The sequence below is a fragment of the Ruditapes philippinarum genome, unplaced genomic scaffold (genome assembly GCF_026571515.1).
Source record: "Ruditapes philippinarum isolate M1 unplaced genomic scaffold, ASM2657151v2 ctg797_1_1_1_1, whole genome shotgun sequence".
In the NCBI taxonomy this organism is placed as follows: Eukaryota; Metazoa; Mollusca; class Bivalvia; order Venerida; family Veneridae; genus Ruditapes; species Ruditapes philippinarum.
The window spans coordinates 125,279-237,951 of record NW_026860514.1 but is presented as its reverse complement, the minus strand read 5'-3'; the positions used below and the strand labels follow the sequence as shown (position 1 = coordinate 237,951).

Here is a 112,673-nt window from a genome sequence, read left to right as displayed (position 1 = left end):
TAATTGAAAAAATCAGAATAAGATGAAAAATAAATTTTGGAATTTTTGGGGAAAAATCCTTGGCAATACAAAAGGAATTTTTTTCATTTGTTAAAAAATTAAAGTCATTTACTCTTTCAAAAAATTACCCAATTTTCATTTTAATTTTTTATTTTAAGCAAAAATTCCTTTAAGAAAGGGGACAAAAGGACTGACTTTTATAGAGGTTAAATTCCCATTAAAATCTAATTTTTTACCTAATTAACTTTACAAAAAAACTTCTACTTTATTACAGTAATTATTCACGCTTGACAAATTTAAGTAAATTTTTAGTACATAAAAAATAAATGAAAAATATTTTTTTACTATTTATAACAGTACTGCTGTTAATGAATAAAAAAAGGCCTATTCTTTTCAAAATCAGCATTTTGATAAACAGTTCTTAACAGAATTGCTTAAAATGAATTCTTCAAAAGTAAGGATTTGAAAAAACCGTAACGATTCCAGATACTTTATTTATGTACTATGGTTTAATTTACAGTAAAAGGGGCAGGGTTGGAGAAATGGTTCTATTTCTTTACATATTTCAGTTTTTTGTTGTTTTTTTATTTTACTGTTTTGTAAAAGAACTTAAGGGGGGGGGGGGGGGGGGGGTTGGAGCGCTGAGAAATTATTTGTATATATATTTCACACTAATAATTGAAATAATAGGGAACAAAAAACAAGACAGACAAAATAGGCTTACCTCTTCATGTATATCTGGTGCATTGGTGGAACAGAATTTAGCACTCATTTTTGCAGTTCTAGAAAATTTTGGCGTTATGATTCTGCCAACGATATTTGATGACAATCTGACAATGTTTAATGAATTTCTGACAATGTTTGATGAAACTCTGACAAAAATTCTACTCGCCAGTGTGGATATTAAATGTCAACTTTTTTCCAGCTCTTCTAGCATAAAACTTTCAATTTCCATTCGCCAAGTGTCAAGGCCACTTTAAGCCAAAATGTCACTAAATTTAAGCAAATTTTGCAAGTTCAAGGTCACATGAAGTGAAACTTTGTTAATTAAGTTATTATGCGGCACATAATTCATTTCTAGGGCAGTATATTTTACCCAACAGGTCTGTATCATTGTTCAACATTAATATACATTGTCAACACACAAAAACAGTTTGACCTACATACAAAAGACCCTTGTCTAAAAATATACTTTGTGTAAATTTCCATGAAAATCAGTCGAAACAAAAATGAAACTCTAAATACGACAGATTTCCAGACTCGTTTGCAATAAAAAAGTTCTTTCACGGCAATATTACAATATATTGCGAAAATCATCGAAAAAATCACTGTGCATCACTTTTTTTTGCTTCCGAGTTGATAGGAAAACATTCAATTATGAAAAAAACACCACCACTGACTGTGCTATCTATCATTCATACAGGTAAAATACTGTAGTAGTATTACCTGGAAGAAATCGTGACCTTGACCTTCTAGTATCATTACCTAGTTACGATGGAACTTCACCCTTCTAGCTTATTTATAGGTTATAATTTTCTCTATAAAGTGTGCAGCATTCCCTTCCTGATATTCTGTAAGTTACTAAGTACTGTAATTGTCGGAATACTTATAATAGAATACAAGTTCAATTTTACAAATAAATGATCGAAAATTACTGTTTTTCTATTTATGGAAAATGACAGTTTTTGACAACTTTGAATTAAAATATCGTCACCTTAATATATAATTTAATTGGAGTTAACAAATTACTGCACTAAGGTGAAAGAGATAAAGTACCTATTTTATAGCTTTTTAACAGTGGCACCTCTAATACAGCGAGGGCGAGCAGTTTTCAAATTTAACACGGGAAAATAGTAATTAAACATTACATTTTAAAATTTGTTTTTCCCAAATCATCTACATTTTTTGCACACTTTTATTTTTAGAAATCTTTCATGATTATAACATCCGTCAAAATCCATTTGTTATGTTATTTAGTACCAAAAGTCACATTACACTACTATAGTTATATTACCATATAATCATAATCGTTATAAATTGATTTGAGATCTATCACAGAACATACAAGTGTGAAGGTCATTCAACCCTAAAACTTAATTTCCAGCATGTTTAATCAGCACAATCTATTATTCTTACAGTTAAAAGCTTACTGTTAATCCAAGAGCAAGAGACTAAAATAAAAATGTGAAAATAAAGTATATTGCCCGCTGGTTCATCTACTGTCTACAAGTTTCTGTCATTTATTACAATAATCGCTAATTACAAACTGGGTCAATAAAAGTTTTAATATCAATTAGCTGAGCACTATCTCCACTGGAAACCATTTTTAGAGACTGAACCATCCTCAAAATGGTTGACACAAAGGGACATAAGACTGAACGACACTCAAAATGGTTGACACGAGGGACATAAGACTGAATGACACTGAAAATGGTTGACACGAGGGACATAAGACTGAACGACACTCAAAATGGTTGAAAGGAAGGGACATAAGACTGAACGACACTCAAAATGGTTGACACGAGGGACATAAGACTGAACGACACTAGAAATGGTTGACATAATGGACATAAGATTGAACGACACTCAAAATGGTTGACAGGAGGGACATAGAACTGAACGACACTCAAAATGGTTGACACGAGGGACATAAGACTGAACAACACTCAAAATGGTTGATACGAGGGACATAAGACTGAACGACACTCAAAATGGTTGACAGGAAGGGACTTAAGAATGAATGATCCTCAATATGGTTGACAGGAAGGGATATAACACTGAATGATCTTCAAAATGGTTGACAGGAAGGGACATAAGACTGAATGACCCTCAAAATGGTTGACAGGAAATGACATAAGACTGAACCATCCTCTAAATGGTTGACAGGAAGGGACATAACACTGAATGATCCTCAGAACGGTTGACTAAATGGGACATAACACTGAATGATCCTCAAAATGGTTGACAGGAAGGGACATAAGACTGAATTACCCTCAATATGGTTGACAGGAAGGGACATAAGACTGATTGAGCCTAAAAACAGTTGACTAGATGGGACATAACACTGAATGATCCTCAAAATGGTTGATAGGAAGGGACATAAGACTGAATGATCCTCAAAATGGTTGGCAGGAAGAGATATAAGACTAATTGACCCTCAATATGGTTGACAGGAAGGGACATAAGACTGAATGATCCTCAAAATGGTTGACAGGATGAAACATAAGACTGTATGACCCTAAAAACGGTTGACTAGATGGGACATAACACTGATTGAGCCTAAAAATGGTTGACAGGAAGGAACATAACACTGAATGATTCTCAAAATGGTTGACAAGATGGGACATAATACTGAATGATCCTCAAAATGGTTGACAGGAAGGGACATAAGACTGAATGATCCTCAAACTGGTTGACAGGATGGGACATAACACTGAATGATCCTCAAAATGGTTGACAGGAAGGGACATAACACTGAATGATCCTCAAAATGGTTGACAGGATGAAACATAAGACTGTATGATCCTCAAAACGGTTGACAAGATGGGACATAATACTGAATGATCCTCAAAATGGTTGACAGGATGGGACATAAGACTGAATGACCCTCAAAATAGTTGACAGGAAGGGACATAAGACTGCACGACCCTCAAAATGGTTGACACGAGGGACATAAGACTGACTGATTCTCAAAATGGTTGACAGGGGGGACATAAGACTGAATGATCCTCAAAATGGTTGACAGGAAGGGACATAAGACTGAATGACCCTCAAAATGGTTGACAGGAAGGGACATAAGACTGAATGACCCTCAAAATGGTTGAGAGGAAAGGAAATAAGACTGAATGATCTTCAAAATGGTTGACATGGGGGACAATAAGACTTGAATGACCCTTAAAATGGTTGACAGGAAGGGACATAAGACTGAATGATCCATAAAATGGTTGACAGGATGGGACATAACACTGAATGATCCTCAAAATGGTTGACAGGAAGGGACATAAGACTGAATGACCCTCAAAATGGTTGACAGGAAGGGACATAAGACTGAATGACCCTCAAAATGGTTGAGAGGAAAGGAAATAAGACTGAATGATCTTCAAAATGGTTGACAGGGGGGACAATAAGACTTGAATGACCCTAAAAATGGTTGACAGGAAGGGACATAAGACTGAATGATCCATAAAATGGTTACAGGAAAGGACACAAGACTGAATGATCCTCAATATGATTGACAGGAAGGGACATAAGACTGAATGACCCTCAATATGATTGACAGGAAGGGACACAAGACTGAATGATCCTCAATATGATTGACAGGAAGGGACATAAGACTGAATGATCCTAAAAAAGTTGACAAGGAGGGTCATAAGACTGACTGATCCTCAAAATGGTTGACAGGGAGAGACATAAGACAAACTGATCCCCAAAATGGTTGAAAGGAAGGGACATAAGACACTCTGATCCTCAAAATGGTTGACAGGGATGGACATAACACTAAATCTCATTGAATGATACCCAAATTGGTGGAACTATTAATACTATAATATAAATTACTTTGCTGTTAATGCATTGCAAGTTGACAATGAAAGAATATTCAAGTTTCCTATAACAAAAAGGCCTGTTGCCCTGTAATGAATATATTTAAGTTTCACCTTAATGAATATATGCATGTTCCGCTAGATGAATATACAAGTTGTATCTTCAACTTGCCCTTACCTATAATGAATATACAAGAAGCTTCTGTATGAATATGTTAGCTGCCACTTAATGCATATGCCAAGTTGCCCCTTAATAAATATGCAAGTTACCACTTAATGAAGTTGCTTCTGTCTGAATATTTTATAAGTCTTAATGAATATTCTTAATTGTCATTTAATGCAAGTAGCCCCTTAATGAATACATGTAATTGTTAGTTGCTTCTGAATAAATATTTAAGTTGTCTTTTACAGAATATGCCAAGTAACCCATTAATAAATATGCAAGAAGTCCATGCATGATTATGTAATAAAATATCTTCCATATAACATAACAAGGTATCAATAATGTAATATTCTGAAAACAAATAATAATCATTAATATTGTATTACATAGACTCTTAATCAGTACTTATATTTTACATCATATATAAAGTCATGATTGAAAATAAATCAAATCACAGACACACACATTTTTTTTCAATATTCTTAAATATCAAGTTACTATTCATACCAACACCAACAATCAATGCATTTGTATTTTAATAGAAACATCAAATTTCCCCCACACCATCAATTATCCAAGAAAGTTTAGCCATATACCGGTACATGTAATATCAGTATGAAATAAGATTTACCAGTTTTATATAATACTAAGTATAAAATTTTAATACTAGGTATCAAATTTTTAATACTAAGTATCAAAATACATTGATCAATAAAAGATATAAAACTCAGAAAATTAAAAAAAAATCCATAAATTATTAAAACATCTACACAATATCATATTGATTAGATACATAAAGAAAATCATTACATGTTAATAGAAATTATTAAAATTATTTAAAAATCAAAAGCCTGATTATACATAATACTGACAATGCGATCTACAAAAGAATTACTAAAATATTTCTAGTATTAATGCACCTTTAGAGAATTCCAAGTATGAAAATAACAGATTTTATTTTGGGAGAGCCTGGGGTGAGGTTTAAGTTATCACCATAGTAAAGGTGACAACTGTCAACCTGACCACCCATACAAGTGGAGGAAAACCCGAGCTGCTGTCCCTCTACAGACTGAGCTGGCACTGATTCCAGGCTAGAGCATGCACGTAATATGACGTGCACCAGCTTTACATTAAGTTCAAGCTAAATAATTTCTTCACATGTCTTCACATGAAAGAGAAAGAAGTTTTTAGCATTATTTAAGTAAAACCACAAAGGTAAATGGCCAGTCATTAGAAGTGTGCTACTCTAACCGCTTTACCATTAAGGCCCCTGGGGTGGGCCACAAAGGCCCCATCCCCTGGACAGGAGACACAAATAACAAATTGATCTTCGAAACATAATGAAGCATCGAAAATAGTTGTCAAAAATTCTTCATCATTACTGAAATTTTATTTTACAGAAATGTTGGTACAATTCAATGTTTCTCATGATATTTTTTATCCAAGTTAGAATTTGTGTAAAGATGTGCTTAAAAGAGTCAAGATCATGGTAATCAAGCAAAGTGAATGGAGAGCAGAAATACTGATTAATGTCAAGACTTATTAAGAAGAAACAAAGCAGAAAAAGGGTACAGTCACAAGATCTGTGATATATCAAAGACAGAACCTAGTACTTTAATTTCATATACATTTTTTATTAATATGATTTTCTTATTCATTAATGATTACATGTATTGCATAATCACATATTATTTTGAATTGTTTATACTGTATATCATTACATTGTTTATGTATTTTTATAAAGATGTATTGGTTTTTACAGAATTCATCTTTAGTCCGATTGTGTAGGAAGCTATAACCTTATAGATACACTTTCGAATCCGTTCCTGGAAGCAACCAGTACTGAAGAATGAGTGTTAAAAGTTTCTTGCTCAATGAAACAACTTGCCCCTGTACTGTGCAGTACTGTTTATTGCATATATTCCATAGTCTTGTCTTGCAATGCACTGTACAGTGCTGAAATGTCTTGTGTTTATTGCCTTGCCTTGCTTTAATTGCCTTGACCTGTGCTGTGCTGAAATGTCTTGAGTTTATTGTAATTGCACTGCCTTGCTTTGCACTGTGCTGTGCTGAAATATCTTGTATTTATTGTATTGTCTTGCTTTGTCTTGCATTGTGCTGTGCTGAAATATCTTGTATTTATTGTATTGTCTTGCTTTGTCTTGCACTGAGCTGTGCTGAAATATCTTGTATTTATTGTATTGTCTTGCTTTGTCTTGCACTGAGCTGTGCTGAAATATCTTGTATTTATTGTATTGTCTTGCTTTGTCTTGCACTGTGCTGTGCTGAAATATCTTGTTTTTATTGTATTGTCTTGCTTTGTCTTGCACTGAGCTGCCCTGAAATATCTTGTATTTATTGTATTGTCTTGCTTTGTCTTGCACTGAGCTGCCCTGAAATATCTTGTATTTATTGTATTGTCTTGCTTTGTCTTGCCTAATATAAACAGATTTACTGTTCTGAACATTGATGCCCTTCATGATCAGTCACTGTGAAGTAAATTCTGTACATTACTGATGTGTAATATATAAAAATATTGTCTAATGTACAGTACATTAAAATGAGTCAGTACAGAGAAGAGTCCAGGTAACCCAGCCAAATTCTACTACCCTTAATATACCTTTCTTAAATTGTAAATAATATTGAAAATTTATGCTTTATCAAATATATTTACATCAGATTTTTCAGATTTAATATTAAAACATGCCTTTTTAAGTTTAACCCATTATCATTTTTTTTTGGTAAATTTTTCACCATTGACATTAAAAGAACATGCCTCCAAAGTTCTTACTTTACTAAAACTACTAAATGGACCTTGAAATCTGAAGGTTACAAAATGGCCTTTTAACAATTAAATAAAACATGCTGACACTGCCTGATATATAGTACATACAATAAGTAGGCCTTACTGTGTCATTGGCACGTAACCAATTTGCTGCATTCATTCTGTCATTCCATACAGACTCAATACAAAACAGTTTGTTTTACTGTATGCTACTGTTATCCTATATTTTTACAAAATAAATCATTACATAATTTATGCCGCCTCATGAGTTAAGACTGTACTACTTCATATCTTAAAATTGAATAAAAAGACATGTTTAGTGTGAATCAACCAGGCAAGTAGATTGACAGAAAAATAGGAGGCAAGAAAATTAAAAGTAAGAGAAAAAAAACGACCAGAGTTCATACATCTGGAAAATGCAGTATAACTATATACAAGACAGGTGAAGGAAAAGTAAAAGTAATGCATAAATGAGCCGTGTCATGACAAAACCAACATAATGGGTTTGCAACCAGCATGGATCCAGACCAGCCTGCGCATCCACGCAGTCTGATCAGGATCCATGCTGTTCGTTTACAAACTCTATAACCAGTATAGAAACCGATAGCGAACAGCATGGATCCTGATCAGACTGAGCGGATGCGCAGGCTGTTCTCGATCCATGCTGGTCGCAAACCCATTATGTTGGTTTTGTCATGACACGGCTCAAATATTATCCTATTAATTGCATGACTGTGCTTCTACTATGATAGTATCAGTATACATTGTATATGGCTCTTAAATTTCTGTTCAATCTACTTTAAATCCATTAGTATGCTAGCAAATTGATGATCTTATGTTTGTTTGTTTGTTTCATTTTACGCCTTTTTCCAACAGTATTTCAGTCATATAGGCGGGTAGTTTCCTAACCATCGTTCCTGGAGAGTTACACCAGTACAAGACTACCTTCCTCCGCGCTAAGCTATGATCTTATGTAATGAGACCTTGAAATTAAGGATTCTATATATATCAATGCTCCAAATGCACAGGGACATGTAAAAGAAACCAAGCTCACCTTTGGGGTGGGTGAGGGGGATTTCTGTTTCCATGCATGAAACCTCCAAAACAATAATATAACTTTTCAGGGATAGGATAGTGGCAGGGGGGTGTCGCTCATATGGTTAACTGAAATGCGACAAAATTTACACCAAAAGAAGACACCATATGCTTATAGTGGTAAAAATGACTTGATTATCAATCACAATATTTCTGATATCAAAACCCCTAATAATGACAATGAACAGTCCCAAATTCAAAGCAAGGTTAAGTCCATTATAAAAATTTAGCATGGCCAAGATTGAAATATAAACTAATTCATAATCAAACAGGGTGAGCACTTCTTCATTACAGTTAACACAGTCTTCCACTATGGTGCAATACTGCATCACGCAAATACGAACATTTTTTTAAGTATACATATATAGCAATGTGTTTTCAAACAGTACAAAGAGTAATTAGTAAGCGAAAAGTTATTTCACATCTAATAGTACCGATATTTGACGGCTAGCTCCACCGTGTGATGTCACGGAACTCTGTAAAAATAAAACTGTTCTTGTTACACCAAAGACTGCACAGCTTAAAGAATCATAATGACACATTGAAAATTTCACAGTACACTATACATAATTTCTCTAAACATGTTATAGTATTCTATTGAATATATCCATCCTGAAATGCAGCAACTCTAATAATAACTCTGACTAAATAATAATATTTCTTCCTTACTTGGCATTAAAAATTTATTACCTCCCTTTATACTATCAAAACTCTTTGTCAGTCAATGGAATAACATTTTTTTTCAAAAAGTAGTTTAATTAACATTTGAAACTGTGTTACTGAGATCTCCGAGATTATACCCGAGTACCAAAATTATCTTAGATTGTATGATTGTCTACTCAACAGCGTAAACTCTCATTAACTACCAATAAAAGGGAGGTAATAATAGACATCCTGCTGACCAATTAATATATGATATTGTGAATATATACGGTAATATTTTGTAATAATCTCCCTTTGTATGTGGTATATGATACCGTAATGTACACAAAATTTAAAACCATAACAAAGTATCAAAAGTTTAGTAATCTGACAACCCAAGGAAACATCAGTTTTACCCAGATTATACTTAAAACATTTGAATTAACCCAAATTTATATAGCTATATAGTTAATAGCCTAATACTTTTCAAAAACTTTAGTTGCATAGTTACTAGAGAAATTTATGAAAAGATTTCATATACATACACCTTGTCCTTCATTTTTAAAACATTTTATAAAACCAAAGTTAAAACACAAGTAATGTAAGCATTTACATGTATTTCTTTTTTTAAATTGATCGAAATAACAAACAAAACTTTTTTAACTGTAACAAACTTGACAAATTAAAATAGTGTAAAGAAAAATTAAATTTCTAAACTCAAGGTACTCAACTGGTTTACCTTTTTTTTCGGCTGTAAAAACAAAACATTTTAGAAAGTACTTTTTGAGGATATATTACTTTTAAAGGTGGGCGCATATTGAAACAAAAACTGTACAGCTAAAAAAAATCTCAGATTTCAATATTGACTTTTCATGGAGTTACTTTCCTTGAATTCACCTTGTTATAAAAGGGGAACAAATATTAAATTTCACTATTTATCATCTATACAGTACATTGTATTATTATCTAATAATACTAACTTTGGCCTTGTGAAACTAGATATTGTTTTCCTTTTCTTGTTTGTTTATGTACAGGTATTTGTGCATCTAGGTAAAACTTACACAAAATAAAATATCAAGGGTGTAAATAAACAGCCGTTGAAACTTACTGAAAACAATTAAACCTTGAAAATAAGTAATTTGTAATCATATGCTATTAAAATACAGTTGCCATTTGTTAATTAATATATACAATCTCATTGTACAGAAGCAACAAAGATAAGAGTGAATGTCATTTTCAAATATTTTTTTTAGTTTTTTAGTTTACTTTATTTTCATTTGTGAATTTAAAATAATCATGTTGTTATAGAAAAGGCAATCACAGGTCACGAGGGTTGCCTGTTGATAGCCAATAAAGCTGTTGTATTTAGGGGTGATAAGACAGTTAGTTCATTACATATGTCGCAGCTACTTTATACTATGGATATTGCAGCTACTGTGTACATAGCAGGGAATACAAAAATCATTAACAGTCCAAAATGTTGTTGTTTTTTATTCAAGGGCTATAACTTAGCCAAAAATCATTCCTATATAGTTTGGATAAAATTACACCAGTAGTCCGAACAAGTTTTGTGACAGAAGGACAGGCAGACCTTCTAACGAAAAAGTTACACTTATGTGGCTTCTTCATTGTTTTCTCTATTGTTCTTTATAGCAACATAAAGGAAATTAGGCTCATAAAAGTTTTGAGAAAATACAGTAACATACTGATCCTGAAGCCACCTAAGTATCCAAATGTAAGCTAGGACAGACATATGATGGAAAAGGCAACAGAAAAAATTATTTACTGGCTATCTAACAGCCACTATAGGGGATAAGCCAACTGAAAACTTAATGTACGTATATGGGTAATCAATAAAATAAATATATACAAATACTTCTAATATACATTGTACATGTCTATATAATTGCATAATCTTACCATAGAAGAACCCTTAGAGGTCAGGGAACCTCCAGAACTGGATGACTGTGCTAACATCTGTGCCATCTGAAAATAAAAGAAACAAACAGGTCATATTAAATATATGTTGCAGTGCTATATAATTATTATTATGTCACTACAGTACTTCTTAAAGGGACTTCACTGAGGTTTTTTAACATGACATTACTGAAAATATTTCTTCCGAGACAAATGTTCCATTGTCTTGCTAGTTCAATAAATTGTGTGAAAATTTAAATTTCAGATCATTTGCTCACTCCATTTTTCTAGAAAAATTATTATCATTGTGAAGAATGACAAAAATATTAAAACACGTTGCATTGCTTTTCACTCAAATCTGGCTAAGAATTGCCCAAAAACACAAATTTCATATCATTTCTGAGTATATTTCTTTATTATCTTTTGCATATCTTTCTGTTTCAACTGACACCATTGATCTATGTTAGAAAGTCAAATTTTATGTTTTTAGGCTTTTGGCCCTTGGTGGTGTTCCTTTAATTTTCATGAAATTAGTCAGTACTGGTAGATTAACCATCAAGGTCGACACTTCGGATACTTGAGTGCTATTTCTGACTTCACTTGGTATGTCTTCTGTCCTTAAAGTTTGGAAAATTCAAAATTCTCAATGTCATTTGCAATTTGAGGTCACACAGATGTCCTTTGACCATGAACTTTGCAATAAATTTGAGCTTTCTAAAAGTTAAAAGATTTTTAATTGCCTATAATGCAAATATCATATACCCTGCACTCTCTAGACATTGAGATATAATAATTTTATGTATTTACAAGTACAGTGCAGTGGCCTTGACATTTGACCCCATAGCATTTGACCTCATGACTTTATAAAGCAAGGTTTTATAAACTGTATATATGAAATAGTTCTTTGCTTGTGTTCATCATTAATTATTAAATTGTTTTATTAATCTATACATGTACATGCATCATAAAATGTACATACAATGTATGGTGGCAGTGTCAGCAATATGGTTGAAGTGTCTGACTAGAATTTAGGGTTTATTGGCAGCATGGGTTCAAACCCTATCAGTGGAAAGCCATTGTTTCTGTCAGCAAGAAAGTGGATTACCTTATGATTGAATACAACATGTACATTTATAATCAAACTAAAAGAATTATATATATTAAAACAAAACATGTACATGATGAGAGTAATCAGCTATAGATGATTTTTAAATGAAAGTAAATTCTTTAATATTTTTAACTAAAAATGTATATATAGACAAAACAAGATTATAGATTGAGAAAACTGCACAGTGGTCTAGATTTGCACTTTCGGATAGCTCGGTGAAATTCATTGTATAAAATATGTAACTGAAAGTTACACCACATCAACTGAAAAATTGTTACAGCAAATCAATTTCAAAAAGGTCATAAAAATGTGCAGTTTTTAAATAACAGTCTGTTATTTTTGAGGGAGCCCAAACAAAGACACAATATATTTTAAACAAAATAACAGTATTTTAATAGGCGGAGATGGGAGATCTTCTTCTGCAGAGTTATCTTGTCGATGGGTAGCAATCTCCCATTTGGCACTCCATATTTGTTGTGTTGTCGCCTCAAAATGCAAAAGACAAAGACTTGATAATTGGGCAATTTAACATGTATTTGTGTCCTCGTGTCTTTGGGCGTAGAACGATAAATTTGCCAATTATCATGTGTTCGCCTTTCACATTTTGAGGAGAAGGCACGCCATAAAAAATATAGGGTCCGGCACTGATATAAAGATTTCTACCTGCTGAATTTGCTTGATCAAGTTTTTTGCTGGATTTTCATTTAAAATCTTGGAAGTCCTTTTAGAAAGGTTCAAATCATTTTCAAATTTGGAATTTAATATAATTAATATCTAATCTACATATATAACATCATTTGCATATAATGATATATACATTCATTTCATGCTAATACTATCACCTATTTATCATATATTCAAAATAAAGCAGAATACATGTATAATAATTATATATATATTAAATATTTATATTTGTATATACAAGCCCTGTCAGCTGCCTGGAAAAGTATTTGTTATATACTTTTCCAGGTACAGATAACGAGGAATATGCAAAATCCTCGGAGGATCTATAGCTAACAGGGATTTTTTCCCTTCTATAGCAGGGGCCTCTTCCCCTCCTTAAACTTAAAATTAAGTTTCCATGAAGTTTTCCTTCCCCTTTTGTATATATAAATTTACAATTTTATTTTTATTCCACACATATGAAAGTAATGTGCCTGTTCCCCTATTTGTAAAAATAAGATTTGCCTAGCACCTAAACTTCATTAGAAACATAAACAGGACAGGTTCTGTCATTTTTATTTTTTGTTATGCATTAAGAAAAAATTTATTAAACAAAGAAAAAGGAAAGACATTTTAATCTAATGAATCAGAGTAGCATAAAGGTGATAATACAACATGCGATTCAACACATACAGGTACAGAATTCATTACAGAATAAACTTAAATGACGTTTAAGTTGTCATGTATTTAGTTCATCTTTAAAACAAAGATATCAGTCACTCAAGTAGATAGATAAAAAGTAGTTCACTACTATATAGTTTAGATAAATTAATAGATAAATTTAAACTATTTCAGATATTCAAGGACAGGCCCTTATTCAGATTAAATACTACAGGTTGGTCTTTGTTGACAAACAGTGATAACCGAATATTTAATTATCTCTTAAAGTTTATGCTTAATAACTGATAATTGCAGGTGAATACTCAGCTACCAGTATGCTAAAATAGCCCACATGTACATGTATACCAGAAAGCCAGGCATTTCGGCACATCCATATATATACCAGAAAAATTAGTCAGCCCACACATCTGTGTATAAAAGAAAACTTAAGCCAGCCCACTGACATCCATGTATACAAGAAAGCCTAAGCCAGCCAACACATCCATGTATACCAGCAAGCCAGGTCAGCCCACACATCCATGTATACCAGAAAGCCGGGACAGCCCACACATCCATGTATATCAGAAAGCTGGGCAATCCAACACATCCATGTATACTAGAAAGGCAGGCAAGCCCACACATCCATGTATACTAGAAAGCTGGCAAGCCCACACATCCATGTATACTAGAAAGGCAGGCAAGCCCACACTTCCATGTATACCAGAAAGCTGGCAAGCCCACACATCCATGTATACCAGAAAGCTGGCAAGCCCACACATCCATGTATACCAGAAAGCTGGCAAGCCCACACATCCATGTATACCAGAAAGCTGGCAAGCCCACACATCCATGTATACAAGAAAGCTGGCAATCCAACACATCCATGTTTACCAGAAAGGCAGGCAAGCCCACACATCCATGTATACTAGAAAGGCAGGCAAGCCCACACATCCATGTATACTAGAAAGCCAGGCAAGCCCACACATCAATGTATACTAGAAAGGCAGGCAAGCCCACACTTCCATGTATACTAGAAAGACAGGCAAGCCCACACATCCATGTATACCAGAAAGCCAGACAATCCAACACATCCATGTATACCAGAAAGCCAGGCAAGCAAACACATTCATGCATACCAGCAAGCTGGGCCAGCACACAGCCAAATAAAGGCTGTTTCCCCTAGCCCTTAAATCCCCTAAATTGCAAATATTTTCCCCTAAAAAACCTTGTGCTCTTCCTTACAAGAATGAGGACTTAACAGCATCTGCTAGAAGACAGAAAGCTGTCCTTATAGCCTCTGCTATGTACCATTCATGTTAAATTGCATTGACAATGAAAATTTTACAAAATGTGTGGGTAAATTTCATTTTTAGTTGTTGAGATTTAATTTCAGGTTTTCCCCCTTTTTTGATTTATCACGCTATATTTCCCCTTCAGAAAGCCACAGGTTGTTTTGAAAATTGGGGAGAAAATCACAGATAAAGGCAAACTTGACCACTCTAGAAATTAGCATGTGCTACAGTGGGTTAAAAAAGACACACCACACTTGAGTGCTGGATTGAGTGTTAGTTCAAATGTACCTTAAACTCTCTGAACATGTCATAAATATTCTAAGAGAAATTCTGCAGCCTGCCAATATTTGGAGCTAAAAAATTGTTAAATATATACGAGCCGCGTCACAACAAAACCAACATAATGGGTTTGCGACCAGCATGGATCCAGACCAGCCTTAGGATACTGTTGTACCATTGAAGTGTTTGTAAAAAAACTGATAATTTCTTTGTAAAGTCTATTGTCTCTTTGAATTCCCATATAAAAATTTATTGTTTTCACACCTGTTTTAACACCTGTATACAGTATACTGTACAATTGACACTTTTAAAAATTTCTGTTGCAGAGAGTTCATTATGAAACCTACACCAAGAAGACTGAGGACCATCCCTGCATCATTGGCCCCTGTAGAGCGTTTGTTTAGTGTTGCGGGTAAAATTTTCCGTCCTGATAGATGCAGTCTGACTGATAGACGGTTTCATGAACTTATGATGCTAAAGTGCAATGCTAAAATATGATAAAGTGATGTGACAGTAACTAAAAGTGTGTTAAAATGATGACTGTTGATGAGCTGGAAATCCTTTGTGTATATAATGTATATAATGTATATATTAGATAGCATTAAGAAACTTTTGTTTATAGTTATACATGGAATGTAATCAATTATCAATCAATTACTTTCTCAAAGTAATTGTAATTTAATTGATTACAGAGGCAAGTCTGAGTAATCAATTGTAATCAATTACAATAAAATCTGAAAGTAATTGTAATTAAATCAATTACTGATCAATGTAATCATCCCCAGGTCTGCCAGCCTACGCAGACTGCGTAGATGCGCAGGCTGGTCTGGATCCATGCTGGTGGCAAACCCATTGTTGGTTTTGTCGTGACGCGGCTCATATGTTTGGTATTATATTGAAAATGGTACATAGTTTTTAATGAAAAAAATTGGATACACAAATAAAAACAAATTCTCATTCAGTTTAAATACTAATTTTCTTCATTTTTTAACATTTATAAATTTTAATCATAATACCATGCTGTTTTGTTTCTTCCGCAGTAGTTTAAACAAGAACTATCACTAAATGTGATTAATACCCCCACAAGTCTGCTTCGGAAATGAGGATGTTACTAGTAACAGAATACCTTGTAAAAGAATTGAAACATAGAGTTATGGTTGTGGGCAATTAAAGATAATTGTGGTTCATGTATGTTGCATTTCCTTTCAATGTGGTTGGCCATTGATGAAGTTTAATTGAATTACTCTGTAATAAGTCCAGAAAGACAAAGAAAAAGAACAAAGGGCAATAACTCTATAAATACTGAAGATAGAGTTATAGTTCTTGTGCACTGCACTTCCTCTTATTGTGCTTGACCATTGTATGAAGTTGTTTTGGATTCCAACCAGTACGTTTTAAGTTATGCTCCTGACAAGGAAAAGTATCAAAGGGCAGTAACTCTGTATTTTGTCAAAATGGAGTTATGGCTCTTGTGCACTGCACTTCCTTTTAATGTCCTTGACAACTGTATGAAGTTGTACTGAATTCCAAACAGTAGTTTTCAAGTTATGCTCTGGACAAGGAAAAGTAACAAAGGGCAATAACTCTGTAATTAGTCAAGATGAAGTTATGGTTCTTGTGCACTGCACTTCCCCTTATTGTGCTTGACCTTTGAATGAAGTTGTTTTGAATTCCAAACTGAAGTTTTCAAGTCATGCTCTGGACAAGGAAAAGTAACAAAGGGCAGTAACTCTGTAATTAGTCAAGATGGAGTTATGGTTCTTATGCACTGCACTTCCTCTCAATGTGCTTGACCATTGTATGAAGTTATAATGAATTCCAACAATAAGTTTTCCAGTTATGGTCCGGACAAAAGAAAGCAATGGAAAAGTAACAAAGGGCAATAACTCTGTAATTAGTCAAAATGGAGTTATGGTTCTTGTGCACTGCACTTCCCCTTATTGTGCTTGACCATTGTATGAAGTTGTTTTGAATTCCAACCAGCAGTTTTAAAGTCATGCTCTGGACAAGGAAAAGAAACAAAGGGCAGTAACTCTGTAATAAGTCAAAATGGAGTTATGGTTCTTGTGCACTGCACTTCCTCTCAATGTGCTGGACCATTGTATGAAGTTATAATGAATTCCAACAATTAGTCTTCAAGTTATGGTCCGGACAAAAGAAAGCAATGGAAAAGTAATAAAGGGCAATAACTCTGTAATTACTTTAGATAGAGTTATGGTTCTTATGCACTGCACTTCCTCTCAATGTGCTTGACCATTGTATGTAGTTATATTGAATTCCAACTATTAGTCTTCAAGTTATGGTCCGGACAAAAAAAAAGAAGGCAATGGAAAAGCAACAAAGGGCAATAACTCTGTAATTACTTTAGATAGAGTTATGGTTCTTGTGCACTGCACTTCCCCTTATTGTGTTTGACAATTGTATGAAGTTGTTTTGAATTCCAACCAATAGTTTTCAAGTTATGCCACGGACAAGGAAAAGTAACAAAGGGCAAAAACTCTGTAATTAGTCAAGATAGAGTTATGTTTCTTTCGCACTGCACTTCCTCTCAATGTGCTTGACCATTGTATGTAGTTATATTGAATTCCAACCATTAGTCTTCAAGTTATGCTCCGGACAAGGAAAATGCAACGGACAAAAAAAAAAGCAATGGAAAAGCAACAAAGGGCAATAACTCTGTAATTACTTTAGATAGAGTTATGGTTCTTGTGCACTGCACTTCCCCTTATTGTGTTTGACAATTGTATGAAGTTGTTTTGAATTCCAACCAGTAGTTTTCAAGTTATGCCCCGGACAAGGAAAAGTAACAAAGGGCATTAACTCTGTAATTAGTCATGATAGAGTTATGGTTCTTGTGCACTGCACTTCCTCTCAATGTGCTTGACCATTGTATGTAGTTATATTGAATTCCAACCATTAGTTTTCAAGTTATGCTCCGGACAAGGAAAATGCAACGGACGTCTGGACCGACCGACCGACCAACCGCCCGACCGACCGACCGACCACCGGGTGACTCCTATATACCCCCCCAAACTTCGTTTTTGGGGGTATAAAAATTTCTTTTTAGTTTAATATTGACAACAGGTACAAAGTCTGAGTAATAATTGAACTCTGTTATAATCAATTTTTTTATTCTTAAATCATCTTCTTCCCATTTACTTAACTCAATACACAAATGAGCCGTGTCATGACAAAACAAACATAATGTGTTTGCGACCAGCATGGATCCAGACCAGCCTGCGCAGCCACGCAGTCTGATCAGGATCCATGCTGTTCGCTATCAATTTCTCTATTTGTAATAGGGTTGGTAAGCTAACAGCATGGATCCTGATCAGACTGCGGGGATGCACAGGCTGGTCTGGATCCATGCTGGTCGCAAACCCATTATCTTGGTTTTGTCGTGACACGGCTCAAATGTAAATACAAATTTGTAATCAAGTTCCTATAACTTGTATAGATTATTTCTTTTAAAATAAATCCAATATCGTAACAAACAGTGATAATTATCATCATATTACAAAATATATTGGATGCAGAATTCAAGAGCTTATTATTATATAAGTTTCATAGCTAGACAAATCAATCTTGATATGTTGTTGGGTTTTTTTTTTCAGTCAGAATTCCTACAACAATGCCAGCAGATATCAGATTTTTCATAAATTAGAAAAACAGTTATTTTTATTTTTACACCTGATCATGTGTGCATTATTATGTTAAAACAGTCATCAAATTAAGCACTGGCCCAGTGGTCCATCACCATGGCCAGTGAAAATTAGTTTGGGCCACTCCGCCAGTGTAAATTTTAAGAAAATTTAGTTAAATATATAGAAGAATGAATTTAAAATCTTAAATTCAATGACTGTTAAAACTGCAATAATGTTATGATTTCTCTTTTATATCATTAAAGTATTTAGTAATGACCAAATTTTTGAAAATGTGTGACTTTATTTTAGGAACTAGTATATCTGATTTACTTGTGCAAAAATACTTTTTAAAAGTCAGATTTTATCTACTGAAACAAAACCAGTGCCAGGACCGCATAAACCCTAATTCATTTAAGGAAAGAGCTCCTTCCCCTTTTAGCGCTTGTTATGTATTCTTCTAATCTATCTTATATGATGTTTAGTCCAAGTATTTAAATGCATACCACAGATTTGAAGCTATTTTTTGCATTGGTCAAATATGTTATTAACTTATTTCCCATTATCCAACAAAATTAACACTGTCAAAAATGAAAATTCCAAGTGGCTTTCAATGAATGGCTGGTATGATGTTATATCAGCGTTTTTTTTCTCTACTTTGGTGCCGGTACCAGACTGATTGGGAAAAAAATGCGTTATTTTGACTAAAATTGGGAATTTTTTTAATGCATTTTTTCAGCTACAAATGAGATTAGACATCATAAATAAAGATAGCTAACAGCTTCTACTGTCAAAATAGAACTATTGAGTGGTGATTTATATGAATATGTTGGATTTAAATGATTTTAGAAAAATCACTTGGCCTTGTAGGGATTTTGAACAGCCATTTTGGGAATTTAACAGTGGAAATTGGGAATTTTAATGTCTATTTTCTATTGGGAATGGTACCGTTTTAGGGTAGTAGATATATAAAGAAAAAAAAACACTGTATATATCAAGGAAAATAGAGAAAAGACTAAATTTTATAACATTTAATAAAAATAGATCTTCTAGATCTAGTATCACTGTATCAAATAATATAACTTGAATAACATTATCATGTAAGGAAATACATTTATCATAGTATTAAATTCATTAACAAACATAATGTTAACCCACTTAATTAAAGAAAAGTATAAGTAGAAAAAAATACAAATACTTAAATCAATAAATTGAATTATAATTTGGTGCGTTTATTAGTGTAAGCATGCCATTTTACTATTAGCATGACGGCCATGCATGCATGCAGCATGGTAAAAAGAAAGACGAATATCTGAAAGAAAATAATTGCAAATAATGACCTCATTTAATACATGTGTATATATTTATCATAGAATGATTTTTTCATTGAATTGTTCTTTCATACATTTCTTGTCTAAAATGATATTTAATAATAATTATGCAGAAATTATATTGAATAAATGTGGGTGGGGTAATTTTATTTTCATTCATGTCTAAGACTCAAAAAAAGAGTACAGAGATTTTAATACACGAAAATATGAGAGAGATTACAAACCTTGAATGGAATGCTTTAAACGCTGATGATATTCAACGCCTTTAATCCGCTAAATAACGCGCTATGTCTGAAAATTGCAAGACGCGAAATCCGACCTCCAATATTCCAAGCAACTTGAGGACAAATATCACTTATGCTGGTTCCGTGGCCCGTGTTATACGCTCTACTGGTCGATATGGCACTGCGACGGCCCGCTGTGCGCATAAACAAAAGGTAAACAAACATTCAAGAAAAGAAAACTCTCGCGGTCAAGGACGAAAGTCGATTTTGTTGCGTATGGTTTGTCCCCCTTGTAAAATAAAATATTTTTCGCGCCTAAATGTCACATAGTCCCGTGCATTGGCCTCATTTTATCGTTTCGTTCATTTTAAAAATATCAAACCTTCTTTTCTGGATTCTCTGCTAGCTTGTCTGCATCATTGCAACAAGAAAACATTCCACATGGAGAATACCAAGGTTTAGCCCAATTTCCGTTTGGCAGAAGTTTCGAATAATTCTTAGACAAAGTTCGAAATAATATTGACAAACTCATTAAAAGTTGCCAAAAACATGACAGTCGCCATTTCTTTAAAGAATGCAACGTCACGTGACGTTATACTTTGAAAATGACGTCACATATTTTTTTATGATTGATTGCGGCACGGATTTATAATATATATCCGTGATTGCGGTTACATGTATCGCTTGATTGATTGAAGCTATTCTTATATAAGGTCAAATTAACAATATATGATGTCAACGCGTCTTTATATGGTGTCAGTCTGTTTTTATATGATGTGAAGTTATGAATATATTATGTGGAATAAGTCTTATATAGAGTTAACATTATATGATGTCAATCTATCAATATACGATGTGTATTTTTCAGTATATCATGTGAAAATATTTTTATATAGAGTCAACTTAACAATATATGATGTCAATGTTTCCTTATATGATGTCAGTCTTTCATTATATGATGTGCATTTACGAATATATTATGTGGAACCATCTTTATATAGAGTCATAATAACAGTATATTATCTCAATGTGTCCTTATATGATGTAAATCTTTCATTATACGATGTGCATTAATGAATATAAATTATTATGTGGAACCATCGTTATATAGAGTCATAATAACAGTATATGATGTAGAATTGTCTTTATATAGAGTCAACTTAACAATATATGATGTAAATGTGTCCTTATATGATGTCAGTCTCTCATTATATGATGTGCATAAATGAATGTATTATGTGGAACCATCTTTATATAGAGTCAAGTTAACATTATATGATGATGTCAACACGTCTTTATATGATGCCAGTCTTTTATTATACGATGTGCATTAATAAATATATTATGTGGAACCGTCTTTATATAGAATCAACTTAACAATATATGATGTGTATGTGTCCTTATATGATGTCAGTCTTTTATTATATGATGTGCAATTACGAATATATTATGTGGAACCATTTTTATATAGAGTCAAATCAACACTATATTATGTAGAATTGTCTTTATATAGAGTCAGCTTAACAATATATGATAAATTTACTTTGAGTTTTCCCGCTGTTGCCACGAACGGTGCATCTCGGTAAATTTAACCCCATCAGTATAATGACAGAAGCACACGATATTATTTATGTTTGCACTTCATATAAAGCAGCGGTCGTATAACAATAGATGCACATCGTATAATGAAATATTGACATAATATATTGATAAATTGACTGTATATAATGATGCAACCACATAATGTATTCTAAAATGCACATCGTATAATGATTGGGCGACATCATATAAAGACACATTGACATCATATATTGTTCAGTTGAAATCATATAAGGATGCATCTACATAATATATTCATGAGTGCACATTGTATAAAGAAAGAGTGACACAACAGCGTTCATTTTTACAATCATAAGACAGTCAAGGCTTTCCATATTCGTCGGTAAACTTTTGTATAAATACCAACGAAACTCTCGACAAAAATGGTAATTTTCATCTTTAAAAAGAGAGTTTGAGGTGCTAGATGAAAATTTGATGATTAAGCTTGCCTTACATATTGTATTATGTGTCAGGAAAAAACTTTATAGTCCATGTATTTTTGAGTAAAATTTTCAAATTATTTGCTTATTCGTATATATTGACCTGTTCTTTTGTGATATCTTCTCCCTTGTCATGCTTTATTACCTAAGTTAATATGTTACTGTTTTCATTGTTTAAGGGGACTGATCTTTAGTTGTTTTTTATAATAAATAACGTTTACTAACGCAGTAAGGGCTATTTATGTATATTTTAACCACTTTTTGGTAATAAACATGGGTTATAAGTGTCATAGTTAATGTGTTTATTGCTTCCATTTGGTAACTTCACAATATTATACATTCAAATACATTTTCAAAATTTTCATGAAAATTAGCATGAGTCTGGAGGCGTGCTGCTTTAAATGTATTTCTTTTGTCTTATTTTTAATTCCTTCTAAAACCAAGTTTTAAACATCAATAGCCAGATTGTTTACAAGTAGCTTACAGCCCTTTAATGTACATGCATTTGAAACAGTCTGACAAACAACCATTTTGATTTTCGTTATCAAATTATTTCAACAAAATATCAATTCTATTATAGTTGCCCAAATTGTACATCTGTTTTATCTTATCTTATCTGTTTTGTCTGTACATGTATATCAAATATAAGTTTACGTTTCAAATAATTCATGTCAAAAGACGCATGTATAAATGCTTTTCAATTCGTTCTACATTAAATAGTCTTACAATACCCCCTGTCTAAAAGTTACAGGCTAAAGTATAGGTAACTTCACCACCGCGGGAACCTGTTCTTCGACATGCTTCAGTCATAAGTACAATTGCACATGATTACAAATAGATCTGTGATTTAACAATTATTTCAAGATGTCCCATTATTAACAGTTCGATACAAATCATTCTAGACAAAAGGGTCATGTGGCATAAACTGTTATGCGTATACCATGGAGACCGCGTCCCTGTAATAGGCTTTGTAAGAACAATATATAACATAGATGTGCCAAGACATTCTTTAAAAGTGGATGTTAAAATGGGACCAATTTTGTTTTGCGTTTTCTTTATACCAATACTGTTTACAGGTATAATATTTTATTATATGCATATCCTTTTTTTCTGTAAACAATTTTTAAGCTTGTAATTTCTCCCGTTGGTGTGTTTAGACTGGAATTGTAATAAAATCAATATTTCACTATAACGTTACACAATATTTTATCCCATAGACTTTATTTTACATGTAAAAGTTAAGAAAATTTCTTTTTCGAAAAATATTTGTTTTCGTGTTGTTTAGAAAATTAAGTTTGGTTGTATACAAGTAGAGTATATTATCCCAGTGAAATATTAAATTAATTTGTAAGTTCAGAACTTAATTAATTGATAAAGTTAAATAAAATTACATGTACAATGTATATTATATTTATGACATTTCATTTTACACAAAACAATTTCCCCCATAGACGCGATAAATTAACGTTGCACCATCACTGCGGTATACCGTACCCCGGATATTGCTCGATATTATGAGGACTTTCATCCCATTTCGCGACTTTGAACGAGGAAAGAAGGTATGTTTAGTGACGATATTTAGTCATTTTGAATTGGTTATATATAAATTTTGTAGAAAAACAAATACTTCGATAATTTCTCTAGTTACTGAAACCCCAAAAATGTTCAGAAATAGCTTTGAAATGTAATTAGGAGGTAAAATTCGTCTCTTTGCTCACGTGATAAATGAGCTCGGATCAGTCAAATTTGATGTTTTTGTGCATATACATCCTTAAAAGAAAAACTTGAATCGAGTAAAATGTGATAACGATGATAATGTTTATGTTGTATATGTTCAATCAACAATAGAACCTCAGATGACAGTGCATTTTGAGAATAAATACACATGTCAGTGTACCGAGTATTGCTTTGGAGTTGCCCGCCGGTGTCACGAGTATTGCTTTTTAGTGTAACGAGTATTGGTTATCAATAAAGAGTAAATGCAAGTAGTAAACACAAAGTATTTACCACATTTAATTTTAAATATTTCTTACTGTGTATACTTATTTACACTATATGTGCAGAATATGCAGAATTCGGAGGTACTTTACTGGAAACATCTGCGAATAATCCAGATTTGCATTCCTGCTCGTGAACAATCTCAGTTTTCTGTGTTTAAAATGTTCTCGTTGCTATCGAAGGATCAACCTTTCCAGAAATTTGTTAATAATTATTGCATATCTTACTTTAAATAGTAAAAAAATGCATCCAAAGTGCGTCAAATTAATACTGCCTCAAGATTGTCAATATTAGACGGTATTAAGCAAGTGTGCCACCGACTTCCTACTATGCCAAAAATCCATATAAAAGTAACTTTCGGCATTTTGCCCCTGCACTCTAGCAACGGCAGACCGTCTGCACGTGAAATTTTGTTACGCCTTAGCAATGAGTTACCGTATGACTGCCGAGCGGGTACAGCTCAAAAAACCGAGTAATGGATTTTGATAAGATTATGATAAGGGCAGCAGATGCAATAAAAAAGGTTATGTTCTTTATAACCTTTTACCTCATTAAGGCGTGTTTTGAAGGCTTTACACCCCACCCCTTTTGAGGCCTCAAATAGTGTAAAATATGCGCTATTTAGGCCCCAAACACTGTTTTTTTCGTTTGAGAAATGTTGTTTAAAAGAGTGTTCACTTTTTCGGCGCCACCCCATTAAAAAGGTACATCAAGGGGGTTATACAGGGGGGATGTGCCCCCTTCTTGTTTGGGGGTTTAAAGTGGGGCAGTAGCCCCTCAAATCGTCGAGAAGACTTGGGACTTGTGGGGGGCTAAATGGCCTCAGGTCGATTTTAAAGGTACCGTATAATCAACGCCGAAAACCTTAGACTTTATCTCAATCAATTGAGAAAGTTGGTGCACATTGAAAATCAGTTTTGATAGGAAAAAACAACGCAAAATAGAGATTTTGGCAATTTTGAGACGCCCCCCCCCCCTCGTTGCCATGGTAACTGGAAATTTAAAATTGAGCATGCTATTCCACAGGCTATCTAGCTTACATTTGTGCCCAGTTTGATCAGTATTAAAGCATTTTTAATAGTTTTATAGCAGTTTGAACTTGTAACAAGAGGCTTAATTATAATTCAATGAAAACAGCCATTTTTCGCATTATGCTCATGTAGTAAAAGGTAAAGACGATACCGGCATGCTTGGACGGCATAAGCCCTCGGGCCAATAGTTTATGAAGTGCGTCGATATGTTTCTTAAGGCAAACTTGCCCTGTAAAAACCTATTATTAATGTCATCTAAATATGTTTTTTTTATTTCTTGTCCTTTTCAGAGATGCATGTGTCTCCTTGATCAAAGTTTCTTGGGACATGTATTTAAAGTTTTTTTATCGTCAATTTTGATGGTTCTACCCTGCTTCCGACCCTGCACACACTTTATTTCATCCATAGTGTGATTTTCAAATCAAATGGGAAATTAAATCTCTGTATTTGCCCGTAGGAAAAGAACAGTACTTAATAACACTGAGAATGCATTGTTGAATCTGAAATATTTGAATAAATATCATATAAACAGTACATTATCAGAAAAATGAAATTGAATCGATAAACAGACGTGAAAATTAGACAAAAATATAGATTTTCCATACTAATGTGCTCATTCTGTTTTGCAATACTCTGTACACTAAAGTTGGGCTATTTTGCAATACTCTGTACACTTAAAATCAATACTCGGTACACTTTCTTATATCTTTTTTGGCCTGTATCTTTTTGTACTTTCACACTTTTTGCCTGAAATTTGGACAAGGCATACTTGGATTGAGAATAAAAAAATTGCTCGATTCATTTTTTTTTATATTGGTAATGTAATAATGATTCTACAGTATCGCGGTCAGTATTTTCTAGTGAGCAGCGGATCGTTTAGGGGTAGTTTTATCAATTTTACAAATACCTGTAATACTTTTACGTCTTTTAGAGCTACAACAATACCTCTAGATATATAAAACCCGTTGAGATAAATAAAATAGCCATTAGTTTGGAAAATATCGTCGCTGAACTTACCTTCGTTCCCCGTTCAAAGTCGCGAAATGGGAAGAAAGTCCTCATAATATCGAACAATATCCGGGGTACGGTATACCGCAGTGACCATGTCGTTTTTACGGAGTCGGAAAGCCGGCACGGGCATGCGATACGCACTAAGGTAATATCATGCAAAACGAATTGCAATATAGTTTACCAATAACTAATCATATTGCCGACACAGTTCCGACTTATTGCTGATGAGGGCTTTAAAAATAAGCGACAAAAGTTTATAAAATATGCTGTTAGACAAACAATTCACAAATTAAAATATGCCAACTTTTTGTCTATTCCAATTTCCTACCATGCATAAGTGCATGTTTTCCGGTTACAGTATAGAATGTTCAAGTTGGAGGAGATGGGGGACTAATATTTCATTATATAATTTTCAAGATGGTGGGAGATTTAAATTTTCAGTATATAATTTTTAAGATGGAGGAGTAAATTTTCTGTCACTTCAGTAAAGACATCGAGCACAAAAATTTGTCTACATACACTTACCAGAAACTGTTTATCTAGGAGCAAAAAATTTTCTTGGACATGCTGAATAGTTTTATTTAATAATAAAACAAGAAAAGCATTGATGCAAAGCATCAAAGGGCGTCCAAGCAAGAAATGCAGCAAGTGAAGATGAACTAGTAGACATCTGATGACCAGATATTCTTATAAACTTTTCAATGGTTAATTGGTTTTAACAAGTATTGTATATCATTGAATGAATGGGCGGACGAAAGACATTGTACATCATAAACTTTGGTAGGCATGCTAGAGATTTGAATATTAATTTTTTTTCACATGAACTTTGATTCCATCAATGTTAACGATAATATCCAAAGGTCTATAATATCAAAAAGTATAAGTTTATTTATACTATATAGGGATATTTTTGGATATTATCATTAATACTGGTTATTTGACAGAATTTCAAGTTCATGTTTTATTTTCTTTGGAACATACAACATAATAGTCAAAATGAACATAGTCTGTTTATTGCTTTATTTGGGAGGTCAATCTCCAAGTCTGACCCATCACTGTGTTTACATGCCTATCAATAAACCCATAACAACTCATGTTAATACTGCAGACGAAGAATGATAACACTATGACGAAACAATTCGTAAAAATTGTCCACTTAAAGATTGCGATTAATTGTTTTAATATGTTTGCATTTCATTTCCTGCAAAATTCTCCAGTTCGTTGCGACATGAATGACCGTTTCGGTAAACTAAAAATACTTCTATAAATAGATTTTCGGACTTTCACAATGTTCAGGTCATCATTCTATTTATTGGTAAAGCAATAACACACATAATAACCAACTGTGTACTACAAAATGATTAATAAAAATACCGAATAGCGCGATTAATTGACGGATAAGATAATTTCATTTGAATATGTTTACATTGCGAAATTATCCAGTTCGCTATTCATTTTACATATCGCGACATTTCATTTTTGATAATTTAACACTCATACCAATCGGAACTTTCAGCTATTATGGCCGACGAAAAGGCTCGAGAACATGTTCAGGTCGTCATTCTATTTATTAGTAAAGCAATAACACACATAATAACCCACTGTGTACTACAAAATTATTAATAAAAATACTGAAGAGCGCGATTCATTGACGGATAAGATAATTTCTCTTGAATATGTTTACATTGCGAAATTATCCAGTTCGCTATTCATTTACATATCGCGACATTTCATTTTTGATAATCAAACACTCATATACCATTCGGAATTTTCGGCTATCATGGCCGACGAACAGGCTCGAGAAGTTGCAATTGTCCTTTCTCATTCCTTAAGGGGCGTCGCGCTTCGGCGCGGACACCGATAATAAATAATCAGTAGCCGATTATAATGTTCTTCATATATCTGGTTATTTTTGTCGCTATAAACTTGATATTATCTGTTTAATGCCAATACAATAAAATCTTGTGGATGGTACAACACTACAGTGACATTTTATATGCTTCTAAAACGATTTTCAAACATACAAGGATATGTTAAATATGTACTGCAAATGTTTATAGGCATTGTATATAATCATTCATTTCTTATTGAAAAAAAATGGCTTAGACCTTACAGAAAATAATTGTCTCATTACTTCCCTTTATTTACATTAAAATGTAAATTTCAAAATATTTTTAAAAAACCAATTTTTTTCGACCCCTTTACCTATTGAAAAATTTTTCCCCAATCAAATATTTTTATGAAAAAAACCCCATAAAAAATGATTTTCATGATTTTTAAATTTCATGAGGGCCCAATTTTAATTTTAAATATAGGGAAATTTGTTTTTTTTTGACTTAGGGAACACCCCTTTAAAAATTGTTGGGGGTTTCTAGAAAAAATATAAAATTTGTAAAGGGCTTGTCAGAGGAAACATAGCAACGGGTTGGGTTTGGGCTCGACCCGGGTTTAAAAAGGGAAAAATACTTTATAAAAACCCAGCAAAAAACCCAACGCCAGGAAAAAACAGGGGACTACTTTGGAAACAGTAATAAATCATGCTGGAAGCAAAATAACAAATTACAAACATGGCAATAATATAAACCTTGTATAAACATGTATAATAATATAAACTTTGCAACTGTAGTATTGTATTATTTAAACTACAGTTGGCACGACATGTATAAGCAGAAATTGCATTCAAAAAGAGCAAACAACACAAAAAAATAATGCCCATGCGCCATAAGAAGTATTTGCGTTGTTAGACGATGAAAGTTGTTCCAAACGAAAAGGGGCAATGTTTCAGATCAATCGGAACACCTCCGGCGACTTCAAGAATTCGCTCCCCGAACTTGACGGAGATTGCCGAGTTGTTACGATTGTGTTTCAGAACTCAGTGTGCTCACAAGAGTAAAAATATTCCACAGACGCTTGGGAGTCAGATCCCTCCGTCCCCCCACCCCAACGTGATGACACACCCCTGTAAACAATCTTTCAAAAATATTTTAATATTTAAACACGAATGGGACATCTGTTACAACGATAAAACTGGTCTTCAAACAATTTTTACATATCTGAAAAAAAAACTGAGACTTGAGGGTTTATTTCAAATATGTAAAAATTGTATGAAAAACAGTTTCATCACATTTTTCCCACAGCCCTTTTTTTAAACCTTTTATTTTAAAATTTTTTTTTTGTAAAATTGAAAAGTTAAAAAAAGGAAGCCAAAAGTTATAAATATTTATCTTTCCCTAAAAAATCAAAAAAACCCCCGGTAAAACCCGGGAAATATTGTTTTTGACGACGACAGGGTTTGCGGGAAAATTAAAAAATTTGGGAACCCTCGCACGAAAAAACCAACACAAGGGTTTGCGACCGGGATGACCAAATTCAGTCTAAAATCGGGGCCCTTTGCTGTTCGCTTCATTTTTTCCCTATTTGAATAGAGTTTGGAAAAGCAAAACAGCAGGGAACCTATCAACTGCGGGGATGCGCAGGCTTGTCTGGATCCATGCTTGGTCGCAAACACATTACGTTGTTTTGTCTTGACGCGGGGCTCATTTCTATTATATACTCGAAATTATTTAACAATAATTGAACACCAATGTGTGTATTTGAGGTTATTTGTTCTCGTTCACTGGTTTCCAATATGGGCGAGTCCCCCAGAAATGTATGTGCACTCGATTTAAAATTTCATCCGAAAGACTGATTAGTAATTTTAATTGGCCAGTCGGGAATCGAATCCACAGTGCCGAAATTACAAGTCCAGCGCTCTGAACGATCGAGCTCTGCAGGCTGGCATGAACACTTGTGTTACATGTATATATCATTTTTTCATTAATTAAGTATGCCCCCGCAACACTATTTTAATAAGACCCGTCCCAAACATAGATATTGTAATTCTAGAAATTAAATTTGATTTAAAACTTATTATTTACCATTTTATTTTAGTCCTGATTCAGTGTTGACGGTTGGTGCCATCGTCGGAATAGTAATAGGTAGTATTGTCTTCATAACATGCTGTGTCGGAGGTATAATAGTCTGTGTCAAAATGGTGAACAGACCGTCAAGAAACGTAGCTCCGGTGCCAGTGCAACACACAGGTTCGTACTTTCAGTGGAATAAAAATTCTAGCTTTAATAGTTCATTAGTGCTTCGAATTCTTTCTCTTGTGCTCATTAAATGGTCACGTGTCACCACCATTCTGGTGAAAATTGTTCCATACGAAAAGAGGCAATGTTTCGCCTCTAAGTTTGCTCACTATAATAAAGAAATGTTTCCAACATGTTACCATTATCTCAGATTTCTGTCATGCTACTATTTGCGTCAATTGTTTCCATTATCGAGCTTCTATTTACGTCATCTGTTACCATTATCTCAGCCTCCTGTCATGCTAATATTTATGTCATCTGTTACCATTATATCAGATTTCTGTCATGCTACAATTTCCGTCAATTGTTACCATTACCTCAGCTTCCTGCCGTGCTATTTTTTACGTCATCTGTTACGTTTATCTCAGATTCCTGTCATGCTACTATTCTCATCATCTGTAACCATTAGCAAGCTACAATTTACGTCACCTATCACCATTATCTCAGATTCCTGTTATGCGTCTATTTACGTCACCTGTTACCATTATCTCAGATTCCTGTTATGCGTCTATTTACGTCACCTGTTACCATTATCTCAGATTCCTGTTATGCGTCTATTTACGTCACCTGTTACCATTATCTCAGATTCCTGTTATGCGTCTATTTACGTCATCTGTTACCATTATCTCAGATTCCTGTAATGCGTCTATTTACGTCACCTGTTACCATTATCTCAGATTCCTGTTATGCGTCTATTTACGTCACCTGTCACCATTATCTCAGATTCCTGTTATGCGTCTATTTACGTCACCTGTTACCATTATCTCAGATTCCTGTTATGCGTCTATTTACGTCACCTGTTACCATTATCTCAGATTCCTGTTATGTGTCTATTTACGTCACCTGTTACCATTATCTCAGATTCCTGTTATGCGTCTATTTACGTCATCTGTTACCATTATCTCAGATTCCTGTTATGCGTCTATTTACGTCATCTGTAAGCAATAACTCAGATTCCTGTCATTCTGCTATATACGACATATGTAACCATTATCTCAGATTCTTGTCACGCCGTCCCTCCTGTTGTAATCTTGAACTTATACCTCATGTTGATATTTCATTCATTTTCAAATTTCATACTTATGTATCATAATTATGCTCCTCCTCATACTATTTCCTCTCTCATATTACCACCTAATACACATTCCTCATTGTTCCACCTCATACCCGTTTCTCATACTACCATTACACATATTTCATCACCGCCCTCATACAATGTACAATTTATGAAACTACTGCCTCCTCCTGCATTCTCAAATCTCGATACCGTTCTGAAATGTAATGCTAGATTTATCGTTTCAGGAATGGCTGTGATTTCACAAGGATATCAACCACCGTATAACCAACAACAGCCACCACCGTATAATCAACAACAGCCACCGTATAACCAGCAACAGCCACCGTATAACCAGCAACAACCACTACAACCATCAGCCTCTAATGGCCAGTTCTCTACGCCATACGGTTACGGCGGTCAGCAGTCAAGCAGCGTTGAGAAACCTGAAAAGTTCGACTCAGCAGTGCCCCCTGTAGCAACTTATAGAAATCCATAGTAACTTATAAAGTACTCCATCAAATCAAACGTATATAACTTTACTTGTGAAAAGGTGTCACAGCTCTGGATTATCATTAAAGCTGCATGCCTCAGATAAGCCAAAATTTTAAAGAAAATCAAACTTGAGAAAAATTTTAGAAAAGTAAAAAAAGATTCATATTCAAACAATAATTTACGTTTTATTTGTGATTAATGACTGATTTTGCAGTGATAATCACCATATTCTGGCATCTTTTTTTGTAATTTACGAGGATTTTAGGTGCCGTTTGCAGTGTGTTAATAACGTTTTTCACAATATTTTAATTTTTAAAAGATTTTTAAACTTTTGAATTTGGAGGCATGCTGCTTTAAAAATGATCAGCATTTGCTTTGTGAATGTCATCTTAAAATATGTTTGTTTTTTATATCTGCTATCTACTCGAAAAGATTGTTTTAGGTTTAGAGGAAATATCTGTTTACCAGGGTAAACAGATAGTGGTGTGTTGTTATTTGAACTGTTGTAAGATTATTTTTTATTATAACTTTCTGAATACAATGTATATCCATAATGTATATATGGTTTTTAATAATCATTTTGTATGCATTCTAAAAATTTCTAATAATGATTAGAAATCAGTTAACTATTAATAGAAATATTTTACAGTATTTTTCTATAGATGTGCCTTCTGTTTAATTTTAACCTTTTTTCATGGATATTTTTTTTTGCTTTAAAGTTTGTATTATTAACACTGAATAAAGTTTATTGTATTGTTTGATGAATGCGGTTTACAAAGTCTGTCTCCTTTTGATTGGTAATCAAGAAGAAGCAATTATAAAATAATCTGTTAATTCAGCGTTGTTAGATTGTTTCTGGTCCTACGGAATCAGTGATTGCAATACATTTACTTAATTGTGTCGAATATGTAATACTGCTTATAACTACGGTAATCATGACTTTTTATTTCGTCCTTACTCGCGATGCACGATGGTACGATGGTGAAAACGCGATGGTACGAAGATGAAGTACCATACCATAGCGACATTGAGTACTCACCATCGTACTGTTGAACCATCGTGTTTTCACCATCGTGTCATCGTGCCATCGCGTTTTCACCACCGTACGTCGCGGGTAAGGATGAAATAAAAAAAACCACGATTGTCCAAAGGGAAGACCGTATATAACAGTGCTAGAGTTTGTGAGAGAATGATGTTTCACCTTTCATTATCTCTCATGAACAGACTCAGTCAAACCATGAAAGGAACAAAAAAGTCTGTGGTCAGTAAGATCGGAGTTCGACTTTGATCATAACTTTGGTTGCCGTCAAACAGGGTCTTCCAGCGTCAAATAAAGTTGGATGACAATAACAAGGAGCCAATTGCTGTTTAAAGATGTCAAGTTAGATTCAATTAAAACATGATAAAAATGCAAAGTGTGAAGTAAATTTATGCGGCAATAGATGAACTTATTCGGCTTTAACATAATGAAAAGTCACATCTGTTAAACTGTGAAAATTTAAAGTGCTCGAATTAACCGTTTCTTAAATTATATAGTGGTCAGTTTATAGCAAAGTAAAACTTGGCAGATAATCATCCCGTTGCCACCCAACATTTCCTTGACAATCAAATATATCAGGAACTTTATGACATCACGTATCAAAGGTATCCAAAGGTATGCATATTAATGAATCGAAAACTCCAAATTTAATGCAAAGCGAAATCAGTATGCACATAAGCGGATTTTTTAAAGTTCATTTTCCTTTTTAGGCATACTCTAACATTTTAGATGAACTTGTCGACCAGTTTCTTTCAATATACAACTGTATATGAACAAAACCATTGATAATTTAAGGGAACATTAAAAAATGTAACTTTACTGAATAGCAAACCATGCAGACCATGATCAAAAGACATGGATATGCGGGATGGTCCCAAGTCTACATAGTCGTACTGGTAGAAAATCGTTGCTCCCGAAGGCTAAGGGGGAGGGGGAGAATCAAAAGTTATCGCTATGATTGAGTTATATGCTGACTCGAAGAAACATTTGTAACAGCCTTACAGGCAGTCTTTCAGGCAATGACTGCAAGTCCGCACTGGTCTCTGGATGGGGTGGCGTTCTGACTTGTACCAGTTTTACGATGAAGGGCCTGTCATTTGAAGTCCCAGCTGATACACAAATAAAATTCTAATTTAAATGTAGACTTATTCAGCTTTCATGAACGCGAATAAAGCAGATTGAAAAAAAAGAAAACAGATAAAAAAATAAAGATAAATGGCAACGGAAATTATGTAAATGTTAACACATAGACCGTGTATGTTAAATATGATGCACATAAATACTCGCACGAGCGCGTTATATTGTCGCAAGTACACTAGTTGATACCATCTTAAAACATGTTGCCCGTGGTCATTTGTTGAGGATGACATACATCATTGTCTCTGAATCAACGAGCTGTCGGCAACAATATATTTACTTTTACTGTTTTATAAAAAAAGAAGGGCATGCCTATTTGTTTGTGCGTTTTTCGTACCTTAAAATGTTTGTGCCAAAAAATACGCGAGCTCACACAAATACGGCACGCGCGGAAATGGATGCAAAATCTGAAGGAAAAAAATGCAGTCGGTCAATGAAATGGATTTTCGCGAAAATTGATAAAAAAAAAATCCCTTAATAATAGAACAATATCGGTTCGGAAAAATAACACTAACGATAATATCGATCAAATATGGTTTTTGAATATCGCGATATATATATATATATATATATATATATATATATATATATATTATATATATATATATATATATATACAAACACATTCCTCCATTTACGGGGCATCGGTCTATTTGACCATACTTGTGGGTTTATATTTAATGTGGGGCATACATAAGGCCTCGCAACTCTGGCATGTTTAAAACGATGTATGGGGCGTAGGCTACCCTTCTAACATAGTGCCCGTAGGCCGGTTTTAGTAGTAAATGATATATGTCCCACAAATGTATATATTTTTAATGGGGTTTTATGTTATTGGTCAATATGTTTTCACCTATGGTAAAATCAAATATATAGTTTATATATATAACTTAGTACCCCTTAGTTCTGTTGTATGGAAATGTTCATTATAGGCCTATATAGTGGCGTATATAAAAACTGACTGCATGAAATAATGCCACTCAACTCGGTCTTATATATGGGCCCCGTAAGTGAAGATATGTGTGAATATATATATATATATATCGGTACGAAATTTTGGCAATGTAATTGTAATATACCTTTTTCTTTTTTATTTGAAATGTTTTGTGTTTTATTTTCGATAGAAACACGTTAAGATACAATGTCATTATTCAATAAATGCTACAAATTTTGTAACTGAAATAGGAACAATCATAAATTAATCGTGTGTTTTGTTAATGAATAACTGAACTTATGGTAACAAAGGCCATATTTGATCATTGAATAATAAGGTGAAATGTAAAATTGAATATCATTTTAGTATAAAATTAGTATAAAATTACTGATTATTAATATGTAGTCACTTATTAAATTATATTTCGATTACACTATACAGCATTGTAAATATGTGATAATATATTTTAAATTATACCAGAAAAAATGATTATTAATAAACAGTCGACTCCACTTATAACGAAATCGCTTATAAGGAATTATCGTTAATAGTGAACTAAATCTGACATCTGCGGCCGACTCCTTCTTTATTTTATATTAAATCACATCGCTTAATACGTACTCGCTTAAAACGAATTTCGGCTATAACGAACCATTTTTTTAAGTCCCAAACAGCGAAAAACATGTAAATTTCCTCGGTTTAAACAAACTGTTCTACAACTGAACAACATTTCAAAATATTGTTCATGTTTTTTTTTTTTTTTTTTTTTTTGGAACTGGGACATACGATATACGTTATCGTATGCCCAGTTTGGAATATCGACGAGATGCAGAACTGTACTGTGTTACAACTATAGTTTTTTACGCATGCGCAAACTTACGCATGCGCAAAATAGATAGTCTACAGAAAACAACAGATTATTTTACTGGCCTAACTGACGCGAAAATTTATTATATCTAGTGCATCTAAAGTTGCGCCCATATTTTTAATAAGTGACCTGTCAAAATGTTTTATCTGCATTTTCTAGACATAACACATAGCCCAGTATTGCTTCTACCCAGTTCCCCCTTAAGTAAATCATGTGAAAGTTGTTGTTGTTGTTGTTGTTGTTATATTACAGATGAAGAGTACGAATTACAAAATTTTGACTTTATGCAGAGTATATTTCGTAACAAAATTTCGGTGAACAGACAAGCTGTGTGCCACTGTAATTGTTTCATTATATTGTTAGTTTCTTCAATTCAAACGGAATTTTAAAGGAAAACAAAGGGATTTTAACATAAGACATTGGAAAGCGCTTTGATAAAATGAGTAAGTAAATGATATATTTGTGTCGTTGCTTTTTTTTCGGGCAATTTACAACTAGAATTTAGGACAGAAATAATTTATTTCATTAATTAATTATACATGGCTTAATTTGGAAACGTACTACTGAAAAGGTCCTATACACATCGTGCCTAACATTATAATTTGTGGTGAACTTTATAGCGACATGCCTCCAGATGAGCCAAATATTTAAAAAATAATCAAAATTGACAAATATGTACCTGTAATAAGATTTTAAGAAAAAAATAAAAGATTCAAGTAGTTATTTACATGTTATGTGTGATTAATGACTGATTTATGACTGTAATTTCTACGTGACAAACGTAAGGGTAATTTTGGAATATTTGACCTTGTTTTGGTGGGGAGGGGTGGGGGGAGGGTTAAGTGAATTGTAAGTACCGTGACAAAATATCATTGTGATAGTAGATAAAGTGAAGCTTATGACGTTATGACATTTCTTGAAGTCATACATCACATATTTGCAAGTGCCCGTAGAAATATTTCTTTTTTCTTGTCGCTTGGTGTAAATGGAAATGGTACTGTTGTTGTTGTTTTTCAGGGTTTTTTCCTTGTGATATCAGACAAGAGTTTCTTTTCTTTTACATATCGCATACTTTTCTTCTTCCTTGTGTTAATTACGTCTTGTACATTATATGAAACGAACACTTGTTTGTTTCGCGGGCACTTTGGACTCGATTTTAATTAAGATGTTTAAATTAGAAACAAAATAAAGTCAGCAATCGACCCAGGTTCATATTTCGACTTTCTAAAGGGGATTGGGCTGTTAGGGGTTGAGGTACTAAGGTGCCCGTATGAATTAATGCACAAAACTCAATGTATAAATAAAAAATGTTACAGGTCTTGCTAGCTTGTTAGAAATGGTGTCAGCATAATATGTTTCTGTCAAGAACATCTCTAATGTACAATAAAAAGAAAAAATATTGAATGAACTATGAAACAATTTTTAAAACTTAAAAAAATATTTTTTAATGTCGGCATAATTTGTTTCTGTCAAAACGTTATCAGGGCATGAAAACAACAACAAAAAAAAACAAAGTTTTCAATCTAACTGTACAAGACGCATACACTTTAACAAGATCAGATGTGGTCAGAATTTATGTTGGACATACATTTTGACACTTTTGTACTGAAAACATTTGTAAGTTGGTAGACAAACGGAGATGGCGCGGATAAATAGGAAATATCTATATATTCTTCTCTATCGATATTGTCTTGGCAATTGAATGTTTGGCAGTTGGCAACTTGGCAATTATATCCAATTTGTCGCGCTTATTTCTGCCCTGCCCTGCCCTGCCCTGCCCTGTCCTGTCCTGTCCTGTCCTTCCTTCCTTCCTTCCTTCACAATTTGGAATAGGAACATCAGTGTCGGCTGATCTTGGTCTGCACTGGTCGCATGGTTACAAGAATGCTAGAGGTTAAATGAAATACTGGGTAATACCATGAACACGTGTATTAATTATCTAATTCCTTGTAGGTGCAGTGCCTGTAGCAGAATTTCTGAAGGACCCGTCATCTTGGGTGGCACAGCCTGGCTGTGAATGCAGATCAGCTGGGGTGGGTAAGTACATGTGAGCCGCGCCATGACAAACCCAACGTAATGCGTTTGCGACCAGCATGGGTCCAGACCAGCCTGCGCATCCGCGCAGTCAGATCAAGATCAATGCTGTTCGCTATCAGTTTCTCTACTTGTTATAGGGTTTGTAAGCGAACAGCATGGATCCTGATCAGACTGCGCGGATGCGCAGGCTGGTCTGGATCCATGCTGGTCGCAAACCCACTATGTTGGTTTTGTCATGACGCGGCTCAATTGTTACTTTTTTCATGTTTCTAACCGTTTATAGAATTAAATCGCATATAATAACTTCATACAAATTGTATATTATAACATTTCAAAATGGATTTTAGTTTTCCACAGCTTATTTCATAAGTTTGAATTCGTTATCAGAACCATGGAAATCTTAGATGAATTTAGGATTATATTACATGTACATTTGTGCATAGTATTTTCTAGATATAAAGCTATCATAAAAGAATAAGAATTAACAGGTGATTTTCATAAAGACAATAATGATTTGCTTAATTCTAGGTATCGTGAATGAAGTCGTCCCTCTTTACACTGCTGGTACCGGTGGTTCACTTCCGGGCCTCACATCTGAAGAGACCGCCATATTGGCAGGTGTTCTGACAGGGTTGGCAACGTTCCTATTTCTACTGTTGCCAATATTGTGTTGCCTTTGCCCGTTGCCATGGGCATGCTGTGGTTGCGGCAAGAAAAAGGCGGCAGCTGCCGGCGCTGGCCATCGTCATGGTAACATTGCTAGGTAAGTAACCATGAGTTAAATTTTTAAAAAAAAATATGAGGGGACTGTTATGTTGTTTACCAAATTCTGTAATTGTCATTACCTTTTGCATGTTTGTAATATTTCATTTAAGAAACATTCAATTATCGTGTCTGCTTAAGATTCGCTGGAATCATTCAACGACCATATTTCCCCTTCAATTTAAATATACAGATATTGAAAGATATTTTTGCATAATAAAAAGTATTTTAATAAGTATATTTGATTATCCAGATCACACCACAATTGGTAGAACAAGTGTACAAAGAAAACTTAAATGGCAGAGAAAAAGAAAAAAAGGCAAATATTCCATATTTGTTGAAAGAAACCAAATCGTCTATTTTGACAATCGGAACATTTCGGCTATTATTAATAATAATTCTTATCCGAAGTTTGACGGAAAAGGCCGAGAAAATGCGATTGCCATTTTAAGTCTTATCAAAGACGAGAGTATCTTTCAAACGTTTCATTCCAGTATGGTAGCAATTTTTATTTTATATTGCAGATCAGATGCCTCGTTTTGGAGTACTGGTTCCTGGGGTAAAGGCGACAAGATGGACTATGACCATTTATACGGGGTGTAAGTAGTCAAAAAGTTGTACTATTAATGTAGGTTGTAAAATGTTCAATACTGAATGATCTAGCGTGTAAGTAGTATGGCAGAAGATATGTGTATATTTTCCAAAAGGTTCTGGTAACAGGTTCAATACTTAAGCGTCTAATTAGATAGCTAATTTTGTCAATTGACCTGTAATCCAAAGAATTTAGGTAACTGATTTTATACTACAGGCTCTAAAATTACTTAAAAATGGTATAGAGCCGAGAAACAGATAAAATTGATTGATAAAAAGTTATTAAATATAAATATAATATAGAATAATAACGTCAAATACGATAACTTAGTTTTGCTAAATCCAATGGAACGTAGAAGTATCTACAACATATATATATTATAAACTCTGCTTATAACGATATCCAGGGGACCGTCGAATTTATATCGTTTCATCCGGATATCGTTATATCCGAAAAAACAAAATTGAGACCGCGGCAACAGCATCGCTATAAATGGTATATCGTTTTTAAGCAATATCGTTATAAGTGGAGTTCACTGTGATTACATTTATATCTATTTATTGTAATTACATTTATCTGAATAATTAAACAAATATTCAAATACATGTATATGAAAATTTAGGCAGATTTCAAGGACAGTGATAAACCAGCTTCCTCTCGAAAATGTCCCTTAAATAAATTGGTCGGTAAAGAGAGGTTGGTGTTCTAGATGGGTTACATTTGTGGAATAATCATTTTGTAAGAAATATTGTTATTAGAAAAAGATTGTTGTTATACAAAGGAATCAATACCAGCCTGTTCTTTAACAGTGACTGGTTTGGTTTGTCCACCTCAATTTCCAAATTTAAAGGGATGCGCACTTTTATGTATATATGATAATGAAATTTTGGTTATTTCCTTTCGATCTTTCGCCGTAATTTTCCTTTCAAACAAATTTGCATTTATGTACCTTTGTATATTTGCACATATACAATTTATATGTACTCAATCAGCTTTATACACTTATATTGTAGAGATATGAAACTTCCAAGACCATGGGTCGATAACTCCAGGTAAGGAAACGTTATAATATACGGTATATATTCTTATATAATAAAATGTATACCACTTTTAGCTGTTCTGTATCAAATAAATAAAGTCTGCCAAACCAAAGTAAAAAGGCCGGGTTAGAGTTTAAGTCAAGTATGTCTTTAAAGACCAGTCTTAAAAAATAGAATAGCATGGTAGAAATTGACCAATTAATGAGGTTAATTTCCACGACATTTTCTATTAAAAATTTATCTATTATTTTTGTTGAGAAATAACATATTATTACATGTATGCTGAATATGCATCCTGTCGTCTGCTAATCTAAATGACTTCCAATACATGTAAGTTAATATGCGAACTATCATATTTTAAGAAAATAACCCTTTATGTCATTTTCAAAATTACGTCAAAAGACGTTTACGTTATCTTTGACGTTAAAAATGAAAATATTAATAAGCCTTGAGATGCGAAATGAATATAAATAGGTCAGCGGATTTCTCTCATCTTTTTTTTTTAATTTTAAGAGCATAAGAACTGAATATCTTTTAAAAGTACAGGTTAATGTGTCCGATAAAAAATGACGTAAAGGGTTCTTTTCTCATGCCGTTATTTTTAATTAATAACAGGTTAAACTGACGTTAGTTGTGTATTGAGTCATTAGACACGTCATTAACGTACGAACGTGAGTTATATGACGTTTTGACACTTCAAAGGTGTAACTGTTTGTATATATGTCATGTCTAAACACAATATGTCCACCCGTTGGTCCGCATATCTTTATTATTACTATATTCAGGCCATGCATACACTAATATTTGTCTTAAGCTTTGAAAATTACACCTTTTTTCTTTACATATACGGTATGTTCAATAATGCTCCTCCACCCTCTCGGGCACTTGGAATACGGGTCTAACATGTTCACATTTCGACTTCATTATTTTTTATACGTAGAGCCTAAACAGCCCCAAGAACTCCGCCCAAACAGGATGCAGTTGGCTTATTGATTGTGATCCCCTATAAATAATCTTCATTTTTTTCCAATTCAAAGCAGGATGCACGGCTATGAATGAGTAAATGATACGTCAATCTATGATCTTTATCTTCTTATTAACAAATAACAAATTTAGAACAATGAAATATCGTGCAATATTTCACATATCTCTTTTGTTTTTCAACAGTTCGGGTGACAAAGACTAAAGAATCTTTATGTTGCTCCTAAAACCTTTATCAGATCTAGTGGTTAATTGTTTAAAAGCTTTTATGGCCTGAGGAATAGGCCGATACCATTTCGCTTGACAAACGAAGTCTGGATCTATCTTTTTGTTTTATCTAGTTAATGTTACCTTGGCAACGCTTTACCACCATGGGCCAATTTTTGGTGTATATACTTTTTACTAAACAAACTTGGTCGTTAAAAATCCATATATTTAGAGTGGGAACGGTCTAAAACTAGGATATATCAAAATTTCCACATGCTTATTGTCATCTGTTATTGTTTATTTTATATTATGCCCCTTTACCAATGCATGACATAGTAAACAAGCCGACATTTGGTAGATATTTGATCGTCAACAACTTTTAGAGTGAGCAGAATTTTTGAGACACTTGATTTTAGTACAGAATCTCGTTTCACGTTGCTAGTACGAAAAATAATACACTATTATCTTGATACGAGAACAAACCATTATCGTTTTGATGTATAATTTTCTATGATGACACCAAGTTGCTTCATTTTTTGACGATTATTGTCTTATTCGTTGCTTTATGTTTTCTAGTAACCACTTTGACTCCAAGCTTCACCATGATGGCGGATGGGAAGGGGCAGACATGACTCGGTTAGTCGTTATTGTTTGTTTGTTTTTGTTATGTAAATAAAAGGAAGTTATATAAAAGTATATGTAAACCTAAACTTGTGCAAAAATTTGAAAAAACCATTGCCTACTAAATGGAAACAAAGTATGTTGACATGGTCCATGTGCGTACGAAACAAAGATCTCCAATGACCCCTATTTCATCACAACTTTTTTTCGTCATACATCGGAAGAGGAATAATGGGTAAACGCCAATTAATTTCTGCCAGCATTATGCCCTTGCAATATAAGAACCAGTTTTTAGGTCAGCATTGACCATATTTTATTTCATAAAGATCTCTCCGAGGATTGATTCTTTCAAAATATAATTATGATGTTCAAAATGAAGAGTTTCCAAATTTAACTGAATCTAGCTAGTATGGTTCACATTTCAGGGATGAGATTGATGCAGCTATTCGTTCTAACGGAGCAGGCGGGGAAAGTGAAATTGCGGCACAGTCTGGAATTGTAACATACGCTTCCGGTGAAGGTGGCCATGACAACGCTGGTTACAGGTAAAACATGTCAGGGCAAAAGTTCTAACCAAAATATTGTTATCTTTGACCTTGCACTTCTTTTGGTATTACTTTAACTTAAAAATATCTACTTCAAATAATTTTACAGACTGTAATTGAGGGAAATTGTGTTGATTTTACAGGCATTAAATTTAACTCAGCTTGCAGAAGGTTCAACGTCATCAGAAAGTAATTGCTTACTATACAGAAAAGGGTAATGTGTCATATTGCTTTTTCACAAAGTAAAACTGACATTAAATTGTGAGTGCCTCCTTAAACCCTATAACACCTCAATTATTTATAAAGCCTCATGCACCATAACAGACTGGTCATCAATCAAATATAAGACTTATCAAGTATCCTTTAATTTCTCGTATTGTATCATAAACAGGTTTTTGACAAATTAACATTCGTGAAAAAATGAGCATGTCATGTGCTTTTTTTTATAATAAATAGTTCTGCGGAGAGAAGCCGCGGAGGCGGTGATGAAGTGATTACGGAATACACCACAACACGGAGGGTGGATATGCATATTGGTGCAATGAACCCGGAGGAGGCGGAGGGATACTACACGCAAACATATGGACAGTAAGTTTTTCCCTATCTATTTGGTGATTTAGATATGAAGGTGTTTCGTGATTTGATTAATTTGTTTTTGGTGATTTGATTTATCCTTGTATGATATCATGGTAAATTGCCAGCATTAGTTGCTCGAAGTTTGTGAATGGTAAATGGTATGCTGATTAATATGAAATTCTTCTTTTGTTACAGTTGGTATGTGAAATAAACTTTGACCTTTAGGTTTACATTTTATCTTTAAACCATGCTGCAATGAACAGTAACATTTAGTAATTTGGTGAGAAATGCTAAAAGAGTTATTGCCCTTGCAAGTACAGTATTTCTAGAATGAAAGACTGACGATAAAATGTTTTTGGAAAACACTTTTTGCAAGCTAAGATTATGAAATCTCGAAAATTCACGTGAAAACAAGCGAGATTTTGTCTCTTACTAATACATAGGTTTAGTGAATAATCAATTTAAACTGCAAAGTTTATGTTGCACAGCATGCTCGAAGCTGATATGCATGTTTAGATTGTGTACACGACAGTAATTATACAAGAAAAGCATTGATGCAAAGCATCAAAGGGCGACGCCAAAAGAATTTGATCCAGGTTTGCACCTAAATACTTAACAAAAGATGTGTACTTTATAGCAGTACCATTTCATGTGACCTGGAGGCTTGGCCCAGTTTATGTTGAAACTTAAACCCAAAAGAATAGACTCTGTCTTGCCAAGATGCAAAGACAATTTATAGTCAATAAACCAATCTTAAGATTTACTTTACCAGATACAAGGATACCTGAGTCATCAACATATAATGACAGGCACAAGTATCACACCTGGAGAAAAAATATGACTATGATAAGAAATTTTATGAAGGCTGATTTGTATTTTACATCAAGGGCACCGGGCGAAAACATGAAAATGCAACAAACGAACCACTTTGTGGTAAATTGAATTTTCATGTTTTCATCTGGCGCCCGGTTACTTTTTGTACTTTGTTGGTTTTCTTGTGGCACAAAACACCCACTATAAAATTACAACTGGTAAATTTTATAAAACAAAAATTGTAAGTAATACTTAAGATAGACAGAAACGAACAAATAATTTAGTAAACATGAGTTACTTCCCCTTGAAATATAGAAAACATGAAACCCAAAAGAACACCCTAAACATTAAAATTAAGAAATGTTGCAGGCTAATTTTAATTATGCCATGCAAATTAATGGTAAAGTATTCATAAAAAAGTAGATGGCCATGTGACAGCAGTAATTGCAGAAAATCGGATAGCTGTCACATCCGGACACTGGTACACTTTGTAAAAACAACCATTCTGTTCAACAGATAAACGTAATATGGATAAAATCAATAGGATAATCGTTTACAACAGTCCATTACCTATCCTGATACTCATTTGCAGGTGAACTTTCTTCTTGTAGGAAAGTTTTGAAAATATATAAATGAATGAGCATCAATGTAGACCACAACGATATTCGAAATCCGGGTTTTAGTATTGTCAATAAAACAAAGGGACAAGCTGTTAATCTGAGCCAGCAATTTCGTGAAAATAATATCACAATGCACATGCTTTTTATATAAAGTTATTAAATACAAATATAACAACATATTTGTTTACTTGTTTTTTACGAATCAAAATAAATATAATTAACACAACATGAAATTAACTGCTAATAATAACAGCTCCTTCCATAGACCAAAATAAAAAGCATTCCATAAAAGACGACGCCGCTCACCGGCGTCGCCAATAAAACTCAAACCAGCAATATCTGAACAAATTGTCCAAATCATATAAACCGAGTCCAGTTTAGTCTACGAATATTTGCAGACTTTTGCATTAATATATTTGGTGCTCATACTTATCCGGTCATTTTCGCAACTTTCCGTGTTTTTGTTTCTTTGTTTTTATTGGTCGTTACTTTTCTATGGTGGCTGATTTGTGCCAGTCGTGTTTTCGCCCCACGACCTTGCCAAGTGAAAAGTCGAAAAATAACAAGTAAAATGGGGGGGGGGGCGCATCGAAAACATGCTAAATAGCGAGGGCGCGGGGCAAGTATAATAAATAAAACTTCGCCGCACGCCCCCGCTTATTAGTGCGTTTCGTCCCGCTACCCCGCCAAGCGAAAAGTCGATAATTAACATATTAAAATTGCGGACCTAGCAGCGAAACAAGCTTATTAGCGGGGGCAACAAGCTTATTAGCGGGGCGCTAATAAGTGTGTTTTCGCTCCGCGCCCTCGCCGTTTTACTTCTTAAATCTCGCCCCGCGACCCCGCAGGGCGAAGTTTTATTTATTAAACTTCGCCCGCGCCCTCGCTAATTAGTGTGTTTTCGCTGCGCGCCCCTGCGATTTTAACTTGTTAATTTTCGACTTTTCGCTTGGCCGGGTCGCGGGCGAAAAACACGAATCAGCCACCATACAAAGACTTTTATCACGGAAATTGGCGAAATATGCCGAATTTTAACGAACTTGTTGTGAATATTATGTCATGAACATGTTTGATTTTCTGTATAAACTAGCTATGAGGCCTTTGCCATACCCCGCTACAGACGTGCTGATTTGGGAGAGACAGTTTTCCTAGAACATAGCCCTGGAGAAATGGAGGGATAAAATAGCCATGGTGATAGTCTGATATGCACCGTCCTGCATAACGTTTAATATTCCCGCCTTTTTATATACATTATACACATATTTATATGCATTTCAATAAGCTTTACAGCCTGATTTTGTGACGATGAAATTTTGTGATTACTTCCTGTCCTTCCTCAAACTGAGAAATATTCAAGTAAACTGAATTTTGGTTATATCAGCGTTGTGTCGTCTGCCTCGCACATGTATTACCGCGAAAAATTAATGTGATTTATCTCCGTGACAGTTAGTATTTAATTAATCAAAATGCAACAAGGATGCAATATAATTTAGTTTTTTTTACAATTATATTCGAAGTGCAATGAATCAACGTCTCACTGCATTCCCCTATGATATGACATTATGAAAAATTATCAGCGTAGATTTTATGTAAGTCTTCCAACGTAATTTTTGTCACGTGTTAAACAAGAAGTCTCTGGCAAATTTTAGAAGACGATTTTCGAATTATGATTATTATTTATTGAGTTTCTTGTTCTCATTAACTTAAAAACTATCGGACTATTTTATTACGCGCATACATGCACGAACGGCATATGAAGGCGACAAATAATGACCTGTTTTGGATAAAGTTATTATTTATTATTCTGTTTAAAATAAGCTTTGGTACATTTGTTAATATATTATAGTTTAAGCCTTCGAGAGAGCACATTTTTATTAGTTTGATAAACAACAAATTTCATAATCATCACTTCGTCATGCTTCGAAAAAAGACCTCAAATGGTTCATGTAATGTATCTTGAGTCTTCAATAAAGATTATATTGTGATACTAAATTAATTTTGAAATGAAAGGGGACAAAAACAAACGGATTTTTTTTATTTGCGACAAGGTCGGTTGACTCCGCCAGAACAAGTGATAAGTGGGTGATAGCCAAGTGTTCCGAGTGATGGGTTTGGTACAAAATGTCGAGTCACAAAGCTTACTGTTTTTGTATATATGCGCCTGCTGCTTGCTTGTTTGTTTGGTTGATGTTGTATTATGTGCATTTTATTTATGAAAATATACATGTTATGCTGCCGATCATATTTGTTTGCAGAAACGTTCACTTCTCCACTTTTGACATATAATAATAGTAACTATTTGTCTATAATGTAAATGAACGCTTGGATTTTATTGAAATGCTGGTGATTCCTAAAAGAAAGAGTTCCAAACTACGCCGCATCAAAAGTGAAGAATTTACGTTTCAGCTTAACGAGCATGCTATGGAACGCCAGGGTTGTCTTTAGTTGCCCTAGATACATGAAGAATATTAAAGTGTTTTTTATTTACTTGTTTCTACCTGGGACAGAAGATAACTTGTTATCTTCTGTCCCAGTTTATACGACGATTATGTTGTTTTCTATCAGTTTCTTTTATTATGCATTCTAAAGTAAAACATTTACATTATAGGATTTATCGGAGTATTTTCTCATCGTCGAAAATTATGCTTATTATTACTATTGAAAATAAGACAACTTTGGCGTTCCATAGATATTGTATTCCATATTCACCCTATATCTATGCATGTTTTGCCATTATGCCTATGCTTTTATACCATCTATTTGTAGCAATTTGCCAAGAAGGTACAGAAAATTCAGGAAACCCAAGCCGTTTATTGTACTATAGGTAGGACTAACGTTTGTCTGTCTGTCCGTGTCTGGTATGTGTATTATTCTGGATCGAACAATTGGCCGATTCTTTCGTAGTAAGACGAAATAGTGCCAAATTGTAGACCTTGTGAAAAAGTGGACATTTAAATTACTTACTAATATGTTAATAACTTCCTATTTCAAATGTGAAATGATGTGCTTCGTTTTTTTTTATTGTACAAATAGGTATGTTGTGCTATTCTCTCACATATTTTTAAAACGCAGACCTGCACATGATTGTACAATGTTTAATTTTTGTGTCAAACTTCTATATTTGTTGATTTTGTCTTTTGCCTTAAGGTGACCATTCCTAACTGTGTAAGCTATATCATATATTAATTTATTACTATAAAGTGGATTGTTTTCGCGTTTATTAATTTTATATGTAATGATACAGATCGAGTCCGTTAGAACTCGATTGGGATTTATTTGAACCGCAGATTGTGGAGCATTTCCTCGATCTAGTACTATTTTGATTCCTTTTTCTTGTATTTCCGCTTTTTTAACGATCTTTTCATATTATCTCAGTCAATGGGCATATATCTTACATGTTATATTTTACATTTGACGTACTAAGTAACCTGCTAGTTCAAAATTTGTCAATTTACGAACGTTAATTAAAAAAAACCCAACAGATTAATGATCGGTAAAACAATATAAGATAGTACCAAGGAAATGTTTGTCAATCTGCGATGGGATCCCGAGTTCCTGTCGTTGAAGACGGACAAACTGAAAGGGCGTGGGTAACGTCCAAGCAATATGATGAATAATGTCACTGTATAAATTTATTTCTGTTTTTATTACACCGGAAGTGGTTATCAAAACACCGGAAGTGGTTACGTTTAACTTGAAAGAGTTTTAGGCAGAAAGTGCATGTAATGAGAGATACTGATTTATATATTTTTAAATGTGTAATTATATACTCAATGCTGCTATCATTCTTTGTATACGTCATCAGATTATAGGGGTTTTCTCCCATGTTTTCAAAGAGCAATGAAATTGAATATATTATATTCTTTATTTGTATTTTATTTATTAGTTATGTCATCATTCATTATATACGTCAATTGATTATAGGGTGTTTCACAAACACTTCAGAGAACAGGTGAAAATGAATATACATGTATTAATTATTATCTTTCAGGGACTCGGACATGTCTAAGGACAACTTTATGAAGATTTATCACTCGTACAGAAATAAACTGAGTGGTTACGACCATTGAATGTGTTTGTTTGAAATCCTGTAAATTATATGACCGAGAGAGTGTTGTGATTTATTTAAACTATATTCCATACTGTTTTACTACAAAAATATTAAAGAGCTACTTACGTGTCTTGTCATACAATTTTTATATGTTGCATGCTCACCTTTAAAGATAATACGTTAGGGACTAGGGAACATGTTTATACCTTGAATAAGTTAATGCATGTGTATCAATTTGTTATATGATTGAATATGGCCATGTTTGTGTAAAATTGTCATTATCTATACATTTTTGCTAAAATTATTTTATGAATATAGTTTAATAGCTCATCTCACTGACATAAGTTTATTAATAGATTTGTCAAAATCTGTTTATGAATAAATTAATGATTTTGCTAAAAGAACTGTGAACCGATTTGTGCTGTTTATGAAAGATAAGTGACTTCATAGATAGATATGCCATATAACTAGAATAACTTACGAATAGATCTGTAATTTTGCCAAAATAATATGAATATATTTGTCAAGTCAGTCACGAAAATAAGTTTAGTGATGGCTGCTACAGGCTAATTAAAGTGGGTTGGTCGACAATGGGTGAATTTTCCATTAGTATTTCAATTGTTGATAAAAACAATAAAAATGTATTATGTGGATATTTTTTTTATAAAATATTGCTTGCTAAAGAAAGTTGATGAAGTTATTTGTGATTTAGTATGAATAGATGTATATGATGACCAATAATAGTTTTTCTACAACAATTTAATAGGTGCTATATAAAGTAGGTCATATCTGAGATGTATCTGATAATAAATACTATCAAGGTATTTATTTACTATATTACAGACCAATTCACTTTAAAAGAAAATAATATAAATAGATTTAGTATTGAAATATAGCTATACTGCTAAAAATTGTGGTAATGTTTAGCTTTGCTTTAATAATAATGCATACGTTCGTCTGCAAGAATTTAAGCTGGTTATGAACTATTTTTGCTTAAGGTGTACATGTACTTATAAATGAAAGACTGGGAAATATTGATGAAATAAAATATGTTTTTTCATTTTCCGTATTATCACTGTAAAATTAATTTTTCACTGCAGTGAAACATATTTTACGTATTTTCACTGGTGTATTGCTGGACTACTTTCTTGTAAATTCAGTACAAAATTTAAATAGAAGTCTTTCAAATTGTAATGTAAAAAAAAAGAGAATTATGTATATAATAAACACAAAATTCAAGTTTTTTCTTGAAATACAGGATTTATTTCATCTTGTGATATGAAAATTTTCATGTTTCACTCGTGGCTACCACCTCTCATGAAATATTTATTCGATGAAAAATAATCCTGTATTTGCAGAAAAAACTTGAATATCCTCAAAATGATTCTTTTCTTCAAAATTCTTTTTTTTTTGTTTTAATTAATATTTCATAGTACAATACGATTTCAAAGGTTTGTCCATATTCCATAACTCAAATTTGATGGTTTTGCACGGGCTGTTGTTAAAAGAGACCCATGTCAAGATTTGTCTTGGTTTTCTTGTCAAGCTACATTTGATTAAATGTTATCATTATGTGCTTCGCTCCTGGTATGGCTCTTAACAATATATATTTTAATATGTAGCCTTTGCTTAATACAAAATCATATGATTGGATAATGTGTTATTACGCGTGATTTGTTAGAAAAAGTTATAGCTTTAATCAACTAGCTGCTATGTTTTCTACCTTATACCAGTTGCGTTATGTTAAGGGCTTTTTTGCTCACGTTTTTTTTTTCTTTCTTAACTTATAGGTTTTTGTTTTACTAATGTGAAATTCTTTGTCGTTTTTGTTGTTTTATTTTGATTTAAACCACAAATATTATTCAATTTACAGTGATTTTAGATATCTGACATTTTGTTGTGACCTTGTGACCTTTCAAGTATGCATATTTTATGCTTCTTTGTTTTTGTTTTTATTTCTTGACTTACATACACAAATACCTCTTTTGTGATAAATACATATATTTTCCAAATATTGTTGAAATATTTTGATGGTGCAAAAGCAGAATAAATGATTAAATATACTTTCTCTTGTTAGTTGTTTCATTAACATAACATGTAGTCAAAGGGGTCACCAGAAAACAAAAACTTCATATTATGGCAAAAACGAGTTATCTAGAAATACAATATAATTCATTCAGGGGAATTAATCCTTTCTTCGGATTTATAAATGGTGTAACATCAGTTATTCATCTTTTTGCTTATATGTATATTGTGCAAAATATAGCATTGGATATCAAAATATTCAATCTGGTAATATTATATCGCAATATACTTTCAGATATTGTAATACATTGAAGCTAATAAGCTAAAAACACTAAAAATTTAACTTATACAGCTCCACTTTAAATGACATTTGCATAAGGTTGATTAAACTCTTTCATACAATGCCACTTTTAAGACAGGGGGATATCTTTTATAAAAGAGCCTCTCATGTTACATTGGGACATAATATTAAACTATAAACTGTTACGTCAAGGTTCTGTTGGTCTTACCCAAGATAAACAAGCATTTTAAATTGTTCACGATATATCGCAATATATTGCAATATGTCTGTAAATAGTTCATTATACCGTTGTGTGAGTTTATTGTGGTTGCAATGCCCAGACCTAGTAATAAATGTGTCCAGTAATAACGTGCTGGACTGTCGCAGATTCTATCCCACGCTCCTGCAATAACAATACTAATTGTACTAGTATATTACAGTTCTTGGTTTTTGTACTTTACCATTCGGATCACGGTCGTAATCCACTTTGAATTCTTTGAATTTACCAGAGCACAGTAACGTCACTGCATCGTTTCTGGACAGGCTGTCAAGCAGTTTACCATTACTAGTTGCCTTCACTTTTGCAAGGAACTGATAGCTTCTGTACATGCCAGAGCAGAGGTACAGTACTGCGAATGACAGTAGAAAGGATTCCATGACCAGTCACAACGAAAGTGACCTGCACCGTCTTAATACCACAGAAGAACTTACTAGCCGAGGTAGTTTTATCCATTCACGACAGTAAATAAACAAAAAACGTGTATGTGACACTGATTCTTACTTCAGTTAGGTCAGGTATGCATTGCATTTAAAATCAATGATCGTTATTAGCAAATATAGAAGAACTAGCCTTTCAAAGTATCCATTTATTTTTTATCAGTAATATATGCATAAAAAAGGTCATTTTGGTTTTTGTGACCCTAAACCTGCTAGATTTAATTAGTCTTTGTCATCAGTATATAGCCATGTCGGCTTGTACATCTATGCAGTAGTATCTTTATTTATTATAATCCATTAAAGGGACTCCACTGCGGTTTTTTTTAAACGGTACTCTTCGAGACTAAAGTTTCATTTGATGTAAGTCTAGACCAATAGCTTGTGTAGAAAATTTCAGATAATTCACATACTCCATTTTTCTATATAAATTATTTCAATGATGAATCTGACTCAAAACTGAAAAGCGTTGCAACGCTTTTCACTAAAATCTGGCTAAAAGTAGCACAAAAACACGATTTTTACTTTATTTTCGGGTACGTTTCTCGATTATCTTTTGTATATGTTTCTGTCTTATGTGTTGCAGTTGATCTATACTGGTAAAATTTTATGTTTTTAGACTTTTGGACCTCAATAGAGTTCCTTTAATTTTCTAATTGACTGTTCCAACTTCAAAGTTTGACAAAATGATGTCATAAATGCTGCATGTCAATGGTTAATTGCCCTTCTTTATTCATATTCATCGCACTTTAGTTTAAACACATATTTATTTCCATCTTGATTTCGGAGAAAGCTTGTTACTTATAATTATATGGCGCTTGTATTTGAGTCCGGCGATTCCTTTGACTAGAAATAGAGATGATGTCATATGAGGAGACATGGTCGTAACTCTAGTCCGGCTTAAGCGGTACAGAGCCTTAAATTAAGAACAGAATGTTTTTTTTTACTTGGCCACTTTTCGTCCTAACTCTCTAAATAAAATGGATTGTCATAGTCGTATGAAATCGTTCGTTTAATACAGCCACCCACTCTCACTGTTTACCATGCCAAAATATTATTATCACAGAAATGACTGGAAATGTGTCCACGAGACACGGATGCCCACACACACCACTGTTTTGCCGGTCGACGGCTTGACAGCAGGACAAGGTACAGCGGGACTGACGGACAGTGGCAAATCTATGTCATTATGAGCTTTTAATTTACATGTGCATCAAGGACGCAAAGTGTGTCCTGGTACGTATAATTTTGACACAGTCATAGTTATACACAGTACAACATTTCAGTATATAACAACATTGACATTCCCTGTAAGAGTTTTAGAATTAAAATATTGAAGTTTACATCAAAGAATTATAGAAAATGCAGCTAATACAAAATTATATTCAAACATGGTATACATTGTAAAAAATCAAACTTATACTGCGATGATATCAGGGGAAGTAAATCTATAGGCACTAAATTCTATTCGGTTTCAAATTATTTAAGCCATGCAGAGTAATGTCCCTTGTTGATATAGCGTTTCAGTTACCATGAAACCATCACCAAACCTACTAAAATGGCCGCGTAATGTTTGTTCCGAATCATTTACGTTTAATATTCATGTATATCAATTTCAAAGATATTCTACCTCACAAACATTTCAAGAAACGTTCATAAGAATATGAGTAGAACATAATTTTACCGTTTTGTTATTTTTAATCAGATACATGTATAGCTTTATATAAATTAAAAATTGCAAACATGATTTTTATAACGTTTAGAGAATGTTTTTAGAGTATGTTAGATGCCAGTCATCTGAAGAAATTATCACTGAATGGCAGACTGTTTGGACACCCAAAAATAAATGTTTTTGAGAAATAAGAGCACTTCTGGGACATAATGGCCCTTTAAGTTTCTCTTGTCACTGCTATGTGGAGTAAAAGAAAAATATCGTGCTGTGAGTGACTTCTTCTTCTAGTAAAATGCATAATATCTAGTCTATTATAGAAGTCCATTTCATAGATACGTCCGTATTACTTGCTTAAAATCAAAGAAAAAGGCAGAGTTACTGCCCTTAGTAAGTGGTCAGAAAGCATTTTAAATGTATCAGTACGACCCTAGTGTAAATGCAAGCTTTTATATTTTAAAAATTATGTTTATCATATATCGTACAGACACTCGCACAAACGTATGTATATACGTGTCTAACGCGCGTCAAATACAAAAAATGTGAAGGCAGTTACTTCCCTTGACATTTAAAAAGACAGACAAATTAGTTTTTATAGAGTAATGAAATAAAGGAATATATCATTGACGCCGAGTTATGGACTTATGAATTTGGAATAAACAGCCACAAGACAATGCCATCGCTTGAATAAAAACTCCAGAATTGAATTATTTTCATACTATTGTCTATTCAACAGACGTATTAACTTGTCCGCCCTAGGAAAAATGTACTTTAATTTTGTTTAAAACCTTCTCATTTAATATAAAAAAAAATCATGGTCGGAGAAGAGATTGACATCTAGTTTGTCTAGCCAGGTATCTTGTTTAGCAAATTCTTGTTACTTTTACAGCATGCACCATGAGTTAAAACATTTTATTTTCCTTTGGTCGCCGTTTTACTTCGTGTCCACCCAGAGCTTAAGTCCAACATTTTTTTAATGAATGCTTTCATTGTAAGTAACGTTACGTATGTTTTGTTCGTTGCATATGTCAATATTTCGGTAGTCAGTTAAGGTGACAATCGTAACATTTCGGTCCTTTCCGTCTATTTTCTTCGTCAAGACGGCTATATTGCATCTGGAATTGAAGGAACCTTGGTCATTCTTTAAAAAGATGGGGGTGGGGTGGGGTAGGAGGGGTAGAAAGCATAGATATGTATTCAAGTACCACAATTTAAGTATCAGCCAGGGTTGAATGGAAGGAAGTATCATGGAAAAATTCACACAGGCATCATATGTCGATGATCGAGAAAAGAAAGTGTCGAAAAGTTGTGATTGGGTTCAATTTCTAACGTAAGCGTTACGAAGTGGAATAAAAAGAATAAAATTTCACAACAACAATAACAACCACTTTTCCCAATTCAGGGAAAAGCGGGAAATAATGTACACAAGTTTTGTGACCATATGACAATTGGCTAAACCTCTATTTGTTTTAAATAATTTATTTGTGGTTATTTTTGCAATATAAATGTGTTATTATATATTATAGCAATATAAAAAGTAGCGTAAATTAAATAATTCAGCGCCATTTATAACTGTGTTACGAGTCATTGTTCTTGGCACTTGAATTGAAGTGTCCTTTTTCGGTTATATAGCGAATTAAGAAAGATTAAATTAACGCGTGTAATATTTCCCTCGATTTTCGAAATATTGTCCATAACTTTATTACAGTTTATTTGACTAGGGATTGCTATATTAAGTGGGCATAATTATTGTTTTGTTTTCGGCGACTGACAATAAAAGTACAAAAGAAAATACGTGGCCTGCCCACTTTGAAAAATTTGGTAAGTTAAGAGTTAAAAGTGATGTATGCAATATAGCATGTAGATCCTAAATTAATTATTTCCAATGTTGAGATTTAATTCCGGTGCGACTAGACAATCTCCTTGAAGTTGATTTTGTCTTTGATTCAGGATTCTTGCTTGACTCACGGTGCAACACAAACACGCCCACACGGTCCAACACCGCACGCGCTCTTAAATCGAATACGTCCATATTTGAGGGAGGAAAAAAATATATAAAAAAATCAATTCGAATTAGAATCATGGCGATAGTAGGACATTGAACTTTTTAATCTTCATTCGTAAGAGAAGGGATACAAATGATCCTGTCAGTTAAGCATAATTTTGTCATTTTGATGTGAATCTCTCCAAGTCTGGCAGACTTCAATTGTTCATCAGAGGCGCCGGTTATTTGAGCAGCCGACAGTTCGGGGCTGGCCATTGTATTAATTATTAAAGTATCCTGTTTAACAATATTCAAATAATTGAAGTAAATTGTTATATGTAGCGTCGCATATTCACTAATAATTCATTACTAATTGCCCTGGGGACAAAAACCTTCAATTAAGGTAATAGCAATTTTGAATAATCAAGGTGCGTTAATGTATCGTCGAAATGAATGCACTTTAAAACTATCCTTTTTCAAATCGAATAGTTATAAAATGACGTGATTACTTTCAAATAAGTATGTTTTATTGTTTGTGTTAAGAATAATTTTCAAAAGAGAAAGAAACACACAAAGAATGTCGAAAACGTATATTATAGAGGCAACAACGCGCCAAGATGTCTAGCCGCGCATGTGACCGCAATCAACCAATCAGCATGAAGTAGTGGCGACCTGATAAGATCATCCCATTTCTCCTTCGGTGGGTGTATGGTTATACCTCTTTCAAATATCGGAAATAATACTGTTTGTGACAATTGCGAAAAAGCCTCGAATCGGCTGGTATTGAGCTAAATCTATGTTACGAAAACTGTGAAAAACCATTTAGATTAAATTTCAATTAGGAACTTAGTTAATTGGTTTATCCGTGGCTTTGTTTGTAACGCTCGATTTTGCTTGTCACACCTGAGCGGTAGTAACCTCTTCCAAACTTCAGTGTACAAGGTTTTATATCGTGACTAAAAAATTTGGGATGAGATGAATATTGTAAAAGTTTTCAGTGTTTAAAGCTATAATTTCTTAATATTTGTCGATCTGGAGGCAGAAATACATTTGGATTAATAATTTAAACCGGCGCTTTCGTAATTCAAGCGTCTAGTAACGAGTGTGCATTGCTAATTGGAAAATAATTGGATCAAAACAATTATATACCTATACACTCGGTATACATGAAAGGTGAAACAACCTATATAGGTCAATGCATAGACAGAGTGGAGCCTTTATGAATGGGCAAATAAAAACGTGACGTGAGACAGTCAAATACATGATTTTTGTTCATTTCTGAAAGAGAATTGTACGAAAATATTGGATTACACATTTGTGCATGTTTATTACTGTATAAGAAATTCAGCGTGAGCGTTAAAAGATAAACAAGAGTATCTTCAGTAGTAGTAAGGCACGTAAACAAAAACATACACGTTCGATTTGTGTGTATGAATTTTTGATCGTTCAAGTATTTAAAACTTTTTTTAAAATGCTGTTCAAGTTGTTATTGAATTTGTAGCATATATATTTTTGTCGATTTAAAGCGATGACCATACGCATGTTCAGAGGGCTTTCATATGTTATGTTGTATGTTTAGATCGCGAAGAACAGCACACGTGAGACGACTTTGGAAATTACGCGTACACAATGAAACCAGGGGTGAAGAAGAAAGTGCCGAGGAATTGGAACTTAAATCATTCACACACACAATGCTTAAACGTCTTAAAGAAAAACAACTGGACGCGTTAACGCAAAGTGTTGAATCTAAAGGCGGAGAAGTGACCGAATGTGTGTTATTACCTAAGTGTGAAATTCGCCTAGGTAAAAAAGAGTTGTCACCTCTTATACTGTGTTGCCGAATGTGGCGTTGGCCAGATGTTACTAGTCTTACGGAATTAAAACGTTTGCCGTGCTGCACGAGTGCAGGTGGCCCAGCATATGAGTGCTGTAACCCCTATCACTGGAGTTTACTTCTTCAACCAGGTAATGTATATTACGAGTCGACTCTAATATGGTCGACTCTGCGAGAAAAATAAAACATTAACTGTTGTAATACTGATTCTCATATTTTTTCGACTTTTGATGAGGTTACATGTTTGGGCCAAATTTATGCTTGGCACTTATAGGAAACCATTACAAGGTTATATCTATAAAAAAGTGATTGAATTGTAACTTCTATCATGATGCTAGCACTGTATATTTATAAAAAATGAGATGTTAGGTGGTAAGCCTTATTTGGGACAGCCACCAAGGAATCAATGTGATCCCCATCACTTGTTCTTACTGTTCTTGAGTATACTGTATACACAACTGTTCAATTGTATTATTCTCTGGCTTCTATTGGATCTGAAGGATATTCCATCACTGAGCCTACACTATATGACTATAGGATAAAGTTTGGTTCTGTTGCATTTTTTATATTATTACATGTATATTGTTTCTTCAGATTTTAAGAAGGTCTTTCTTTGTGTATGTCATGGTTTAAAAGCTTTCCCATAGAACTGTCACCAGACATCCTGCATTGTAATTGCTTTGTTTAAAACAGGATTTCAGTTGTGTTTTTTTATTGTTGGCAGGACAGAGAGTCATCTTTAAGAAATATTGTAACTTTGGTGTTAAAAGTAACCAGTCAATGATGTCCTCAACCTTATAAGTCTACCATATCCTCTGTAATAAATGCCCCTTATCCTCTTTAATAAATGCCCCTTGCCCATTGTTGACACAGAAAAACAGGGCTTCCACTAGTGGAAGTTTCGGAGTCATTTACTCCTTCATTTTGGCTTGTGACTTCCAAAATCTAATACTTTTCCTTCTTTACATAGATATAATGTGACTTCCAATATCAGAGATCTTCCAAATTTTGAAGCTTAATGGACGCCCTGGAAAAAAGAACTAAAATAAAAAATAGAACAAATTTTAATACAGCTTGCTGTTTCATGGCAGTGAAAAATAACACAAGATCCATGAATATTCTTTCCATTAAATGAACAATACCCTTTTGAAAAAAACAACAAACAAAACGGGCATGCCCTCTTGCGCGTTTATTAGAGAATATACGGTATATCACTATCATCAGGTCAGAGACACAGTGTCTTCATTCAAGTTTGTTTTAAGAACATCCCTATAGTGAAAACAAGGCAAGTGGATGATCTCTATTTCCAAAGCAGCAGACTGAACATTGCAATATAGACACTTGATGAACTACACTGTGTGCATGAAATATTAAACCTGGCATTTCTTTTCTAATTCTTTTAAAAAAAGAATTTTCATAGATATCATAGGGTCATGCAGTGCCTTTGGTAAAAAGTTACACAGCATTTTTGCAAAGGGGGGCAGGGGGAGGGAAACAGCATTTTTGCAAAGGTGGGGACTGGGGAGGGAAACACTTTAGGTAAATTGAATTTAAAGACAAAACTTCATGATTTTTTCTTGGGAGGAAGCTGCCTAAATATAAAACAGCCCTGAAAAAATCCGTTTTCAGTATTTTAGGAACTAATTGAATTTGCTTTGGGATGGATTGCAAACTAGAGAGAGGCATGTTTTGTATTTTGGCCTCTTTTCTATCTTTGTAGGTTCGATGATCTAATATTATATCTAGATAATGAGAGGTACATATATTTATTCTAAGAATCATTAAGAATGATTTATTAAAATAATTATTCTACAAGTGACATTATACATCAGTGATTATAAATCTTTCTCTTAATAGTCTCTACACATACAACTTTATTAATAGAGTGTTCCGACCCTCGGTGCTTGGCCACGCCAAAAAAGATCTCTTTCACTGTTGCTGCTTTCCCAACCCCACTCAGCAGCAACTGTCCTCATCCAGTGCAACTCCATACACATAGACTGTCCTCTTGAAGTTGAACAAATAATTCATTCCTACCTTGGGGTTCAGATTTTCAGTACCATAGGCAAAATCTGCCTCATCTGTGCAGGTCCGAAAGGGCACCATCATGACCATGTCCAGGGATTTTTTTTGGCTTATTTTTTAGCCATTATTGGGTCATATTCCCAATTGAAAATAGTATATTATTTTCCCAATTCACAGGAAAAAATTCCCAATTGAAAATTAAGTTATAAAAATATTGAATAAAAATTCTAAAATCTTTGTAAATAAGGGCTTTTTCACTGTAATAGTACTTCAATGCTTTGAAGATGCCATCCTAGACAGTAATTGTTTGCATCCATTTAATCACTGCAAAATTTCAGTAATGCATTTTTTCCTAGTTTTTAATAAAACACAGCTGAAATTCCCAATTTCATGGGTATGGGTCGTGTTCCCAAAATCCTGGAAAAAATCCCTGATGTCAATAATAGAGTGACCAGGCAGCTGCTGATCACTCCAAATAATTCAATGTTTTTGGTTCTTCAACATACCAAAATATCAATCTGTTATGTATATTGTGTATAGCATACATTAGTATTATATAACTCATACTTGGGGTACCTTGAAAGTTGCTGGCCCGGCACTGCCAAGGGGTAAGTTTAAGACTCGTGGACCCCAGTGTTCTGAGGAATTAGTATGTTTCCTTTAATCAAATTTTATTCCCTCGTACAGTCTAAGAAGTCATATTAAACTAATAATAAAAAAATGTTCATACATGCAGAACGTGTTGGATGTTTTTCTCTTGGCCCTAGGTAAACTAACATAAAAATGAAATTCAACAGACATTGTACAGACGCATTAGTTACAGAAAGTAACACAGATCCAATAAAAGTTTGTTTTTTCTTTGATTTTCACACCAGAAATTTTCATCGTGCTCTAGTTTCAGATAAATGTGTCAGTATTTCAGTGGTAAATTATTACTGATTTTGCCGGTTATCATCTCTCCAAGTGAATTTATTGGGACTTCACTTGTCTTACTTCTATTAATGAAGTTTTAATATTTCAGCTTGTAATATTTGAAATTGTAACTTATAGCATTATTTATGGCTTACCACTACTTGAGGTACAACATTGAAATGTTTTTTTTTAAGGGTTTTGGGACAGCATTTTGAGGAGTGCAGCAAAACTTAAGATTCGTTTTTAATTTAAAAAGAAAAATTTTTGTTTTCATCAAATGGCGAAACTTAAGGGGTTAGAAAGTATTTGTAAAGAATATGTTTTTATTCTAGTTAAAGTGAATTGATCTATAAATTAATAGATAAGTTTTGATTGTTTTCATTAATATTTGAAATACTTATGAAAAGTATGTCCATTATGTCAACCAATCCACTTTAACTTGCTGTAACTGAAAGTTGATATTGGATAATTTACTTGTAAGAAACAAGGCAGGGTAAGGGATGGAGTCATGGACTCGGGCCTGTTGTTGTCTACAGCCCTCTGAAAACATTAATTCCGTTTCAGGCCAGACTTAAATAATGTTACATTATCAAATCATTAATTTGTAATATTAAAATCCCTTGAAACTATATAATATTGAATGGTTATACAAATTTAGTGCCATTTGACAAGTGTAAAAGTTTATCAATTATTGCTTCTAAATACCCCCATTCAGGGATATTTTAACCCCCCAAAAGACATGTATTTACATACATGTAAATGATCAGAACCGTAAAAGGTTTATACAGAATAAAGTTAAAAAATTTACAGAGAGGGTAAAATTTTTCAAGAAAAACAGTTTTTTTTAGCCTTATTTAGAATAGTTGCTAGTGGTACAGTACACAGTGCACTGTCGAGAAATATTGTAAAATTGATCAAATGTTTTATGTTTATACAAATCTTTATCAAAACCCTATTCTCGTTATTCCTCGATTTATTCATTAAGCTCGCATAGATAGGATAAGAAATGCACTGAATTTCCTCCCTTGTTAACTTAATTAACGTTGAAATATCATCGATAAAATATTATTGTTTTTCAAGTGCTCTAGTATAAATTCTTTATACATTCATTTCTAGATTTTTTTTACGATATGTAGAAATATTAGCCTGTAGAATGTACGTTATGTAGTTCTTCTGTAAATATTTCGCTACTTTTATTTTTAGTGTACGGTTTCTGCAAAATACAGAACTGAAAGATTCGTTAAGTGTTTCACAGTGTGAAAAAATTCCTTGAGAATTATTTTACATGTTGAATTCTACAGGGAGGAAAAAAAAATAGTTAAGCAAGATAAATTGTTATGTTATACAAAGAATTTGTAGACCTATACAATAATTAGTCCGACTTACATCCCCCAAATACCTTAAAACTTTGGATGGCGCCTCTCTCATAATACTTGTCTAGATGTATAACCAGTCCGAGATACTACCTGTAATAGTGGTGTATAGTGTACCAGTCTATTTGACGTCTGCTGACTGGTTTATACATAATTCTCATCGTTGTGCGAACATACCTTTTAGGACTTTGTTTACTGAAGAGTACACCTTTAAGGACTTTACCTACTGAAGATTTAATTAGCTACTTAATTACTAAATTTTGATTTTTTTACCCCTCTCTCCATTTTATGCAAAGTATATAAGCTACAAAAAAAATAACATAATTTAAGATAAAATGTTTAAGATTTTTTTTTTTGCTCGTTGGAAGAAAGTGTGTATATAATTATTTTAAAGGACTTGAGAATTAATTACATACAAAGAGATGAAGTTACATGAAGATGTACTATGAAATAACATAGATTAAATGCTCTTTAAACTTTAAGCAGGGTTTTATGTTCTTCTACATTTGAAGAATAGGATCTGGTTTATTAAGTATAGGTAACTGAGTGGCCATGGTGGCAGGCTGTACTTGCCACTCAGGAATGGCTAAGGTGGCTAGACAGTGTACTTGGCACTCACTGTTGACAATGGTTTGAATCCCACCATCTTGAATGTCACCATAATTATGGCATTTTGTCTATGTTTGTGAGGTTTAAACCCCAAACCCAGAAAATGTTATTCAGGGAGGTCGGCATCTTGTAATTTAATTTAGCCTTTGGCATGAAGATTGAGTTTTTAATACTGGACAATGTGGTACATAAAATATGCTGTTTATATAAGATAGGAGAATATTTGTTGACTTAAAATGGTTTTCTCTGCCGGCCTTGACCCCTCTGCCAAACAGTGATGAGAGGAAGTTGTTGTGAACTGACTCATGAATAAGAATGAATGAAATGCTCACCTTTAACCTTGCTAATTTGAATACAGACTGTGGTTTAAATTACAAACTGCTCACCTTTAACATACCAAATAATTTAATTTTAATATTAATTGATATGTGAATTAATTAGTAACATTGTGGTGAAAACATATAATAATTTTATATACATTCAGTTATGTTTCTGCTTTGTCCAAGTTACAGATCATAATTATACATATATTCATATGTAAATACCTGCAGCCAGGGCCATGTAATGACTAATAGTCTGTACCTTAGTTAAGTTGTCAACAGTTTTAAGTACCATCATGATTAAGCAGAATTTAAGATAATGTATCCATATCTTTACTTATTGTATCTGCAACAAATAGTGATTAAATTTTAGCCTTTGCCACCAGTATACATGTAGAGTACAGTTGATTTATTTAAGGCTTTTATTTTAATATACGTACTTATATTGATAATGGTTTAAGTTATTTCCAAAAATGGAAGCTGGAAAAAAGCCCTTTGGAGCAAGTCGGCAGGTTATGGATTTATAAGGTCATTAATGACCTCCAGTGTAAATTATGTGTATGTGAGGAAGTTGAAAGTTACTTGTGGAGAATATTGTATAGACAGCAAGCATGCAGTTGTCAGGTGATCTTGATTTGTTGGAAAGTCAATAATGAATACGCTTGTGTGAATAATTGATAGAGAAAATAATTTATGATGAAAATCTATTTTGCTTTACTTAAACACAATCTATTTTATATATCGATCATAAATTTATGCAAGTTATTTCTAAGTTAAATTGTAAAAGAATAAACATCAGAAAAACACACAAAAAATGTATCCAAAGGCAGAAATCTAGCCCAAAGTTCTTTTCTTTCTGAAATTAACGTCAAGAAAAAAACAAATAATCTATAATAATCATTGTGAATTTTGTCCAATTAAAACAATTTTGTTGGCTGCCCGAAGAATAATTTCTTTGAGTCCTGTGAAATATAAACGTTGGTAGAAAAAAAAAATATCGTAATAGTCTCTAAACCCCATTATAGTCTCCAAACCCCGGTAGACATTACATTGGCTCTTACATTCTCGTTTTAAAATGTTTATCAGTGCTCCGATCAAAAACCCATTCATATAGGGAGACTCCTTGACTATATGTTTAAGATTGCATTCTTTTTCCGATTATGTTTTACAAAAAAAATAGGACAGGTTTTTTTGGCGAATACAGAGCTTTTTTTGTTGAAGGGGTTTAGTGTACTAGAATTTTCTTGCGATCTTTTCTCAGGGGCTTCAATGCATGTATTTTAGGGTCCTTTCATAACTGTTGTAATATTTTTAGTTAATGATAAACGTTGTGGTTGCGAAATATTTTTAATTCAGCCGTTAAGGTTTTTGTTTGATTTTCTTTTGCGGTTTAACTCTTAGATTAAACATCGGATTATGAAAAATGAATAAAATAACAAGATGTATTTATAAACTTATTGAAATTGAATAAAATGACATTTTTTGTATTTCATGACGGTCATTTGTTAGGACTATGGCTTTTTAATCAGTACTGGGTGAAAGAGTTCATTTTCAAATTAAATTTATGATGGTAAATTTGTTTAGTAAGTTATCATAATTATTGAATGAATATTTAGGAAGAAAATCCCCATGAAAGAGCCATGCAGTTGCAAGTATTAAGATTAAAGGCTAATTAATTTTGTTTTAAAAAAATCTGGGTCACTGATACTTTGTATATTTTGGGAAGAACTAATCCAACTTGTGATATTTTCTTTTGATTTTTAGATACAGTTTGTCTATTTCAAGACAGACAGATAGATTTTTGTGTACCCATTATCCTAGTTTGTGAGAGCATTTTAAATACATTTAATTAATTCACCAGGAGCTTGTTTAAATGATTGCCAGACATACAATTATTTAATTGAAGTTTTGACCTCAATTAATCAAGCACCTGTTATGAAGGTGATCTATTCTTACAAAAAGCTTCTGTATAATGTCTGGGTATTTAAAATGTAATGTACTTGTATCATCAGTAATTTAATCATTATATCCCCCCCCCCGGGATAATCCCCCCACCCCGAGTCAAATAATTACATTGTATTCACATGTACTCACCCATAAGTCTTGTGTATGTGTACCAGACTTAGTTATTGTAATTAAATCATACATGTATTAAATGAAATGTACTCCTACAAGGTACTTCAGATAAAGTTTTAATAAAAACATAATTATTATTTATATATAGTGTTAAAGGTAGAAGTTAATTTTTTGGGAGCCCCAGCTCTTTGATCAGATACTCCAGATAAGTGGTTATCCACAGGTTTCCAAGCTTATTGCTTTGGGTTTGAACTACAATATATGAATATGGTTCCATATTTCTAGTACCTGTTATACATACCTACACTGTATTGTTAGTTGTACATGTACCTTAGTTCTTATGAACATATCTTTGTTCTTATGAACATTATCTTTGATTTTGATTACCTTACCATTGATCTTACGAACTTATCATGGTTTTAAGATGAACATACATTATATCTTGGTACTGATGAACATATCTTGGTTCTTGTGAACACATCTTGGTTCTTAGGAACATATCTTGGTTCTTATGAACATATTTTAATTCTAATGAACATACCTTGAGTCTTACAAATATATCTTTGTTCTTATGAACATACTATTGAACCAATAAACATAATCATGGGTCTTACTTGACCATAAATTGGTTTTAAGATGAATATATCTTTGCTTTAATGAACATACATGTATACCATAACTCCAGGGTTTTAAGATGAATATGTCTTTGTTCTAATCAAATCGCCTTGGTTCTTACAAACATATCTTAGTTTTTATGAACATAAAATTGATTCTAATGAACATTATAACCTTGTATCTTTATAATGAACATATCTTCTAAGTCTTATTAGCACATCTTGGTTTTTATCTCGTCTTTCATGTTAACATATCTTGTAGAGGTCTTTTATTTCTGTTTTTGCATATCACATTAAACAATAATAACTATATAGAGAGTGTTAAAGTGTATTTTACAAATTATTTTAATTTAAAAGGATTTTGTTCTTTTTTCAGATGTTTCTGTGTCAACTTCTGGTTGGGAAGAAATGGAAAAGGCCAAGTATACAGGTATGACAGTTTTTCTCCAATAAATTCGGAACATGGGCCCATACTCTTGTCTTAATGAGATTGGGCATATTTGTAATTTTATACCTTTAATAACACTATATACCTGTCCTTCAAAAACTGTGATGTGCTCATTATTCATGAAATATCAAAGTTGACCTAAAACTGTCGAAAAATATTTCATTACCCAAACGGTCATGGTGGTGAAGAAGTTGTGATCAAATTGTGTAAACATTCTGACTTTGGAGAGATATCCTCTCAATGCGCTTAAGCCTGTTAAGAGAAAGGTGCCAGTCAATCTAGGTCAAAGGTCATTCAAGGTCAGAAATTCTTGTTTTTAGGTCACTGAGTCACTCAAAAGTCTTAATTCTTTGAATAACCAAGTTCATTTGTACATTTCAATGATTAATCACAATGTTAACCTTAAAAAATATACCAGGAATAAAGTCTGCAAATGCATTGCCAAATTCAAATGAAAATATATAAATAGAGACCCAGTATATTAGGAGGGAAAATACTCAATAAAAACACTCTAAGAAACTGATGCAAAAATTAAAATTCAATGGAAATTTCGGAGACAACTGGCTTTCTATGTTTTCCCCGAAATTAAATTAATTTCATAGAAATGCATTATATTTATACAGTTTGTCTGTATTTTCATTTAATTTTAACTTTATTATACTAGACACAGAATGAACAAAAAAGTAACAACAACATTTTTCAATATTCTGGGAATATTTCCCTCATTTTTTCTTTATTTAAAAAAAAAACAACAACAAAAAAATAGAGCAAAGCTTAACAGAAAAAAAAGCAGAATAGATTTGTATTTGAATCAATTTCTTTAAAACCATAAAATGGAAAAGGTTTTTCAAATTGTTAACATGTTCTGCTTAAGGAATGAATTTTTCAATATCTCCCCAAGGTCACGAGTAAATATAACCTCTCGCGTAAGATTAAATTTTAAGGACTCTAAAAGGCTATCTTCTTGTTTGCCCAACGCTTGTGATAAATGGTTCACGATGGTTAGAGATAACAATTTTCACAATTATTTATCAATTTGTAAGAAAATGAAAATTTAAACGTGGCTTTTTTTTTCCTGGTCTTCTTTTCTGTATATGCCAGTTGGAAATAGATTTTAGCTTAATTACTATGCAGTAGTGGAAATCACAAGACATAGAAGAAGATATTTGCATTTGTTTAGCATTTTATCTTCGATTTTTATGAACGGCTGCGGTGTTTTTTGTCTGCGATGCTAGAATTGAGGTTCATGTTTTAGATGCTAAATAGATGCTTATGATGCACCAAATAGTGTTTTTTCTTGTTCCCGTTATGTAGATGTGAATTGTGACCCGACAAGTTTATGGTATTAGGTCAATTTAAATCTGCCAGGGCATAGATACCTCAAGTCTTGGTAAATTTTGGCAAATAAATAATAAAGTAACATTAATTGACCAGTATCAAGGTGTTGTGACTTTAGATCAAAATAAGGCGATTTTTGATCTTAAATCAACTGTATCATGAAGTTAATGTACAATATTTATATTATGTGTTTTCAGATGACCTTGACCGACCTCCGGATGAAGCTGTTTCCATGGAAACAGGAATGACGCCCACACCTCGACGCAATGAATTCTCAGGTTAGTTATAGCCTTTCCTTATAATTCAAGTATGTTTGAGTCCGGCCATGTACATTTGTACGTTGAATTTGGAAGTCAACAAGTGTGTTTCTTTTGTGTACTTTTTGTGAGTTAAATGACGTCACCTTAGTACTGTAACAGGTTAACTCCTATTTAAATTCAATAGTAATTTTTACTGTTACTGCACTTAGGTGATGAAATGTTAGTCCTTGTGTATGAAAAATAGGTGATGAAATGTTACTCTTTGTGCATGAAAAAATTAGATTTTGCATGATTACATTGACCGTTTTGTTGATTGCTGATATAATTATTTAAAAAAAGAGGAAAAACAATAATAAACTGTCAATTTGCTATACATTCAGACGTAGTAATGATGAAACTGGTGTATGACCTTAATTAGACATAAAAGACATTTTTTTCCTTTCTTGCACTGTTTAACCTTTGTTGAAGTATCACTTGACAGTTATATTGACCTTTTTTTTCTTTCCTTTAATAACCTTTAAAGATGTAATGCTATGTACAGTTTTCAAATAGACATTGTAGGCAGAATGAAAATTCTCCAAGAGTTTATTTTTTAAACTTTATAAACAATGATTTTAATAAATAATTAATGAATAATAACAGAAGCAAAAAATAAAATTAGATTAAAGGGCAGATAACTCTTAAACAAGAATGTCAACCGTGATTTTTGTTTCCAGTAAAATGTATCTGCTATCATATATGGTGCTGTAAGATCTACCCGGTGTATAAATTACATATAATTATGAAGTCATACACAGTTTATATCCTGAAATCTGAAGCAAACATCCTTAAAGAAGCGCCAGTCATTTGGTTCTGTCCGATTTTATAAGGGTTTTGATATTTGTATTTATGGTTTAGACAAAATCCACTTAATGTTTAGAAAAGAAAATATGCCAAAAAAAAAGAGGGAAAAAAAAGAGAGAAGAAAACATTATTTAAAATGTCTGGAAAACAAGTGTTATGTCAGAGGAAAACTTCTTAAAAAAATGAGTGTAGACCCCCTAAATTCATGTTTAATGTAACAATGTTAACTTGTGTATACACTAATTTACTTTGTTTAAGTCTTTTAGGATAGGTTTATAAAGTATAAACAGACCAGGCGTCCCATCATGGGGGTCGGCCCACAATTTACAATCTCAAGTATCTTGTTGATGCGTTGTTTTGGAAAAGTCTCGTTTCTGATAAATTGCATAGGAAGAAAAGCTTTCAGAGATTTCTGTCTGCACAGGCTTATGTCTATATGAATAGTACTGTTTGTGTAACTTTAGCACAGGGATTAAAAGAATTACTTCCCTTTATAAAAGCTGATATTAGGCACTTATTGGTTTGGAATGGATTGTCTCCCTTGATAATAAGAGTGTAATGAATAATATTGATAAAATTGTTAGACATCGATAGAAATAAAGTAATTTTACAAGAATCTTTTTTTCCTATTCTTCTAGTTTACACAAATGTGATTATTTAACTTGATGAAATATTACAAATTGTACAAAGAGTTACTTTTTTTTATGATAAAAGTTTGTATTAACATCTTTAAAATCAAAGCTTGAGTTTAATTGATGGATTAATTGTTTCCAAAATATGTTGGGGGGGGGGAAACATATTCATCCCATTTGGAATAGGTCATGATACATAAAGAAATGAAATAGTTGTCCCCCTTTAATTGCATGGTTTAACACAGCAAAGGATTATCTCCCTGTATCAGATTTTATTTTTGTTTGTTTGCAATAGAATGATAGTAGAACTTGACAAAGAATATAATGTATTTAACTGGCTTGTGGCCTCCTGGGCAGAATGGTAAATGTTGCAAATTTCAAATAACATGCTCTTCTCTTTAATGGTTCGAATCTTATCAGGGACTGTGGATTGTTCCAATTGTGATGGAGTTCAGTCAGATGTTTGACTCAGGCACCTGAACTTGTGTCTGAAATAATGCAAGAAAGATGTCTATCTTGGCCAGTTAAGTTGGACAGTTGCTACAAGACCTTTATAGAACTGGTGTGATTTTAAATTACAACAACAACAACCTTTAACTCGTTACTTTAAGTTCAGCTATAGTAAATTCTGTCTTGTCTTTATGATAAATGAGCTGCCCCTTAATCAGTTTATCAGAGGACATGGTGAAAACATAAGTAAATTTTAATGTATTCATATCTTTTAGAAATGTAGCAAAAAAAAATGTAAATTTATTAATTAGCATGCATTCTTGTGTATCATGTTACACATTGAATACAATAAGTTCAAAGGAATAGCGACTGTCAAATTTGTGTCAAAACGGTCATCAGTTTTGACCCCTTAAGGGACTTGTTGAATTGGATATCACTTTGTAATGCTATCTAGTTGTGTTAGACTGTCCCCTTGGGACATTAGGAATTCCGTTTGATCACATGACAGGTTGACAGGTCAGTTCAGTTGAAAAATCTGAAGAGATGTAACTGATATTAATATCATACCCATGTTTTTTCCCCTTTCAAATGATATAGATTCTATCTTTAAAGGGTCAACTGAGTATTCATTTTAACCCTTACCAATTTGAGAGTGTTGATTGTTAAATTTAGGGATTCTATTCTTAAACTGCTATTTTCAAGTGAGATTTTAGCCATCTAAAAAGTGTGGAATCAGGCTAGACTAACCAGTTTGGTAGGCTTAGTGGCAAACTTTAACAATTACTGTTGCTCATGTCTTAATTAGGTCAAGTTAAATTAAAATTCCTCAGCTTTTAGTTATCATTTAGGTCCTGTGTTGTCATGGGTTACCAATTGCCTTTGAACAACATTGAACATCCATATTTCAACTGTTAAGGTCAGGTGATCTTTTATTGAAGGTAGAATTTGGCCTTGAAAGCTGATATTTGATAAGGTGGTCCCTCAAAACAGGCTTTTAGCATATTTAATTATTGTTTGTTACTTCATGGTGAAACACTAATTAGAATAAAGATTTTTTACACCATATTTTATTTATGTTTAATACTATTATTTGACGATCTATTTGTTTCTAATCAATGCCATGTTTAAAACGTAGAAATAATAAAGTTTAAAGCAAATTTTTTTTTCAAAGTTCATTCGCATAAAATGCCCTGATATTTTTTATCGCAGTGACCTGGAGTCTCTATTCAGTTATTACAACAAATTAAAATAACTAAAATAAATCTTCAGTGAAATTCAATACGGCTAAATATTTTTTTAGTAGATCCCCCAAAGTCAAGTGTTGATTTTGCACAAGTAGTATTAATATGTCATTTTTGGAATCGATTAAGTTAAAGATTGACATTGCGGAGTAATGCAAATCTTTGGGGTAATTGAAAATCCTTTGGTGCAATTCAAATGTTTCGTTAGAGAAGCCGGTAAATAGATTGTTTAATAGTTGTGTAATATTTAAACATACAATTTGACGGGCTAAAATTGAATAAATTGTTGATTCTGTATGCATGTCTATGGTGTATTTTTATGTGTTTTAAAAAATAAATCGAAGTTACAATACATGGAGAATGACCCTGAAAAAAAGAAGACATTCATTAGTAATTTTACAATGTTTATTAAAAAACATGAAAAAGAAATAAAAAGTAGTGCCACTTGTATAAATGTATACAAATATAAATGTTCTAATTTATGATTTATTTTTTTTCTTCTGCTTAAATCATTCACATTCCATATATATTGTATTCAACTAAAGTTTCAGCCAGAAAAGAAAATAATACTTTCACATAAAGTTTACAAACTAAATTTAGACTTACAATGCTAGCTGTTGAAAGATCAACTGGAATTTAGGTCAGAAGAGGGGGGGATACTTTACTGAAATACCATGAAAGAAATGTGAACATTTTTAGTTGTTGAGTGCGAAGTTAGTCTGAGCACTGCTAAATGTCATGAGTGTTCATCCATCCAAAAAAAATAGTCCCCTGAGTCTAACCCCTCCATCATCAGTGAGGTTACACTGGTAATTAAATTATCATTTGATTTCAATAGTAATGATCATAGACTGACCTTTGTCATCATCATCATCATCATCATTAAAATCATCATCATCATCGTCGTCATCGTCATCGTCGTCGTCATCATCAACAACAACAACAACGAAAACAACACCGACTTAATAATCATGATCGGCAGTAGAAGCAGCATTATCATCATCATTATCATCATTATCATCATCATTATCATCATCACCACAATAAAAATATTATTAATAATAATAGTTGTTGTGGTCGTTGTCGTTCATCATCACCATAATATCATCATCATCACAATCATCATCATCATCATCTTTTTTAAGATCAGCAACATCAACAATATCAATTTTAAAACAACAACATAACAGCAACAATATCAAAAACAACATAGACTGTATGACATTATTTTAATCTTCATTATTAAATCATAATGACCAACAGCAGCAGCAACACCACCACCGAAAACAACATCAAAAACAACAACAATAACAATATTATCATCGTCATCATCATCTATATCATCTTCATCATCAACATATTGAAATCATCAAGCCCAACATCATCATCTTTGCTGAGTGATATCAGTGACAAATTAACAAAAAAAAACCATTTACAATAAACAACAATGTTCCTATCATATTATCAACAACACCTACACTGATAATTAAGTGATCTATAAAAAGTGGAGAAATTGGATGCACATAAGTGATCAGAGTAAAATTAGAATACCAGATTACTCTGGGATATTTGCCTGCTTGGCTGTGATAGGACTTAAATTATATGAAACTAGTAAAATTGCAGCAAAGAAAACAAACACCTATAATAATAGCAACATATTTAACAAGAACAACATTTTGATAAATGCTAGGCTTATATTTCACAGAGAGTGTTTATTCATTGTTAAACAGTTTCAAGTAAACCCATTAGTACACATTATAACACCCTTTCTCTACAACCTGCTGATAGGCGCAGCCTAATGCTGATAAGCACAGCCTAATGGTAAATTTTTTTTTGTCTTTTGATACTCTTACAGCATATTCATCAAACCTTTTTCTATTTACACACTGGTTTATTGGTGAAGAATTCTTGTTTCTCTTTAAAACCATGGCATATTTTTTTCTGATAATTTTCTTGAAGAACTTGAACTTCTTTTCGTTTTTTTCCGAAAGGCATGCCGTGCATACCTGTCAAAAATAGCTCGGTGGTATATTGTTTATGAGAGTGTGCGGATGTTTGGACATAGCCTGTAAACCCACTGTCGATTATTTCATCAGTAATCGACAGAAATATGAAAGCAGCACGCTGATGTGTTGAAGGCATAATATAAATGTAAACTTAGTCGGAATTATTTTCTAAGGCTCCAGAACGCCGTTGGAGAAAAAGTTAAAGAAAAGATTAGAATATTGCGGGGAATGATATTAAATGTTCAGAATAAAACTGATGTTGTTATGGGACTAAATGTCGGTATTTGGCAGAAAAATTGGCTTGCTGGAAAAAGAAAAGGGCGAAAAAGTAACCTGCACGTTGTTCAGTCTGACATGGTTTAAATACTTTTGACAGCCTGAGTGTCATGCTAGTTCCAACTTCAAACCTTCCGGGAAATCCTTTATTCAATAACATCATGCAGAGTTTGGGTCTTTGTTAGGTCCTTTTAACAAGAATTGTACCTGTTTACACTTTATATTATCCGCTTGTAAATTTGATCCTTCATATTATAACCAGTGAGCTACCAGGACATGTTACCAGCACGACATGTTACTAATTATAACCTTAACCTTCAAAAAATATAACAAAATCGAACTCGAACCACATCATAGAACAAAAAGAAAGACAAAATATGATTTTGCTTATCTTTTTCTGATGGCACAGAAAAACGAACTTTAAATTACAATCTTTTTTTTCTAGAGCTTGATCGAACTAAATACAATAAGGCTAATCTATGAATATTGAAGCATATGTTTGTTGTATTCTGTGCTGGGGTCAATAACTGTAGAAGCATGTTACCATTTCCAATAAGGGAAAAGAAATATAACTTTGTTTTATTGACTGGGCCATGCTGATGAGTTTTAAATGACATAGGTTGCGGAAGCAAATCGTAAAATGATTTTTAAGGTCTAATTTTTGTCCGAGAGTATTGAATTTTCAGAACTGCCAGGTTAAAAGGAATTGATTTTAAGAAAAAGGACAGGGGAGAAATCGATTAACTTGGAAAATCTAAATGTTAATATTGTTTTTACAATAAAAAAATACTGGAGGTCAAGGTCGCAGAAAAACTTGCAGTGAGATATTTTAATGGTTTTAGTAATTTATCTATTATTTAGTGTAGCCAGGGTGAATGATGCAAATTATTAAGTTAAAAATTTGTGAAGTGGTACAGTGAAACCTGTGTAAATTGGAGCTGTAAAACAGACTGTTTGAATTTTTCTTTTGAGCTGCAACAAGCTTTAAATACTTAAGTTACGTTACAGTTAAATTTTGTAACTTTTGTAACTGAGAATAGTACACCGTACAGTTTGTTGTTCATTTCTGTTTGAAAACAACAACAACCTGACCTTAGTTGGTTATGGTATAATGCTAAAAAGTTAATATTGAAGGTTTGACCCTTCTGTGTCCTGTGACTACAGGTGTTGTACTTGTGTTCAAATATTGGTTACAAATAAAACATTTTAATGAAATCAGTTGTTTATATAATTATATATAGTCAATAATATTTGGTTGTGTTCGGAAGTTAAATTTTTTTTTAAGTTTATGGAGGTCACGAAATTGAGATTTTTGAAAAGTGTTGTTTTTCGACCCAGAAATTCTGCTATTCAGTATTTTTACCCTTCAATAAACTCTTCTCAGCTAGGGGTCGCTTTAAAAATTTCTTAACTGAATATATTTCTATAAAGGCAACTGAACAAAAATTTAATAGTTGAATAAACTTTTTATTCGCTGCATGATTAAAGGTACTCTGAGGAATGTACTTTATTATTATGATAGGTGTCGTGTTTTTTTTTCTTGCATGATTTTAAACAATATCTAAAGTTTATAATGACATTTCAAGAGTATTTTTACAGCTATGGAGACTAAAATGCTTTGAATTCCTAGCATACTTAGAAATGGAATATGAAACAAGGGTTTTTGTCTATGCAGAATTTGTGCAGTGGGTAGTCTCATTTCTAGTTCTGAATTAATCTTATTCATCCAGTATGTGACTTTATTTTCATCTTATGATAGATCCTGGTTATATTAGGGAATCCTCTCTCTTTTCTAAAAATCACTTTAAAATTCCAATTTTTGTTATACCAATGTCAATAATCAATTAAAAATTGTTAAGGGATGAACCTGCGACCTTAAATTAGTCATCACGGTGACAGAGGCAATAAATTTTTTTTATTGGGGGTATATGTTACATGTGATAACTCAATGAAACTTGATTTTTTTTTTACAACAGATAGGAAAATTTTGATTTTAACGCTGAAAGTACCTTTAACTCATAAAATTCATCGTTTGTTCAAGGTATGGTAAGGATTAGTAATAAAATATTCAATTTGACCCTGTGTAGGAGCAACCATGGTTCACTGATTTTAAGATTTTTTTATTTGATTATAAAATTGTCGTAATGCAATGACAAATCTTAAGAAAAGAATTTTTAAACAAAACTTAAAATAGCGATCTTTTTTGAGAATTTCAACTTTAACCGGTAAAACTTGACTCTGTGTTAATTACATTGGTTTAAATTATATACACAATTAACTTGTTGCCTTTGCAAAAAAGAAATTTGTGAACTTGAATACTGTAATTGTGTCTTAATTTTTCCATGTGCGTTGAACTCTGTTGTTTTTTTGTAATGTTTAATGTACATGGTTTTTACATTGTTGTTGTTGTTCATAATTGTGTTGTTATGTACAATTAAGAAAACTCTACAGTAATGGGTGTGTTTTTTTTCCGTCCTTACTTTTTTTGTAAAGGTTGTTTATTAAATTTTAAGTTATATACATATATGTAAGATGTCAGATTAGAACAGTTGTATGTCAGGGTTTTTTCTCTGAATGTTACAAATTTTTCTTTAACCTTGTACGTTACTTATAACTGGTAATTTTGGTAATGGGTTCAAATCCGTCTCGGAAATTTGGACTTATTTTATCACCTTTAAGACTTAACTGCAGTAACTGGTCTAAGGTCCTCTGAATTTAATAGGAGTTAACCAGTTATTGCACTAAGGTGACAATTTATAAATATGTTGCTAGAGCCTATGGGAAAGTCAGTTGTTCTAACACACTGAGGTGCTCTGTCTTCAAGGTTTTCCTAACCCACAGTCTTTTACTATAATATATAAATTGTTTTAGTATTTAATTTGCCCTCAGTCGAATTAGCATTATATAATTGTCGCAAATTGGAAGATGAATCAATTTTGGAAGTACTTTGTTTCACGATCGACCCTCGGTCAAATTAGCATAGCTGAAAGTCAGTCGTTTATGGTTTAGGAAATTTAAAATTCAGCTATGTATATATTCATAGGCTTGGGACCCTTAAGTGCTCTTATGGGCATTTTTCTCCATGATTATCCCAGTATCCTGTATACGAAAATGTGTCAAAATCGTAATAAAATATTCCCCTTAAAGATCGTCAATTATTTATAGCCGTTCTACTCAAGGGCCTCTTTCATTAGATTAAGAAAGTTTGACCAAACCATTCATGTTATGAAGCGTACTAGACAAACGTTTTGAAGTCACAATGAAATTACATTTCTGGGGATATATGGCGTCCTCGAAAGTTTAAGAGCCCTTGCTATCACTGATTGCCCCCAATATCTTCTGTTATTAGTTCACATGTACACTTTGACCTCTCCTATAATGTGAGGTATAGGGGTTATAAAAAAGATAATTTTGCATAAATTGGCATTTATATTTTTTTTTGCACTCCTTTATTTGATGAATTTTAGTGTGTTTTAAACACACAAGCTCTGTGTCGGAATGAAACTTTGAGGCTGTATGTAAGAATCGAATCATGTACCTGACTGATGAACCATTTGGAAGGTGCCTTAATTATTGTGCGATATAAGGAGATTGGATCCAAATGTCGATGCCAAAAATTGCCCCAAAACACTGAAGCTATAAATACATTTGTGTGTCAAAATATATATAATTACAATGTGGCAACTCGTCTCACCTTTTTGTAGCACAATAGGGTATACCTTGTTCTTATGAATTTTCACAATTTTCTGTTTGACTGAATAACAATTTCTTTCAGAAATCGGGAAAATTATCTCATATTTTTTTGTGCAACTGTTTTGAAGTAGTGATTTAGATGAACTTGAAACGAAACTTAAATAACTTTTTTGTGACCTCAGATTGTATAAATTTACGCAACAAAAGAAGAAAAAGAATTATTTTCAATTAAATTGCACACTGTATTCCTCGGTTTAGTCGTGTACGAGTAACTTATGTCCTAATACAATTTAAAATTTACGAAGATAGGAGCATAATATTATGATATCGAAGATTGTCATTCAAAACTTAAACTTCAATGTGTAATGTATATCTCGAGAACCAAAGTATTTTTTTTGGAGTCGTTCGTCTAAAGCCATTATTTCAAGTCATCCAATTTCACAATGATTTGGCAAAAAATTTTTTTCTGTGTTTTGATATGGTTTAATCATGAAAATTGGTTGATATCTGTAATTTATGCTTTATAGAACAAGGTATTTCGGTCAAATTCTTTATAATGACAGGAACGTTTTGGCAATAATTCACTCTGTCAAAGATTATGGTACTTGAAAAATTAATAAAAGACACTTAAATCGTTCTAAAGATCTATAAATAATGGCAATTAATTTCATACTATTATTATACATTTAAATTGCATGCACAAAGCAATGTTTACTAAAAAATATGGAGAAAATTAAATATTTGTGACTATTTTCATCTCAACCATCTGCACATTATGACCAATAATGTAAACAAATCTTCCCAACTGAAAAAATTAACAGGTCTTATAAAGGCATGTTGAACTGTATTCATTAAAGTATTTTTTGGTGCAGGGGTAAAAAGTTAATTTTTTTTACGTTTGTCCATATCAGCGATACAAACATGTTAGTTGTAGTTTTCTAATTATTCCCGTGTTATAGCCGATCATATTAACCTACAGACAGTAACCGTATTTATTTCACACATTCGATCATCAATATTAAAAATCCTGATATAAAAAAGAAGAACGAACAGCAGTATAATCTCCTATACGCTTAACGCAGCATCGCGGCACCAAGTTAAAGTGTAAACCCCGCAAGTCGATCCATCATCCCTCATAGGAGACAAGATGTTATAACGGAAATATCGTTAAATCTCAACAAATTACGCAAAAATGCCTGCGATTCATAATGAACAGTTTTTGTCCACTTAAAATCAAATTTTGCGAGTATTACTCATGTTTGAATTAGCTAGACACAATTAAACGTAAATTTCTACTGTTGAATTTATAATAGATTGATGGTACGAAATATATACGACATTGTTTTCTATTTAAGAATATGATAATATTTACATGGAAAAGAACTTAACGATTTGACATTTTGAACGTTGCTTGTTGTGAGAAAGTTTTCCATATGTCATATATGTTACCAGTTACGATTATGCGTGTCTGAAAAAATGAATATTTTATTTTATGATCAATAAGAAAATAGTTAAAGAAATAAGAAAATGCTGCACTGAATAGTAAACTGTATTTTATGAGGTTTTAACCAAAAACCTAAGAAAGCTGGCATTTGATTGGTTCAATTTATCTATTGTTTCATGAATGAGCCAATCAAGATTCTTCTTACTGACAGAACATAGGTCTGGTAATTTATTACTACAAGTCTGATAAACTGTTTTGAGATACGTGAACTTTTCCCCCTAAAGTGTCATTAATTCTGTCTTTCTGGATAATACAATTGTTGAATGTATTATAATGCAAGCAATATGAATTTGATATTAATTATATTTAAAAAAAAAAAAATTAAAAAAAATTGATACTCTAACAAAGTTTGAAAGTCAGATTAAGTTTGGCACCATTAAAACACATAAACCCATTAAAAAAAAATAGGAGAGGAAGTTGATGTTCACTTGTAGAGATTAGAAATTATGTAAATGATTCTGTTAAAAGTCTTAAATTATGTAGCAAATTCTGTTTAAAACCAGATATGGAAGGACTTAAAATTGAGTCAATGTATCATGCGCAACATTTCAAGCTTGAATTTTATTTCAGAAACCCTGCAAATACACTAGTTTTATAACAATAAAGCTTGTACCCAGGTTTTATTTCAGAAATCCTGCAAATACCACAATTTCTCTGATATTTTACGAATTGTATCAAATATAGAATTGCACTGATATTTCATAATGTTGCTCCAAAATCGTAATAAAGAAAAAACCTGTCGAGGTTTTTTCTTCTTTCATTTAATCTGAGATATTGTTCATGAAAAAGTTCGATGGCTGCAACGATAAGGGCCAGGCAGACGATGGTCTCAAATATGAAATATAATCAAACATTTCCATTGTAAGGAAATAGAGACGTACTGTATCTTTGTTTATAATCAACGATATTAGCAAAATGCATATGCTAGTCAGAATGTCGCCTGGCCGATATGTTGTTCAAAAGCTACCGTATGTTATGAAGTAGAGTTATCGCTGATATGTTCTAAATGGTGTAGTGTATAGTGTAGTGTAAACTGTGATTGAAATAGGAAAAAGATTTAAATATGCGGGATTGTGGGATTTGAATGGGCCGAATTTTTCCGATTTTTTTTTTTCGCTTAACAAGTTTAAGATGAGTGTGGAACATTTTTTTTTTTCTGATTTATTTCAGTGTCAATTATGATATGCTGATATAAGAGTGTGAATTGTTGATGATTATATTTGTTGATAATGTAAGAGTGTGTAAATTTCATTGCCTTATATTGAGTGTGATTGTTTATGCTGATATGAAAATATTCATGCTCTTAGGGAATTTCTATGCTCATTAGAAGGCGTTCATGCTCTTATGGAATTTCTATGCTCATATGAACACATTCATGCTCTTAGGGAATTTCTATGCTCATATGAAAACATTCATGCTCTTAGGGAATTTCTATGCTCATATGAAAACATTCATGCTCTTAGGGAATTTTATGCTCATTAGAAGACATTCATGCTCTAAGGGAATTTCTTTGTTCATATGAAAACATTCATGCTCTTAGGGAATTTCTATGCTCATTAGAAGACATTCATGCTCTTAGGGAATTTCTATGCTCATTATGAAGACATTCCTGCTCATAGGGAATTTCTATGCTCATTATAAGCATTCAAGCTCTTAGGGAATTTCTATGCTGATATGAACACATTCATGCTGTTAGGGAATTTCTATGCTCATATGAAAACATTCATTCTCTAAGGGAATTTCTATGCTTATTAGAAGACATTCATGCTCTAAGGGAATTTCTATGCTCAATGAAACATTCATGCTCTAAGGGAATTTCTATGCTCTAAGGGAATTTCTATGCTCATTAGAAGACATTCATGCTCTAAGGGAATTTCTATGCTCTTAGGGAATTTCTATGCTCATTAGAAGACATTCATGCTCTAAGGGAATTTCTATGCTCTTAGGGAATTTCTATGCTCTTAGGGAATTTCTATGCTCATTAGAAGACATTCATGCTCTTAGGGAATTTCTATGCTCATATGAAAACATTCATGCTCTTAGGGAATTTCTATGCTCATTAGAAGACATTCATGCTCTTAGGGAATTTCTATGCTCATATGAAAACATTCATGCTCTTAGGGAATTTCTATGCTCATTAGAAGACATTCATGCTCTTAGGGAATTTCTATGCTCATTAGAAAACATTCATGCTCTTAGGGAATTTCTATGCTCATTAGAAAACATTCATGCTCTAAGGGAATTTCTATGCTCATTAGAAGACATTCATGCTCTTAGGGAATTTCTATGCTCATTAGAAGACATTCTTGCTCTTAGGGAATTTCTATGCTCATATGAAAACATTCATGCTCTTAGGGAATTTCTATGCTCATGCTCTGTAAAAGATTTTCATGCAGTGGCCAGGCAATAAAGTACACCAATTGACTATGAGACATTATGGATATACACTTTACTGAGAAATTTAAGCTATTTTTCAGTTCTTTCAATATGTAGCATAAATAAATAGATAAATAAATAAATAAATTGTCCTTTACTTATTAACTTATTTGTCTATGCTACAGAAAATTCCTACTGTAGACAGTTTTTTCCCTGATAATTGACATGCCATAAAAAGTAAACTGGATACTACATAAATCTCTGGTGAATGTGCAACAGTTTTTTATGCACATTCGATCCATTTCACCACATTTCACCACATTTCACCACGGCAGTACAACCTCTGTTGCCCTACAATAATGTCCGCCCCGGTGAGAATGGATCGGTCTGATTTATAAAGGTTATTCGTAATTTACCATTAGATTTCAATTACAATTCATTACTATATTTTAATAGTTAAAATAGTTTTGAGTGTTTAAAATGCTCGGAGATGAGAAACCCCCCCCCCCTGCGGAAGGCCTCAAAGTTTGGTGATATGACTGATGATATATCTCGTTTGGGCTAGACTGGTGTCTCCTCTATGCAGACAGTATAGTGAAGTAAATAAAGATAACATTAACTTAATACAGTGAATCAGTCTAGTGAAAAATGTCAGGGCTCCCATGGGGAAAATTATAAAACTTGACATTTTTTTTTTTTCATTTTTTTTTTTTGAAAAAAAAATAAGAGAGGAGTGGATATAATCATATTATGTGTTTGTATAATTGATGTCTACTGGGAAAGACAGAAACGTTTGTGGGGGAGGGGTCTATTGCCTGATAGATTTTCTGTGAAGTTTCTCAAATATTTATTACGTATGATTCACATCAATATTTATTCAAAATTTATTTCGATAATTCATTAATTACATTCATTTTTTGGGTAGTTGTGCATTATAAAGTTTAAAATATTTTCAATTTTCTTTTTTTTTCCTTCATATTTGTTTTTGCAAATAAATATGAAGTGGGTGTCTTTAATTAATTGACTATGAACATTATTTTATTGTTTATTTTCCATAGTTACTGTTCAATCAATGCAAAGAAAGTACATAATTCAGTAAATAAAAGTGAATTTTAAGATTTTTAAAATTAATCGTTAATTTGCATGTTGACTGGATTATATTTAGCAAGAGACATTGGGTAGAAATTTACTCGCCAGGTACGCCGGAACTCGGCAAATGTGGATTTTTCCGAATTTGATTCCTAGGGACCACAAGCTAACTTGAATACCGTAGTTTCAACTTGGTAAAAATAACAATTGTAAGTAAGCAAAACGTATTGACCACTAATGTATGCACAGTGGTGCACTGTGAAACCATCATAATTGTAAATGTTTGTACCTGAATATGAGTTGAGAAAAGCTGTAAGTTGCCGAGTTCCGGATATCCGCAATTCTTTTGTATCTGTAAGTTTAAATATTCTCATACAAGCTTTATATCAGAAGGACAGTGTTGACTTGACTTGTTAACTTGATGTCTGCATAGGGTGTTTATTAAATGATAATTGGATATTATAATCTAACAAGTGGACTATTACAGATACAAGTATTTGACTCATCTTCTATGGCATCAGTTATGTGCTGGTATATAGTCATGTGACATTGACAGATTTTGATGAAACTTGAACTGAACTCTTTAACACTTTCATTTTATAACCCGTCTCCATTAAGGCCCCCATGCAGCAAAAAAAAAATTTCTTCCTGTTTGTATTTGATCCCGGTTCTTTTATATTGGACCTATATAGTTTAGTCAGTAATTAATGGGAACCAGTACTAGCAGACTGGATGTGTCACAGTTTTTATTGCTTTGTCAACAAAAACATGGAGCCAGTCTACGAGAGACAGAGATATAAAAACAGAAGTGATAGCTACTTCAGAATCATTAGCAAATGGTAAAAACGTCTCTTTTATTTATTCAGTGTAAACATTGTTTATGATAGTTGAATGTCGTCTGCCTGTTCTGGAGCCATTTAGCGGTTGTTTTTGTTTTTTCTTGCTGCTTTTTTCCGTGTCTATGTTCTTTGATGGTATGCACTTGTGCAAGTAGTTTTGATGGATGGATCAAGTATGTTTTATGGCCAATCAAGTTGATAGGTCTGTAGACTGTAGATTTTTATGTTATGAGTGGTACCATATTGGGTATAGGGATGTCGTCTGCTGCGTCGTCTGCTTCATATGTTACAGTACATCGCTAAACACTTGGGAGCGTTGATGAGGATGGGGCAGAGGTAGACCTGTGGGTGGAGGTGTTTGAAAAATTAATTAGATTCTGAATATTGAAATGGGGTCAGAAAAGAATCCTATGATCAGTTTTTTTACCTGTTCGATGTCTTAATTTATCACATTGTCAACTCATTAACTGTTCCATATTCAAAAAAGGGGCAAGTCAGTAATGCAAATTCAGCATGGGTAAATTTAATAGTACAACAACCATTTACTATATTAAGTTCTAAAGATAACGCCCACTGACGAGTCTCGTACAAACAAAAGGATGCTTGTAGTCTTTGCATTGTTGTTTTATTTATTTATGTAAATCGTCGCGATGATAAAAACTTATGCTTGAAGTTACTTTCGGACAAAAACTGAAGCGGAATTAGACAAGGATAGTCATACATATTCCCCTGATGGCAAACGTAATAAGGATTCATAAATGATTCATCTAGTGGTGAAAGATTAGCAAAGTGGAGTTCGGCGACACGTTTCTCACTCTCGTTTATACGACCGACTCTATTGAATACATAGGAAATTGTTCTCGCCATAAAAACGGCTGGCCGTTAAGTCCGTGATGGATGCAGATTCCGTTTCATGAATTAAGAAGAAAAAAATGGTCTAGAAATTTTGGAGTCCCTATGTTTGTTTGATATATCAGATGTTACAGACATAAAAAAGAAAGGCTTTACTGTTGTTATTTATAATATGAACACTGATCTTCCAAGTACGGAACCAGACTGGAATTTATATATATAGGGATATGGTTTATGGCCTCAACATGACGTTGACTGTGAAATGTTTATTATGGAACGAACCAGTCTGTAAAGCAGTCTCCCTGTATTGACTTCTTTATGCGGCCTGAGCGATGAAATATTTGATAAACAAACAAATTTCCCATGCAGACGGCATTGCTTTCCTTTGATATGGGGTTAATTACAAAAAGTATTGTTTAGCTCTTATTCTATTATGTTATTTCTCAGAGATTTGATCTGGATTGGATATATAGAATTTTAAGTGTTTTGAGTACTTTAATGGCCGCACAGAACTGCGTTAACTGAAATATTGCAGACGATACCAGAATAAATTTAGCAGCTTTCAGCCTTCCATTTCTCTTGATTTTAAAAGTCTGCCATGGAATTTTTTAATGGTTACTACATTACCTTGTAATCTTTAGAGGCCAAAATACTATCATAGAAAATAATTCATATTACAGGTATAAAGTTGCCTGCTTCCAGATGCATAATTGATTTTAATGCGAATTTCAAAGGAAATATCCATTTAGACAAGTCATTTTCTGCGGCACCTTTTCCAAATGACTTTAATATAATTTTGGCATGGCATGTTGAAATTTAGCAAAAACATTTGACATACAGCGTCTTTAAGATTTTATTGGCTGCGAAAAAGCATGATAATCAATCCCTTATAGACAGACTGTGACTGATGGCATACTATATTAGTTATATGCACAAAAATTATGTTTTTTCTCTGAATCATGAATTGTCTATAATCCATAAAGGAACTTCACATACCGTACGTTGAAACGCTTAAAACATAAAATCTGAAATTCTTACATACAGGGGCACTTAAAACAGGAAGATGTCAAAAGATAATTAATAAAAAGACACAGAAAAACTGAAAATCATATTTTTGTGCTATTCATTTGGCAATCCTTTTTTTAAAATTTGGTAACTTAATTTTCACAATTTATTTCACAATAATTATTCTGGAAGAAAAAACAGAGCAAGCGAATGATAAAGATTTGTCCACAAGGTCTTGGTGTAAGACGTACATTGTATGGAACACTTATCTCGAAAAATTATTTCCAGTCCCGTCATGTCAAAAAAATTCAGTGGAGTCCCTTTAATAATGCTCGAACCGAAATTGGTTTGCTTAAAATAGGTCAGCCAGACTGCACATTCATTCTTATAGAGCATCTTGAAATTTTTGTACTGTAATGTTGAAATCCAATTTTAATGGAAGTAATGTTCAAAATTCAAAGTGTAAGACAAGACTTCAGTTACTCAAATACAGCAGGTTAAATATAATGTAATGATTTTTTCATCAATTTATTTTACAAATGACTCAGTATCATGAACCTCTGCAATTTCATCCTGGCTTTATATGGTGTATAAAACTCCATTATCTATATAAAAGTACATCACCCTGTGAAATAATTCTCGAATTTAATTACCCGAGTCTCAGTGCTTCCAATTTTGTTTGTTGTACATTCCTGAGAGTGTATAATTAAATCAGAGACATGTTTCTTACATAATAAAAACAACAGGAGAAACAATGAGGGAGTAACTCTATCTTGATTTACTGAGGAAGTTATAAAAATAGACTGGTTTTTCATACATAAATCTTATCAAATAGTCTGGTTCCAAAGTGTCTATATAATATAATATGTGTCCAGTCGAGGCGTCTAGTAGATCACCCAGAATTCTCTTGTGTACATTAGATATAAATCATAAATATCCTTATCGGTATAATTTAGTTTGGCAGGAATTTGTTATGGTCATTTCCTAGTCGCCAGAATAATGGCTGGAAATTTGGTAATGGTCATTTTTGGGTAGCCACTAAGGCTAGAGATTGTACAATGTTGTAAAGTTAGGCCAGTGATTTACTCGTCTTGGTTTCATGTGGCTTTATGTTTAGATTTTTGATAACAATTTTTATTTCTATGTGTATGTATGAGCTAGGTTGTTGTTCAATTTTCATCTACATTTTCAGTATCACTTTATAAACATTAAAAACACATAGATAATAACTATTGATAATCTTTTATAAGGTTAAAGGAAAGTTTAAAAATAAGTATTGACTGTATAGGAATTAGTGCAGACCATGATCAGACGAATGTGCTGGTAGATCTTGGTCTGCACTAGTAGCATTTTTCTTGTCCAGCAGACAAAGATTTTGTTTGTTTGGTTTTATGGCCCATCAATACAGTATAGGTCATATGGCTTCGAAACAGGCAAGATGATAGGCTAGGAGTTAATTTAGTTTTATATATACTTATGTATATTTGTTTTTGCTGTAAACAACACAGTATATCTAACTTTGTTTTGGGGATGAAAATTTGAAAGAAAAAAAGTTTTTTATAACTGATCCTATAATAGAGAAGAATTAGTACATTGTGTTCAGATGTTTTCTTTTTCATGATGTGTAAACTGTTGGCACATCTACATTTTTTTTTCTGATCTCATGTCTACTCCCATTGATTAAGTAATTACTGGTGATTTTTTCTCTGTCTTGGCCACAGCCAGTATGGCATCGGAAAACAGATTTAATTAGCATTTTTGACCAATGATTTTCCCCTATACTGTTACTGCCTGGGACTTGCTGGCTCCACCAAACATAATTCTGTCATGTGCGCAGAGTTCATCAATTATAGATTGACCATAGTGAATGTTTGAGTCTGACCATCTTGGCACCAGGATACATTCCCCCCCCCCCTTTTCCTACAGGGGGGGGAAAGATTTTCATATTTAGTAAGCCATAAACTGACCATACAAGATTACAGGGTTTGATATTTTGGCAAACAGTGGGATATAATAACGTCTTTACGTCGCCAGGGGAGAAGTCAATAGTCAGTCTCTGACCAATCACTTCTCCCTATAATTTTTCTGAAGTGATGGTTTTGGCAAAATTGCCGAGAATAGTGTCTCCAGGGAGTGCCTCCTATACCCTGGAAATCGTATTAAATTTGACAACTGATTACCCATACATCCACTGGCTATTTCTGAAATCTTTATTTTGGCAACAAAGTCCATTTTTGTGTCTCCGCTAAACATTCCAACTAGTCTATGGCATGATGGTTGTCTAACGAAAGCGGTTCATATTTCCGAATAGATAACTGACCAGCTTAGTGCAGTTCCTGAGGATATTTCGAATTTCCATAAAATATTTTTCTCCGATATTTCTGTTCTTATTTGGCTGTATTTAGTTGCGTGGATATTGTTTAGTGCATTATTGGTGCAACAATCTCAGTCAGGCTGTCTATGGTTGGGAGTAAATGCGTTTTGTTGTGTTTACATTCTTTATTCTTTATTTGTTATTCAAAATAGATAGAATTTTTTGATATCATATCAATTTATTTTTTTGTATTATGACAAACATTTTGCCTTCGGAATGAATTTCATTTGGTGCAATGTTAGGAGAATATTTCGAACAGAGATGTAAATTTCTGTAAACAAATATGAAAGTGTTAAGGAATAAAAATGATTTTTTTTTTAATAGGAGATATGAATCATGTTTTCTCATTTGTCTGTTCAGCTGTCTGTTTGTTAATGGACAATACAGTTGAATATGTGTGCGTGTGTGTGGTGCGGGGATGGGGAAGGGCCCGGGGGGGGGGGGGGGGTGGTGGGGTGGGGCAGTGGTATCCATGTGTTATGACACATATCCTTTTCATTTCTTAAATGAGTTTGTTTTCTTATAAAAATGTACATGTCCCTCTAGGGAAGAACACAAATGGTATAGTATTAAAATTTAAGAAAAATTAAAAAAAAAAAAAAAAAAGTATGATATGATATCCCAGTGAACTATCAAAGGTGTGTTATCACTAGAAATTATTAGTTTCATGAGGATCAAAGGCAACATATCTTAATTTTTTTTATGAGTAAGAATACCGCAAAAAAATATATGAAAGTATAATTTAGGTCAGCCATTAAAGATAGTTAAAGGAATGAATTATTATGTATGTTACTATAAGACCCAAAAATATACCAAAAAAAATATGTTACTGTGCTAGTACGACATGGTAAGATAAAAGCATAACTGAGACAATAGTCTTGTCAGTGTATGTAAATAGGGACGTACGACACGATGTAATTTATGTTAAAATAGAGCTGACAGCTTTACAAAACACACTATTACACGCTAAATTTGTCCGTACTCATTGTACAACATATACTGGCTATTAAGTCGTATAAAAAATCAAGGCTATAGGTAGGTTTGTCCACTCTATTTTCCAAATAAAGTATGTTCATAATTGTGCTTGAGTCGTCAGTATTGCCGTTACGGTCGCCCCACGTATAAACGTTAAAACCATTCTGTCTACAAGCATCGTTGTTGACATAGTTTTGTCCTCATTTATAATTAACGACACTTTTTGTCGCCAGGTTTTGTTGTGTGTTATTTTTTTTTTTCTTTGACCAAGCGTCAATAAAGAAAGTTCAAGTTTCTAGAGCCCTATCTATTAATGTTTATGATATTTATATATAGGTAAAGTTAAAAATAATGGGGCGACTCCAAGTGTTATAATTATAATTATATTATACATGTATGTACTAAATACATTCAACGCACCAAGTTTGTCATTGTTTTAAAAGGCCTATTTTATGATTTTGATATTACTGGGGTCAGAATGAATATGTCAAATGATCCAAACTCTGGTTTGACTACACATACATGACACATTGTGTTGTAAATGTGTTTTGTCTGGTATTACTGTCTGTCACATTTAAAGTATCATGATAAAATGAAAAATGGTAGGTCAACAACAGTAATAACAAATTGAGGAATATCTTTTATTGCTTGCTCTGATAAATGAAAAAAGAATGATGACAAAATCTTGTTCATTTAAGTTTATATCACTGTCAGTGATACACTCGTCAGAAAAACCAACACAATTTTATGCAAAGAGAGATAAAAATGTAGACATCGTGAAAAATCAAGAGTTGTGTCCCTTGATATTTGTGTCTTCATGATTCATATGAAGTGTTAATTCAATATAGTTTAATCAGAATTTAAGTTCCATGTAATTTAGCTAGAAAAATGATAATAATATGAACAATGAAGATTGGTTGTATGTTTATATAACAGAATTATAATAAATCATTTAAATAATAGATAAATTATTCAATTGTCTTACTTTGTATATTTTCAGATATCTCAGCGCAATTTGCTAGCGGAGTTGAAACCGGTCAGAGTACACTAAATGGTCACTGGTGTACGTTAGCGTACTGGGAGTTGCGGCAGCGCATGGGTCGTCTTCTTACCGTGTATGAGACGTTTATAAATATTTACGAATATCTACCTCGTGGTGACGGTTTATGCCTTCATGTCTTACAGGAAAATGCAGAGACAGAGTCCGTGAGACGAACTAGAGAAAAAATAGGTTTTGGAGTGATTTTAAGTCGCGAAGGTGACGCAGTGTGGCTTTATAATCGGTCACAGTTTGCCATATTTGTTCACTCGCCGACGTTAGAAAATGAGAACGGACGGACGTTAAATGTTCATAAAGTGATGCCTGGATATTCCTTGAAGATTTACGATTACAATCGTAGACAGTTTCTCGACAATATTCATGACCCAAAATATCTTGACGGGCCGTATGACCCGTATTCGATACGAGTTAGTTTTGCTAAAGGTTGGGGCCCACACTACTCACGTCAAGTTATTACATCGTGTCCTTGCTGGTTAGAAATTATGTTGAATATAGACAGATGATAGCGGATGTCACGATGAACACACAACTAACAAAACATTCTCACAGGATTTATAAGTCAATTCTTGCAGTCTGAAGTCAATTCTTGTTGTACAAACAACAAATAACCTGAAAACCCTAGCAACCAGAGTTAAAGATGGAAAACAATAGAATTATCATCTGATGAATTACTTTTTCACATACATATATACAATGTATATTTCTTTTGGGCATTAAATGGAACTATTTTATTCTATTTTGTGTAAAACTGCTATTTTATCTCTGTTGGGCATTTCACTGAATTGAAGAATATTAAGAAATTAGTTTAATTAAATCAATCAAAAATACTGCTGATGTATTGTTAATCTTTGTTTTTAGAATTTTTCTATCTGTGAGTCACACCTTTATAAGGACGTAAATTTTTTCATCCTTTCAAATTAATGCCCATAGAAAAATTATTATATAGTCAAGATTTACTTCCCTTTGTTTTCTAAAGACTGGTTACCGTTACTTTTTAAGTGAAGATTTCTTAAAGAAAGTTTTAAAAATGGAGTCGGTATACAGTCAGCTGATTGTGTTTGGTGCGATAATGAATTTGATATTAAGTTTTTAGAGCTAAATGATATATATCACAAAATGTTTTATCACTGAATTAAACTGTTTTTTATGTATAACTAATCTAAGGGATTTTTATATAAAAGAAAAGCACCAGTTGTTTCTTTTAGAATTTTATTAAAGATATAGTGAACTGTATCAATGGTTGAAAATATATATAAACTTGGTTTTATATTATAAAAATTATCATTTTAACATACAACATTGTTTTACCTCACTATTTGAAAAGTTAAAACATGACATTTGAAAGCTCAGGTTTTAGTTCATTTTTTTTCTATATGCTATAAATAGATTGTTTTGTTGTAGTTATTAGTGTATGTGTTTTAACATACTTTTCTTAAGAAAATTCTCTGTTATTGTTTTTTTTTTTAAGAATAAAATTTTTGTCAAAAGAATGGTGTCTTAATATTTAAAATTTGTTTCTTGTTAGTTAAGATTTTATATTTCAATCTGAAGACCAGTCAAGGAAAACTGCTTTGTCATTGGTCAGTTTTGAAAAGATCGTGTCATAATGAGCCAATCAGATTTTGTTTTTATTAAATTATTTAGACTGGTCTGCAGATTTAAACTTCCTGGAGCTTTTGTTAGGTAATTTACCATAATGTGCCTTTATTTTGCTTGTTAGATGGTTATTTTGAATATTTTAGAGCCAGTTAAAGCCGTTCATTGACATATATGTTTAAATTCTTAATAGTGAATTATGAGAATATAGCTTAACCAGCCTGGTATTTGAAGATGCAGCGTTCTGTCAGTGAAATATGAAATATATCATTACATGTGGTAAACCACATCTTAAATTTGTATTAAATATCTAACTTCTTGTCTGTATGACAGTATATTTTTTGTTCACTACTGTCAGTGAAATATCAAAAATATCAATATCTTCTACTAAAAACAAATTTAAAATTGCTTTTATATGAAAAGTTTTAAGTTCACTTTTGGTAAAGGTCAAGTTTTGAGACAAAACCATAAAAATCAACAGTTAATTCATCCTTTGACCAATGATCTAGAAAAGCAGAAAATCAAGTCATTTCTTTTTTTTTTTGGTTCTCTCTTTTCCCAAATTTTATAAATGAGCATTCATGCCATATACACTTACTCAACTAAAACTTGGAATAGAACCAAACATTTTAATTCCTCTTATCGGAGGTTGGCTCATACTGGAAACAAAAAACATCAACTTTTCTTTGGCACTGTATACCAAGCATTTTAATTTCATGTTAATTTTCTGGGATATTTTTTTTGTCCTGTTTTTGTTTTTCTTTTCTTTCTTAATTGCTCTTTTAAAAAATCAAATTTTAAATAAAATAAAAAAGTGCCTTTTTTAACTAATTTTTTTTGTTGAATTTTTGTTTTGTTTTGCTATGGTAAAGTGAATATACTAAAAAAATATTAAAGTTTTAGAGAAATTGATAACTTATCATGGAACTACTTTTTTGATGTGATTGAGATGAAACAAAACAAAAAGGAGTTCCATTTTGAGATTCAATTTTTACTTTTCTTTGATAAATTATTCAAAATTTCTTATTCAATGAAATTTTTTTTAGAAATGTTCTTTGATATTAAAAAAAATAAAATTTCCAATGTAAGTCAAACAAAGTATATGCAAATGGGAAACTGAAATTTCGCTGTTCAATGAAAGTTTTTGCTTTACTCTCGTAAGATCTTGGTTGTGATATTTTGTTTATTTTTTTTTTGTTTGACTTGGAATAAGATATTAAAGAACTTTGTATAAAGTTCATATTTTCTTTAGTACAGCAGATTTTTAAATAAAAGTTTCTTTATAAAATACAAAATCTATGGGATTATGGCCAGCTTCAACTTTTAAAAGGTTTTGTTCGGTTTTTGTTCATGAATAAAAAATTTCACAGAGTTACAGCCCCTCAATAATGACATATTTTGTTTTCAAATCATTGGCTGGTTTATAACTATACAGAGTTTCTGTCATTTGTAAGAATTATTTTAATACCATAATAATATCTAAGAAGTCAATGTATGTTGAATTAAAATGTACTCTTGGAATAGGATGGTGTCTTTTAATTGGTGCAAAAAAATTTTTTTACATCCTTTAAGATTAAACTCATTTCCTTATTTAATGTCATCAAAAGTGCACATGTACTTTAAGTACAAAAGTACTTTACAATCGACTTAACATTATAACATCATTCAGAGATAGTGCATGCCCCCTTGGAAAAATCGTAATCTTGTATTTACCTCTATATGTCTCTATACCGTTGGCACACAACTATTAATATTTAGCATCTCAGTGTTTAAAAGGATAGAAAATTCGGAAGTTAGAAAAAAAAATTGAGCAATGAAGTCTCGTAATTTTTTGGCAGTGACTTCTTTTTTCATGTGTATACAAAGTGTGTGGTATCCGAAATAATACAATTAATTTGTTTTTAATCAGGCAAATAAAACGTTTTCAAGGGTTGAAAGTAAAGGTTTCAAATGCTGTTTCATCTAAAATCCCAAGAAATTTAATCCTTGATTTTAATTGTTTGAAAGCTAGTGGTGATTATAATTTATAGCATATGACACCATTATAGATCGAGCAGATCGAGAGCGTGCACATCCGTGAATTCTGACTAGACTGTATAATTCTGTAGATTGGATTTAAATTTCTTGGACGAACAAATGTTCGGTACCAAATTAAAATGACAGTGGAAAACGGAGGTATTCCGTTAGGTTAGTTACGACCAAGGTTTGTGCTCGAAAGGTTGACATGTGGTGACCTATATTCAGATTGTTCGTTCATTGACTTACCCAGAATTCATTGTAAAATGCATTATAAAAGTTTCTTCTACACGGGTTAAATTTTGAATCTTCATTTTCATAATGATTTTTTCTTTTTCTGTTTGATACGAAACTATGTATTTTTTTCCTGTGATGGTTTAACGTCACTTTCGCCCCATAAACTTTATCATTGCCTTCTACTGTTTCATTTAATGGTGACTTCCTGTTACGATTCTAAAGATATTGTATTTCGAGAATCATTAGATTTTTTTTTTTGTTTGCTCGAAGATCACATGGGAAAAAAATCTTATCTTGAAAATTTTTAATGAATCGTAATACACAGAAAGGTATTATTCAATTTTTAAGTTTTTCATTTTGATTTCGGAACTTTAAAACAAACAACCCAAAAATATATTTTATCATTATCCAAGTTTTTAAAATAATAAATTTTATACTGTTTCATTGTTTTGCCTTGTGCCAGTTTCAAATTAGAACAAATTTTATATATCTTAGTTTCACCCATAGATTTACTGTTCATTAAGGCCATATTAAGAAATAATGTTTGTTTGTTATGTTGTTGTTATTAAAGCCTAAAAATAAATCTTTTGAACATTGTGCAAAAGAATGACTTAGTCAAAGGTCAATAGAAAAACATATTTCACAATGTAACATGATATCATAGGATCATTGCGTTGGGTTAAAAAGCAGCAAACAGAATTATTTTTTGATTTGGCCTTAAATTTTAAACTTTTTGTTAGTGCCATATTATGATAAAGTGTTTTGTTTTAATGGTATACAATAAGTTTTAGACTTTTACCTTCTTTTACCCCCATTTCTTAAGTTCTGCAACATTCATTTCTTTAAATTTGCAAAGCATAAAACCATAATTATGTTTAAACGTTGATATTTATTTTAAGGAATATAAATATATCTTGTTTTTATTTAGAAATTTAATTCTGGCAAATATTTGACTGTTGAATTAATATTAATATGGAGAATAACCATAGACTTTGGAAGACAAATATGCTTGTTGATTGTTTTAACTGTCAAATCTATATAATTATAAATTCAATGATTTTATTATTGTCAGGAAACATCAAGTGATATATTGTGATGTCTGATTAAAAAACTATGAATAATTAATGTCAGATAATGATATTGTTATTTTTTTTATATAAACAAGTTGTATATCAATATTAGGCTCGTATGGTTCAAGGAACCAGTCAGTTAATGTTATAATGTTTTAAAATTGATTTAGGGGAACCAGCCTTAAATATTTCATGTATTATATCAATGCTCTTTGATGTTTCTTGTTTATATTTTTGTTTTTGATATGAATGTCATTGTTCTTGTCATTTTGATTAAAATTTGTCATAAATACTCATCCATAAGTCGGTTTAGGGAATAAGTTCTTAATTTTTACCAGTTGTTAATTATGTTGGGATCAAGTCCTGCATAGACTCCTTTCTATAATTCTTCTTTTATTTCTTGACTTTCTTGACCTTATTTACTTCTTAACAATGTATGACCTTATTAACTTCTTCCTAATTTATGGCCCTGTGACATTAAAATGTTTATGAAATGCCCATTATATTGAAGTTAAGTTATTAAGATATTTTCCTAATAACCCCTGTCTTATCCTTGAAATTTATTAACTCAGACTTATGGATGAATATTTATGGTACATATGTACTAACTACCAGTAATTGGTGGTTGTAGAAAAAATAATTATGAAAAAATTCAAAAAATGAATAAAAATATGAAAAAATATTTAAATGACTTGTGCTTATTTTGTAATGTCAATTCTTTGATGGCGAACAAGTAATGCACTAAATACTTCCCGGTAAGCGTCAAGTGAGCCTCATCTCGGTAAGCCTCATCTCGGTAAGCCTCATGTCAGTAAGCCTCATGTGGACTACTTTTTCTATGCTGCATTTAGTCATGGAAACAAAGGTCAAGTTAGTTACAGTCCAATATAAAATGTTCACTACAATTTTGCTGCATGAAAATACATATATGAAGATGGCCAGCATTAAAATATGTTTGCATTGGGACTTGTTATAGGTCAAGGTTTGGCTAATATTTCAGCCATGTTCTCTTACACTAAACCACTTGTCACACCTTGATGGAATTGGATTTAAAAAATGTAGCAGCTTTTGTCAGAAGATTAGAAGATAATTCCAGAATGTGCACCTTATTGCAAAGGAGAGCATAAATGTTTACAATCCGATGTATCTTAGATATAGATATACTTAGTGGAGAAATGATAATAGTTTTAAGTAAGAAATCTACAGGGGTGACCATGCCCGAGTTGTTGAGGTTGTTACCTTTGAACTTCTTTCCTCTACAGTGGGTAAGGACCCAAGCAGGGCCTTGAATTCTATTGCATGAGGAAGATCTCTAGCTTGCCTGCAAAACATTGGTGGTTCTACTTGGTTGTCAACACATGTCTGAAATATTGCATGGGGTCTTCCTCCACCAGTAAACCCAAAGATCTCTAGCTTGCCTGCAAAACATTGTTGGTTCTACTTGGGTGTCAACACATATGGGGTCTTCTTCACCAAGTAAACCCAAAGATGCAAAACATTGGTGGTCCACGCATATCTTAAATAATGCATGAGGTCTTCCTCCACCAGTAAACCCAACAAAATAAATATATAAATGTTACTGAAGATTGTGTGTCATACAATTATTTCGTGTCATACTGACATTATTAAAGTCATTTCACAAATTTTCTGCTTTTGCAATTGTCCCCAACCATAATGGTCACTCCATAAATGACCCCAGATAAAGGCAGGCATTTGGAATAAACAATGGCCTTTTAACAAGCCAATCTAACAGTTTTTGCACATGAATGCAGCAAGGTTCAAACCTTTCAAGAAAAGGGAAAAAAGGTCATAGTCACCATCCATAGCCACTCAGCCACAGAGGTACAAGATAACAAAATGTTATACATGCAGATTTATCAAGGACATGTAACTAAATAAGTGTTAACATCAAGAGAAGGCAAGTAGGTAAGTTTTTACATCAAGAGAAGGCAAGTCAGTAAGTGTTTACATCAAGAGAAGGCAAGTCAGTAAGTGTTTACACCAAGAGAAGGCAAGTCAGCAAATGTTTACATCAAGAGAAGGCTATGCAAGTCAGTAAGTGTTAACATCAAGAGAAGGCAAGTCAGCAAATGTTTACATCCAGAGAAGGCAAGTTAGTAAGTGTTTGCATCAAGAGAAAGCAAGCCAGTAAGTGTTTACATCAAGAGATGGTAAGTCAGTAAGTGTTTACATCAAGAGAAGACAATGCAAGTCAGTGTTAAAATCAAAAGAAGGCAATTCAGTAAGTGTAAACATCAAGAGAAGGCAAGTCAGTAAGTGTTACCATCAAGAGCATGTTACACAGTTAGTGTTTACATCAAGAGAAGGCAAGTCAGTAAGTGTTGACATCAAGAGCATGTTACACAGTAAGTGTTTACATCAAGAACTTACTGTAACTAAGTGTTAACATCAAGAGCGTATAACTTGGTTAATGTTACACCAAGAGCATGTTAGCCAGTAACTATTACACCAAGAGCACATAACTAATTTAGTGTTCAAATCAAGAGCAGGAAACTCATAACGTGTAACATCAAGTACATGTTATTCAGTAATTGTTAAATTCAAGAGCATGTAACACAGTAAATGTTAACATTAAGAGCATAAAACTCAGGGAGTGTTGAAATAAAGAGCATGCCACTCAGTGTTAACACAGTATGTTACTCATTAAGTGTTAACATCAGAGCATACAGTAACTAAGTAAGTATTAACATCAAAATCACATAACTCAGAAAATGTTAACATCAAAAGTAAATAACTCTGAACATGCTGAATTTCTTTAATGAACAATGGCTTTGATTTGAACTTGAACTGATTTCAATATTGAAAAAAACCGAGCTACCTCAAATTGTCCTCAATGAATATTGCTGAGTTCTGTAGATTTGCATTATCATTCAAATTCTGCACACTATACCAATTTCTAAGAAAATATTATAAAAAATTAAATATTATATAATGAATATTATTTTGATCGTCAAAACGTGAAAAATTATATCATTGGTACAAGGGAGGTAACTTGCTAAAATAACTTTATTGTTTCATCTGCAGTATTGTCCCTTAGTCTAAATCCTTTATTATGAAAAGTTATATCTGGTCATTGGTCACTTTGAACGAGACGTTTCCATTTTGATCCGACTGTTTTTTTGTCATAACTCTTCCTCACCAACACTTTCGTCGTCACTTTCAAACCCTTCATTGACGGCAGCTGAAAGAAATAATAATTTTATTAGCTTCACAAAAAATAATATCATTGAGTTCATTCTAATGACAATACACTCCAAATACCGATGTAGGGAATAATACTGATGAAAGGGAAAATAGTATTTATAGAAATTTTACTGATCAAGCAGAACGTGTTTAGGTATAGTACCTATTATAAAAAAGTCACACTGTGACGTCATTCTAATTATGTAGATCTACATTAAATATTTGCCTGAAATTTAAGTTCCGGTTTATCACACATGTATGGAGTGATAAACTATATCGGCTAAAATGAAGCTGATCTAAAAATAAGAAACATACACATAATTCTTAAAAATCTGGGACGTCTTCTATCTCCATAAATATCAGTCAGCGTTCTCTCCCGTTTCAGAATGGAAAGATCTGCAACAGGAGGGTAATATTCATCAAGCTCGGTTGCTATTGGTGGAACACTTGATGGAGGCGGGGCTTCCGAGTTCATAAATGACGCCATTTCATCAGACGTCATTTCTCTTCCGTAGAAAGAGGGCGTGTCAAATGACGTCCATATATGTGTTGAGGTTGGCTGTAATACGACTGGTTCGGGAATTCCTTCGCTACTTGAAACAATATCTCTGATTGGTTGAATTATATTTGGAGGCGTGGCATTCTTTAAAGGAACTGTTCCTACAATTATCAAAATTGGAAGACGGAGATTGACGTCTTCTTTAGGACAGCACACTTTTAACTAAAATACAAAAAAACAACAACTGGATATTGTGAAACATTCGATAGGAACGAATCAACAAGTTTAATTTCCTTACGACTATGCATTTTTAGTATATCTACGATCGTAGAAAAGTCAAATGAATGCTTTATCAAAACCATTTGAAATTGAAAAAAAGACAGTTCTGAGCTGGCTTGATTCATTGATACTGAAAATCATATATTGTTGTTGGCATGAAATGGGACAAATATACTAAAATTGTTATCATTTCTTCTTTCTTTTGACACATAAGAGGCTGACACATATATTACATATACATCACACTTTTACAGTACAAAGTTTTCGCTTTCATAAACTTCATAGCAACGGAAGTAATATTTCGCGCATGCGTGAATCGATGAGAGCAAGCATGGATGCGTATACATGCTTATTATTGATGATCAAAGTATTTGTAGTACATTATACATACATGAAATTATGTACAATCTCAATAAGGGAATGCTTACCTCGGCAACATAGTCTATGTCAATAAATGAACATCCGGGCAATGAGGTCACGTGCTGTTTTGAAGGTAATGTTAGCGTTTCATTTTCGTATATTTCTTCCTTCCCAGGTTTGATTTTCCCGCGCAATTGTTCGCATATCGTCTGCTTTTCTCGTGTGTTTGATTCAAACGGAACGTCACCGTACGTTATAATCTGAAGAAGATAATATTAGAAATAATTAAGATCACAGTCTTAAAGAATTCTGTAATACCGACATTTTATTTTTCGCAAGATGTTTGTATTTTTTTTACTTGTTTTTGTTTTGATAATATTGAGAGAATACTGCCGACTTTGAACATGTAAGTCTCACACATTTTATGTTTAATCATTTATGACATTGTCGAGTGTATAGTGTATTTAAAATGAAATAGGAAAATCTTTAACTATAATTACAAATAAGACTACCTTATAAAGTTTTAATTTTGTTGATTTTATACTTGAAACAGATCCATTATATATTTCAGCATCGCATAAAATGGATTCTCCCGAAACAAAACCACGCCTATTAATTCGGAAAGCGGCGGAGATAGTTCCTTGATTAAGACAACACCCACAAATAACACAGGAATCCTCGTCTTCTGCTCCTTCCTTTTAAAAAATTACAACAAGAATTCTACTATAAATAAATAAAATAGAAATATAATTAAATAAGTTACCTCCAATGATATAGCTTAAAGCGAGATTTTAAATCTTACCAACACTTGCATGATCACACGACCACATCCCAGCTTTCAGCCTTAAGCATCCCCCGATGTTTGCAAAGCTTACCATATAACTTTCAACCATGAACTTATTTAACTCGAGCTTGATGAACACTTTCATGTGCGGGTGTTTTTAAATTTAATTTTTCACTACTTTCCTATCTAAATGTTGAATTCTGCTTAAGCGGTGCTAGGGGCTTGGACGGAAGCTTGAACATTTGCAACTGCCGTCCAAGAACAGGCTACGTCCAAAAAAACAGCCTGCAATATTTTCAATTTTGCCATTTTGAGTGTCCTTTCATCATCTTTATAATCGAGAGGCAGGAGATTGGATTTATAAGTTAGTTCAAGTACTCCACCGAATCATACAGGCGCTATGCGAGTAGTGACACATGTATATAAATATGTTCCTATCTGTTGAAAACTTACGTAGGAATTCTGACTATTTCTTCTATTTGAAAAAAAATATGTGACGCACAAAGCATTACTTTTCTCTATTAATTATCATAGCAATTTCGATTCTGGCTTTCACATTCCCATGTAAAGCTTACAGTGTAATTTCGGCTGTTTTAGCTGATTTCACAAAGATTAAAAATCATTGAATGAAAGCTAGAAATGTCTACTAAACCATTGCTCCTTGAACGTTGTTCAGATCCAGGGACCGCTCCACACCAAACTCAACTCGACCCGACTGGTCAAGTAAACCCCATACACCGTGAATCTTTGCCTTTACCCAGTATCTGATGTATCCATGTCTACCTGTGTCAAATAAGTGAAGAACATGTACCTGTATATTTGTAAATATAATTTAATTTGGTTGACGTTTATTGATCTTTTAAATTTTAGACATTTCTGCATTGTCGCTAGCGAATGCCAGGTGATGTACAGTATCTTATAAATAAGCTAATACTGAAGTGGAAAAAGAAGAAGAAGGAAAGGAAAAGAAGGAGGAGGAGAAAGAGAAGGAAGGAGGAGGAAGTGGGGGAGGAAATGAAGGTTGATGTGAAGTAAAAGATAAAACGATGACTAAAAAGAGTGAAGAATAATAAGTAAAAAATACTAATATTTAGAAGAAAAAGAAGATAATAATGATGAAAAAGAAGAAGATGATGATAAGAAGAAGAAGAAGAAGAAGAAGAAGATGATGATAAGAAGAAGAAGATGATGAAGAAGAAGAGGAAGATGATGATGATGATAAGAAGAAGAAGAGGAAGAAGGAGGAGGAGGAGGAGGAGGAGGAGGTTTTACCAAAAGAAGGTTATATTGAAGACAATGAAGAAAAAGATGAAAATGCAAGCTTAACAGAGAAGTGAGAAGAAGATGAAGGAGAAAATGATAATAAGAAAAAACAAGAAAAAAAGAAGGAAAGCTGTCTACCTTCAAAAGAAGATGGTATATGTGGTGGTAGATCAAACTTGTAGTTAAATACGTGTTTTCCGCTCTCCAAAAACTCTATATGTGTGACATCCTTTTCTGGAGCTACGTTAAGAAAGCAAATCAATAAATGAAAGAACAGCAAGCAATACTCTCAACTGTAACACGAGAAAACGATGTAATTTTATTGTTTAAGTTTCAGCTATTCTCAACTGTCTTAGTGCGATTAAAATGTTAAGATACATACAAAAGCTTTGCTTGTGTTTCAGTTTCAACTAATACGGATATTGACTTATAAAGACCGCATAAAACACTTTCAGTTAATGGCTTGCATTTTATAATTCTTAAAATAAATAAAAAACGAAATGCTTGTTTTCATATTAACCCCATAAAATCTGTTTTTTACATTCCACCACCAAAAAAAAAAACACAAAAAACTTAACAAAAATACTACCACAGAAAACCTTATACCAAATGACTGTTCTTCATATTATTGCACATAGACAACCGTATACTAAAAGATTGTTTTTCATATTGCTCACTGATAACCTAACACCACTTATGTTTGTATTTCGTATTGTCCACAAAAAAACCCTTATAAAAATAAAAATACCTTTTTATTTCGCCTGTAGTTCGTATTGCCCATAGAAAATCATATACCCAATGCCTGTATTTCGTATTGCCCATAGAAATCCTTATACCAAATTATTTGCTTTTCATTATTGCCCACAGATAACCTTGCAACAAATGATTGTTTTTCATATTGCCCATAGAAATCCTTATACCAAATGATTTGTTTTTCATTATTGCCCATAGATAACCTTATACCAAATGATTGCTATTCATATTGCCAATAGAAATCCTTATATCAAATTTTTTTTCATATTGCCCATAGATAACCTTCTACCAAATGCTTGTTTTTCATATTGCCCACAGATAACCTTATACCAAGTGATTGTTTTTCATATTGCCCACAGAAATCGTTATACCAAATGGTTTGTTTTTCATTATTGCCCATAGATAACCTTATACCAAATGATTGTTTTTCATATTGCCCATAGATGACCCTGTCGTATTTATGTACAGGAAACTTTACATCAGGTCCTTATTTGACTATTTTGTTTTACCTTTCCCGAACACAATAATAGAATGTTTTATGTATTCCTCTGTCTCGTAGAGTTTTCTTTCCTGATCACCAAAACCTTCCTTCCATTCAGCATGGCATCTTCCTCTTACTTTAAGCTCTATACCTGCGGTGAATGAAATGTTCGAGAGAGATTTGTTGCCCCTTACCAAGGTATGACGAAAATTGCCAAACATTTTGTATTGATATTTCAATACTGACCGAGAATAAGTCAAGCGGTATAAATGGGGAAATTTACTTGGAGCGTATGCCTTAAACAAAGGAAAAAATATCTGCCAAATCGGTAGCATTCTTCAATATGAGAGTTACAACATAGCATAATTATGTCAGAATTAACAAATAAAAGCGACGAAACATCACAAATTGAATAAAAGGTAAGTAGTCGTTGTTACGCTTTTGGCATTTCAGAAAATATTTCATATTTATTGTACAATTTGCCATTATTTACTATACATTTCTATATTTAAACTTTGTCATATGTATGGATAATTTTAGACACCTGAAAATTATTATAAATTTAATTTAATTTTTTAAAGATTTTTTTTACCTTTGTTCTGCATAAATTTATGGATTTTTTGTTTATATTTTAAAGCATAAGTAAAATTTTCTCCGGACATTTTTCAACTTCAAAACAATTCTGTTAAGTTTAAACTGTCTTATTCGGAGGAATATTTTTATTGGTAAGTAAAATAGAGAAAAAGGACTTCCATAAAGAACATTTAAAGCGCTAAAATTTAACAAAGTTGCAGGCAGACTCAGTTTGATAGAGCCTGTTTATAGACGGAATGTGCAAGCTATCTTCCACGCCTCCCTAACACCAGCATCAGCAAAACTCAACATTTTACATAAATTTTTACAACATTGAATTTAGGAACGGCTTTAATCTTGAGCGATAATTCTTACCTTGAACTTTCAGACCTTTCCTCACCGTCATTATAAGTTTCCCGTGCACAGTTTGGCCTGCCAGAAAGTTCCCATCAGAACTATTCTCCAAGCTTATTTCTAATTTGTCAAGAATACTCATTGCTTAAATTTCCTGTATTGTTGTTTTCCCTAGAAATATATCTTGTAAAGGAGTCCTCGAACATTCGGAAGAAATGTAGATTCTAGATCTACAGAAATCGATTCGTAATAAGCGAAAAAAAACAACGGTAACTTAATTGTAGCTCTGCTTAAAGAGATCACTTATTGATTGCTTAGCACTCTCGTTGGTGTCATTTTTTAACGTAAAGTTTTCGGTTGAAAGCTTTTGAGTTATGCAAATGGACCAACGACTCATGTCTTGACAGTGTCGTTTGTACTTGTCCCATATTTTGATAGTTTCCGGAAGCATGACACGTCTGTAATGGAAAGCATATTGATAGTTTCACATTTCTTGTCACAAAGGGTTCTAGTGTAAATGTATAGGTTTGCATCAGTTGGGTACGAGATTTTACAGAAATTTTTACAGCTCAAGTAAGATTTCGTGTATCTTTTTGGGTAAAAACCGACACTGAATATACATTGACCAATGAAAAGCCTGAGATTTGAGACAGAGCTAAAAAAGTTTCTAAACACGAACACAACCATTTGACGTATTGATCTGACACTTTTTACGATTTACGTTATTTAATTTTTTTTTTCACGTTTTGTTTTTTTACATTTTGTATTTTGTATTTTGTAGTATTTTTTCCTTTCTTTTGTAAGATAATCCAGGTACATTAAGTCCATATAAACCGAAATCCCTGAAGAATTATTTGGTCCAATTTGTAACTGAAGAACATACAAATAAATAAGAACAAACTACTAAAAACTGCGACTCATATTTTGTAATTTAATTTAAAAAATCTTTTCCAATCAAAAACCTCAAAACTTGACACAAATAAAAAAGGAATCGATTACACGCTGTCAGCTAAGGTATTATACATAAAATACCATCAGTTTGTAAAAGGTATTGTTCGATATTATAACGTTATACGATAATGATCGATTTATAGATTGATTATTTGATGGATAATCTACTGAAGGTATCTTTTGTTTTCTTGAGTTTTGGCCAGGTTAAATGACTCATTATGGAACGGCATGATTATAAACTGGGCGTCTATCTTGGGGTACATGATATATTGTTGGGAGTGCATTTGGATACTTATGTATGTATATGTAAAGAGACCGGGGACATATCTGCTTTTTTAATTTCCCTCTTCCTGATAACACAGATTAAAATATGAATGCAATACAGTTCGATATGTATGTAAAGAGACCGGAAATGTGCTAAGAAACTAAAAATGTAAACAAACAGTAATTTAACGCTAGGAGTAGAAGACAGAATTTATAACAATATACCGAGTTACATATTATCAGTCAAAATTTTACGTACATTTTTTTTATTAATTCATCAAACGATCGTGAACGCGCTAATAGTCCCATTTGGGGAAAATATGTTAGCGAAACTCCGATATATTCATAAAATTAAAAATAAAGAAATAGAAGCTGTGTCAATATCAACTTCGAGCTCGCCATACGTATATGAATTGTAAATTGCGAAATAAATAAGCAATCGTCTGCTTTTGTTATCCGATTTAATAAATTTCGCCTACTTCATTCACTATTTTAGCGCCTACCTCATTCCTTATTTTAGCGCCTACTTCAAATCGCCTCTGTAGTCGAGGGGTTAGAGTCGATGACTTCTAATCCAGTTACCTCTCTGGCGTGGGTTCGATCCCCGGGAGATGCTTTGGTAGTTTAGCGAGGAAGAAGGTAGTCTAGTACTGGTGTAACTCTCCAGGAACGATGGTTAGGAAACTACCCGCCTATATGACTGAAATACTGTTGGACAAAGGCTTAAATTGAAACAAACAAACAAACAAATAAAAAATTCCTTATTTTAGACGCCTACTTCATTCCTTATTTTATACGCCCACTTCATTCCTTATTTGAGCGCCTACTTCATTCCTTATTTTATACGCCCACTTCATTCCCCTTTTTAGCGCCTACTTCAATCCTGTTTTTATTGCACCAACCTTATTCCTTCTTTTTGCGCCTACTTCATTCCTTATTATTATAAAACAATTGGCATTAACTTCAAGATATTACTTTAAATTATAACAAAGTTTATTGATTTAATTTGTATGACTCAATGAAGTGCTGTCGTTTGTCTGGTGTTAAAAAATACATATGCACGGGGATGGAACCCCATATATGTATCTCAAAAATGAGCATCGGTAAAAAATATATGTAAATTTCTGCTGCACCAGATGTGAAGCATAACACCAGATGTGACTGTAAAAATAGGTCAATCGCAGGGTAAGTTTTCATCTTTTTAAACATTAATTTAAAATTCAATTCATTTTTTCAATAAAACCGAAATGTGATTCTACCTTCTTGACTCTCCTCTGTATTACCCATTTTTGTTTTGGATTTCTATGCACTTTTCATCGAGATATTCTTTCCGTCATGGGTTCTGGTGTGTCTTAAACATGCAATGTGAATGAAATGAAATGTCACTAAACGGACTCAAGAAACAGAGATTTTTTCCGATGCTCATTTTTGAGATACATATGGGGTTCCACCCCCGTGATATGCAACGCAATGTCGGGCTAAAATTTGGAACCCATAATGCGGATGTACACATTGTATGATAGAGAAACACGCGTACATCACATTGTATAAGGTTTACACAATAATGACCAATTTAACCATTAACAACAACAACAACAACAACAAAAAACAAAAACATGCACGTTTTTTTTACATTTTTATATCATCAATTATTGTACTTTCAGTCAAATCTTACATAAAATGAATTAAATATCGCAAAAGTATTGCCGGGGTTAAGCTTATTCAAAAAAAATGATACTACAATGTACATGTATATCTTATGAAAAATATTCAATACCATTTCAAGTACTTTACTTTTTAAAGTAAGGCTTATGCAACAGCAGAAAATATTTATAAATCTTAGTAAATATTACGGATTGCAACAAAACAGTCTTTTCTTTAATATAGAAAGGCCCCACTGAAGGCTGTCGCGTAACACGTGTCACTTCCATACAACTGACCGTCTGTTACTTGAATCCAAACAGATTGTCCACGTAGTACCGGAATAACAGCAACCCCAGTACTCTGAACGCTTTTTCCTCCAGGATTAATAACTGCAGTACTTTTGAGAACGTTTTCCAGCATAAGATTGGCCTTTATTTGTTTAGTATCCCAGTGTTCTATTTGGAAGGAAAACATGTACAGGTTTACTTACATGTAAGAATGTATTAGTTTCTTTACAGGATCTTTTTTGTTATCAATATGCTCATCTTCATTCATAACTTCGTGTTTGCAAATTAACAAAAAAGAGATAGCTTTGTCACGCTAAACTTACAAGGGGATGCTCGGTTTTAGAGATAATCTCTTAAATCTTGCATTTTGTCTTAGATTGTAAGATGACATTTTTAAAAGGTTATTTTCAAATAATACCACTTTAGAGAAATCACGAACGTTCTTTTTATTATTTACAATAGGGAATGTCCATGTGATAAAATAAATAATGCATTTCTGAAGGTACGCACAGACAAAAAAATGTTTACGCCCGCGTCCATCATTTGAACCTTTGTGTATACCAATACATTGTATTCCGAGTAAAACGGAGGGCAAAATATTATGCTGCATTAAGTGCATGATTTCGTGCATGCACCATTCCCTCTTAAGGGAATATACAAACAAATTTCTTCAAACAGATATTTTGGAAGTATTCTTTTTCATAATTACATTCAATTGAAATCTTTTGCAGCAGATATATACGTTTGTACACTTTTGCTATACATGGTTTGAAGATGACTGTATATTGTATGTTAATATAATTATTTTCACGCTCTTTTTACATAGTAAAAGCGTTTAATTCAGATCATTAATAAAACAAGGTCTTTTAAGGACGATTATAATTTTAATTTCAAATCATGATATTATTGTGTGCAACTGCAACAATTGATCAGTTGCTATTAGTAGAGAAACAAATAAAGGGATACAACTCCTCAGATAGATACAATATATGTCCGAGTATTTTCCTTTTAATATAATATAGACATGCATTTATGTAGCCTCGTTTTAAACTTTTTTTGTACGATTATATTGACATTGTATTTTGATAAAACATTCTGTAGAAATGTTTATCAATGAATAAAATGTAAAGGATTATGTTACGGTTATATACGAGAAATTAGTTCATAGATTATGCATTACTGAAAAAGGGCAAAGTTACTCCTAGTTTATTTGAATAAAATGCTTTGATCAAACAAAAATTGGAAATGAAAATACAGAAATAGAAAATGAAGAAAGAGAAATTTCGGTTTCTAAATTTGCAAAAGTTCAGCATTGTCTTTGTTTGAAACGTTGAAGGTAAGAATTTTTTTCTCGAAAACTATTCTGTCACTCGCTTCACCATTCTTCGATAGGATGTTTGCATCAGATATCAAAGAAAATTCAATGAACGAAGTGGACCTACATGGAAAGACATTTAAAGCTGTTGAAGAGTTTTTTTTTTAAATGTTATATACCCAGATTCCTTAGTCGAAATAACTCAGGAGAACGTTTTCAGCATATTACCATTGATTGAAGAATATTAAGTTCAGCATCGGAAGCCGAAATGTATTAAAGTTATTTTAGAATACGTTCATCAACATCATGTTATTTATGAGTTGTTTTGTTTTGGTATTAAATGAAGCATGTATGTATGACTTGACAAAAGTTCGAGAAGAATATGTTACAAAGATTCAAGTCTACAGAAAGTGAATATTCTTGCAGCAAACGAAAAATGTCTAATACCAGCTGATATCTTGATATGTAAGAAGAGTCGAGCGTCTTGAACAAACTGTATATCACGTTTGATGTGAATAAGTCGTTACACAAGGAAAAAGTAATAAAGTCTGAAACTTGGAAACAAAAAAATAAATAAATACAATTACAATGTATAACTGTTTGAAAATGTTTGAACAATACATTCAAGACAAAGTTATTAATGAACCAGAAAGTTTGCTTTTTAAGTTATTTCCCCCCGGATTATTTTATCTAAATAATTGTCATTCTCTTGCTTTGCACCAAGGTCAGGTTATTAGCGACACACTTTTACACAAATGAAGGTTATGAGAACAGATCTTATTTTATTTAGAGAAGATTCATATGAATTTATATTCAGCACTTTAAGAATTTCGTTTTTTTCCCATGGTGTCTTGACGAAAACATGTAACGGTGATTAGCATGCATATCTTTAACCTCAATTAATTAAGAAATAAATTCATTAATAATTTGACTGTATTTTTTTTTTATAAAACAATATTGTTTTTTTAATGTGATATTCATGTAAATAAATCTATGTAAAAACTTTTTATATACATATTACTTTTGTTTTGCCAATCCGTCCTGAAAAATACATACCCCCCCCCCCTAAAAAAAACAAAAAAACAAAACAAACAACAACAACAAAAAACCCCCAAAACATAACAAAACAAACAAAACACACACACACACACACACAAAACAGGTACTACTCTTGTTACGCTATTATGTAAATTTAATATCCTATATTCGTTTTCCAAAGAGTTGACATTGATATTTAAAGACGTTTAGTAGGGTGTATTTTGTCGCTATTAACCGTGTTAACTGATCTGGATAGAGTGGCAATGTTTTACTGATATGTGTATTGTGATATTTGATGTTGTAACAGTGATGATAAATAAAATATCCAACATTTAAGATACACTGCATATTACAGCATAATTATGTTTGATTTATACCCTTTTCAATAAACTGATATTGATAGCCCAACATTTGTCCGCTGTTTAGTGATCCCAAAGCAAGTGACTTGCTATCATCGGTTGCTATCAGAAATCTGTTCCAACTAAATCGCGGTAGTATTGCGCATATCACGTAACTAGTAACTGGTTTGTAAAAAGTAATACTCAAGAAGTATATGGCAAAGACATATTAAATGCAAATGCCATGTATTTGAAAAAGGACCATGATTCCGTAAAAGTAAGTAAATAACATGGGTCAAGGCCTTGGTGACAATAGACATATGACAGTTTTGTTGAAATCCTTTGAGAAAGGTAAAACTGAGTTGAGATCAAATGAAATGGTCAATGAATATTCACTTGCACGTTCGTTTCTTCGCTAATCCGCCGCTGACCCGCCAACGTTCTCCTATCTCATAAATGTTTGTTGATAAAGATTAACTATGAATCAATTACAAGAAATACAACAAAAACCAACCATGAAACATTTAACAAGATGTAAATATTTTTTTTCATATTTATTTAAAATATTTCTCTATAGAACTGCATGGGATTTTCATTTCATGAATGTTTTTATCCTAAACATGTTTTTGTGTGTGATCACGATTGCAAATCATTCAAAAAAGGGGTACAAGCAATGTCTACCCCTAAAAACATTTCTAAACGCTTAAAATTCTTTAACACAACATCGGAAAATTACATATTCAAACCAGGATGAGTCCGTTACAATACATCATGGCTGACAAATTGTCTCTCTTAGTCATGTCACGTTGATATGAATATTTGTACCAATATCCAAACACAACCGTCAACTGCAAAACCATTATTTTCATCCGATAGATACGAAAACAGTTTGATGGCATGGTCTACATTCTGTTTCCCAAATCCAAATTTTCCTAATGTACACACCACTTCATTGTCTTTGGTAGATATTGTGCTGAAAATGGTACACCGCAGTCTTACTTTAGAAAGAATAGTATCCTGTCCATCGTGATATGTCGTAATGATAAGCCATTCGCGTCTATCTATATCATCCTTTCGTTTATACCCATATGAAACATCAAAATTTCTTTTTCCAATGATTGTTTTCCTGGTTTTAACCGTATGACGTACATAATTTGACCTCTTGGTTGTTACTTTTAAAAACATTTCTTTTGTCTCCCATTTTCTATCTTCTTCTAGACCAAAATGATCCGGGCTGAACATAAACTTTTGTATATATTCCCTTTGTGTTTGAATTTCCGTTTTCATAATTTCTTCTTTCCTCTGAAAATTGGACTCTATCTCAGCAAAATATGCACATTTTCTTTCAAGAATGTCAATCCATACCTCTGCAGATATATTGTACTTACTTCTTGCAGTAGAAATTATATTCTTTGAGTACTTTGCAAGCCTAGAAACGCATTCATTTTGGATATTTTTAAAACCATATAAACATGCGGCTTCTAATGTATAAAACAACTCGTTTTCATCATCGAGTTCATATATTTTTTCTAAGATAACATTTTCACATGCCGGTTTCAGATGAGAAACTTGATATTCTTCCACGAGTGGTAACACCCTGAATACGTTCTCATACGTTATTGTGCTTAAAGAATCAGGGTATATTATGTTTAAAAACTCTTCAACATCTCCCATCTCCTTTCCTTGTAGGTCCATTTCATTATCTGAAGTTTCTTTGAAATCTGATGCAAACATCTTTTCGAAGACTGGTGACGCGAGTGACAGAATAGTTTTCGAGACGAACAATTTGCTACCTTCAACATTTAAAACAAAATCAGTCGTTGCTGACCTAGTGTTGAACCTAGATCCTTGTTTATGCAGTTCCATCTTATTCTCCGAAATACCTATCGTTAATTCATTTCCATTTTCATGTGTTTATTCCTTATTCTCGTTATTATATACATACTACATTACTGCGTCGTTTTATTTATTGCCACACTTAAGAAAATTCGACCTAAGTCCTTGATATAATTGTAAATGAAAATAGGACATTAAAATGACAATAATACGTACAATTGCATTTTAAATTATGTAAAAATCCATTGACATTGGATATTTTTGGAGTGGTATTAATTCACCTATTCAAGTCTTGACTACAAGTATCATATTCTCTTGCATTGAATAATATAGACACCCTACTGGAATGGTTTTTAACGAGAAATTATGTTACATCCATGAAGATAATTTCTTGCAAGAAGATGAGAACACGTTCTATTTTTTACAAGTTTTTGGCTGTCAAGACACTGATAACACCGGTTTGACACAAAACATGTGCCCCGAAGGTGTGATAGTGCTGTTATTTTCATTATTTTCTGACTTTTTTTGTAGAATTAAGTGTACATGACCTATGAATTTCAGTCAATGTTTACAATGTCTTGGTCAAAGGAACAAATCAATACGCTGATACACAGAAAAGCAAAATAAATAAATAAATAAATTAGTTTATTTAAAAAAAAAAAAAAAAAAAAAAGGATCTGTTTTTCAAGTTTTTCAAAATGGATTTCAAATGATTCATCAAATAAAGAGTTTGTATCAAAATATATTTTTTCTCACATTTTCCATTTTTCAAAAGAATGTGCGCATTTCATTTACTCCATTGTTTTAGCTAATTGCATCATTTTCCCACTTTTGTATTCACATATTTTACAGAAACACGATAGTATTACAAAGGTATAAATCCTGGGCAATTTTATTAAGACATTTCAGTAAAAATTGTGCTTGAAAATATGTTGAAAGGGTCATTTATTTATTTTATCTAAATGTGAATGTAAGAAACTCGAATAGGTGTAGACGTGGCCTTATTCGTCCATTGACATTGGATTTTTTGGAGTGGTATTAATTCTCTAAATTAGAGTATACGTACGCAATATAATTTTAGATAAATTCCTAATATAAAGATATTTTTACGACTTTATATAATCTTTATAAAAATCTGTCCGACTAATATTCAATCAGTATTTAGCTGAAATATAACTGGCGTGTACTTGAATCTTCTTCAATGAAATTATTTTAAACAACAGAAACGAAAAACATCAGCAGGTGTCAAGGACCGTGTGCAGCTGTTAAAAGTTGCCCCGTTATTATTATTTACCGATTCTCTCACTCTTGACTTAAACTGGCAACAAAACATAGACATGTAATTACACTGAGATGAAGCAAGTATTTTGTTAAGATTGAAATATACTCCAACTGGACTGGGTCGCACGTCTTGGAAATATCCGTCCATCCGGACTATTTTTTTCCCAGAAATCTTTGACTTAAATTAATCTAAACTTCACTGAATTTTAATACCAAATAAGGGTCTTCCCGTTCATTGATATTTGATTAATTACGCCCTCTTTGGTGCTTTGCCTTCTCAGCTGTAGTATTCGGACTATTTCTTAGCAATCACTAACAGGAGTTCATCGAAACTATATGGTAAGCTTGCTTACAAAATGAGAACATATTCACGTTCACTGATTTCTCGCAAAGTTATACCCCTTACTATGATTTTTTAGTTGTTATATTAGTCCAAACTATTTCTCAGCAACCACACACTTGAATTCATTGTTTATTTATAGAAAGTTTAACTACTAAACGTAGGTGGAAATATTAATATCATGTTTTGTCTCATTAATTAATTTGTAGATTTATGTCTATTCATGTCCTTTATTACACACCTTAAAAACTATTCGAGGACTTAAGCATGTAATGTTATTTTCATATCTATGTACTGTACAACTGGAATCTAATGTAAAACATGGTCAACTTGTCTCATGCACTCGCAATTTACAAGACGCTACTCGAAAGCTAGCAAAGTGTCGCGTTCTACCGTAAAGGATTGTATAATTATATAGCTTTAAAAATATAAAATATGTGAAAGGTTCTTTACAAAAGCTAACTATTCCCAAAAGAGTTTAGATTGCTATCTAAACGTTGTTAGGTGAATGCTAGTATATAATGTCACTATAAAGCGTGTTATTTGTTTTGCCAATTACATGCAGCCTACTACAAATTACCATATTCATTATTACTGAAGTGGACAACTAAACTTTTGTTCAAGAATAGCACAGCAACCTAAACGAAATAATCTCCGTTTTTAGTTTTTTTCTGGTTTTTTTTTTACATCAAGTTTTAACACATTTTGTTCAAACCTCGGCGGTTGATTTACCTTACTGACTTTCGTGGTTAACTAACCAGTAATCCAAGAGATCTGATGCTATCTCTACTGGGCTTAACTGGCCGATCTTTGTATATAGGTAATAAGATCCAGTAAATGAGTGTTTCAGAATAAAAAGTCAACACATGAAACAACAAACTTACTTTAACTCTTTACCTGCTGGTGACAGTTGCCTGCTGTTCGCAAACATGCAGTCAGTACATATTTTGAAATTTTCGCTAATAAATTAATTGTTAGTCCAGATTGAAACCATTTAATATCATTTTAATATATTTAAAGTGATAAGGGGGTCATATCACAAGCAGCAACAACATTGTTTATACTGTCTTTCCGAATAATTTGAAATCATTATCACATTTGATTAATCAAAAGTTTGTGTTTCAATCATATGTTAGAAAGTTTGTCATCCATAATGGTATCAACTTTCCTTCAAGAATATCAATCCATGCCTAGGCAGGTATTAGAAAAGCTCCTCAAACATCTTTCAAATGCAGCACGAATGTCATTATAACGCAAGAAAAATGCATTACCCAAAACGGGAAGAAAAATGC

The 112,673-nt window shown here is 32.8% G+C and overlaps 5 protein-coding genes across 7 annotated transcripts; 3 read left to right on the top strand and 2 right to left on the bottom strand.

Moving 5' to 3' along the window:
- Positions 1 to 9,018: 9,018 nt before the first annotated feature.
- LOC132760438 (uncharacterized) lies at positions 9,019 to 20,944 on the bottom strand (the record flags this gene model as incomplete). Its single annotated transcript, XM_060752420.1, is given in 3 exon segments — positions 9,019 to 9,060; positions 11,147 to 11,212; positions 20,724 to 20,944. Coding segments are annotated over 3 exon segments (258 nt in total), but the record flags the coding sequence as incomplete, so codon positions are not given.
- Positions 20,945 to 23,335: 2,391 nt separating this feature from the next.
- LOC132760437 (uncharacterized) lies at positions 23,336 to 32,937 on the top strand. The gene is made up of 3 exons (XM_060752419.1): positions 23,336 to 23,456; positions 30,351 to 30,502; positions 31,853 to 32,937. The coding sequence occupies exons 2-3, from the start codon at positions 30,451 to 30,453 to the stop codon at positions 32,101 to 32,103; spliced, it is 303 nt and encodes a 100-aa protein (XP_060608402.1). The 5' UTR covers positions 23,336 to 23,456; positions 30,351 to 30,450; the 3' UTR covers positions 32,104 to 32,937.
- A 3,373-nt stretch (positions 32,938 to 36,310) lies between these two features.
- Positions 36,311 to 50,985, top strand: LOC132760433 (uncharacterized). 3 transcript variants are annotated; one of them, XM_060752416.1, is made up of 10 exons: positions 36,311 to 36,520; positions 38,031 to 38,114; positions 38,643 to 38,877; positions 39,401 to 39,475; positions 40,482 to 40,520; positions 42,273 to 42,332; positions 42,743 to 42,862; positions 43,319 to 43,450; positions 47,638 to 47,695; positions 48,863 to 50,985. In XM_060752416.1, the coding sequence occupies exons 1-9, from the start codon at positions 36,517 to 36,519 to the stop codon at positions 47,693 to 47,695; spliced, it is 807 nt and encodes a 268-aa protein (XP_060608399.1). In that variant the 5' UTR covers positions 36,311 to 36,516; the 3' UTR covers positions 48,863 to 50,985. The 3 variants fall into 3 exon arrangements, with proteins under 3 accessions (XP_060608399.1, XP_060608397.1, XP_060608398.1); XM_060752414.1 differs by lacking the exon at positions 47,638 to 47,695 and adding an exon at positions 45,962 to 46,062; XM_060752415.1 differs by lacking the exon at positions 47,638 to 47,695 and having other exon boundaries at positions 36,312 to 36,520.
- A 5,311-nt stretch (positions 50,986 to 56,296) lies between these two features.
- On the top strand, positions 56,297 to 94,219 carry LOC132760432 (mothers against decapentaplegic homolog 6-like). Its single transcript, XM_060752412.1, has 4 exons — positions 56,297 to 57,559; positions 65,734 to 65,787; positions 67,341 to 67,421; positions 88,559 to 94,219. The coding sequence occupies exons 1-4, from the start codon at positions 57,154 to 57,156 to the stop codon at positions 89,119 to 89,121; spliced, it is 1,104 nt and encodes a 367-aa protein (XP_060608395.1). The 5' UTR covers positions 56,297 to 57,153; the 3' UTR covers positions 89,122 to 94,219.
- A 2,277-nt stretch (positions 94,220 to 96,496) lies between these two features.
- LOC132760436 (arrestin domain-containing protein 3-like) lies at positions 96,497 to 102,785 on the bottom strand. Its single transcript, XM_060752418.1, has 8 exons — positions 102,109 to 102,785; positions 101,189 to 101,311; positions 100,065 to 100,166; positions 99,316 to 99,446; positions 98,392 to 98,574; positions 97,948 to 98,139; positions 97,057 to 97,462; positions 96,497 to 96,739 (listed from the first exon to the last, which is right to left on the bottom strand). Exons 1-8 carry the CDS (start codon positions 102,227 to 102,229, stop codon positions 96,681 to 96,683), a joined length of 1,317 nt encoding a protein of 438 aa, XP_060608401.1. The 5' UTR covers positions 102,230 to 102,785; the 3' UTR covers positions 96,497 to 96,680.
- Between the last annotated feature and the right edge of the window lie 9,888 nt (positions 102,786 to 112,673).

What these genes read in the sequence shown, in the direction of transcription:
- LOC132760437 (XM_060752419.1), top strand. Translation starts at nt 30,451, where the DNA reads ATGGTGAACAGACCGTCAAGAAACGTAGCTCCGGTGCCAGTGCAACAC. An exon ending in GGTGCCAGTGCAACACACAG is followed by an intron (nt 30,503 to 31,852) that starts GTTCGTACTTTC and finishes TTATCGTTTCAG; the next exon opens with GAATGGCTGTGATTTCACAA.
- LOC132760433 (XM_060752414.1), top strand. An exon ending in ATGCAGATCAGCTGGGGTGG is followed by an intron (nt 38,115 to 38,642) that starts GTAAGTACATGT and finishes GCTTAATTCTAG; the next exon opens with GTATCGTGAATGAAGTCGTC. An exon ending in GAAGGGGCAGACATGACTCG is followed by an intron (nt 42,333 to 42,742) that starts GTTAGTCGTTAT and finishes TTCACATTTCAG; the next exon opens with GGATGAGATTGATGCAGCTA.
- LOC132760432 (XM_060752412.1), top strand. Translation starts at nt 57,154, where the DNA reads ATGTTATGTTGTATGTTTAGATCGCGAAGAACAGCACACGTGAGACGA. An exon ending in GAGTTTACTTCTTCAACCAG is followed by an intron (nt 57,560 to 65,733) that starts GTAATGTATATT and finishes TTCTTTTTTCAG; the next exon opens with ATGTTTCTGTGTCAACTTCT. An exon ending in TCGACGCAATGAATTCTCAG is followed by an intron (nt 67,422 to 88,558) that starts GTTAGTTATAGC and finishes GTATATTTTCAG; the next exon opens with ATATCTCAGCGCAATTTGCT.
- LOC132760436 (XM_060752418.1), bottom strand. Translation starts at nt 102,229, where the DNA reads ATGAGTATTCTTGACAAATTAGAAATAAGCTTGGAGAATAGTTCTGAT. An exon ending in TATTATTGTGTTCGGGAAAG is followed by an intron (nt 100,167 to 101,188) that starts GTAAAACAAAAT and finishes TTCTTAACGTAG; the next exon opens with CTCCAGAAAAGGATGTCACA. An exon ending in CAAAATTAAAACTTTATAAG is followed by an intron (nt 98,140 to 98,391) that starts GTAGTCTTATTT and finishes TATCTTCTTCAG; the next exon opens with ATTATAACGTACGGTGACGT.